This window comes from Perca flavescens, chromosome 22 (assembly GCF_004354835.1).
Source record: "Perca flavescens isolate YP-PL-M2 chromosome 22, PFLA_1.0, whole genome shotgun sequence".
NCBI lineage: Eukaryota > Metazoa > Chordata > Actinopteri > Perciformes > Percidae > Perca > Perca flavescens.
The window spans coordinates 15,715,557-15,839,177 of NC_041352.1; the positions used below are offsets into that span (position 1 = coordinate 15,715,557).

Sequence of the window (123,621 nt, forward strand, 5' to 3'; positions counted from 1 at the left end):
ACAAAAATGTATTGCTTCACATTATAAGACAATCTTCCATTCTTGTACTGAGCCGTGTTCCTGTACAATGTTCACCATGTCATTGTTTATGTGGGGTGGACCTTGAAGTCTCGACATCTTGAGGAAACAACGTGAAAGAGTCCCATGCAGAGAGGGGATTATGTGATTCCAATTCCTCACTGAACTACACCCACATTCATAAAACATTCAAGGACCCCGCAGTCTGACAGCACACCAGATGTACTTGGAGGAGGTGAAAAAGATCATCTGTGTCCTATCAAAGTTAATATGAAGACCATATCCATTTTAATTATTCATCAACAGAAACACATCGCTCTAGGGAAAGTGAAATGTCAGAGGGCCAACCATGTTTGATCAATGTTTGATGTCAATGATCACTCCAGTGTTTAGCCTCATGTCTTAAGGTAGTATTGGTTCATTATGTGTGGGTTTTTCTTCATCCCTTTGACACTAACCAGTCACCACTCCCGTCACCAACAAGAGGGTGAGGAAGTGGCTGTGCCCTGCAGCTGTGATTTTAAAAAGAGACATTATCTGTGTCCCCAATAAGCTGTTAAGTGCTGTTTAATATCCAGTTGACAACCACATAACTGTTCATTCTGGACTGCCTGCTGTTGCCTGCTATTTCAGTTTTTTTTTTTTTATTAAACTAAATGTTTTTGATGTATAACCAACCTTCATCAAACATTTTGCATGTTAGAGATCAACCAACTGATAGTGTAAACAACTCCATCTAATATTTATATGATGAACCAAAAGCCATTGTGTTAATATTTTCTAATATGTTATGCTTTATAAAGAGTTTGTAATGTGTAATTAATGACTGTATTAATGGATTTACCATTGCTTTATAGATCAACCATCAAATTTTGGGTTGCCAGGTTGTATAAATATTCTGTGGCAGGTGTTATAGTGTGTTTCATGTTGGCTTCATACATATCTAACAGACATGAAACAACATTAGTATTTATTTGGAGTCATGTCTGGCCACCTGATGAATGTAAGTCCAATATTCACTCTTCTTTTAGCTCTGTTTCTGTCTCCACCAACTCCTAAGGGGCAATACCTGTCTTGTAGCTGCTAAATGCTCCATTGTGTTCAACCGCTATTTTCATATTATTATATCTATTTTCATATTATTATATCTATTTTCATATTATTATATCTATTTTCTCTCAATCTCATGTGTTCCTTTGAGGAATTACTAATTCAATCTATTTTAAGAAACCAGGCTGTGGTTACCTACAGGATCTGAGCCATCCCATTTTAAGTGGCAGACACAGTAACCTGAGACTGTGATTGTGCAAAGTGGAGACCTGTGTGTCTCTATTGTACGCATACATTATTGTAAACACCAGAACAGAGGCGCTGACCCACATTGAGAGCATGGTGTCGGCTGGGAGATTACATACTAATTATGAAGAGCATCAACAGATGACAGCCTGCACTTACTGCTGTTTTCTCCTGTCCATATGCCATCATGCTGTACACTTGTCTTTCAGGTGTGGTCATTTAGGGCCGTGTTGCTCCATTAAAGTGACAGCGAAGGTGAAGAAGGACAAACACTCAGGCGCGTCACTGCTGGCAACGAACCAGAAAACCAATTTAGCTCCCTTGTTGTTATTCTACGGTCCACTGAGGCTGAAATAGCCTGAATAATGTTTATTTATCAGTGCATGTGGAGGATGTAGGTCTGCGGTGCACAGTTGTATCCGTTCAAGAGATGGAGCATATGATGTTTAACAATAAATTAAATGGGCAGTTCACTGATTTTACACAGACTGTAAATCTTCTGTAGCTTTGGAGGAGTTTTGTCAAGTCTGAGAAAATAAACCTGATGATGTCATAGTGATGTCATCAGGGTCATCTCAGCTTGGGCTTGTTTTTATTTTTAACCAAAAACGTCCATTATGAGGTTTAAGAGTCATTTATCAGGAAGGCTCTGACAAAAAAAATATGCTCTTGAATTGCATTATCGGAAATGGAATCAGAAGTTTTTTGGCGTTTGACCGAGTTTGACCAATACTTATAGGCTACTTAATACCTATGCTGCACATATTTTTTTTTTTACAATGGTTGCTAAGTAATTTAATGCTTTATCAATCATACAGGGAGATGACATTTGCCAAAATAGCCAACATTTTAGCAGTTAAATGAATATAGAAAATGTAATAAAAAAAGACAGCAAAAAAGGGTGAGTGAGGTTGGTGGACTCTTGACTTTATAGGCCTATTTCGGACATGTTGATTGTCAGACAATGTATTTCCTGTGCCAAATATTAACTTATTATTATTATTTGGACCATTTGTATGTTTGGGAACATCTGTATTCTCAAGTAAAATGTTAAATAATGTCCTGTAAATCTGTACTGAGAGCCTATAACTATAAAGCTTTAATGATAAGACTGAATAGCCTAGGCCTACCAACAAAGTGGGCGGACTGAGAGCTTTTTTCAGGCTGGACTGAGAAGGATAATAGAAATATTGAAGGCGTGTTGTTGTAGTGAGCTTGCACGGCCCTGTGGCAGGAGGACGGTCGCCATCTCTGGGTAAACACTGTAACCGTATCACGCAGTTGATATTGTAGTGTGTGGATTGAAGCGGTCGCGTACAGTAGCAGCAGCAGCAGGAGGGGTGCTATGCTGCCTGCAACAGCGGACACACACGACTTCAATGCAGGACTGACGCTTTGTTTGTCTCCTGCACATCGGACAGTCACCTCAGATGTTTGGACGCTTCCTCTCACTGGCATTTCGTCTTGTTTGTAAGCTCCGGGGGAAATGGGACTGCATGCTTCGAATAAAATGGGATTTTAATGCTGCAAACAGCGGACGCTTTAGCCTGTGCACAGCCAGGGGACTGTAGTGCGCTTGGTAATGTTTGCCAAGGAATAAAACGGTGTAGCCGAAGGTGCATAACATCTCGTTTCCATGGACAACACGTCCATAATAACACAGGTTGCAAATCCGAAAGAGGAGGAGAGCATTTCTTCAAGTCAAGATAAAGGTAAGGCGCACATATATTGCAAAATGTCACACACCCGATTCTTATTTTAACACGCTTGAATTTTGATTTCCAGCCGTAGATTATTTACGTTGTTCGGTTGCCAAATCTGATCTGCAGCCCTCCGTGCAGAGAGGATACTGGGCTCAACAACAAGCCAGAAAGTATCGACGAAACACCTCCATTGTTCAGCTGAAGCAGAGAAACATTCTGAGCCAGAGCCCTCAGCCAGTCTGTCAATGTACATCGTGTTTGGAGTGCACTGTCACTTTAGTGCTGGGGGCTTATTTTAGCAAAACCAGACCTCATTTAAAATCTTAAACATTTTGCGACTGAGAACGGGATATTTTTTTATTTTTGGAGTGAGCTGGGTTTACTACAGGGGGCGGGTACTCTACTCCTTTTCCCTTGTACTGGCGACATCCCTGTATGCATCACTGGCACTGTAAAATGCCTGCTATACTACCAATAACACCACCAATGATCAGGGGTCAAATCAACAGTTTGGTTATGATACATATGAAGAAAAACACCATTTTTAAATTGTATAACATTATTGTGCACATGGCTGTCCCTTCATCAATGTCCCTTCATCAGTGTTGTAGAAGGTGATTTTACACATTTATTAGTCCAAAACCCTAATTACATTGCATGTGTATATTTTATACATTTTGTCCATCTTAGAATAAAACCACCTCACTGAAGCAATGAAAATGTTAAAAGCTTGTGCCTCTGAAAACTATTATCGTTTATCAGTATCATCAGCTCCTTTGTACATTGCTTGATGATAAAAACAAACGGTTATCATCATGTACCCGATGACGATGTTAACATTGTCAGAAATGTCCACTTCCAGATGTGTAAAGTCCCTGAAAACAGCTCAACAGCTGCTCTACAGATTACAGCGGCTGAACGAAAACACATTTTCTCTCTGTTGTTTTGCACAAGAGTCGCCACTTCATGTGGTGATGACCTCAACGACAAATCCCCCTCATGAGTCAGGAGCTTTCCAGTTTTCATTAACTTTGAGATTTTCACTAGTCTGTGCAGGCCAGTCACACTTTTTTGATTTGAGTCCAGCACACAAGAAAATCCGGCTGTGGACTACTTTGTACAAACACATGAGATACACAGGTGTCCATGGACATCGCAGCAGGAGGCTATGGTTGTTTGGAGCTCGGGGCTCTGACATTCCTCCACCAGGCACCCATTCCACTGAGCCACGGGGTGCCTGGTGGCCAGAGGGACCACAACTTCCTGCTACACCCAGTGCTCTGTTGGAGAAAAGGTCACCTTCCTGCACCACCCTCTGCTGAGTAATACTGACATACAGTACATAAACCACTCTGGCTCATTGACCTCCTGGCCGGTGGTCACCAAATGAAGATCTGGAGTTGTTTTCTTTGATAAGTAACTGGACAGTAATATAATTCAAGATCAGAAGTGAGGCTTGGACGTAGCCTTTATTTTTACTCACTCACTTCATCTTCTTTGCTTGAACCTACTCTACGAACATGGATGATCATGGCGGCCAAATCAATTGTGATTTATGTACCACCGCACGTTTCCAATATTTATTTTTTCCTCATCAGCTTGCTCTAATCCTGTGGTGCCGCCTTGATAATTAAAAGCCATCATAAACAAATCAATGAAAACAATCACTAACAGCAAACACTCTGCTTCATCATTGACTTATCATCCAGGAAATGTGTTTCTTTTAGCACATTTTGTAATTGCCCGCACAGAATTCCCACACTTTCTTGTCTGCAACATCCTGCTCGTCTTGAACAGTAAATCCCAGATGATGTTGAATCCGGCAATTAATCTGGCGGGATAAAACCCAGGGTCAGTCGCTGACCAGAGAGGACACACACACACACACACACACACACACACACACACACACACACACACACACACACACACACACACACACACACACACACAAACACAAACGGCTGTTGTAACACACACAAAGTATCACCAGGGAGCTTCCTGAATGGAATCCCTGGCTACTGGCTCTGTCAAAGCAGACAACAAACAGTGCTTGTTGTCCAGGGCAGTTACTCTGCTCGGGCTGCACTGAAGCCTCAAATTATCACACACACACACACACACACACACACACACACACATGCTGAATATTTCAGGGCACAGGCAGGCTATTTTCAGAGTCCTATCAGTTTCATTCCAAGTAAAGACGTAGTAACTTATTAGAGCTGAGTTTTTTTAGACATTTGGTCAGGTGGAGATTATATCTTTATGCATTATGGATTATGTTAAATGAGGCAAGGATTGGAATCATAATGTGGGTGGTTTCTTTCTTTAGACAGAGCACATGAGATATATATATATATATATATATATATATATATATATATATATATATATATATATATATATATATATATACACACACACACACACACACACACACACACACACACACACACACACACACACACACACACACACACACGTTATTTTTTTGCCTGTGTTGGACGTGAGCTTCATCAAATAGACTATTTTTTGTATCATAATGTGGCTTTTCTTCGGCAAAAGCAAGGCCAGATATTTCACATGAACCAGCACATGAGCACATAGAAGGCTGAGAAAACAGCCTTTCTTCTCTCCAAACCCAAATGAGGGTTTTCATTTGGCAGACACTTACTTTTCAGGATCTGATGCAATAAAATGTAATGGCTGGACTAACCACGCACAAGGAGTCACAGGGCAGCCAGCCTCTGTCTCACTCCGCAAGTCATTGAGGCTTTGCTGTGATAACTTCACAGTCCAACAGGTATCAATGGACGAGCTGTTTAATTTAATCAGATTAGGTCAAATCTGAGTTAAGCTCTTCACTGCTGCAGTGTGAGGGATGACAGACACTTAGACTGAAACAGATTATATGTTTAGTTGCTTGAGTTCCTGGTTGACACTTAATTAATTATTGTAATAATTAGGCTACTCATACACTTGCACTCACACACAATTGTTAACAGCTTATGATCGCAATGACATACATTTAGCTTTTTACATTTTGGAGTTAAGATTCGGAAAAATTTGGACTGCAACATATTACTTATCGCCAAAGACAACACTTGTTAGTGAGATCAGCTTATTGTTGGTTTTGGTCTTTTCATGGGATTTCTTCACAATAACAAAAATGTAGAATACCCGGTATCACCAGTCTTGTTCTTCAAGTGTGCTCAAGCACAGCAATGTTTTTTTTCAGTTTTGTTTTTTTCATACTGGTTGCTAGTTCTGTAGAACTTACCCTGGAGTCCTTTTTTAAAAAGTGTTTAAAATCACTTACTGGGGACAAACAACAAACACAACTATAATTCTTTGATTGCATGCGTGTTTTTCCAGACTAAGGCTGAGTATATGCATTCTCCTAAAGAGACATAATGTCATTCCCTCCCTGTTATTACTCCAATGGCAGCTCAAGGCTGCATCAAGACAGTGTCACAGAGCCCATTAACTCCAGCCTTTTAGTGGTCAAGGCACTCTGGCTGTCCTACTACATGTGAATGTCTCTATGTAGTTTCAGACTTCCAGCAGAAGAGGAGGAGGAGGAGGAGGAGGAGCAGCAGCAGGCACTGCTACTATTGGCATGTTACAATGATTCCCTCAAAGGTTTGTTGGTTAGAAAATATTTGCATTGTCAGAAAGAAAATTGAGAAAAAAAAATATTGAAGCTTTACTTGTATATTAATTCGGAGAAAGGCCTGTGATTTCATGCACACTTGGCTTTTGAGGTTATTCCTGGAACACGCTGCTGTACATTAATAAAGTGGTTATGATGTGTGGACCACACCTGCAGGGGTGTGTGCAGCACAGTTAGCGAGGGGAGCTACTGTGAGTTTTGGCTGCCCTGGAGTCCCTGGCACAACCTGCTACTCTGCAGTGTACAGCACTTTGCTGCTGTGACTGGAATCAAGTGTCGGGAATAGAAGAATTACAATCTTTTACTCAGACATACCGTAGGTGGCATAGACTTCTTAGCATACAGTTCACAATCTTCCACCAGTCTTGAGAAGCACATTGGATTGCCATGTGCGTACAGTGAAGTCAATATTCCGTGCACCATTTTGACTGAGAAGGAGATAAAAGCTGGACTCTGAAGTGCAGGTCCTTCTTACAGATTTATGAGCCTATTTCAGCCATTGCTGCTCAGAAAAGCTGATTATCTGCACCCCCAGGGAAGTTTTGGTGTGTTGGACACATCTTCATTACTTTAGTCCAATACTATACTGAGCAGCTGATTGGGAAGAGTTGAATGATTTTCTTCCAAGCCTAAGCCTCATGACTGATAAGCTTGTTAACCGTGCGGGACCGGCCTCAGTGTGTGGATGAACATGTTTGAAGTGGAAGTTGGGGGGATTGTATTACCGGTAATTTATGTTTTTTGCAGAATTGCAATCCCACAAACAAGAGGCAATGAAATGTTTTTACAGCTGTAAGCAAATCAATGTATTGGTAACTTTGTGTTGTTGTTGCTCCACACAGAGCTTGTTTGACATTGTAAATAACCAGGATGAACTCACCAGTACAGGATTTCACATTATGTATCAGCTCATAGACAGTCAGTCATCTGTATGCTCCCTTAGTTGTTTGATGTATCAATCTATTGATTTAACTTGGAAACAATGCCTAAAAATCTAAGTTTATTTTATATCTGCCTCATTATGTCTTTTTTGTGGCAGTTTTCTTTTTGGCAGAAAAAGCCATTATGCTAATGTTTTTGAAAAATCTGTTTTTATCTAATTATATGAAAGTTAAAAGAATAGTTTAACATTTAAAAAAAATACCTTTATTTACTTTCTTGCCAAGAGTCAAATGAGAAAATTGATACTCATATATTAGGCTACAGCCAGAGACGGTTAGCTTAGCTTAGCCAAAGACTTACAACAAGGAGTGCTAGTTTGGTTCTGTCCAAGGGAAAAACAAAACACTTCGAAAAGCTTACTAAATAACCTGTTACTGTATATCTCATGTACAGAAACTGAAGTATAAAAACAAGCAAACAGAGTAAAGCTAGCTGTTTCCCCTGCTTCCATTGTTTATGCTAACCTTTAGCTAGCCTTCTGCACAGTCACGTCATATGACAAACTTCAACTAAATACCGATATTTCTTTATTAAAAAGTAAAAGAAATTGATTAAAATTATAAAATTTGACTGATCCTGAATGTTATATAGCAGAGTAGCTGCCCTGTAGCTCCTGCCTCTCTTGTGCATTTCGTTAGTGGTGGACTTTGATCCTGACAACTTATTATAAAAATGTAATTTTCTTTTGATAAAATGTAATATTGGCTGGCAGACAGTGAGGGTTATCTCATGTGATACAGTATGCTCTCTCTATCTATCTATCTATCTATCTATCTATCTATATCTATATCTATATCTATATCTATATATATATATATATATATATATATATATATATATATATATATATATATAAAAGGAAGATTTATGTCAGATTTTCACATTTGCTCTCAATAAAGATATAATCTAACATAAATCTGCAAAGTTGCCCTTAATTGTGAGGCAGCCTGTAAAGATCTATGGATTATGAAGGAGATGCAACCGCACTGCAATCCGTTCCCGAATGGGCCAGAGGGGAAAATAGTGTGGGTTGACTCTTTCTTCATTCCTATACTGGCTGACTGAACACTCAAACACTCACTTGCAATTTCAACTGCAAAAAATAAAAGTTCACATCACTGCTGCTCTGAAGTCTCTGCACTGGGTTCCAGTATAAAATAGAGCTTTTTACTTGTTTATAAATCTTGTCACAGACTGTATTGTTCATATGCTGCCAGTACTGTATGCGTCCAGTAGAGCCCGCAGATCCACAGGACTCTGATCCAGCTCCATTGTTGTTGTCCCACATCAGTGTTTCATCTATGTTGATTTGACCGTGGCGGTCCCTCACGGCAACATTTCTGCCCCCCACGGTATCAGAAATAAGGCTGCATTGTTAGAGTGCATGTCGGAGAATAGCGCGGACACACGAGGATAACTAGCCAGAGATGGTTGATTGAGATGGTGTGTGTACGTCCTTGAGAACTGTAAGTCGTATAACTTATGTTGTCAGTTCATTTAAGCCTGGGTATGGACCTGCCCCCACTGCTAAAAAAAATCCTAAAGGAAACACTGCACATAGACTGTGCTGCTGCCGTAAATACTCACTAGTGTACTAATTAACTCACTGAAAATAGTCCCAAACAAAAATACTATGTACCTCTGTTTGAGTAATATTTGCTAAAAACTACAGTTTTAAGATGTACATCGTCTGTAGCAAGCATTGGGCTTTGGGCGCAGACAGGGTAGGGTGAAAGTATTAAAAGACGGCCTAAAACATTGTTGGTGTTGGTCTTTTCAAGAGATTTGTGGAAGGAAGAAAAATATAGAAAAACAGTAGCCTTGTCCTTTAAGCAAATAAGTACCATATTTCCCCCACAGCTAACAAAGTTTTATATAAGTGTAATGGTTTGTTTCTACACAGGGTTGTGTAAATTCATTTTAATTTACCACAAATGCTAAAGCATTTTAAGATATAATTTATTTAGTAAAGTTGCTGTATGAATTAAAGTTTATATTCCTTTCTATCTATTATATTTCTCTTTTTATGTAATGCCTTGTGATTATCCGGATTGCATGTACGTGTGCCTGCTGCACATTAGAGACTCAACATTTCTCTGCTCTCAGTGAAGTATTTTGTTATTTTGGTTCTGCTGCACAGCATTTTTCTGGGCCTCTTTTTATGTCTGTGTGCTTTGGACTGTATGTTTGATGGCATTGTGGGAAGGTTTTATGTTTGAATGTTGCCTCAAGTCTAGCTCATACGACAATGTGGTTGCTTGTTTTGGAGCAAACTCTACTTCAAAATGTACAGCATGGGCTGTGAAGGTTTTCAAGTAGATTCTTTATGAAAAAAATTACATTCTGCCTTGTCGACCTCCATCCTGAGCACTGATGCGTTGTGGTTGCACTATCGTAATGTAGTTAATATTGATTTGAATGACAAAATATGCCTTTTAGTGCTGATAACAGAACTCCATCCATCCATACTAAACGTCTTGTGTCCATTTCAGCTTTTAGCTTAATTGACTGCAGCTGTCGGTGACTTTTAACTCTTCAAACTTCCCCTAATTCAGTACAGAAGCAAAAACGACTGACACTCTTGATTTGAACGCACAGCATTGTTGTGGGGTTACATCACTTTTCCCTTTGCTGTATATCTTGACACATCGGCATTCAATGGCTTTGAAAGAGTAAAGACCATTATTAATGGACGCAGCAGCCTGGATGCTGCTGTTTTAAAGCCTGTTTCTAACAGGGCTGTTGAGCGTGGACCCGATGGGCCACAAGTTAGGATTAATTGAGCATCCATCCAGCCACATGGAGGTCAAGGGGTCAAGGAGGTGTGTGTGTGTGTGTGTGTGTGTGTGTGTGTGTGTGTGTGTGTGTGTGTGTGTGTGTGTGTGTGTGTGTGTGTGTGTGTGTGTGTGTGTGTGTGTGTGTGTGTGTGTGTGTGTGTGTGTGTGTGTGTGTGTGTGTGTGTGTGTGTGTGTGTGTAAATAGCATCTGTGTGTCTCTAGGTACCCAGCCTGGCTCTGACAAGGGGATGGCCTTTCTGCATATTTTGCCCTCTTCTGGCTGGCATTCATCACCAGTAATTGGCTATCTAAAAGGGAGATCATGTTTTGTCCATAATGATTTTCTGTCACCCTTCCTGGTTTATGCTGCATGCCAGTTTGTCAGAAGAGCATAAAAGGCTTATACCTTTTTTTAAATAGATAAGCTAAGAATAAGCAAATTCATGAGTATGGAGGCTGTAAAAGACACAGAGGCATTTGTTCATCTTCTCCAGAGGTAAAGGTGAATACTGTTTAGCTGTGAATCCCAAGGGGCACTAAGTAGGACATGCTGTGGGTGGATATGTAGAGATGAACGCCTCTCAGAGAGCAGAGGCATGAGAAACTAGCAGCAATACACAAGCAGGGAACACATGTTGGTGTGAGCACATGCTCACCAATACACACGCACACATACACACACACACAGAAATACATGACCTACTTGTTAACTGTCTTTCCATTCATAGCAAGCAGCGTTTTGATAAATCTGATTTACTGAAAAATATGCAATTTGTTGTTTTGATGCCTGCTTCGTTCACAGGTGCTTTTGTATTTGAGAATAAAACTTAAAGGGGCATTCCACTGAATGTACACACACGTCACAGGGAGTAGCCCTACTACTCTCAGCCTGTGAAAACAGTTGTGTAATGTGGCTCTGGAAAAAAACAACCCTGATGATGTCCTTGTGATGTTATCAGGTTTTTAAAGAAAAAGGAGGAAGACGAGGAGTTACAATGAGGTGGTCATTTACCAGAGAGTGAGAGTTTAACGAAAAGATGCTCTTGTTTGCATTGTGGGAAATGTAGGATCCAGTGTTTTTTTTAGCTTGATCGTCCGCTGCTTCAGTTTTATCTGTCTCTTGTAAGTTACCGAATTTTATGGAAGATCAATACTAAATTGTTGGAGTTCCCCTTTAAATTTCCCTCTGCTCACTGGATCAACTTTCAGGATCAATTTTACAGCTGCACGGACAGCATCTCTGGGGTCATCAAGTGTACAAGCATGTCCATATTCAAGAGAAGCCTGAAGACAGGCCTTTAATTTCATTTAACATTAAATCTTCTAATGTTTTTTTAACCAACAGACAGGCATAGATGATTTCCCATCAGTCACCGAGCCTCTGGCATTGAGTGAACAGTTGTAGATGAGAATATAAAAAGATATATAAATAATAAACTGCTGCAGCCCCAAACAACGTGGGCTGTGTTGCTGCTGGTTGCGTAACAGTCAGTCCCTCATTATTTCTCCCTGAGCTCTCAGTGGGTTGATTCCCCCGCGCTTGTCATCTCCTTCATTACGCCGAGCACTCAAGAAGCAGTACCCCACCCCACCCCACCCCCACTGGGGGCTGCAGGCAGCGCCCACACCGCTGTACAGCTAAGGCAGGACAGGAAACTCAAGGGCAGACCCACCCACATCCGTGTCAAGGTTCATGGCAGCAGCAGGGAGAATTTGTACCTTGCAGTACGACATGGCTGTGGTTTATGCGTTTGTAGGATATATATATATATATATATATATATATATATATATATATATATATATATATAAATATTAGGGCTGTCAAAATGAACGCGTTCATTTTTGCGTTCATTTTTGCGTTCATTTTTTTATATTTAACTCGTTAAAAAAAATTAACGAAATTAACGCAGCTGTGTTTGTTTACTTCGTGTGTCGGCTGAGAAACGTAATACGTCTACATAACAGCAGGCGGCGCTACTCTGTATTGTTGCTCAAGTAATGTAAACCGGCAGCTGATTGGACAAACGCGTCACATGGGTTTGTTTTCTCTGGATATTGAGAGCCAGACTGTCATGGCGGCCGTTCAGAATACGATCTCATATTGTACTAATATAGTTCACTGAAACATGTTTCTGAAAACATTTTAAGCGAGAAATAGGCCTTGCAGTTGCTGAATCTGTCTTCATTTCAGCTCAACAAAGGTCAGTTTAGAAGATTTTTGTCAGATTTTGAGAGACTAGTCACCTCATTCCGCTCGCCATTTCCGGGTGAGTCCTGACTGCCCTGCCGCCGACTGAACATAGGCTCGTTGGAGATGAACTGCGCCTCGCCTGTAAAGTAGACGAGAGCAGGCGACAGCAGCCAGGGGCGGTGACAAAAATCTGCTCTCAAGTCAGACAGTTTCTAGCCGTTTCCAGCAGCCTTCAGCAGGACTAAGGCCCCGTCCACACATACCAAAACGATCTTTTTTTTACCCGTCTTCCCTGGATTTGTTTCAAGAATAGTTGCGTCCAAACGAATCCACTTGTAAATGACTCAATACGCTACTTCATATGCCAGGCCTGTAGGTGGCGCTGTTTCTGCTACAGAAATTCACCAAAAAACGGAGAAGAAGAGCATGGTCACTTCCACTTCCCATCATAACATGACTAGCTAGATTATAATTTTCTCTTAATACGTCCATTTTATAAAGGCCGCCGCAAGAAAATGTCTTTGTTTACGTTGTATAATGTGCTGTTGGATTGCTTTTTATTTTTTATAGTTGATAAACAGATAGCCATAGCAGCTAACGTTAAGGTTACGTCAATGGTTACTTCGCTGCTGGAGCAGTCAGCTACTTTAGCGATGTTTAACGTTGGCTACATAACATTAGCAATATATCTTGTGTAGAATCCAGAGGGAAGGGTCAGGGAGCAGAGACACTGTATTTAGATATAGTGTGCTGGTTTGACCACGGAGAATGCTCGCTTAGCTTCACCACAGTTGTGTGCGTCAGCGGCCGTGGGAGAGGGTGTAAAAGAGGGGTGTGGCGATGACATCATCGATACAGATCCGTATTCACCATCCATACGAAGCCAAACGAGAGCCGTTTTCGGATTTTTTCACCCTGAGACCTGGTTTCAAAAAAGTGCGTTTTCAGGCAGTGCGTTTGCAGGATTCATCTGGACGGTCGGCCCAAACGATGCAAAACATGTGCGTTTGCACAAAAAAACGTTTCCGTGTGGACGGTCCCTAAATAAGCCAAATTGTTGCTGCTGTTGTTCTGAAAGATATTAAACATTCTGAACTTAGCAGAACCTTTCCTTGTTTGTTTTTTTCTTCATATTTGCAAAGTTAAGTGATTTAGCATTTAAATATCCATTATTATAAGCTTCAGTCTCAATTTAAAAAAGCGATTAATTGCGATTAATTACAGCAAATTGTGCAATTAATTAGTTAATTTTTTTTAATCGATTGACAGCCCTAATAAATATATAAATAAAAAATCCTTCCGGATAAGTATGAAAATAAAGCCAGAGGGGCAGATGAGGGTCAGTCTGTGAGTGTATAGTACCTCCACAGACCCCAGCTGTCTGTGTAGTGAAGTAAGGAGGCTCAGTGGGAGTTTATTTTATCATACTGTGCTAATATTGCCTTGATGGCCTTACACATAACCCACCGAGGACATCGGCACTGTGAACACACACAGGCTGAAGTGTCAGGCTCAGCTCATCTGATGCTACCTAACTCCACTCAGCTGTTTGGATTTTGTGTGTGTGTGTGTGTGTGTGTGTGTGTGTGTGTGTGTGTGTGTGTGTGTGTGTGTGTGTGTGTGTGTGTGTGTGTGTGTGTGTGTGTGTGTGTGTGTGTGTGTGTGTGTGTGTGTGTGTGTGTATTCAAGTGTATTGTTAAGCAGATGCTCTTTGGAGTGTTATTATTATGTAATATTGTTTTGGAAACTGATCTGTTGTAATTATCATCACCTCTCTTGGTGGGATTTTCCCATGTGCAGAAACATTCAATAATAATCAGATTTTTGGGATGAACTAAATAATAGAGTGACTGTAGCTCAGTTGGTGTAAAGGGTTAGCACTAAGTTGCAGGATTGGAGGCTCATGAAGTCCACATGTCCAAATGTGCTTAAGCGAGACATTGAATGGCTGAACTGGCTCTTGATGTATGTGGATGACAAAAATGGAAGTTATTTTGGACAAAAGAATGTGCTTGACATACATGTATCTGCATATATGTCATGCGAAATATATTGATTCAAAAACCATTTAGAATATGTATCAAGCAAAATGTGACTGTTTGCTGGTTCTTACTATTTTATAGCATTGTAAACTGAAAGTCTTTGCGTTTTAGGCTGGTGGTCAGACATTTAAGCAATTTAAAGACGTTTCCTGACATTGTAATATGCCTTTAAACAAATAATCAATTATAAACTAAAAGACAACGTCTACAGTTATTCTAGCAGCTCTGTGCGTCTGAGCTGTGCTTTGAGCCAAATTATAATGTCAGCATGCTCACAATGACAATACTTCCATGCTTAAAATAGCAATGTTTGCTGTGTTTCCCATCTTAGTTTATAATCCGCGCCAAACAGCAATGCCATAAGTTTTGCAGGTATTTGGTCACAAACCAAAGTATTGGACACATTAAAAAGTTGACCTGATCATAGCACTACATGAAAAGTCAGGGGATCACCAAAGTTCCTACAATTCATCAAAAGGGGAGCATAAATGTCCGTACCAAATTTAATGGCAATCCATCCAATAGTTGATGAGCTATTTCCATTCAGAACCAAAGTGGTGGACTGACCTTACCATGCCGCTAGCATGGCACATAAAAAAGCCAAATATTTGCTGGTTTCAGCTGCCTCAATGTGAAGAATTACTGCTTCCCTTTGTTTTATGTAATTGTAATTTGATATCTTTTGGGGTTTGGACTATTGATCAAACGGAACAAGCTCTTTGAAGATGAAACCTTGTGCTGTTGGTATGGAGACGCGTATTTTTGTACATTTAATACAATGAAGGGATAATTAGAAAATAGTCAAGAGATGAGTGCATGTAGTCATTACTGTTGTCTCAGTCCCCGTCTAAAGTTAAGAAGATAAAAGTGTTTCCTTTCTTAGCATCCCAATTGGAAGTATAGTGTATGCTGCAGGGATTCCTTCCACAGTGTTAGTTTGCTGACACAGTGCACAACAAGGAGTTCCCCCTCGCTGCTTCTTGTCTGTTGCTGTTAGGGATAGCCGGGTATTGAAACAACTTTTTTTCAGGTGCTCACTCGGCCTCTGAGTGGTGTCAACTTGGGATCCCAGGCATCAGGCTAATAGTACATTACCTGTTTGTGCATGTGTGAAGAGTACTGTTATTCACTTGGCTGCAGCCAAATAAGTATTTTATATTACATGGTGTTATAGCTATAGACAGCTGGTCCTACTTTTAATCTCACTCAATTTTGGCTGTTGGTGTCTCCTTGCCATGATGTCAAGTCATCACTGTGTCAGGAAGGCTTGTTCTTCTGTTATACTGTAGCTTTGAAAAGCAGAGATAGCATAGAAATCCCTGGGGCTCCTGACTGTTTTATTTCAGTGTGTGTCAAGTACCCAGCTGTGCCATTTAAAACAGGGCTGTTTTCCATCTGAATTATTTAAGCTACACCTTCACATTGGCCATTCTCATATTTACCTTCATGCCCCCCAGGTACTGTACACTTTACCTGCCTGGCTGGTCAACTAACTGCTGCTGGAGTGCAGCTCAAGGTCTGTCACATAGGCACTATCAATACCAATACATTATAGAATATATTATTGTGCTCATTCAGGTGTGCTCACGTTCAGATCAAATAAAGTGGTGTAGATCGGGGGTTTCCTGCCTTTTTTTTTTTCTCTTTTTTTTAACCGAAGAACATTTTTATACTGATAATGTTGTTCTGGACCAGCCAACCCGGAGGAACAATTCAGCACAGAATGCACCAAATTCAATTTAGTTCATGCAAAAAATACCCTGCAAATGTTACGAGATCTTCAGCCTAGGTGTTGGCATGTTTAAAACTTAGTGTTTATTACCCAATCTGACTTTGTTTGTTGTAACAAATCCCAAATCTCAGCATTTAAACCTGTGAGCACAATCTTCATAACTAATAGAAATGAAAGGTGTGGGAAGAAAACAATAAAAAATTGTATGTTGTGATTGTTTTGCGACGATTTTCAAAATCAATTCTTTTCCCTAGAATCAATATTTTAGATTTTCATTTTTTTTTTTAACAATGATTCACCTAAATATTTTCTGTTGATACGGTACTGCCAACGGCGACTACATCATATCAGTTTCCAACTAAACTGAACTAAAGCAGAAAATGCATATTATGTTCTTCTTTACAAATGAAATAAATGTCAGACTGACTGACTGACATGTGATGTGGATTCTTTTTAGATAACAATTACTTTTTAGAAATGTCTCATGATATATTGTCTCAACTTTTGTTTTTGTTAAAGAAGGAATAAAAAATTGAATCGCAATACAACTAGAATTGCAATAAATGAAAATCGCAATACAAATCGAATTGGCACCCATGTATAGTGAAAGCATCGGAGTGGGACAAAAGCATATCGTTCCAGCCCTAAGAAACGAGATGCAAAGCTATGAAAATAAGCACCAAGTTGTAATAAACCTGTATTAACCTTTACTTGTTTGCCCTGCTGCTTTGCTTCCCCAGAAGCATTTGGCTCAAGAGTGATGAATGTCCTGACATAAACTTTTGAGACTTCATCCAGCCAGCTAAACTTCAACCTATGTTGTATTTTAAATGTGGCATCATGTGATTTGACTGTGCACTACTTTATGTGCTTTTAAAGCTACAGTAAAGGAGGCCACCTCAAGAGTCTTGAGCTAAGCCGGCGATCATATTCCCTCTCAGAGCTTGGCATTAGTCCACACTCTGGGTCATGGGGTGATTATCTCTTCCTGTCAGGAATGCTGAGAATTTCCTGCATTTTCTCCATCATCCGGCCTCGTTAGTGGTTGTGCTTGAACATGTGACAGAGAGCCTGGGCCCCAGCTGGCTCTGATTGACTAGACAGCCTTCTATCACTGTTACCTAACATTCAGCAAGACCACTAGCACAGGCAATGCTATAAAGGGATGTTTTTTGAAGCTCTCACATCAAGGGAATATGCTGATTGAATAAAATGTATTCAGTTGGTAAATAATTCTGCACCTGCTTGGAAGAAGCTTCAGCTTTGGCCTCATATCTCTCTCTCTCTCTCTCTCTCTCTCTCTCTCTCTCTCTCTCTCTCTCTCTCTCTCTCTCTCTCATGGGAGCTTTTGTTAGATAAAACCAGTTGCATGCAACACCCTTTACTTAGATTTTAGTGAGGTGGATCCCTTATTAGCAGAACTGCAGACTGTCAGTTAATTCCTGGGTGCTTTTTAGTGTCTCATTTGACTGATTTAACTTGTTGTGTTTGTGCAGGCCAGGCCTCCTGTGTTCTTAATGGCAAATGTTGCACTTTAACCTTTTGCTGTTATTCTCAGTGCATTACTATTATGCATGGCGAGCCGACTCCAGTCACATTCCTGAGCAAGGACATTGACAGAAAAAAAGTTTGTGTAGGTCTGTGAAGTATGCTGTTTGTTGATCACTGCACAAGTGGCCCTTTGCCTAAACATGTGTGCGTGCGTGCGTGCGTGCGTGCGTGCGTGCGTGCGTGTGTGCTCGATCTCCGGCAGCAGTCAACTCCCAGCTATGTTGTTTGTGTCAAAGGGAGAAAGGAAAGCTCTGTTTGTGTAGGGTGGTGGTACAGGAGGGGTGGAGTCAGAATCAGACTCAAGTATAGGCTGTCTCGCCACAGTGACTCTCCCCACCAATTCTACACCCTTTTCTTCCCTTCCAAGCTCCCTCTCCTTTCTTTCTCCAGCTCTCGCACTCCCACCTGCTTTTTTGGGGCAGTTTCAAGGGTAGCAGACCAGGGCGGGAAAATGTAGACCGTCTCAAAATGGAGGAGCGAAGTATGACATCAAAGAGTTTGAGGCCAACATTAAGGAGAGTGAGGGAGAACTCAGGGTCCCTCCAAACTGGAAACTTACTATCTCAAATGGTCCAATCACTCAAATTACAACTCTTTATTTTAAATAGTTTGGGTTTTATTTGCCCAAGTTTTGGGTCTCTGGGATTTCTGTTGCCACCCACAATGCAATGGAAGTGAATGCAATTTTGTTAATGGAGCTCAACGCATTAAAAATTTAACTTTAAAATTCTAATAATTCTCTCATTAATGGCTCATAATTGATCTATGCATCATAAGTATATTACTTATTAACCTTTAACAAAGCCATTAGATACACAAACTTTGAAACCTTAATAAAAAGTGCCTTTTATTAATTAGAAAATGGTTCAATGCTATTTGCACCACAAAGTATATTCCAGTCACCTGAAATTAAAACAAATCTGCTATGCCAGTTCACACACTTTGGGTGAACCAACACTTCACATTTTATAGTTCATGGTTTTTTTAAGGTCGTGCCACAATAAAAAAAGTTTGGCATATGTATTTAATTCCACCACAAGTCCTGGCGACTTAACAAGGTGTGTGTGTGTGTGTGTGTGTGTGTGTGTGTGTGTGTGTGTGTGTGTGTGTGTGTGTGTGTGTGTGTGTGTGTGTGTGTGTGTGTGTGTGTGTGTGTGTGTGTGTGTGTGTGTGTGTGTGTGTGTGTGTGTGTGTGTGTGTGTGTGTGTGTGTGTGTACCTTGCTCTTATGGGTTAATGCTTTCAGTGTGTGTGTTGTTTTTCCTTTTCTCTAATCCAATGAATTCCTATCGTGTACAACCATGCTTATAAAGGTAAACATTCAAGTTTACTTTTAAATCCCCAGACAGAGAAATATACAGTCCATACTTCTTGTCAGTGTACTTTTATTTGTTTGCTGTAGCAGCAGTAAGTGCATCAGGTCTATAAGGGCAGAACATCTCCTTCAATCACCACGCAGATTATATAGCACAGCATGTTGCCTTCCTGTTCCTACCATATAGCTGTGTTTGTTTACCCAAGTGTTGCTTCTCGGGAACATCTATCGGCAAAGAGCAAAACCAGCGGCTTGCTTTGGACTACAAAGACGGGAGAGAACAAAGAAGACGAACTGCCTGCAGCCTGTCAGATCCAGTAGGAGCAACCCAAGGATAGTTCCAGACGTCAATCTGAAGGCTCTCAGAACACGAGCAGGCTGCACACAGCCTCAGCATGCATGGCTAACTGGGCCGAGTGTGTCACACGGCTGTATGAACACGTTAACAAGACGGCAGCAAATAGGGACGCTGTGTGATGGCCGCTCCGAGGCACCAAAATGATGATTCCAGCTAAAGTCAGCCCATGGACACTTCAAAGTTCTGAACAGATTTGGGATTTCCATGCCTAGAAATTACCTTTTGAAGCAATTAAACTGGCAGAATTTCTACTTTTAGAACACCTCAGGATAATTGCACTGTCAGATTTAGCCTTTGTGCTAGAGCTTCCCAAATTTCTATTTTTATCCACTCATCCTCACAGAAAATATAGTACAGAAAATATTAAAATTATAATCCGTGACAGCACATTTATGGAGGCCTACAGACCATTTGAGCCGCTTGTTTCTCCTCTGTCAGTGTGAAAGCAGGCCATGGGTTTCAGAGTCAGTGAAGGAGGAATTATGTAACCAGGGACCTTTATGTGTATGTTGTTTTCTCCCCGGATCTTTGCAGCCCTCTGTCACTGATCAACCCTGCTTCCCAAGCATAGGTTATTGTCAAATAATAGAAATGGTTTAAAATATAGAATCTACTGCATGTGTACAGTCATTTTCAGTCTTGATTGGACATTAGGGGTCTCTTTAATGTCTCTTCTTTCTTTTATTGTCATATGTTCTGCCTCTTTCTCTCACATATTTGATATTTATCTGTCTATCTTGCTCTCTCCTTCTTTCTTGATGTTAATTAACTGGACTACCTTCCCAAAGGACAATCCAATGACGGCTATTTTTGTCCCTGTGCTCCCTCGCTGTGCTGTACAACATACATCTCGGCCCCTTTTGTCACGATAATGCGATGATGCATGTGACAGTCGGTCTGCAACGTTGAATGTCCCTTCTGTCTTTTTCTTTAAAGGCTTTTAAACATACTGTATGATACCTACTGTTATGTGTTGGTATAAACACATTAACTCCAATAATGTCAGAGTTTTTATTTTTATTTTATTCCACTATATTTATTTGACAGCTCTAGTTATTAATTACTTTACAATTGAAGTTTTTACCAACAAAACATATAATATGCTTATGAAGCATTGTATTATTCTCTACACACAAAATTAAAAGAATACATCTCGGGACTTGTATTACCTGACAGCACATAAAACAGTATATACAATTATATATAACTCTCAAAGGGGCTATCTTTCTTCATTGAGCACTTTACATGGAGTCCATTTTGCGATTGATACCACTTTCATATCTGCCTGCCAATATGAAGCTATAGGACGCTTAGCTAAGGGCTTGGAAATGTTAAAACAACAATTTGTCTTTTTACAGTGTATTACTTTGGACAGAGCCAGGCTATCTGATTCTAGTCTAACCTAAGCTAACTGTCTGCTAGCTGTAGCTTTACATTGTACGGAAAGATATGAGAGTGGTATCGATCTTTTCATTTAATTTTCCAAGAGAAAGCAAAAAAGAAAAAGCGTATTTCCTAAAATGTTAAAGTATTTGTACTGTAGCATTCTTAATGCTGGAATTTTACCTGTAACAGAGCATTTTTACAATATTTTATTGCTACTTAAGTACAACTTCTGAATACTTCCTCCACCACTGGCTGGCATATCCAAATAACCTCACTCTTTCTTTCATTATCTCTTACAGTCTCCCAGTCCAACAGCAGCCTAAAGAAGCATCGCAGCCGGAGCATTTTCAGCCCCTTCTTCTGCTGCTTCCGCAACTACAATGAGTACCACGTGGAGCCACCACCCGCCAACAACAAGACACCTTCTCTGCCCCCGCCGCCAGAGGAGAATGGAAGTCCTCCCAAGGTGATGCTCATTTTTCTTCCATATAGTTATTGGTCAGATTCCAAATTCCACACAATTTGCATCCACGTGACTAAAAACAAAACCTTGTAGGAATTAGTTGATATTTTATGACAGGAATCCTCGTTAGACTGGAGAGATCCAGTAACGAGTAACATTTGTTTGATTTTGTTAGGATTTGCCTTTTCCTGCAGAGAGCTGAGGCTGAGGCGCTGTGCAGTCTCGCTGAGATCCACTACTTGAAAATATGGGCTTGCTTCCCATCTCGCATTCTTCGATATCTGCCTACACACACAACCGCACACACAAAATAACACACAGCACGCTGAGGAGCTCAAAACACACACACGCACTCGCTCGCTCTTTCTGGCAAGTCTTACCATATACCCATGACAACACATGTACGCACACACACATGCACACATGCTGCTTTAATCCCCATAAAGTGGGCCTTGTGTGTGTCTGATGTGATGGATTGCTTGGCACCCATGCCTCCCCCTCTCCTCACACACACTCTGACCAGTGTAGTGAGGATGTGTGAAGCGAACGTTCTGGCTACGGAAAAAGGCGCCAAACCTCCGAGCTCCTCCGCAAACACGGTGTTCTGCTGCCAAGGCAGGTACACTGGGTTATAAATGGAGCGGAGTCATATCACATTTCCACTCTTGTTTACCTGTAAATGTCTCTCATTCAGGGGAGGAATGTGTGGCCCTTTACAGACACTATACATGTGGTCAGCGCTGACCCGCTCTGGACCCCCTCCTGAACAAATGAGTTCACATTAATTTAGAGTGAACCTCGCGAACCTCGCCATAAAAAGCCTTGTTATAGTGCGCGGCTAATTTTGGAGTCCCTCCCAGCAGTGTACTATTGCTGGATTTCTGGCCAGCCCGTGTTTGTTACTATGGCAGCTCTGTTTGTTTTTGAGCAAGTTGTTCTGACTTTCTATCACAGTGTGTACTATACATCCCTTTCCCTCTTTTTCTTCCTGCACATTTGTTAATTAGAATATAGATGTTTTCGATTTCTTCCTCGCAAAGATTTTTCACTGTTTTGCTTTTGCTCTTTCTGTTTTTACCACCCTGTCTCTCTCAATCTCTTACACACTCTCTCTCTCTCTCTCTCTCTCTCTCTCTCTCTCTCTCTCTCTCTCTCTCTCTCTCTCTCTCTCTCTCTCTCTCTCTGTTTATTTGCTCCAGTGTGACCAGGTCCAGATCATCCCCATCCCCAGTGTATGTATTATTATCTTTAATTTTTTCTTCATCTCACTCAATCACAGTAACCTCTTCTCTCTGCTCTACTGTTATTCATCATTCCATCTGCATGTTGTTAGAAAGAAGTAATCTAAATCTATTTATTATCATATGATTTATTTCTGGCTTTATCCCTTTGTCCATTTCTCCTGTGTTCCTCCAATCACTGGAACAGAACATGAGATTGATTTCCTTATTAGATCAAATTAATTGAATCTTACGCTAGACCTTTACAGCTGCAGTTTGGTTTAACAAATGGATAACTTGCCCTTAAAACACTTAAATTAGGCATTTGTCTGTATTGAGCAAAATTACATTGTGATTAAGCACTCAGTGTCTGTCCATTAGAAGGGGGGGCTTGATGGTTTAAATTATTTGTACTTCATCTGACATTCACTTTGTGCTGACGCGCTATTCATTTAGCTATTTTGGAATCTACGCTGTGCCTGTGGTGTACTGTAATTTAGGATATTCACACTCACAGCATCCCACATCGCAGCCAAGCTTTGAACTACACCACCCAGCAGACACCTCCCTTCAATGGCAGGAAGTGCATATGGCGTCTGCTTTTTGTATTCCTGGCAGGCTCGAGGGCCAGGACTCTGAGAGGCGACTTAAATAACTCGAGCTGACCCGGGCATGTTGTCTGCGTCACTCTTTACTGTAACGCAAAACAACATCAAGTAGACAAACAAGACATCTCTGAAACTCGTGGTTAGTTTCTGTGTCTTACTGCAAAAATACAAAAGTATCACAGTCATAATACCATGCCAAAAAGCCAAAAATACACATGCATACTAATAAACAGTACAACACTTTAACCCATTGACTGTAAAAAATTAATGGACAATGCATCCAGTTCAGCGAAGTGCTGCAAATGTGGAAGTGCCTTAAACCTGCATTCTATCTGAATTCCAGCAGGGGGTGACATGTGCGGTTTCTGTAGAAGTCTAATGAGAAAGTGACCCACTTCTCACTTGATTTATTACCTCAGTAAACATTTTCATAATGAGTTTATGGTATCAATCACTAGTTTTAAGTCTTCTGAAACACAGAATGATGTTCATTTTTTTTAATTATGGTCTCGTTGATTTTAAAATCGGCGATAAAGCAGGGTGTGTTTTAGGGCGTGGCTATGATGTGATTACCAGTGAAAGTGTGTAACGTAGCGTAGAGTGTAACGGCTGCTCACTCACTCCTCCCTCTCGTCTAAAATCATCACATCCGCAACCCGGATGGCTGCGCCCGTAACAGCAAACTCGGCGACGGATAGCAGATCTCCACAAACCAATGGGTGATGTCACACATGCGCTGACCATTAATATACAGTCTATGGTTTAACCCCGTCCTACTAAGCATTAAATATACACTTAATAAATGGTTTATAACCAACTATGTATAATATATTTATAATATATTTATATATATATTTATAACAGTTCTTATTTCTTCAATGAAGCAATCATAACTGTAACTTTGAAATATCCGTCAACTCAAGGCCCAATAATGACATAACTTCTGGAGCTTTTAGCTACATCTCATGGCCTTCATCAGCGGATGGAGTTTTGGGATTGAATAAGTATTTACTGATAAATAATTACACTATGAAGGCATTTAATTACAATAAGTACTTCATCCATGAAATAAAAGTGTTACGGCCATTATGAACACCAATTTTAATTTACTGTAGCACACTTTGATTACTCCATACTCCCACTTATTCTGTCCATATAATCCCCAAATCCAAAAATATATAAAAAAAAATACTGTGTGAATATAACTTTAATTAGCTCCCTTTAGATGGGATAAAAGTGTATTCCATATTCTTTTATGATTCTAATTTTGAGCACCAAAAAACACCACGAAACAAACTGGCACTGAAACATACTTATCGCCTACTTTTGTCATCATTGTTTTCAAATAGAAGAAATATTGTAGTCATCTAAGCTACTTTCTTCTAATAACACAAGCTGGATTCTTACACCTTATAGGAAGCACACATATAGCAAGGGATTTAATATTTTAAATAATTTGAAATATTGCATCAGCCTGTAGGTGACATTTAAACTTTTTCTTCCAAATGACAAACACATATTTCAGCAACTGTTTGTTAGTTGTTTGCTTCACAGTGATCAAGTAAAATGATTTCCTATCAGTAAGCATGGTGCGCTGTGGTTGAGCGTTATCAGTTTGGTATAGCTCCCCTTGGCTGTAGCTTCAGGTGATGCACCTCTTGATCGCAGCTCCCTTTTGAAAATGTCAAGGTTAATCGTTGTTTCTGTGCTTAACCTGCATGTGTAAATCATATTCATCACGGCCTGACAGGATGTCATTTAGTGTCCTTGCTCACAGGGAATTCTTCCCATGATACATCAGCATGTAGTCCTATGCAGCGATTAGACATGATAAATACAGTCAGCCTAGCCTAAATGCACGGAAAGACAGATACATGCAGAAAATGGCTGGCATACTGAGCAGCAGTGTGTGTGTGTGTGTGTGTGTGTGTGTGTGTGTGTGTGTGTGTGTGTGTGTGTGTGTGTGTGTGTGTGTGTGTGTGTGTGTGTGTGTGTGTGTGTGTGTGTGTGTGTGTGTGTGTGTGTGTGTGTGTGTGTGTGTGCAAATTCATTGATGTACTTGTGTGAGTGTGTCCCCCTATGGCCGCACCATCTGCCCCTTTCCCCCCTGACCCTGAAGGCGGCACAGAGCTCCGTCAACATTTAATGATTTTAAATTAAATGTTTTGGGCTGTTGGTTGAATTATGCAAGCTATTTGAAGGCTTTGAAGGAATTTTGAATAACACGTTAGCCAATAAATAATGAAAAATAATGCTTAGTTTGCAGTACCTACTATGCACTACTCAGATAGGTAATATGTCCATATGACCGTTAATTGGAATCATATTGTAACAAAATGATCACAACATTCTTTGAATAATTCAATGCATTTTTGTCTGCTGTAATGCACAACAATGCAACACAGTTTACTGACTGGAACATCGATTTGATTATCAATATTTGATCAGTGATACTGATTAATTAATTAATTAATTAATTAATTAATTAATTAATTTAGCTTTTATTTTATTTTAGCTTAGAAACTTTTAGAACTTTTTTCTTTTTGTGACCTTTATTTGAGAGAACAGCTGAAGATAGGAAATGGGGGAGAGAGAGGGGGAATAACATTGGACTCGAACCCGGGCCGCTGGGCTAAGGACTGAGCCTTGGTACGTGGGGTGTACACTCAACCAGGTGAGCTACCAGGGCGCCCCAACTTTTAGCACTTTTGATAAAAAAAAAAATTACTTACTGATTAAATTGATTATCGTTGCAGATTAATTTTCTGTTCTATTGACAATTTGATATAATTAGTCAGCTGTAAACAATTGAAAAATTATAACAACAAACATCCCAGAGAAATATCACCTATGGTCATTTATCCTGTTAAGGGTTTCTTTAGTGTCACCCACTATGTCACGGCCAAGTCATCGTCTCCAACACTAACTGAGCCATCATCACACCGTCTGTATCAGTGTGTGAGAGAGTGTGTTCTGCAACCTGTTCCCTCTAATGAACTGCTGTATGTATACACACAATTGTAAATGGTGTGTATTGTCTCTGCAGCCTCCAGCCAAGTTCCTCCTACCTGAGGTCAGTATAGCTGACTACGGCAAGAATTGTGTGGTGATTGACCTGGACGAAACCCTCGTGCACAGCTCCTTCAAGGTATTTTTACCACACACACACACACACACACACACACACACACACACACACACACACACACACACTCAAGTACACGTTTAAGTATATAGATACATCATCTTTTCAGTTGTGTCAAGCTGTTATTTCCCAGCCTGAGAGGGATAATAGGATAATACAGAAATAAATCCCGAAGATGCCATTCTTTGCTGTGAACACGGGCATGATGACAATTAGCATGAGGTGCCACTGAGCTAGCACGAATGAGGTATTCACAGGAAAGTGTGTCCGTTAGGGTATTATGGCCTTTATACACCAGATAAAACGGGGGAAGGTGAAAAAGAGGCCTAACTGTTACTATAATAAGGTGTTGGCATGGCAACCAGCACATGCTGAGCAGCTGTGCATCATGCAATTCATCAGCGTGACCAGTCGTTCGGCAGGAGGTACCTACAGTAGCATCTGTCTTGTAGAAACTATGTACAGTAACTCCAGAATGTCTTCTCTGGGAGTCATCCACACACACACTAAATAAAATGGAATGTTTTTGTTTGTTTATTTGGACATAACCTTTTTTTAAGAATTGAATTGATTTACACTGTAAGATCAAAGAACTGTTCTAAAACCATGGAGATACCACATTTTTAAGGTGTCAGTACATCGCTGTGCATTTGACCTGGAAGTGTTTTTCAAACATGACATAAAGTTGAAAAATGTAATACATTATAAATTACTAGTTACTGTCATTTGAGAGTAATTAGTTATATTACAATATTACTGTCTTTGAATTGTAATGCTTTACACTACTTTTGCATTACTTTTGAGTTACTTTCACCAAAATAACAGCGGACGTTTGACTAGGCAGGTAGCTTGTGAATTTCACCACCGGATCAATAAAGTCTCCTCTTTATCCACTTTAATACATCATAGATTATTCATAATATTTTGTATCATTAATATGAATATGCAAAGTAACTAAAGCTATAAAAATAGAAAAGTAAAACATACAATAGGCAAGTAGGAGAAAATGAAAATACTCATCTTAAAAGTACCTTACAGTTGTATTGAAGTACGGCATAGTTACTTTCCACAGCCGATAAAATGAGATTTACGTGTAGCAGTAGCAAGCCTAAACATTAATTCCCGACATGTTTCTATCTGTCAGCAGCTTGGACACACTGTGGTCCGCGCTGACGTACCGTCACCTGTTGGGACACAGATGTTGTCCGTACCGTCTCTGGTTCGGGCTCTGACCACGGGAACAGTGACGGGACAGCTCGCGTCAGCGCAGCGTAATAACTCCTGAAAATAATGTCCATCTCGCAAATGTATCTGTCTCTGCAGTCATCTCAACCATCGAAAACAGCAGCAACAGGAACTAACACTTTTTTTTTTTTTTTTTCTGTGAAGAAATGTTTCGTGGTTGGAGGTGAATTCTTAAAAAAAAAAAAAAACACCACTAAATTTTGCGTTAAAATGCATTGTAACTCACGTTACTGAGATTGAAACGGATATAAGAGTACCAACATTTAATTAGTAATGCGTTATATTACTGCGTTACAGCAAAAATAACTGTAACAACACTGATAATGACAGATGATAAATGATAAAGGCCGATGGACTTCTGTGTCTCACCGTCAAAAGTTCCCTCTACTGACAAACCTGGAACATTTAGTCAACCACATCAGCACAGCTGTGCCTCGGCCCCAGCTGATCTTGTTATGTCTGTGTGTACTGTATTTGTGCCTGTGTGCATTTTGTCCTCAGCATGAGAAAGCCAGAGAGGTATGCAACAAAATCACTCAAGGTGAAGCTGAAGAACCTTTTGTGTTTGCTGTAGGTTTTATTTAGCGGTGAAAGGAAACCATTTGTTCTTAAAAATAACTTCCCAGAAAAGTACATTTTCATATGACTGGGAATTAATTTGCTGTGGAAAGTCAAAGGGAGTGAAAAATGTACACACACTGTACTGGACCCGCCCATTACAGTCACAAGCCAGCAGTACGGGGCCACACACACGTACATACTCACCCACACACAAGGGTGTGTCCAATACAGTGTACTGTAGCCTTAAATAACTGCGGGATGAATTTTGCAGAAATCCTGGATTTGTTCTGATAGTCTGAAGGGTTTTATTTTCCTCCCCTGACAAAACAAGTCAGAAACTCGCACAGAAACTCGTTTTTTTTTTATTCCCTGATGGAACTCAGTTGCACACCGCATACGCAGTCCATCAAAATGCATTTAGCTCAGAGATCAGTATGCAGTATGAAATGGATTCAGGCAATGTTATAAATGAAAATCAGTTGAGAGAGGAAGAGAGTGAAACAGAAAGCGACACACGCGCAGCACTTTCAGTTCCGTTCAGAAGCCTGCAGGATTTCCTGTCGATTATTTATTTCTGGAAGTGAAGTATCAACATGTGAAGCACTTTAATTATAGAATATACAAGTCCCCAATGGGAATTAGAAAATTAGTGCAGGAAAAACGACCATAACTGACAGATGGACACAGACTAAAAAAGAAACGTTACATAACGCATCACATACTGTACGCTTTATCCTGTATCTGGGATGAAAAGATAATTCCTGGGCCTGTTCCAGGATTATCTCTAGTTTGTCATCGATGACTGACAGGATATACTGTATATGATAATAATAGTAAAGTTTATTTATGTAACACCAATGTTACCTAATGTTACAAAAGACTGAAATAGGAATAAAATAAAATAAAAAATAGTCAAAACACAGTTTAAGGCCAAAGATATGTGGACACCCTAACGTTACACCCATATTTGATTGTTAAACATCTCATTCCAAATTCATGTATGATGCACAGTAATAGGACATGTTTTAGGAGGCAGGTTCAGACAATGATGCCAAATGATTATTGTGTATGTAAAGGAAACGCTGGATCACAGTCAGACTGTGATCAACAGTTGAAACAATCCAGAAGAAGTTCCCTCCGTCAAGTCTGTTGAGGTCAACACCGGTTCAGCATAGATCCATGAAACAAACACTCTTCGTTTTCCCCGTTTACTTCATCCCTCTCCCTCCATTTCTCTCACATATACATCCTCCTCCATTTCCCATATCTCTCACCGCCTCATTACTGAGCAGCTATTGTGTGTGTTCAGTCTTCAGATGATGGAGTGATTCAGCAGAAGAGCAATCGGCAGAGGACAAGTCTGTCTCTGCATGTCTTCCTCCAGCTGTGTCTCTCTCTCCTCTTTCTCTTTTCTCTTTGTGAAAGTTGGACTAATGCGTGTCACTGGTTTGGCTCATTCCTGGTTCTGTTTTTAGACAATCAAAGCTGCAGTCTTTATGTTTTCTGGTGTAAACATTGACCAGAGCTGAATTACAAAACGGATCCATAGAAGCACTCACATCTGTCTGTCATCTGTCTGGGATCTGGATCTTTGATTGTGTATTAAGTCACTCTTGCATCACCAAACGTCTCTTGTACAGTAGGTCTATTGTTCCCCTCTCACCACTATAATGGTCATATTAGACAGATTAAACAGGTGACGTGGAAGGTCAACATGCTGCGTTTAGTATTCCTACAGCAAACACCCCCTCTGCTGGGTGGCATTGGACTGTACCTGCTAACTGTAGCTTTAAATTTACACTACAATCAATAGAAATGTGGGTAGGTTTATATTCGAGCATGGCTGAGTAAAAAACCTGTTACACTTTACTTTAGGTCTCCCTGTTTAGCATTTATAAGCAGTAAACAACCATTTAATACATGGTTTGTAACATAATAATGTAGTTGTACACAGCCATGAGGACATTTTGAAGTTTCATATCTATTATTAGAACTGTTTTACTATATTTGGATTTATTGAGCGATCTTATACAGCAGCCTCCACTAATGGATGCCCACAGTTGGAGTTATATCCACTTACAACTACCTTTTTATAGTGTGTTATAAAGCATGTATTACATGTTTATATAATGTCTATGAATGCTAAATGCTAAAATATTGTTGCTTTATAAAAATGATTATGCCATGACACAGAATATGTAATTAAAAAACATAAACAGCATGTCAAATTTGCAGTAAATATAAAAGAAAGGTAAACAAAAACAAATTGCAGTAACTAGACTCTATCTTAGTTAGTTTTTCCGACCTGTTTACTGTAATTGAAAAATGTATTCAGATGCTACAACATCTTAGCAATTAAAAGTTGTTATACCATAAAAATAAAGAATCCATCAATCAGTTGTATGTGTCGCATGACATTGTATTCTTTTCTAGTAGCCTAGCTTCGATACTCAGATTGTCCAAACATTGATGACAGCATTTGGTTTAATCTGACAATTACTTTTCAGAGAAGAATCATCCTAAAATGTTTATACTACTTAAAGCTGACTTTGTAGAGTAGAATTGTGTAACTTAAAAATAGACAATAACTAGTTTGTCTAAGATATAAAGTCATCTCAAGCATTACTTGACCAAATAATAATGATGTTGCAGATTTTCAGTGTCAGTGGAGGAATTACAGTCAATTCAGCCTTTAACATGATACTTCTAAATAATCCTCTATTCTTTTTTGTGTCTACAACAAACCATCCAAACAGTTGACAGCCGGAAAAGCTTTCTTCGTGCTTCTTAAAACTCAGAGATTCTTTTTTTAAGTCGCCTATTTTCTTTCCTTTCCCTTTTCTGAAATGACACCGCCATGCCTCCCACCTAATCCTTTCATCCTCGTCTTTACGCCCTCCACTTGTCTTCCACCTACAGCCCTCCGGCATCTATCTTCCTCCACCCCGTGCACCTCTCCTCTTTCTTGCTTTTAAAGATGACACAAGTCGGCAGTCCTGTCCTCGTTCTCGTCTGTCATCTTGTTGAGCTCCCAGGTTTCTCCCCGGAGTCTCACTTATGGTTTTTATTTAACACAGAGACACAGAGTGCTGGAGCAGAAGGAACCACAGTATGCTTAAAACCTTCCTAGTTGGCCTGAGGCACCTTATAGGAGTATTTAACCTTTCTCTATAACCAAAAATGTGGGCATGTGGTTTAGCTGCTACCTTTCAGATTTGTGCTGTTTTGAGCAAAAACACCACAAGTTTTGAATCCTTTCTTTTATTTATTTTTTCTTCCCGCAGCCCATCAGCAATGCAGACTTCATCGTTCCAGTGGAGATTGATGGGACTGTTCATCAGGTACTGTTGCACTGATAAAGAGGACTTCCAGGAGTAGGCTTGAATAAAATGATATTAATTTATAAGATCTCCCCTGGAAGCTGCAGCTCCATTTTCTTTCCTTTAATATTTATTATTCTCTATTATCTCACAGCTACATCAAAAGTGGGACAGCTCACTGAATTTATTTTATTCTCTTTGTCTTTTCTCCCGCTGTAAAGATAGATGGGCTGCGACGTGACTTTGTCACCTGGTAAACAAATGTCGCAAAAGCGTGTTAAAGATACTGTTTAGCGAGCAGCAGAAGAAATGCTTCACTGATTAGAAATGTGTGTCTGAGAGAGAAATGATGGCAGAAACAGAGGCACCCTTTTACCTGCATTGTGAATGAGGCTTGTGCTTCTGTATAAAGGTTTGTTTTCTGCCTCCTGTTTGAAGCAGAGGCAGCTAGACTGTAGCTGTGACCTGGTTCAAGTAATCCAGGATAGGCTTTCTCTATCTGTCTTGGCCTATGCTTGATTACTTGCACTTGGGGGCAGCAACTAACCACAGAAGACCTGCTGAAGAGGACAAAGACGAGCAGAAATGGCAAATATGATCACAAAGTAATGCCTGTTGTTGTGAATGTCTTGAACATGTGTAATCCTCCCAGGTCAGATAATTGCATATATCTTACTTTCAAAGTCTCTTATTGGCTTCAAATATGGATGTAACACACATTTTCTTTTATAGGATAAACGGGGTGATTTTAGAATAAAAGCATTTGATAGGAATAATTATATTCAAGATGTATGATGAATTTTATATATATATATATATATATATAGACTTAGAGGTTCACCTGGAAAGACATCTGTTACACATTGCATTTTATTAGAATTCTAAAGGTATCAAATACGACCGCTCATTACAGAACAGTAATCCAACTAAATCAGTAAAATCTGCGTGGTTTTTGGTGAAACAGACAGCGTAAAACTGTAAAAAAAAAAAAAAAAAAAAAAAAAAGAGATGTATTCTAACCCTAACTTTTGATTTTCCTTTCTTTGTTTCAGGTGTACGTGCTGAAGAGACCCCATGTGGACGAGTTTCTCCAGAAGATGGGGGAGCTCTTTGAATGCGTCCTCTTCACAGCGAGCTTAGCAAAGGTTTTGTTCACACGTTTTAACACTTAAGATGACAGTCACAGTGATGGTGCTTCACACAGACCGTATTAACCTAGATGGCTTTTTGGTTCGTTCAGTACGCTGACCCTGTGGCAGACCTGCTGGACCAGTGGGGGGTGTTTCGGGCACGGCTCTTCAGGGAATCCTGTGTTTTCCACAGAGGAAACTACGTCAAAGACCTCAGCCGGCTGGGCCGAGAGCTCAGTAAAGTCATCATCATAGACAACTCACCTGCCTCCTACATCTTCCACCCTGAGAATGCAGTATGTCAGACCTAAACAAGTCTTTTTTTATTTTTTTCTACTGTTTGAGCCAGGAATGCTGCTTTTGTTCATGCTTTAGTTGCAAGAGTTTCAGAAATCTAAAGAATATCAATTCCTGTTGACGTCTAAACAATGAACATTTCTGACAGATTTTTAAGGTGAATCTGCATATATAAATGGGAGCTACAATGACACTTTATGTATTATGGTGTGGTTTTAAAACTCACAAATGCTGACTAAAAATGGGGTCAAAATACACTGGTACAACAGAAATAAGTTAGTTATAAAGTTACTAATGATGGTAAATGATTATACTTGCTAGGTGTTGTCAGTTTTAATCAGCTTTGTTGTTTTAGAAACGGCATTGAGCCAGAGGCAGTGTTCTCAGTGTTATGAGATTTCTCTCCTCTGTGGAGAAGTTGCTCAGTAGAGCTGCTGCCACTCTTCATGCCTTTGATGCATTTTGCCCATTAATTATTTACACAAAACTCGCACCATATCCACACCTATAATGCAGCACTTTAGCATCGACTGTCGGCTGTGTTTTCTCCCTTCAAATAAAAAAAAAGCTGTCTTTTCCGTTCCCTCTCTCTCCACAGGTCCCAGTGCAGTCCTGGTTTGAAGACATGACAGACACTGAGCTGCTGGACCTGATTCCTCTGTTTGAGGGCCTCAGTAAGGAGGAGGATGTTTACAGTCTGTTACAGAGCCTGAGGAACAGGTAGCAAACGGCAGATCCAGCTGGTCCTTCCTTCCTTGGCTCCGCTGCACGGAGGCCTCACCTGGCTGCCACGGCCCCGCAGCCCGGCTCCCATCCTGCAACCGGCACTGGGAGTCCCACCTGTGGCTCCCAATCTGAGGACCTCAGGCAAACGCTCTGGTCATGATGAAATCTAGAGACAACAACTCTATGGATTCTTACCATGTCTGCATTCTTGGACTCTTTGTACAGGACTCTTGACTGACAAAAGATGATATCACTGTATGTACATACTATATGTTTCTAAGCAAGACATACATAAAGTAATTTTTCTATCAGAGAGCGGAGGTTTTACTATTCTATCAAGTAATATTTTAGTTACCAAAAATAATCCGGACGAAGAGTTTTTTTTTTTTTCGAGAATGGGTGACCTTATAGTTCTTTTGTGTTGAGCTGTGCTATGCAGGCTGTTATATCTTGTCTGACCTTTTATTTAAACAACTGTGATTTATCTTCTCTTACAGAATGAAGTGCCTTCATTACTGTGCTGATTTTGTTGTGTCAGGTTATGGGATGCACATTTTTATGCTGCATATTTACTCAAATCTCCAAATGCGTATTAACTAAATCCTCCTTAAAGTAAAGTTGGAAGTAATCTTTGGTAATTGTCATTTAATCTGAGAAAACAGAAAAGAATAATTTCTAGAAATGTATCCAACTAGCTTCTTAGACCTGGATGATACTTTGCTTTTGAATTAAGCAACAATGAATTGTTAAATTTACCAAAGATTTCTACAATTCAATGTGATTTGTAACTGAATGGCGTCATTTGATCCTTGACAGTGACTGTAAATGGATAAACCTTAAAGACATTGAAACCCCACTTTATTGTTGAAAAAGAAAAGAAAAGAAACCTTTGTGATGATATCACCATCTACCAATAAATGTTAAACTTTTGAGGAAGATATAATAATTAGCTTAGATTACATGAAATAAAATTCTATTTATTGGGGAAAAGGGGGTTGGGTGCATTGTAAAGACTGCTGATGAAATCGGACTGTACAACATTATTAAAGTTGCAGGTTTGCACACTGTCAGTTTGTACCATGGTGTATTTAACAGACTTTATAGCTGCTATATTTAATTTTTTTATATTAACATGGAATCAAATGACTATATCTAATGTGAAACGATGCGCTTGTAATGACAAATCAACAGAAAATGATCACCCGACTGCTATCACCGAGAATGTATGTCTCAGATGTATTCAGTAAAAAAAAAAAAAAAAAAAAACGCTCTAACAAACCAACTGTACGCTGCCAGCTCAGCACCAAACGGTAGACAGAAAAAGTAAGTCACTAGCTGGTCAACGTAATGGAGCATTTAGCAGTTAAAGAGCCAGATATTTCCACCAGGAGTTGGTGGAGACCAAAAACAGAGCTAAAAGAGAGTATTGGACTTGCATTCGTCAGCTCCAAATGGTAATGTTGCTTTATGTCAGCTAGATGTGTAAATAAACAACTGTTCGCTAACAAGTTCGACTTAAAAGTAGACAATATGCCAATGTTGTGTTCACATCATAGACTTTTAATATTATATTCATATTTACAGTCTATGGTTCACATCTTGTTCTGCTGCCCCCTAGTGGCTAGAAAACCAGATGCATGTTTAAGTGATGTATGAGGGGTAGATTTTTGAATATTTTATTTTGCATTTTGAAAAATCTAAACCGCAGCCTGGGAACCAGACAAAGCGAGCTTATGTTTAATTTGTTCTGGCAGATATGTCTGGTACCCCTCCCTTACAGGCAGATTTCCAGCCAACCACGTCCTAGCCGGGCCCATCACAACCACTTATCTCCTTATCGGGTCGGTTTGTTACAATCACTGACAACTTACAGGGTCTTCGCAGTTTACACACAATACCTAATGATTTCATTTTTGGCTCATGCCGGGAACACAACTACTATTTTCAACACTAAGTCACAGACATATCAATGCTTCACCATCACAGCTCATCTTTGCATGCTGTAGTCTGTTTGCATTTGTTTGCTGCTCATTGCTACTTCACACGTTTCGGTGCTCTGATTGGTTATAGTTCCATCCAATTGCGTCCAGAGGCATTTTGGTCTACGCCCGTTGAAAATCAAAAATGAACTGAGAGGCTCCAGGCTAACTCACATTTGCAATTTGGTCTGGCGATGTTAGGCTATCTAAATAGGTATTTTACTTTAAATTGTCACAAGTTTGAGATTCAAACTTCATTCCTGACCATGGAAAACAGCAATTGACAAAACAATGTAACTCATGAGGTTCATTTAGTAGCTGGTCTGGAGCTTTTGATCATATCACATGATCTCAGTTGTCATGGAATTGTGTTTTGTTGTGTTAGTTGTGTGCCACTGCCAACTTAGACAAGAAGTCCTTAAAGTGCTCAGGAAAAACGTTTGATCATACAATCGATACATTTTACGTAATCTAAAATGAATTCAACAAATGCGGAATCACGGCTAAATAACATCCTAAAAGTACAATGTGCTTTATTACACACGCATTTAAGAGGGCGCTACTGACTCCTTAAACAAAGGTTTGAGCACCATTGTCTGCTAGGTTCAATGATCTGCAGCTACATTAATAATATGGATATAAACTGGTTAATGTGCAACCAAGAGGAGCTAAGCTTCAAGTGATATCTTGATGTGAACTTTTAGCTTCCGCTTACGTAGCAGCCACTTTAACTGCAGCCGCTTTAACTGCAGCAGTGGATTAGGCATTACAGAGCATATTGTTCAAGCCTGAAGAACTCTTGTAGAGGCTTTTTTCTCTTAATTTTCCACTTGTCCCTCAGCTACGTGGGGATTGAAGTTTACCACGTTGTTGAAATGATCACATTGTCATAATGGAGCCCAGGATTGAATCTAAAAATGAAAAGCCGTGGTCAAAGGTAAGAAAAACTTTCAGCCTGTTGAATTGAAGCTGTTTGTTAACAAGAAAACCAGGTTAGTTACATAACAATCTGTTTTTCAGATTTCCTGGCAGGGATTGTGTGAACTATATAAGACAAAGACAAGTGTAATAGATGTATCCCTGAACAGAAAACATCAGCAGGGAGCCTCATCCATGATTCAGGCACTGACTGCTACGTGCAACAGAGGAAGTTTACAGATTGTTTATACAGTTTGGAATATTTGGTATGACAGCAGAAGCAGGGTTTTATGCTTTTGGTAGTGAAATACCAGAGCCTTGGTTTTGTGATTCGTCAGTTTCAAGGTTATCCTTTGCTGTAAAAACAACTCAACCACAATTTATTTCTCTTGCATGTTTCCTTACAATTCAGTGTTGTGACTACGGATTAACATCCACACTCTGCAAAGACTCTTCTTGTCTTAATACTTCAAAAAAAGTGTGCAAATCACTTTGGATACAGCATGTTAATCATCTCCACATTTAGCAAACAAATGTAAACACAAGCTGCCAATGCTTCCTCTTTTGGAAGATCAAAGCCCAGAGCTGTAAACCTTCAATAATGTCAAGCGTTCCTCTCTCCGATTGTATGTGTGAGTGGGCACAGAATGAGAGACTTAGCCACAGAAAGCCTCTGATTCTTTTCCAATACCACTCGGAGCTCCTTGAGTCCAATTCCCCCATCTGCTAGGTGTAACAGTTGTGGAATGAATAATTGGTGTCAAGTGGCCCCTCTAATGCCCGCTGTGCTGCTGGGGGCTCAGCTGAACATAAACACAACTCCGGCTGGCTACTTGAAGCACAATCAGGACCTCGAGTGAGTCTTAAGTCTATCTCACTTCAGGTAAGGATGATTTCCTCAAGCATCTTGACTTTGTGCTGCATTTCGCTAGTCTAGCTCCTTAATTCATCCTTAAACCAAGCCAGAATCTCCACTTCAAAACACTCTTTTTCTTTTTAGAGGGGGCTGGGAAACAATGTAGGTAGGGGCGTATTTAAGGTGGCTGCACTGTAAATATTGAGGCAGGAAATTGCAGGTGTGTTCAAACCTGGGTGTGGAGACAAATATCCTACACCCAGCCCTCTCCGCCTCACACACTCCAGATTGCACACAGGAGGGAAAGCCAGTGGTACTTTATTGCATAAAAACATTAATTTACTAATCTACCTCCACAACTTCTAGGAGACATCGAGGACTTCCCTCCGCCAGACACAACATAAGGTAAGATCCATACTTTTATTTTGTTGACATATTTCACTTGATAATTTTTTTTTAATCTCTTAATCAATTAGGCTATATGAATCACTGCAGTTTGTATTGAATAAGATCTTTATTATCATATTTGTTGAAGAGAATCTTTAAAACTGTGCTTTTAATCGTGTCATATTAAATGGAATAGCAGGTATTTAGAGCATTAACAAAGCTCATTGTTGATGCTGAGTCAATGGACACCGCAGGTTAATTGAAGTGGAACCAGTCTTTCCTGTCACAGTAACTAATGCAATACTGGTCTTCAATTGATCTTTTCAGGAATTATTTGTTTTTCATATATATTGAATATATCTGGTTGCAGAGCACAATGGTTGTTTTTCATGCACAACAGAGTTGCCACGACAGCCATATCTGGCAAAGAACATTGCTATCTAGTCAAGTAATATTATTATATATTTAAAAAGTTCATGCAGGAATTTTTTATGATGAAATTGAGATAATAAACTAACTAGTAAAAGTGGTTATTTCATCACAAATAACTTTAAAAAGCCAAGAATATGATCCTGCTCTTTAAATGTATAGTTCATTGAAATGTTAAAGAGTATATGCATACTGAGGGAAACTGTCATTTTAGTTACAGTTTGATATGTGCAGTAGCCATGGGTGCGGCCTCTACTTTGCCCAGATAATAAAAGGAACTGGTCGATAGATGTTTGATCAGTGAATGGGGAGTATGATGATGAATGGGTTTCAGCAACAGCAAAATTCCTCTCTGTTCTTTCTAAAAATTTTAATAATGTAACATTTCCAAACTTTGTAAATCATTTAAATATTTATTGTATTAATTTGAATGGGACCATGAACAATATTTTCATCAACAGTCATTTTGTAGGTCACAATTAAAACATACATACAAACAATGGCAGAACAGCACTAAACAAACAGGACAGTTAATACAAAATTATACATAATGCATTATTATGACAGCACATTATAATTGTATGTCTCAGCAATAATTGTATGTTAGGCAAATTAAAAGCAATGATGTTTGTATACAAAGCCAAGAGTTGGGTCATTTAAGCAGACCTTTCAATTTGGCTTTAAATTGAGATTATGTAAATAGAAATAACACAATCTTACTCTTTCAAATAAAAATTCATAAGCAATAAAAACACACCCTTGCTCAATTTAGTACTCTCAGGAATGACGCTGCTACAGCCCCACTTGGACACAGCTTATGGTGGCTGTTACAATATGCTTTAGCATTTAGTGTTATCTATCCCATAATTGTTACATTTGGCAACTGTGGCTACACTTTATAGAACTTCAACTCTTTTTGTATTATACGTAAGACACGACAAAAATGTTAAGCCAACACCCTATCATGTTATTTCAATCTCAACCCTTTTTTCTATTTGTTCTGTGTGTCACCTCTTTTATCTGACATCTTTATCTGATTACCTGAAAACCAGAAACTTGATAATGTTAATAAAGGGTGTGGTTAACATCCTGGTAGAGTACAACTGTCTCACCTCACCTTACACAACCCAATCCATCAATCACTGCCCAGCCAGAAAATGTATTCCTACACCTGTAGAAAAGATTAGACTGTGTGTATGAGCCAATGAATTATAGCTGGGTTATTTCCCTGGAGATTGACTGCAACCACAGCTCCCCCAGCTTTTTGCCAATTACATCATGTATGCGTGGACCCTGCATTTGCATTTATGATATGTTGCCGGCAGCGTCCCATCGAGCCTGTTTCCATACAGCGTGTCACCGCTAAGCCTACATTCTCGGCTCAGCTTGTGATACAGTGTGTTTGCTTATCAGTGCTGTTGTTTCTGATATCTGAGTCAAGAGGCTGTTTAAGCACCACTGATTGCAGAACTTGCATGTTGCTATGGCGCCAAGATGACAGTCATTAGGGGGATTAGAGGTGTTCCGCTGTCAGAGATCCAATCTTCTGAAATTGTTCACTTGTCACTTTACAGTGAAAAGATAGGAAACTCGAAAGATGAGCGATGAGGAGGAGGCTTCAAAAATACTATATTTTTCTGTCAAAGTTCTTGGGAGGAGTTGCAATTCAATATGTGTTTTATAATATGCTGTTTAAGGTTCTAACACATACTTAACTGGTAGACCATGAGCTGTGGTGGTAGAAGCGTTAAAATCCTCTCAGCTTTACTGAACATTTCATAGGTCGTTGTTTTGGTTTTCCTCTGCCAACTTTATTGTTTTGATTCACTTTTACGGCAGGTAGCTTTTTTCTTTAGCAGGAATGTTAAAAAACCAACTGTACGCTACCTGCCCAGCACCAAACGGCATAAAACGTTATGTGACTGAACATAGTGGAGCCTTTAGCAGCTAAAGAGCCAATATTTCCCTCAGGAGTTGGTGGAGACCAAAACAGAGCTAAAAAAAGAGTGCCCAGAAGCACGACTCCAAATGAATGCTAATGTTGTTCCGTATCTGCTGGATGTGTTTTACTATAGTAAACATTTAGAAGTATTAGCAGAAAAACAACGTATCAAAAGTACTTGCTAATGCAGAAATAGGGCCCTTGTTGATGTTATTGTTAAGTATTAATGTGTAGGATGCATTTGTTGTTGTAGATGGTTGAGGTAGAACTAATTGTAACTAATTTATCATGCATTTAATGGTTTCATTAAATGCATCTTATGAACTCATCAAATGTTTTGTATGTAAAGTCTTATATAATATAGCTGTCGCCAAATCATTATGGTGCAGTAAAAGTACAATATTAACATGAAAAGTAGTTAAGAAGTGAAGAAGTATAAAGAAGCTAAAAATGGAAATACTGAAGTAAAGTACAAGTACTTTAAAACTGCTCTTAAGTACAGAACTTGAGTTACATTCCACCATTGACCATAAATCTTAATAGAATATTAGATATTGTGCTTTAGCACACTAAGATATTTAAAGTTTCTATATAACATTTTGTTATACATCTCACCTACTTAAATGTGTCTTATTGCATAGATCATCTGTAAATATTTATATTTCTTTAGCATAAGATAAATCATTAAACACAATGGCAATCCTCCTGTCTCTTGCTTCACATGTGTGTTTGTTTCAGTTCAGCAGAATGATGAATGATGACAATCAAGACACATTTAGAAATGTCAACAGACAGCCAGGCCTGCAGATATGGACCATCAATGTAAGTCAGCCCTTGAACAATTATCATATTACTGTCTATGTGGACATTACCTGTCATGTACTGACACCTGAAACATGTTTTTGTTATTTTCTCATTTAGAACATGCAGATGGTGTCTGTTCCAGCCCAAGGCTTTGGTAACTTTTTTGAGGGAGATTGTTACATTGTAATTTATGTGAGTGAGTGCAATACTGGCTATTTTCCCAAGAGGCTCAACAACACTAATGAAGTGCACGTGATTTAAGCATGCCTTGATCGTATGTGTGCAAGCGTGAGTCTTGGATCTTCTGTGTTTTTTTACCAGATAAATCAAAGCAAGGGCTCAAGCCAGTCGGCTGACATCCACTACTGGATAGGGAACTCTTCCTCTCAGGATGAGCAAGGTGCAGCAGCCATCTACGTCACCAAGCTGGACGAGCACCTGGGTGGGAGTCCGGTCCAGCACAGGGAGGTGCAGGGTAATGAGTCACCGCTGTTCAGGAGCTACTTCAAAAATGGCCTCATGTAAGTCAAAGGGCTGGTGTGTGACTTAGAAGGGGGTGGTGACCAAATAAAGAAAGAGGGAGAGAGAGAAAGAGAAAGAGAAAGAGAGAGAGAGACACACACACACACACACACACACACACACACAAACACACACTTGTGCTGTAATCTTCCTAAGCATGGCCTACAACAGTAATCCCTCTGCATGAAATCATTACAACACAAATTAAACTTGTTTTGTTGAGGCTTAGCAAAGAAAAGCAGTTTCGTCTCTCGCAGTTTATTAACCTATGAGTTTTCATTGTATTTCTGCTTCAAGGTTATGTAACATTGAGGTTAAACTTCAATATTAACAAAACAAGAAATGCACTCAGGTGCTTTTGTGATAACTCCCATTCATGTGTGTGCTTCAGTTTTATGACGCTTGAACTTTGGTAATGTGCTGATCTCTCCACAGCTACAAGAAGGGTGGAGTGGCCTCAGGTTTTCATCATGTTGACACAAATGTCTACAACGTCCTGCGACTGCTACATGTCAAAGGGAGGAAGCATGTCACCGCGACAGAGGTATAATATAAAGGGCGATGACAGGATTTCCCTGTACCTCCCACTGGAGCTATCACAGGCTTCACACAGCCACGCTCCAAGGGGCGTTGACACTCCCTCTTAAACAAATGATGGCGTGCTTGTTGCCATAGCTGTCAAAGTAGGTGTTAATTGCCTGAGGAGTGCTATGACCGTGTGTTATTTGAATAAAATGTTCCATGGCTTACAACATTTGTTTCTCAGAACGTTTTTTTATTGGTTTTATGACAGCATGTACTGTCCATTTGAATAAAGGTGGATAACTTGCCATCCTGTTAAAGTTTGTGTGCATGTGTGCAGGTGGAGGTGTCATGGAACAGCTTTAACAACGGAGATATATTCCTGCTGGATATGGGGAAAGCCATAGTGCAGTGGAACGGCCCCCAGAGCAACAGGAGAGAAAAGCTCAAGGTAAACCTCCACTCTGATTGGTTGTAGAGCAGATGTGGAAGAAGTACTCAGGATGTTTACTTAAGTAAAAGGTATAGTGTAAGTTCTGCATTTAAATGTTTACTTAAGTAAAAGTACAAAAGTATAAGTAACAAAATATACTTTAGGTAGCAAAAGGATTCTTATTATTGGTGTACTAACACGTAAGTAGCATGTTGGTCGAGGTGGAGTATATTTTAAATTCTTAATAAGAAATCATTTTTTAGAAAATGATCATATGTTCTGCATGTAAAATCGGAACCTGCAAAGTAGCTACAATAGCCGTCATATAAATGTAGTGGAGTAGAAGTTTGAAGTAGCATTAAATAAAAGTACACAAGTAAATTACAAGAACCTCACAACTGAAGATAATCCCCATTACAGACAATGAAATTTAGGAGCTGTACGTAGCTTTATTTAGCAACAAATATATGATTTTGATTTATTTGTAGGAAAAGTCTTGATAATAAAATCAAACTTTCCATATTGGGGATTTCTTGTGAAGTCTGAGACAATTAACAAAAAAAGTGCATTTTCATGGTAAAATAGTACAAAGCTAAATAACTCAAAACAACATTTGAGCCAGGTTTTTGCAAACACATTGACCTCATACATATCTTCTCTCCCCTCTCCTTTTTCTGAAGGCCATCTTGTTGGCTCAGGACATCCGGGACAGAGAGAGAGGAGGTCGAGCTCAGATTGGTCTGGTGGAGGGCAGAGATGAGCAGGCCTCTCCAGAGCTCATGAAAGTCATGATGGCGGTGCTCGGCCCAAGAACTGGGCAGCTGAAGGAGGCCATTCCTGATGACGAACCTGACCAGGTCCAAAACACCAATGTCAGACTCTACCAGTAAGGACTTTTTCTTGGTCCATTGCATCATTGCTGCAACATTAACTCAATATTTCAGGCATTTAATAAAATCAAACACTCATGTTTTTGCTTGTGTTTCCCCTCAGCGTTTTTGAAAATAGCGGGAACCTAGTGGTTCAAGAAGTGGCCACGCAGCCTCTAACACAAGATCTGCTGCACTCCTCTGTAATTCTCTTTCATCCTTTGAATATGTTCCTTAGAGACTGTTATTATGGGCCCTGTCTCATTGTTCATTGTTTCTTTCTCTCTCACTGTCAGGACTGTTACATCGTGGACCAGAGAGGCTCTAATGTGATGGTGTGGAAAGGAAAACTGTCCTCCAAGGAAGAGCGGCAAGAAGCCCTTAACAGGGCAGTGGTGAGTTAAATAACTCAATGTACATATGTACAGTAAGAAATGCAGCTAGAGCTATACTTACTCTACATAAATCACTCTTAAAAGATTTTCTATATATCAAACTGTATAATTATTCAATATCACGGTTCTTTTATGCGCGGATCACCAAATGAAATGGTAATAATTTATCATCTTTTCTACCAGGGCTACATCAAAGCCAAGAACTACCCATCCAGCACCAATGTGAATGTGATGACCGAGGGAGGAGAGTCAGCAATGTTCAAGCACTTGTTCAAATCCTGGAGAGATAGAGGGCAAACTCAGGGTTTTGGTACCACCTACAGCATGGGAAAGATAGGTAACAGAAATACATAACCTTTAATTAATCTGGGTCGGATAGCTTTAAAAGTAAACATTTTTATCCTGCTTCTTTTCACAATAATATAGCTAATTGTAGTTCATTTTTATTTAATTTTAGCAGTTTTTATATAACAAAATTCTTCTACAATTTAATTATGAGATATATATTTTGTTTGTATATAATTCATACTTTTTTTTAAATGTCTTATTTACTTGTTTGATACCAAACACTTCGGGTTTCCATACAGCAAAGGTAGACCAAGTAAAGTTTGATACAATGGAGCTCCACGCACGTCCTGAACTGGCAGCACAGCAGCGCATGGTGGATGACGCCTCTGGAGATGTTAAGGTGAGGAAACTTTGTCTGCCAAAATACACACAAACACAAAGAGGGAGACAGACTTCAGCTTCAATGACAGAGCTGATCTGCATCATGAGAGGGAAGAATGCTAAAACATTTTACTTTTTGTCAGGTGTGGCGTATTGAGAACTTGGAGCTGGCAGAAGTAAATCCAAATACTTATGGACAGTTTTATGGAGGAGACTGCTACTTGGTGCTGTACACATATCAAAGATCAAACCAGAAGCAGTATATACTCTACATGTGGCAGGTCAGTATGTAGGAATATTTTTTTTTTAAAAAGCCAACAGCTATTCTGTATTAACTTGATTTTATTCTTACACCAGGGCCGTCATGCCACTAAAGATGAGATCACAGCCTGCGCCTACCAGGCTGTCAATATTGATAACAAGTACAATGGAGCCCCGGTCCAGGTTAGGGTGGTCATGGGAAAAGAGCCTCGCCATTTCCTTGCTATTTTCAAAGGCAAACTCGTCATCTTTGAGGTGCGATTTTTCACACTGAATATTTATTTTTTGATGGAGTAAAAATGCTTCATCTTTTTAATCCTTTATCTTGGCTGTGTGTGCAATTGTAGTAGAAGGCTGGATGAATAATGACTGCAGTAAGAAAATGCTTCTCAAAAGTGATCAAGACATAATAAATCATGAATCCTACATTGTCTCTCCTATATTACTGCATGCATGTTGTGTGTGTGTGTGTGTGTGTGTGTGTGTGTGTGTGTGTGTGTGTGTGTGTGTGTGTGTGTGTGTGTGTGTGTGTGTGTGTGTGTGTGTGTGTGGGTGTGTCTTTAGGGTGGTACAGGCCGACCTGGCGTGGTCGCCCCTGACGGAGGTGCCAGGCTCTTCCAGGTCAGAGGGACTAATGAGCTGAACACCAAGGCCACTGAAGTGCTGGCACGGGCCTCGTCTCTCAACACCAACGATGTTTTCCTGCTGAAGACCGACCATATAATCTACCTGTGGTATGGAAAGGTACACGCTTTGTTATGGAACACAATTACAAGCTGAAAAAGCCTCACATGAAAACATGAATTGTGTTTGTGTGTTTGCATTTTCACACAAATCTGTGTTTGCTTAATGTGGGCTTCTGTCTGTCTCCAGGGCTGCAGCGGGGATGAGAGGGTGATGGGGAGAGCGATGTCTGATGTGCTGTCCAAACAGGACAAGCAGGTGGTGATGGAGGGCCAGGAGCCAGCTGAATTCTGGGTAGCTGTGGGAGGAAAGGCTCCCTATGCCAGTGACAAGAGGTAAACACAGACAGCAGCAATATCACACTTTTGAATCAGGCTTTTTTTTGTGATATTATAGCAATCTCAAGAGAAATTGGACTGGTTGGGTTTCTTGCTTAATGATACTTCAGCAACCAGATATTAAATCATTCACCCAGGCCTTGTTGTTCTCTACATATTTTCTTTTTACTCTATATTATATCATAAAAAGCAACAAAATAACAATAACAACATCCAAAATGTCCAAAATGCGCTTTAATCATATTTTGAAACAATAATAAGCTCACATTTAAATCGGCATGGATTATTTTCTTATCAAGGTCAGTGGAATATGCCCAATGTCATCTGAAATATAGTCCACACGCACACACACACACACACACACACACACACACACACACACACACACACACACACACACACACACAGCAGATTATACAGTTGTGTGAGCTCTGTGTTGTTTCAGACTGCAGAGGGAGGAGCCTCCCCACAGTCCCCGGCTGTTTGAATGCTCCAACCAGACAGGTCAGTTCAGAATGACCGAGGTGGAAGACTTCGCCCAGAGCGACTTGGACGAAGAAGATGTCATGCTGCTGGACACCTGGGAGGAGGTGAGAGGCAGTGGTGGACTGAGGGCACCAGCATGTACAAAGTTTTAAGGCAGCTTTTATGGCACTGCATCATGTCTTCTTCACTGGAAGGAAACCCTACAGAGCACTATTTTATCTACCATAGGGGCATCAAATAGGGCATTTATGTGGTGGCTTTTCCCCCCGAATAATGGTGGCATGGTGGGGTGGGGCTGCCCCAGTCCACCAGTGACCAATATTTGGTACATTTTATGCAATTTGTTTCTCTTAAAAACTTCACTTTTATGATTTAAAGCTTGTTTTTGCATGTTTTTTTGAGGGGAGAACGAGCTCAAGGGTCATATGCTGTCACACTAAAATATCCTAGAAAACACTGAAAGTTTTGGAAAACCAAAACATGTCTAAAAATGTTACTGAAATGCCTTGCTTACAAGCTAACAGTTTTGATGCTAGGAAGCTAGCATGCTAAGTAATGGCAGTGAAAATGGCCGACTGTCAAGCCCCGTCACATCAGGCCCTGTCACGGCTGGTCACGGCCCTGTGTGACAGTATTTTATATATCATATTATATTATATTGGCTGAACATGACCATGTTAGTCTCATAACATTAACATTAAAATAATAATAATTCCAAATAGGAATACTTACTAAAACTTAATTAAAGAACATAAAACATAGATTTTCCTGCATCAACAAAATCCATAAAGTCAGTCCTGTCACGTCACGGTTAGTCCTGTTACAGTCAGTCCTGTCACACATCACATTATGATATAAAAATGGACTATTTAAGAAATTTTTCATGAATGAATCTCTTTAAATGTGTACATGAAGGCGGGGGTATATATATCCACTATTGCATATTTGTAAAAATCTGGGATGTAAAGGAAGATTTTTTACAATCATATGAGTAGCTGGCAGTTATTCTGTGCTTACCATCCACTAAAATTAACCACAAAGTCACATATTTCTTATATGAGTTACAAAACCATGTCAGATACAATCAGGGACATGTGATCAATAAGAAAATGCTATTTGTGTCAAAGAAAGTCAACTTTCTAACATTTAGAAATTTGTCTGTGACAGGGCCTGACATTTTAGGGGGTGAAAAATGTCTTTTATTCAGGCATAAAAACATGCTGAGATGGCACTATATGTCTTTCTCTCTTTCTTTAACATGTCCTTCATATGGGTTAATGTTCAGATTAAAAAAAATATAATCTTTTTCCTTCAACGATTTTTAGAAGTGGAAATGTACCTTTCTGGTCCCATGTATGACAAGGATGTGTCGGCGTTGCTCCACCATTGTAGTGTGGAAACACATCAAACTTGCTAACGCACATTTGACTGCATCAGATGTGCCAATCAAAACTCCTCCTAATGCACAAGTTTTATTTTGTATTAGTCTATTCTAATCTATTTATTTTGTATTTTCAACTTCATAGCATAAAAGATGCTTTTTTTAGATGTATAACCTTTTGTGACCTGTTGCCTTTGGTGAAAGTGTTTGTTCAGTGTAATAGACTACAGAAGTGTTTAAAATGTTCCTTATTTTTGTAATAATGAAAATAGCTTACCAAGTTGCCAGGGGAGAAAATGCTGTCAGTCCCCTACAAGGGGATTTTGTCTAAAAAGTCAAATAAAATAATTGAAATACTCAAGTAAAGTACCTCAATACTGTACTGAACAGTTAGCTTACTTGATTACATGTTACAGTGCTCTGGAAGGGATTCATCTCTCTTTTTCTTCTTTCTTCTAATCTTTTCAGATTTTCTTGTGGGTTGGAAACTCAGCCAACGAGTATGAGACCAAGGAGGCATGGAAAAGTGCACAAGAATATCTGAGGACCCACCCAGCAGGCCGCGACCCCGACACACCCAAAATCATTGTCAAACAGGGATACGAACCGCCCACCTTCACTGGCTGGTTCAATGCATGGGATCCTCATAAGTGGAGCGTGAGTTTGTTATATGCTCTTTGATCTCCGTGAGCGGCACTATATTATGTTTGATACAGTAATGCAGCATGATTAAACAATTACAAATTACAAATCAATGTCATAGTATTCTATGACTGTAATTTTCCATTACATCAACACAGATGATTGAAAAGAGAAACAAATATCACGTGTGAAAGAATCATTTCAAAAATTAGAAAGAACCTACAGTCACATGTGGATGATTTATGGATTGTTTGAAGATGAAGACAACCCTGCATGCTTACGTGTTTTTTTTTTTTTATCCTGGTTCACTCAATCTTCTCTACAGGGAGGCAACTCTTATGAGGAAATGAAAAAAAAGCTGAGTGATCCAGCATCTCTCTCACAGATCACTGTTGTAAGTGATTGGTTGACACTAATCCTTTCATTAATTGACTAAATGTACTAATATCACAAATGTAATAACGACTAATGTGTAATGTGTTCAATGACACTTTTACTAATCTGTAAATGTTTACATTTGGGATATTTTCTCCCAAATGTCATGTAAAACCAAAAATAGGATTTCACTCAACCATGTCCTACGTCTGCAGGATCTGAACAACACTGATCTCAATAAAAGTCCTGTTGGGGTTAGTGGAGGTGGTAACAGGGCTCCAGGAGGCCCCACAAGCTCCCCTCCAGTCTATAGGTTCCACGGAGGTGATCTGTCCCCCAGACCCTCTACTCCCACCAGCCCGTCCACACAGAGAGCTCAGTCTTCTGCGTCCATGACCCAGTCCCCCTCTTCTAGCTACACTCCATCATCCCCCGCTGGTGGCACTGTGTCCCCCTCTGCTGGAGGCTCTGGGATGTATCTGGACCCAGAGCTCCTCGTCAACAAGTCTCCCAGTGATCTGCCGCAGGGGGTGGACCCCAGCCAGAGAGAGGTGGGTGCAGTATTATGGATCTGTTGCAAAAACATGGAAGTCATTATGTGCTAGGTGTGATTGCTGCAAGCGTGGATGGCTTAGTGAATGTGCCTTCTTGTTGGAAAGTCACAGCTCAGATGAAAGAAGGGATGTCCTGATTATGTTATGTGCTACTGATCCAAAATGATTTCAAGGAGACACAAAAGTACTCCAAGGAGACAAAAAATAACTACAAAGAGACACAAAACAACTACAGAGAGACATACAATGACTGCAAATAGTCCCAAAATGATGCCAAGGAGACACAAAATGACAAAAAAACAACACAAAATGACTACAAGGAGACACAAAATAACTACAAAGAGACACAAAATGATTACAAGAAGACACTAAATAACTACAAAGAGACACATAGTGACACAAAACAACCTGAGACCCTGTCCCCCCACCCCTATGTAAGGAAGGGCCTTTTCTAAGTCTGTCCCTGTTGTTTCACAATCCTTCCATGGCTGTAAAGATGATGTGATTCAGTGGGAGGTACTAAGCATGTTATAATAAGTGTGTGTAGCCTGATGTTATAACACAGTGTGTACAGTAGAGGTCAGCCTGACTGTTTTCTATCCTGGTCCTCCCCTCTGCTCTGATTTCAGGACTACCTGTCTGATGCGGATTTTGAGAACCTGCTCGGAACGAGTCGCTCAGACTTCATGCGCCTGCCAAAGTGGAGGCAGAGTGACATGAAGAAAAAATCAGGACTTTTCTGAAAAAGTTGGATTACATGAAGTAGTTGTCAAACCTTTAAAACAAAGGTAGCATTTTAGCTGCTAGCTGAAATATGGAATTGGTAGAGGCCTTGATCATTTCACAGCAATAGAGTTAAAGTCATTAAAATGTCTACTAGAATTAGCTTAATAATATGATTGTGATTTAAAAGAAACTGATATCATGACTTACACTAGGACTATTTTCAAATGTTATGCTTTATATTTATATTTTTCAATGTTTTACGCTGATCACACCATGATCAAGTTTTCTCAAGATATTATGGTCATTGGCTGAATCACTTAAATCATGAATAAACACACAAAACCTTCAATCAGGGACTCGGCTTGTTTTATTTGAGAGATAGTAAGATTTGTTTAACAGGAAATACTTGATAATTTAAACTAAGGTTCAATATGTTAAGATCATGTTCATATATGGTAGTTAATTTCTTGATACAGTATGCTCATGCTCAATCAGTAGTCAAAAGGAAGTATAAAGTATGTTACAAAAATGAAAACATTGAAAAACATTTTGGAGCAGTCCGTTCTGCAGGGCATACAAAATGAATAGACACCTGAACACAGACATGTGTGACTCTCTCAACATCATTACGACATTAAAACTAAGAAACAGTTAGGTGCTTGTTGTGCTTCTTGACAAATACATTGTTTCCATGAGCATGATTTGTATGATCCCGAAGGGAAATATAAAACCTGTAAAGAAATCTGTAAAAACGTAAATACTATATAAAAAATATCTTAAGCTGAAATTCACACCTTACTCCTCTAATTATTATACTTTTCCCCAATATGGCAAATACAGTTAATATCCCACACTGCTCTTTCATTCGCATTTCCATTTATTGCTACCACACAGGAGCTCACATTCAACTTTATTTGAAGAAAGCTAAAATTATACGACAGGAAAGTGTTAGGCAGACAACGGTGAGTCAGCACCACCAGATGACAGACGTTCTTTTTTCCTCTCTCCATTAAATATTTGATCAGAGGTAAATTAAGCTTTCAAACTGGACAAATTCCTTTAGAGTTTTAAAAAAATAAACGCTGTTGCTGGCGTGAAGGCTTTTCCAAAGGCGAGCTTACACTGCATCCATGAGCATGAGATGCACAAAGAGTCCGGCAGAGTAGATGACGGCACCTCTCTTGGTGAGCAGCGGCACGTGGCGATAGCCTGGAAAAAAAGGAAGTGGGTTTTAGCTCTGTCAGCAAATTAGAGTCAAAAACACTTCATAAATTATATGGAACACAAAAAGAAGATATTTGAGTTGTCCCTTCTGTCCTTCAGTCCTTGAATAGGCCTTTTTCAAGTTTGGGCAAAGAGCTGAAGTGTGAACCATACATAACTTGACAGTTATCAAATAGTTCTTGATATTTCTGTCTTTGTAGTTTACCTTGCTGTTGTGACAGTAAACTCCTCTTTGTCATGTGATAATTCATCCATCACCCTCTAAGTTCAATATCTTTCGACAGAAAATTCATCTTGCTTTCTCCAGTTCAGTGCTTTGTGCTGTTTTGGACTCTCTTACCGTTCTTTATACTGGTGAGCGGTAGACAGTACTGCCCAATGAAATCATTGGCGGATGCTGCATCATGGTCCTCCACCAATAACCGCAGCATGGCCAGCTCTGGGACGTTGATGTCAAACGTGAATCTCTCGTTCCACGTTGGGTTAAACCCTGCAAGGATGGATTGTTGTTCAGCTGGTTCAACTCGCTAATATATATATAAATTTTCTGCCAAAGTGTGTGACATTTGCTCTGCTGGGTGTGTCCATATCTGTGTATGTGTATATGCGGTATGCTCACCATTGTTATTAATGTGGTGTGTCTCCTTGCTGGCATTGTCTGCTGGGACGCCATAGATCTCCACTTTCACCAGAGGGTCAACGATGGGGTCGTGTTTGCCCTTCTTGAGTTTAGGTAACTGCTGAGCTGAGATCACCTATCCGTACAAATATGGAAAATAAAATCATCTCTACAAGACATGAAAAGTCATTAGGGCTACCAGTTTGATACACTCTTCTGAAAAACAAAGAGATTTTATTTACAATACAAATGATTAAAATACAAAATTGAACATACCCAATAATTATCAACAATGACTTAACAAGGTGGGTAAACCGATAATATCAATATTAAACTTTCATTTTTAGAACAGGCCTGAGGGCTACTCATGTGGTCCTTGGGGTTATATCTGTGGGACCCCTGCTTTGTTTGGATTGTGCAAGTATTTACAATACAAATTCAAATACAAAATTGAACATACCCTGTGGAGTTATATCTGTGGGTCCCTGCTTTGTTTGGATGTGCAATAGCACAAGGGGGACACAATAAACAGTACATGTCTACAAAGATTTCCTGCTGCTCAGCTCGTCGACAGGAAATTGCCTTTGTTTGTTTAAAAGAAAACTCCACAGGGTACCATTACCTCTAACTAATGCTACTTTTCCACTGCATTGTATGGCTCGACTGGACTCACTCGACCACTGTGGCTCAGAAGGTAAAACGGGTCGTCCACTAATCCCCGGCTCCTCCAGTCTGCATGTCGAAGTGTCCTTGGGCGAGATACTGAACCCCAAATTGCTCCCGAAGGCTGTATCATCGCTGTGCGAATGATCAGATTAGATCCTGATGAGCAGATTGGCACCTTTGATGGCAGCCTCTGTCATCAGTGTATGAATGTGTAGGTGAATGGGGTGAATGTGGCCTGTAGTGTAGTGCTTTGAGTGGTTGGAAGACTAGAAAGTTGATACTCTATATCAATGCAAGACCATTAACCATTTACCATTTTTTGTTTTCCATTAGCAAAAGTTGTGGACAGTACCTGTTTTTGGTACCACCTCAGTCAAGGTTCCAAGCGAGCTGAGCCGATACTAAAAGGTGGAGTTAAAACACTGCAGACCACTGATTGGTGAGAGAGAACAGTACCTTGCGCTACACGGGACATCCTGCACAGACACGCTGTTTTTAAATTTATCCAAGCTACCATCACAGTGACTGCAATTTATGTATTCGCTCAACCCAGATTTTTTTAAAATGGAAGCCCACAAAACTATGTCATGGTCAATACGATGTACAGATGTTCTTCTATTTAGCTGCCGCTGAAAATATTCCGCAAGAGTCGCGTCGAAGATGATGTTGCAGCAGTGCGGCGTCGCTATGGCGATCAGCTGAGAATCCATCCTACACTGAGGGGATACTTTCCACAGTGTAAAACAAAGAGAGAAAAGGAGTGCTACCAAAAAAGTGAGTTGAGTCGAGCGGAGCCGGGCCATACAGTAGAAACATGGCTTAAGACCTTCTGTATTACTCACCATGACATGGAAGGTCTTCTTATTTAGCCAGGGCCCTTCAATAAGTGTTCTGGGATTAAACTGAGAGGACATGTCTCTCTGAAATTCAGGTTTCAGGATGTAGCCACAAAAACCGTTTGGCAGAAACCGACCCTGGTTTATGTGCATTTCCTTGTGGGGGGTCTGAAAGTTCAATGCCACTAAAAAAACAAATCAGAGAAAGAAATGAGTGAAACCATTCGCTCTTAATATAACAGTAACACTTAATATATGAATGGCTGGATTTCTGCATATAGTAATGTGAGTGTAGGCCTACCTATCTGGCAGCCAACGTTCCACAGGGGCACTGGGTTATAGTTGGAGGAGTCAGTTCTGGAGCCAGCAGGGTAGATCCTACTGAGTTTGTCCATGTTGTGATGGATGAAGGCAGTAGCTACAAGAAAACACAATTTCCATACTCGGATCATGACAAATCATAATCAACTGGAACATGTCAGTAAGGTTAGTAAGATATGATGTTTACCTGAAGTCTCAGCCAGGTGCAAAGCTTTAGTCTCCTTCATGGACGACATTTCATAGAAGGCGTGGCTCGCCTTGGAGTGTTCAAAGCCATTAAAATGGACGCTTTTGCAGTAGACGACGGTGTCAGAGAGTGCTTTGGCAAGTTTGATTGTGGATTTCTAAAAGGAGACGGGATTGTGGCTCAGTTTTTTTCTGCTCATTCAAAAAGGATATTTAAAAATATATAAAAAATATATATATATATATATATATATATATATATATATATATATATATATATACATATATATTTAATTAGTATCAAACACTTGGCACACCTTTGTTTGGCCTTTTGTGCTGTTCTGCTTACATTCTGCAGCCTCATCCTCATCAGACACAGTGCCTTCCTCTACGGTGCTTTGATTGTTGACGGCAGCATTCAGTTTGTTCAATCGCTTTCCCTTGACGAGGAACCTCCCCTTCAGCTCCTGCACAGAAACAGACAATATGTGTTTATAAGTTTAATGTGCCACGTAATGGCTGAATGCAGGGAAGCATATTCTTATTTTTGAATGGTAAAAAAAAGCATGTTGATTACTGCTGGTCACACCCTCTTAGAAGCCAATGACAGCGAGGAAAATATTGTGTACTGCATAATTATAGTTTCCTTTGAGGCTGACAATGCCAAAGGCATTCATCCCATGGGTGCTACATTTAAACAGGGCTTGGGAATGTCACTAAAAAAATGTATTTGACATGCTATATCCTCCATTTGTGTCTCTTCTAGCACTGAGGACTTTTTCAGTTCATCTTCTGTCACAGTCACGTATTGTCTAAAGGAGGAAAGATATGGGGGAATTGACAATAAACTATGAACTCAGTTTATAGTAGAAAACAAAATGAATATAATGCTTAAAATTATCAAATGCACACCTAGACAAACCACCAGCCCCTATTCACATGCCAACAACATCTCTTATCAAACAAGGTGTTTTCTCACACGCTGCCGAGCCTCACAGTCGGATCTTGTGATAACTTATTAGTTAATAAACAACTTATCTCTAAGCCCTCACTTAGGTGAGATAATCAAATGCAAAACTCAAGATCTTGTGTACCCACATTATCAACCCATGGAGGAGGAGCAGAGGTGTGAGATTGAGGCTGTTTTGATTATGTGCTAGTGGTCTAATTTGGTGCTCACATATTGAGGATGGGTTCTACTTTCATCTCATCGGCTTCCTTTCCCAGACAAATCTAATAGACACTTTAAACTAAACAGGAAAGTGAAGTAGTTCATTAACTAAAGAGGTGTTATTTGTAGGTGCAGTCTCTCTTTGATGTTTATTTAAGGCTCCAATGAATGTTACATTAAGGAATCAGTAAACTGAGATTAACACACCTCAGGTGAGGGGAAGTGTGTGGGCATGTTGTTGCCCAGAGGCTTTGTGACCAAAGCATCACCCAGGATGGACTTTAAGTAATGGGCCATGAGCTTTTGTTGCTCTATGGTGCAGTGGTTCTCCAGGGACAGGATCACTGGGTACTCTGATGTCTGGAGAAACAAAGGAAGCAATTATTCCATGAAGGCGAAGCTTTCCATAATTGTCTTATTGAGAAGGGATAGAAATCATCAATATGTCACATACTTTGAAGGCGTATTCTTTGATGGCTTTGATGACATCTTTGAAGAGCACTTTGGATGTTAGTGTGTGGCCGTGGTAAATGACAGGCTCGCCGTTTGCCCCATCCCAACAGTCCAGCTCCACACAGCGACAGCTCTTCATCAGTGCTCTGCAAGGAAAGAAAACCTTTAGGAAAACCTGCACACCACTGGCATCACTGCAGAAATGTTTCCAGGATGTTTACCTGCATTTCGACCAAAGGAGCTAGTGTCATAGGCCATAGTTCCTGCTCCCTAAAAAGTCTCTGCTCCTAAAGTAGTACTTTTTAAAGGCCCTGGAACAATTGGGGTGGACATACACAAGCCTCAAGACACTAGTGTGCATCATTTTGGTTTCATCATGCTCATTCATCTCACTGGTTATCGCTGGTATAGTCTTGTATAGTCTCCACACGCTGCGGAGAAGGCTCTGGCTAGTCCACATAGCAATCCGGGATGAGAGAGAGAATGTGCTCTGGTTTATTGCCATTTTTTAAAAACAATCACAATTGTCATGGGCAGCGTTAAGCTCCACACAGAGCCACCGTGCCGCTGCAAAATAGCCTCGGGAAGGAACTTGTTTTGATGGAAAGTGTACGTTCAAAAGTTGTTTTAGTCAGATTGGACAGACAGTCTACCTAGCTGTCTCAATTTACCCTGCAGAGATCTGAGGAGCAGTTAACCATAGTCCTCATGAATCAACCAGAGTTTAAAATTCCAACACAAAGAAAGCGGCAGGAAATGGACATCGGCAAAAATACATGCATCCGGCGGAATTACCTGCGGCACCGCAGCAATCCCAGAAGTGGAACGTTGAGAATATAGACTATCGCTGTACTATTGGTATTTGATTTTGTTTTTTCAACAGAATTATGTAGCCAACTTAATACCTAGTATGAAAAAGCGAGGGAGCAGGAGCAAACTGAATTTATGTGCATGTCCAACAAAATCCACATGCAAAATACTCTGTCAATCTGCTTTTATGTAAAAAGTAGTGGCTGGTAAAAGTAGTTACTTTATGTAGGCTTCTGTGCTGCTAGGTCCTTTGAGTTGGTCTTCCATCAGGTATGTGTTGTGCGACGAGGAGATGAAGTAATGGTTGAGGGGCTGGTGCATGTCCTGATACACAGGTTTGTGGGCCGGGTTGAGGATGGAGCCGTCCTCCTGGTGCATGTACATCAGGAAGCCATCTTTGGTCATGCGCTCATTCTGCTTTGCTGGTGGACAGAGGACAGACAGACGTGATGATTATGATACGATATTCGGAATGTGTCTGTCTCTCCGTACTGTGTATTGAGAGTACTGGAGACTTAGTCCTACCTGTCCCATCCACCTCGTATTTTTCAATCAGCTTGACAGCGTCCTCCATGGATGCCTGCTCCCTCTGCTCATTCAACAGGAAGGTCAGCAGATCTGTGGCGCTCATCTGACCCTCTGTTTTAGCGTAATTCCCATAAATCACATTTATCTCCTCCCGGTGTGTCAGCCTGTCATAGAAGAGCTTGATCTCTGAGCCCTCCAGGGTGCCTGAATTTGAGGTGTCACATTCCTATACAACACAAGACATGATAAAACAATGAACGACACGATAGATTTTAAGTTTGAAGAACTACACATTTTTATGGATAATATTTTGATCTGCAGGTAGCAATGGCTCATTGAGACTCACCTTGAAAATTTCTGCTGCATAAGTGTCGTCCACTTCAATGTTGAGCTCTCTGAGGAAGTGCTTCACCTCTTTTAGGTTCATCTTGTTGTCCTTATTCTTGTCTGCTTTTCGCATGCAGTTGAAAATCCAACTGGTATTTAGATTTAAGGATTATATTTGAGCTCAGTAAGAAAAAACAAACAAATCTGGGACTGCAAAACGCACACATCTCAAGACGCTCAACAGAAAAAGCATTTCTCAATCAAAGGATACTGCTCGCTATTCTGCTGGGGGCTGAGGTTGTGCATATTGCTGATGATCTTGTCCAGGCCGCTGACCCACTGTTTTGCCTCTGACACATTGGCTGCCATCAGGTCGAGAGTTTTCTTGCGGCCCTTGAAGATGATGGAGAAGCACCGCTCTTCAACACTGGGGTCTGTGGGTTTATCATCCCCCTGCGACTGAAGGCCCATGCGCACTGAATCAATGTCATCGAGGGAGACTGTTTGGAGAGAGAGGATGGGCTTTGTTAGAAATTTGGGCTCTTCAGGCGTCGTCAAGGGTTGGTTTAAAAATACTAGATAGAGATCCGGCGTGTGGTGAGATTGTCTTGAACTTGTCCAACAGAATTCTTTCTTCCTAAATATCCAACACATAGGTACTAAACATGTTCCATTACAACAGTAGATTAAGCCTGAATCTTGTTTACTTTTTACTTTTTGGACATTTTACTTTTAAGAGATGGTCTCTCAGACATTTTGTTGTTGTCTGCTGCACATTTAGATTATTTGGCAACCCAAACACATTTCATGGAGATTTGATAACTGCACTTGGTGCACTTTATGATGCAATCTGGCCTCCGTTGTTATCCGCGCCTAACACATGGGCAACACATAAAGTACCATGGTCGACATTTCCTGGATAAAAATATGTATCAGACACAAAGATACTGAACGTTGAGCAGCTTAATATACGGAAGAGCATGCACAGATTGGCTTTGTTAGAAATTTGGGCTTTGAGGCATCTCCATGGGTTTGTTTGTGAATAACTGGAGTTTGTAGTGTGTAAGCCAATGCACTCAGAGAGAAGTCTAAACAACAGTAAGCAATACTTCAACATACAATTGTAATTGCCAATATTCAAATAATTTATCAATTCCAAAATTGAGGTTGACGTACGACATCCCCTTATGGTTTGGAGTCAAGTCTCTATCTGTAAATTTGGATTACAACAACAAAAATAACCCACAAAATGTAATGTACATAATTTAAATATAACACTTATATTTATATTATATTATATTTACATTTTTGAGAAACAATTACTAGCATTGTATTGTCATTTAGAACATACCAAAACGTCTGGATAATTAGATAATCTGGTAATTCATTTCCTGTTATTCAGCCATTAATCAGAAGAGAAAACCAGTTGCACACTTGTCATAGTTTAGATGATTAAAGTTGATCATCAAATAATCAACAAAAATATTGATTATTGCAGCTAATTTATATAGTCAGGAACAACTGAGAATATTTCTCTTCCCAAAGAAGATGAATGCCAAATGTGTTTGTTGCTCCAAAACAAATCTCTTCTCTTATTCAGAAATTAAGAATACTAGATAGAAATCCGGTGTGTGGTGAGATTGTCTTGAACTTGTCCAACATAATTCTTTCTTCCTAAATATCCAGCACATAGCTACCAAACATGTTCCGTTACAACAGTAGATTGAGCCTAAATCTTGTTTAATTTTTGGACATTTTACTTTTAAGAGATGGTCTCTCAGACATTTTGTTGTTGTCTGCTGCGCATTTCGATTCTTTGGCAACCTACACCCATTCCATGGAGATTTGATAACTGCACTTAACAACAGTATGATGCAATCTGGCCTCCCTTGATCTCCATGCCTCACACATGGGCAACACATTAAGTACCGTGGTCGACATTTCTTGGATAAAAATATGTATCAGACACAAAGATACTGAAGGTCTTTGAACACACAGCTTGTTGTCAGGCATAAATTGGGGTCCTGCTCTGTTGTTGAGCAGCTTAATGTACGGAAGAGCATGCATGGCCACGCATGATGTAATCTCGCTAAATGGCAACAACCGCCCTTGTAACAAAACACCAAAGACCAGAGGCTTAGCTAAGAGACTATATGTTAAAGCTAGGTTACAATCACAGTGTTCCCACCCCTTTACACCCAAGGCTGGAGAGTCTAATAAAGAGTGACCATTGTTCCAGTATCATCCAGGATGAATCTAAAGGTCAGACTACTTGGAGAGAAAAACACAATAGTGAAGGGGCGGTGTGGAGAAACACACCCAAGGCTTGGCGGTGTACACTCAGCTGACTGCTGGATGAACCAAATACCTTGGAGGCACTCACCAGAAGAGTGTGTGTTTTTGTTTAATCATCATCATGAACATTATCCCCAGCAGAACAGACCACTGGAGAGGACTTTGGGGTTGTGAATTTGCATAATTTTCAGAGAATCCCATCTTCCACAATGTCCAAGTCATGTCATCTGTGCCCCTACGACATTGCTTGAATACCAGATGAAATTTCAAACAATACGATTATTGTGCAAGTGCAAAGTTTAACCAGCTGTTTTCTAAAACTCTTTTGCAGTGAAGAGGGTGCTGTTAGCCATGGACAGTGTGTGACTCTAAACTTGACCTTAGGGTTTATATCTCGCTTGAGGTTGAGATGGGAAATTAACAGCTGCAAATTATCATACACATAATACATTTTGTGGATTGGCATGCAAAACAATAACCACCTACTTACCAAACCTGTTAGATGTTTGAATATGAGCCTGGGAATATTGTTTAGTAAAATTCTGAGCTGATAAGTGTGCAAATGTTTTTCACCTTTATCTCTGCAACAAATAGCAGACTGGCAGCAATATGAGGGAAGTGTCTAATGAGATAAGTGTGTCATATTTACAGTATAGTGCAGAGCCTGACATCCACCTCATGTGACCCTGACAATGTGTATGTGCATGTGTGTGTCTGCGTGTTTGTCACCGAGTGTGGGAAAAAAGAGAACCAAAGCTTTCCAGTCTATCTCTATTGGGACTGATGAGAAGTGACCCAGAATGGAGGGCATTTTTGTCACTTACAGTTACAGAGTATGGATGATTTACAGGCACTACATAGACATGTGTCCATAGCACTGAAACAACATCTGCTTCAGTAGAGCAGCAGATGAATCTCATTCAAAAAGGGATTAAAAACAAAAGGTACTGTCCTCCCACACTCACTTACCTTATGCTAAAGCACTTTAGAGCTGATTTGTTGCTTGCTAAAGCCCACAGGAAAGCAATAAAACAATATTTCCGTAAACAAGGAAATGTAGCGAACTAATGGCCCATCTCTAAGCCAGTTTGGCTGTGTTAAAAAAAAAACTGCTTTGCACCGGGCAGCATCACTCAATATCACCTCTGTGTGTGTATCTACTGTGCTTGTATGGGGAGTATAAGGTTTTGTGATCTGTCTTCCAGTGTTTGTTCAAGGCTCAGACTCGGTGCAGAGGTTATCAGGTCTGCCGCAGCAGCCGCCGCCGGGATGGGAGGGAGATTTGAGCTACCAGAGGCCCAGAGGAAGTGTACATGCAGATAATCTCTCTCTCTTACACATACAAACACATCGGCACACTTGTATTTTCCAGTATGCCTTTGGCCACACTGCAGTTTGTGTGTGAATTGTTTCCATTTCACCACAACATTACATACATTTTTCCCCGTGATCGCACCACAGCCTCTGGCCTCTCTGCCGACTGGGAGAAGGAATGGGCAAACCGATTCAAGAGCTTCTAAACCATACTCTGGTCAGTCAGGCTACCACTACAAGCTGCCCCAGCTTCTACTTGTTTGTCCTCTCCTTTTTCGTGTTATCTACTTTACAGTGAAGAAGTTACCCACATGCTTTACGTTCTGTAAAGAGAACAGCACAAAACTTCCCATGTTGCAAACTCAAGTCACACTGTGCATTTGAAGGGAGTTTATAAGAAACAGATGATTTATCTTTTTCATATATTCTGGCAGTAACATTGGGATTAGAGGGGTGTGTTTGCAATAAGTTATTGTTGAGAACTGAAAGGAGAACTCTGAGTTCACAGAATAATTGGAGACAGATGTACATCTCAAAAGACAGTGGGATGAACTGAAGGATTTTATAGAACTTCTCTTTTTGTGTATCATACACACACAAAAAAAGAATTATGCAAACACACATATGCAAGCAACCCAGTAGAAGATGACACTCACAAGTCTGGTTTCGCTTGATTAATTTGTGGGACTCTTGCCACAGTGTCTTGCAGTCTTCCTGCAGTTTGAAGAAGCGACTCTTCTTCCAGTTGCCCCTACGAACCTTGACCAGCTCCCCGCCATCCAACAGAAACTGTAAATCTGGATCTCCCTCCAAACCTGCAGAGGACATACACAAATCTTATCAATTATAATGTACCTATATAATGTTAGATGCGCTGGCAAGGGGTGTCTCTATGATATTGTTAAGGGAAAAAATGTGCTAGTATGTTTACAACACACTTCTGAAATGTTTGTCAGGTTTGTCATTTCATTTTGTTATGAATGAACTTCCATTAAGTTGTGGAAAGATAAGATAAAGATTAAAACAAGAACAGTCAAAGTCATAGCAGCACTTTTATGGGCCAAGCTCCAAAAGTGCTGCGCCTACTTTTCCCATAATCCACCAATAGCATCTTTTTGTTTGCCTCCACTTTGTAACACAGGTACAAAGGCTATTTAATCAAAGTCCCAAGGCCAAGACACTGAAGCGATTGTCATAGTTTTGAGTTGTGTTACATTTAATCAAATCCAAATGTACTCACAGGACAGAGGGAAAGTGTTGACAGAGTGTTTATTTTAAAGATTTAGATCACAACACCAGAGCAGTTGAATCTTATCTAAACATAAAACACACAAAATTAAAACTTTAGTTTGAACTTTAATTATTTCAGAACATATATAACATGTGATAACTTGACAATTTGCCAAATACAGATATGAGCTCTGGTAGCAGACTTGTAGTTATACATTTATAGTCTCCAAGCCCAGCTGAAATAAGCCTGATAACATCATGAGGGTTATTTTGTTTTAAGAATTTAGAAATCTCCCTCCAGAGCCATAGAAGAGATGATACTGTGATTATTCTGTTTTTTTACAGGCTAGTACTCCTCTAGTAAATTGACCCTTATGTGTAAAATTAGTGGCATGGCCCTTTAAGCATAGACTATATGTCCCTTTATAACTTGGTTTGGCTATTACACCTGGTGCTTACCAAGGAAAGCCAGCAGAGTTGTATTTCTGTGGGGTTTCAGGACTGACATTTCTTGATTCCTATAGTGGACATTTTCCAAATTTTTCATTTTGTACTATTATGAAAAAGACCCTTTAGTTTGATGGTAGAAATCCAAGTGTATAGTCAGCTGATTGTAAATCTTGTCACAGTCGTGTTTCCAACATTACCTCCATACTTCTGTACTCAGGTCTGGATGTACAGTACAGTGTTTCATTCAACAGTGCCTCTGGTTTATCATTCAGGTGAAGTAATTGGCTGATTAAGGTTTTATGGGGAACGGTGTGTTACATCTGTAGGAAGCCACAATAGGCTTACAGGACAATGTTGGCAAGATGATTAGTTTATTTGTTTTCCATCTGTGCAGATGTGAGGTATTGGTGTTAGTCAGTGTATGTGGAAGGGACTGAACTTTGCACACAGCTTTCATGCATCACCCAAACTTAACAATGTTTGTTAAATATGATAAGAAAGAAGCAGTAAAAATGTGTATGATTGTCCTCTCAGTAAGCAAAAGAGCATTTGAGGACACATTTACTACAACTCAGCTGGGATTGTGTCAGGATTGTGGGCAGGACCACAACATTACATACATTTTTCCCCCAGATTGCACCACAGCCTCTGGCCTCTCTGCAGGCTGGGAGGAGGAATGGGCAAACCGGTTCGAGAGCTTCCAAACCGCGTCGGCTCAGTCAGGCTTTATCTCGGGGAGTTAACTCCCCAAGCTTGTAGTGTTATCTACTTTACCGTGAAGAAGTTACCCACATACCCACACAGCAACAAACTTCCCATGTCCCAAACTTGAGTCATACTGTGCATTTGAAGGGAGTTTATAAGAAACAGATGATTTATCTTTTACTTTTTTTTCTTTCTTTCTATTTTTTATTTTTTTTGCAGAGTAATCACTTTCAGGTGGCTGCCTACACCATGTGAGACAAGCTGGGGCAAGCTGGGGCAAGAAGATGGCAAGAATTAAGTTAAAATGCCTGACGCGTGACTCACACAACTTGAGAGGGAGTCTGAGTGTTTGTTTTACCAGCAAGAAGATAACTTGTTTGAGATCTGTGGAAATAGATGCTCCAAAAGTCACATTTTTGTTTTGTTAAGCAAAACAAACAAGATGCAACAGGTTGTTACTATATTAAATCTTCTGAATGGAACAATAACCCTCATATATTGTTTTATAAAAGCCACTCAATGACTGTAGTCATGTACTATTTGCTCAGTAAAGCTTTATAACAGTTTGCATTTTATTGCTCTGCTGTCCCCTTTTGACAATGACTAATAAATCATGCACCATATGCAGCTACAATGTTTTCAATGAAACAAAATAAGAGGCACATAATGACAAGATAAAACACCACAAAGGATTTCCCCTCTGCTCATTCTGCTCTTTTTGGGGTTGAAACACCTTCCTGTGTTTGTCCCTTTTTTGAAAGACAGAAAGGTAGGCCTAGCATGCTATGCTTAAAGGTTATCAGTGGTCAGTGGGAGTTTCTGTTGACAAGATTAAGATCTTCCAAAGCTCACGTTATGTGTTGTATCCACAATGCCATTCTTCCTTACATTCTAGATATGTGCAATAGAATTCTCACTAGGAAGAACTCAATCTAAATTTTATGCTACTAGTCATGATTTTAATTTCAGATATCCAAAATGAATCAACAATTCTCATTGTAGATATCTGTCATTCATTGTATTTTTACTAGTCAAAATGTATTTTAGATATTCCAAATTACATTATAGATGTCTGAATGCTTTTTGGATTTCTGAAATTAAAATTCAGAAGTAACTAATAACTAGTAACAATTGGATTGTAGTTATCTGAAATTGGAGTTGTTCCTAGTATGAATTCTATTACAAATATCTTGAATGTTCATTCTGGATATTAAGGATGACGTTGTGGATATATACAATTGAAAGCCCCATACACATGATTAGTAAAAGTGACGTCATTTGTCCTAGAAAGAATGACGTTGTAGATATCTGAAAGGAAGAATGTCATTTTTTTCTTTTTTACTAGGAACAATTGAATAACGGATATCTGCGATAAATATCCAGTCTAGCTATTACATTTAAAAAAAAATTTTGCCATACGCGCCTGCCTGTGTTTGCAAAAATAATCAGAGCGTCATTCTGCTCCGCGTCAAGCTCAGACACATTTGCACCTTTAAGGAACTTACCTAGCAGTTTTCCATTCTCTTGCGCAACTTTTTTCACATGTTCCTGAAAAGCCTGTTCCTCCGATGTTGTCCTTTCTGGGCGTTTAAGTAGGCCTACACAATACATAGTGGAAAACTTGCTTTTTTACAGTAAAAACCTGCATCATCCAGTCGATGTTTAATGTGGGCTCGGTGTGGAGGAGAATAAGCAGCCACCAGCACATAGTTCCCCACCTCATGGGGCGGGTCTAATCGTCTAGGCTACTGCTCTGTTATATAGTGTAGTATTATTATACCCTGCAGCGGTGACTGGCCAGCTGTGGTGAGGACTTTGGGGGAGAGGTCTGTCATTTAGCCTTCTTATTAGTTTTAAAACATCTGAATATCAGTTAGTTTGAACTCCTCTGATGTGCTCCAATGATTTTTAGGGATTTTAGAAAAATACTCGACCAGATAGCCTAGTTCCTTTCAGGATTGAGGAGTCCCGATTTTCCACTGGGCACGTCTGTGCTGCTTTCCTGCTGCGTTCAGATGTTGCACCGAAAGCTGTGACCCATCAAACTGTGACCGCAGAGGGCGCTGCTGCACATCGTCTGCCCGCGCACGGTAGACAAGAGGAGCCTCGGCGTAAACATGAATTCACGGGTGCAAGCCAATACATCCATGGTGCAAGCTGTATGATTATTTACGGTATGTTATTGCTTCCTAAGGAGAAAGAGTAAACCGCTGGTGACCATATTAACCACCTCAGGCATAGGCCTAGTAACATATGTTTATCTGAAAGTAAATAAAATATATGAAGGTACATTTTCTCTGAAATGTTTCTAAACATGTATTTCTTTGTGACTGCATGCATGAGTTACATAAAAAAATAAAACCTATACTAGACCTACATTTAAAACTTAAAAAATAATCATATTCTACTGTAAAGAAAAGAAAGAACTAAATATTTGATGGACCAACACGTAACTTGTCAAAATATGTGACCCCACTGTTCTGCTTAATTAATGAGTCAAACTTCAAAATATTGTTTGAGGTAGTTTTGTCATCCCTTCACACTAATCTGAACACATGTTTTTTTATTTGGAGTCATCACAGAGCCAGTACCTCAGAGGTCACCATATTTTATTGTAGGCTATTTTAATAGTAATTAAAATTTTATTTTATAAATAGTTATAATTTTTAAAAGTGTAAAGTTTTTATTTTTGTAAATAATTATTTTTACAATAGTAAAGTGTTTAATTTTGGTTTATTGCAAATATCTAAAGCTCCAGAAAACAATATTTTGAAGTTTGACTCATTAATTAAGGAGTTACAGTGGGCTCACATATTCTGACAATTTACCCAATGTGTTGGTCCATCAAATATTTAGTTCTTTCTTTTTTTTACAGTAGAATATGATTATTTTAAGTTTAAGTGAATAATCATACAGCTTGTACCCGTGGATGTATGTTTACGCCGTTTGCATAGAGGCTCTTCTTCACCCTCCATTGTCTACCACGCAAGGGAAGACGATGTGCAGCAGCGCCCTCTGCAGTCACAGTTTCTGATGGGTCACAGCTTTCGGTTTTGTTCCGTCTCCTCCGCCACGCGCCATACCATACCACACTGGGAGTGTCTCAGAAGCGGAGCGTCTTGCTGCCCGACTCAGATTATATTGTCTATACAAGTACTTTACAGAACAATCGCGTGTTTATTAAGCTAGTATCTACCTTCCACTCCAGGCACTCCTCCATGTCTTCTCTTTTCTGGCATTGTCTTTATAAAAAAAGATCTGTGATGTCTATTATCAACTATGTTGATCAATTTGATCTGCTAATGATAGCATGCTATCTCGGAGCCCACCGATGTCTTCAATTATGTCTGCACTCTCACTTCGCCAGCCTTTTTTTACCACGGTTCTGTTCTGAATGTGAGAGATAGCCACGCCCCCTGATTTGCATATAAGAACTGGAAATAAATAGAGAGGGAAATCAATAAATGTGGCATTAGGAAATAAATGTCCACGGAAATAAATAAATGTGGATTTATGAAATAAAAATCTCTTGAAATAAATAAACATGGACTTATGAAATAAAAGTACCATGAAATAAGTAAACCTTTATTATCTATATTATTATTTATGCATTTATTGCCTCATTTATTTATTTCATGATTTATTTCAAAGGCATGTTTTATTCATGTATTTATTAATTTATTTATGTATTTATTCATTTATTTAATATTGAATGAAACGGCATTCCATAGAGACCCCCTAAAGACTAAAATCTTGAATAATCCTGATCCTAATTAGCTATAGTGCCATCCCATGGTGGATATACATTTACCATTATCCTCTAAAAACATGTTTAATCATTTGCAAGCGTTCTGGCTGTGATCATAAATTAAACCTGCATGTGTTTGGTATTCTCCTACTGTGTTAAAAGTGATATTGTCCCGGCAAAAGAAAACAAAACTTCCACCCCCACTCTGAAAATCTGGCTGACAAATTTTCTGTAAGGACACAATTAGTGTTTATCTGACCCCCATCTGGGCACTAAAACCAAAAAAATAGTCATAGTCATAGTCATATCTGACATAGCCTTTTGGTCTTTTTTTTTTTTTAAACTTCTTGGTTACAGTTTGATACAGAGCTAAAAACAATGTCACAAAAACTCCTATTTCATACAAGAATTGAATATTTCCACTTCACCCTGGATGTAAAACACTTCAAAAGGTGAGCTCTTACAGGTAGCAGTAGAATTAAATAGGCAATATAGTGAATCTGTGAGCCTCCACACACCAACTCACCATATTTCCCAGGTGTGCCATTTATATCCATTCTGGTTCCAGTCAAAATAAATCACCATACGTTGGGCTAAAGTCCTCTTCTGTTTTAGAGTAATGTCGGATATATTACAGTATAGTAGTTATCACAGCCATAAAACTAGTCTGTTTGTCCTTCAGGAGAGATCCAGAGTGTCCCCCCCCCACCCTTTGAGCCAACCCACAAAGTTTTTGGTTGCAGTTATTACCAGCCCAGCCGGCTCTTACACCGGTCTGACAAGTCCTCCAAATGGAAACCACATGATCGTATGTAGGGTGTTGCCCTGGTGTGGTATAGGCCTGCCATTTATAGTTAGGTGTGCCACATACCTTTTTACACTGCACAGTTAATGTTGAGAGTATTATCACTCCACATCAAATCACACCATCAACATCATTATTGTAAGGTCTTACACTAGGGACACAAAGTAGGCCTACTGACAGCAGCTAAAGGCATCAGTCATTTAAGACATTTCAGCACAGAGTTGATTCCACAGAAATACGTGCTAAAGCAACAAATCAAAGCTAAGTAAACAAGTGTTGGTTATCATGCCTAGCCCATCCCTTGTGAACACAAAGGTGCTCTTTCTGGCCACTGGCGAATTGTTAGAGAGGTTACTTTTTGTTGTTATTGTTGTTGGTATGACTAATATGGTATAGGGTACTTTAAAGTAGTAGTAGTAGGTAAAACAGTGTTTATGCATTGAGCAAAAATACTCTGTAATGCTTTGAAAATACTTTGCATGACACAATTGATAGAAACCATTTCCTTCAGTACCTGTTTTTACTTTTGCATTGTACAAGGGCAGCCAGCTATTCTTTCTTGGTAGCTTCTTGGAAAATAAGTCACATATGCAACAGAAACAATGTCACACCTCATGACGTTCAGTATGCGGATGTGATTGTTTGATAAATATGTTGCATTTGGTCTCATGAGGTAGTCTGGTTCAGTGTGTCAGCTGTGAGTCACAAAATGCTGCAAAAATCAGGAAACACTTGAAATCATCCTAATTAAATTAAATTAAACCATCTTTGTTCATTAAGTCAGTGTAGCATGTGTTTGTCAGTTTCAACTTGGAAAAACCTTATCTAAAAAGCAAGAGTTTAAGTTTTGTCACTTTAAGTGAGGAGTTGAATGATAATAAATCAATCAATCAATCAAAATAAATAAAGCATTATAATCTTTGAACTATTTATTTAGTCAATGTTTGAGTGAAATTTAAGACAGCAGGGAAACTTCTGTTCTTTAGTTGAAGTTTTTGCAGAGTATAGGCTAAGGCCAGTAGTATATTACTGGATTCATATAGGCTTAGTTTTATAAGGCAGTGGAAAGTAAATAAGTACATTTACTCATGTTCAGTAAATAAGTGCAATTTGCAGGTAGCCTAGCTTACTTATACTTTATTTGAGTATTTTTAGGGAAATTTTTTATCCTACTTTTAAAATCTTATAGGCTACATAGCAGTAGCCTTACATACATACATTAGGCTAAATATTGTTAAAAATTAAACCAGTGGTTGCTAAACCTTTTGGCTTAGGCGATGTACATTGTTCAGTTAAAATGTACAAAAATAAAGGCTGTGTAATGATAAAAACTGTGTGTGTGTGTGTGTGTGTGTGTGTGTGTGAATGTGTGTGTGTGTGTGTGTGTGTGTGTGTGTGTGTGTGTGTGTGCGTGCGTGCGTGCGTGCGTGCGTGCGTGCGTGTGTGTGTGTGTGTGTGTGTGTGAGAGAGAGAGCTTGTTTGAAATATCCTTCCAGTGCAACCATTGACATATACAGCGGGTGTAGCTTTGGCTGTCGCTATGGCAACCACATGTACACAAATATGGCGGAAAAGCAGCAAGTAGCCACATGCCTGTTTTGACATTGACTTTATGTGCTAATAAACTAGTTATCGCTAATTAACTAATTTATAGATAACTAGCATAACGTTAGCTAGCTGTTTAGCTAGGAAATTAGCACAGTTAGCTAGCTACATGAGTGGGTCAGTGCTTCTGTACCATGCTAGAAGAACCAGAGACGAGAGAAAAATCGCGGATTGATCCGTCTGTGAACAGTCACAGACCCGCATCAGCAAAGTCACAGGTATGAAGAACACCTCCTGCTAAAAATGACTTATAAGCGTAAGTCAACTTCACACTAAGAATCACATTTTAAAACTATCTCTTTCTTGTAACGTTACATTAGGACATCTCCCATGTGTTAGCAAGCACATTTAAGGACCTTTACACAAAAGACATCATCGGGAAAGACACCTTGTCTAACCTCATCAAGACAAAGAATGGACGAAGCAGCTACCATGACAGATATGTTGCAGAGCTTCAACAGGTAACAACCTAGCTACTAGCAACACTGCAAAACTGTACTGCAGACTTCACAATGCAATGTCAGTAGATGAAATATCACAATGATATATATCTGTTATTTTTATTGTGCTTTATTTCAATCACATATAGGCTCATTCTGAATACAGCCTGCGTATAAAAGAGGCTGACATGCTGGAGAGTCATATAATTCAGGCCAGAGCTCGGGCTGCAGCCACAGAAAGCCAGGCTTATGAGAGAATGAAAGAGGAGATGGGAGATTTTTATGATCACCAGGGCCTCCTCACAGGTGAGATGGAAACATTGTCATGAATTGATATAATATGTCATACTGCTGTAAAGAAGAGGTCCTGTAACTGTCTATATATATAGATACTGTATTTACTTTGAATATACCAGAGATGTTATTTGATGTTATGTCTTATGTCTATTTTCAGTCAAATCAGCCTTTTCCTGGTGTGTAGACAAAGATCTTCTGGAAATGAACAACCTCATTTCCCCACAGGACTACTTAACTACACAAAAACCACGGGTGGAAGCACCAGCAGCAAGTACATGACTCCCTTTTTGGATTCATCTTAATTTATTAATGGCCGGTGCGGTGTGCTTTGGCTCATCATTTCACTTATCCTTTTCCTGTCAGTGAAATCAAATCCTGGCAAACCCACCATCGCTTACGCCATGCACGTGTCCAGGGAGCCTCAGGATGATGGTTATACTCTAATTCCCAGTTCAAAAGAGATTGTCTCAGGAATGAATGAATCAGATCTCAGCCTGACGCTTGAATCCAGCTTAGATACCCCAAACAGGACGAAAACTTCTAGGGAGGTGAGGAGTCACAAACCTACACCCGATAAGACAGAGCTATCGAGATACATTTTACACAGATAGAATCTAAAATACTCATATTACAATTAAAAAGAGTAGATACTCACCTGAAACAAAAGACTAATTGAAAAAAGGAAGACAACAGGGATAAACATAAAAAAAAAGAGTTTTGAAATTCTGATTTGGCAAGCCAGAGTTCCTCTGGGATGAAGAGTCTTGATTACATCAGTGTACTATACATATGTTTCACAGAGGCCCAACCAGTCCAAACCCAGACCAAAGTGGAAGGATGAGCCAAGCGCAAAGGATCGGGCAGAGGGATGGGAAAAACTTCAGAAGCTGAAAGATCGACACAGTTTCCTGCGCAATCCTCGTTTCCTTCCACCGAATGCACAGCAAAGTTGCGCATCCCTCGTACGGCCCAGGACCAAAGTGGGGAAGACAGAGCATGTGAGGAAAGAGATGGATGAGCAAAGGTACCTGAAATGTGCTGAGTAAAAGTGCCAGTGTCATCATTTTACAGTACCTGCTTATCATTGTGTCATAGAGCAAGATATATAAAAAGGCAGGATATTGACATTGTGGGTTATATATGAAAATGTTGTATGGGTAATACTTGACGAAATACAATAGGCGTACGTCAGACAATCCCTCTTCAATATGAACTGCAAACACTGTACTCTTTACCAGAGTGCACCTTTTATTCCAAAGCAGAGACTTGTAACTTGATACTCCTGACATTACATAATTTATCGTAAAGTGCATCTGCCAGGCTGTGTTTCTTGATCCTCATATTATTAGTATTTCTGTTTTAATGGTTTGAGAATTATACCAACTGTGAAAAACAATAAATGTTTTGTGCCAAGCTTGCAGTTAAAATCTCAGGACAAAAAAAACATTTTTTTCTCCATCTGACTATCACATTAAATCCTTAATCAAATCAGGCATTGCAAATGCATTTTCCTGAGATAAAATGTTGACCAACCATTTGAGACAAACACAGATAGAGGGTTTCATCTGAAGGTAAAACAAGACACAAACTGCAGTGAGACCCATGTGTGCATTGAAAGAGACAGGTTGACTTATATTCTGCCTGTGGATACAACACTGTTTGCCACAACTAACGGTGAGAGGCTATAGTAGACTGCTGTCATGTCAGCAAGATCTACCACGTTTGTGGTAAGTGTGGTAACTCTGCAACAAGTAATTTGAAATAAGATAGCAATAACTCTGTACATATGCATTGATAACTTTTTGTTTTTACTGTATGTGTAAAGGAACAGGATGCCAGGTTCATGTTTGTGAATATATGCATGACTCTACTTTCATTCATGCCTTATATGCACACACACTGTGGATGATAATGATGAATGCTCACTCTTAAATTGGAGCGCTGGGATTCAAGCCCCAGTGTTGGCAGAATTTATTTAGTTGAAGTCACAAGAACCCCTTCCTGCTTCAGGAGCTCCAGCTTGGATCTGACCCAAAAGCAAAAGCAAAAAGTTTTTCTTTAGCAGATGAAGAAAGTAAAATTAGAAATGCTTGCTTTGTGGTTTTATGTAGAAAGTAATGCTGGCATTAGTAGCTTGTTACCCAGCTCACCAATTCCTGTAAGATCGTCTTATTTGAGAACAGACAGGATACTTAGGTGTTGTTTTTGTGCTCTTTCTCCCTGAAGCTCAACTGATGACCCAGTCTTTTTAGCAAAACCTGCAGTGGTGGTTTTCTCTGACTACAGTGTGGGACATGTATATGAGGTAGATTTCAGTGACTTCTACTAAACCATTATAACTTAACACAGGACTACTTAATGTTTGTCAATGAGATGATGCACAGTTACATGCCCTGTCTTGTTCTAGACTAGTCTGGAGCTGAAAAACTTGACTTCTGCAAGCCGTACTGTCCGGGTCATCCCTCCTACCACTCCTTACTTCTCTATTGGACTGGGTGAGCTCTTCCTTTTGTTTTGATTTAATTACATAGCTACTTATACCTGTTACTGTTGGTAGTGAGGAAATGATCAAGTGTCAAATGTTAGTGACTGTATCAGAAAGGAATGCCAGAGAGTTTGGCAAATAAAGTCATGCATATCTGGAATGTAATTTGTGGTTTTGTGCATTCCTGTGTTGCTGTTGGATCCTGTAAGTGAACATCAGCACCACCTACTGTATTAAGCATGAGTATGAGAAGATGAATTGCACACACGTGAATGTAGAGAATGACACTGGTACAATGTAAAAAGGGATTGATATTCAGATATTTTTTGGCAGGGAGATTCCCTGGTGAGGGTGGTGTTGTTGCCCCAGGGATGAGCTGTAAGTACACAGTGCGCTTCGCTCCAGACTCCCTGGGGGATTATGAGGACTTCATAGTGGTGGAGACCCAGGCTGAACTCCTGCTCGTGGTGCCCATCGTGGCCAGAAGACCCCCTCCAATACTCACATGTGAGTCTCATTACAATCTACCAACCCAACGTTGTTGTTAATTTGGGATTAATAAAGTCTATCTATCTATCTATCTATCTATCTATCTATCTATCTATCTATATATCTATCTATCTATATATCTATCTATCTATCTATCCATCCATCCATCCATGCTCAATGGTGTTTTAAGCCCCCAACGTCGACTTCAAGGCAGCGCTGCGACCGTCGACTTCAAGGCACCTAACCCTAACCTTAACCCAAGCCCTAACCCTAACCATTGCCTAATCCTAGTGCCAGGCAGCGCTGCCTGGAAGATAATATTGGGTTCTTAAAACACCAAACACCATCCATCCATCCATCCATCTATCTATCTATTTATGAGTGTACTTTATTCGATCATGCATTATTGATTTGTTTCCCCCTAATTATTGTGCAGTACCAAGAGTTCTGAACTGTGGTTCTTGTCTGATCGGAGGAGTAAAATGTGTTGAGTTCCTGTGCCAAAATATTGGCCTCAGTGCTGGGACCTTCTGCGTCATCCCCAAGAACCAGTGGCCAGCCTCAAACCTCAGGGTAAGATACTGTTTCATTGTGGCGATTGGTTACTTACTTATAATATATACCAAAATATTTAGTTTTAGTAAAAGAAGGTATTCCTCATGTGCTTGACTGTTTATCTGTTTTTCTTTCTTTATATAGTCTGTGGCAAGAACTTACTTTTCTGAGCAGCCCCCCTTTGCAGTCAGCCCGTCTCTTTTTGTGCTGCAGCCAGGAGAGGCCACTGTAGTGGAGGTGAGTGTGTTATTGGGGTAAATTAAAAGAAAAATACTGTATGTAGATACAATGCTTTAGAGTCATGTGTTATTTGACTGGATTAAAACCACTGACTGGATTAAATCCACAATAGCAACTCTCACTTAGAGGATTTTAAGGTTTCTCAGCTTACTTCACAGTTTTTAGATGCAGGTTTCACTAGCTGTGTGCACGTAGAAATTCTGTGTGTGTGTGTGTGTGTGTGTGTGTGTGTGTGTGTGTGTGTGTGTGTGTGTGTGTGTGTGTGTGTGTGTGTGTGTGTGTGTGTGTGTGTGTGTGTGTGTGTGTGTGTGTGTGTGTGTGTGTGTGCAGGTGGTTTTCTTTCCCACCACTGCTGAGAAGAGCTGTCAAATGTTCACTATTGTGTGTGACAACTGCCAGGTGAAAGACATATCCATTGAAGGTGAATCTTTTCAGTGATCGAAGCACTGTTAAAAAACATCGTAATTTGAAATTCATCTAATCTAAGGTAAAATGTGCTTATTTGGATGTCTCTATAATGTGTGTGTGTTTCCCAGGTTTGGGCCAGCTGATTGCACTTGAGCTTGTGTCTATATCTGGGAAGACTGAGCCTCCTGTGGTGGGAGAGGTGCATGATCTCACTGCAGAGCACTTTGTCCGTTTCAGCCCATGTAACCCTCATTCTGGGCAACAGAAAAAAGTCATCATTAGAAACAATGTGTAAGCCTCACATCATATATCATCACAACGAAGCATGATATAGTATCATGTTTTTAAAATGTTTTAATCTCATGCCTCTCCACAAGTACAACCGTTGTGGCCACAGGATAACCTAGTGAGAAGGGAGACCACTCTTAAATTGGAGCGCTGGGATTCAAGCCCCAGTGTTGGCAGAATTTATTTAGTTGAAGTGTTCTTGAGTAAGAAACTAAATACTGATTAACCACAAGCTGCTCTGTCACTGACCCTGTGCGGCAGCACAAGTAGAAAAAGAGTTTTCCTTCAGGGATCATTAAATATCACTTTACATATCTCTCTCTATCTCTCTCTCTCTGGGGCTGAAGCCACTTGGAGCTGCCTTTCCACTGGCAGATCATGAAGCCAAACCTGCACCCTCTGCTTCCAGGGGAAACCCCAGAGCCCTCCCATATCCAGTTCCACCTGGCCACAGACGATGTTTTCCACGTCAGCCCCATAACAGGGGTTCTGGCCCCCTGCCAGGAACAAGAGTTTCTATTCACCTTCTCTCCTAAAGAGGTACAGAAGACTCAGGATAAATAACAGAAAACAGGAATCAGGGGTTTATGATAACTAGGGTTGGGTATCGTTTTGTTTTGTTTTTTTGATTCCGGTGCTAAATCGATACTTTTAAAACGGTGCCGGTGCCTAAACGGTGCCTGAACCGGTACTTTTCAATAAAGTTAAAAAAAAAATAAATAAATAAAAAAAAAAAAAATAAGGGTAGTAAACAACAGTCAGTGACTTGTTTATTGCTAAGGCCATGGTCAAAATTAAAGATTTAATAATAACGTAATAACTATAACAATAACAATAACTTATTTCACCAGTAAATTGCTGTTGAACCCCAGATGGGAAAAGGGTATTTTACAATTACTGTCAATGCACCACGAGGCTACCAGTTTTAAGTGAATCTGTGTTGTTTAATTCCGACAATGGCAGCTGCAAGTGAACGCACCGTCTGTGTTGTTTAATTCCGACAACGGCAGCTGCAAGTGAACGCACCGTCTGTGTTGTTTAATTCCGACCATATAAACATACTGTATATCTAGGAATTGCGACAACGGCAGCTGCTGCGCTGCAGTGCAGACTGTTACATCCCGCTGTTGAAGTCCTCCACAGTGAAATACAGTCACACTTTACACTGTTTAACGTTAGCTGTCAGCATTTTAACCGTGATTAATCCAGCTGCTAGCTAAAGGTAGGCTAACGTTACATGCTGTCAGGTGTAGTGTAAAGTCAGGCACCGAAACTTTCGTTCTTATTCCTTCTCGTTACTACCGTTTACGTCGGCACCGGTTCCCTATTGGCACCGAGTTTCGGTACCCAACCCTAATGATAACCCTAGTTATGCTTTAAGAATGAGGTGTTTCTTTACATTACGAGTCTCCTGTTTAGATGCTCAAAGCTGATATTTATTTCATGTCCTATTAAAAATGTTTGTGTTTTCTTGAAGTTGAAGGATTACCACAGTGTTTGTCACTTAGTCCTGAGGGATGTCCCCCAGCTGCCACCAGAGCCCAGTGACATTGGGTAAAGTTCATGTGACTTTGTATGAACAGTGGTAGAAGCGTGTATTGTAAATATTAATATGTAATGTGTGTGTGTGTGTGTGTGTGTGTGTGTGTAAATCTAGTGTCCTTCAGCCTGTGCGCACTGGCTCCAAGGTGAGTGATGTCATCGTCATGGAGATAGAGGTCAAGGGCTCTACAGAGCCGTACCAGGTCCTACTGGAGCCCTACGCTTTTGTAATCCCCGGAGAGATTTTTATTTGCACGACCACCCGCAGGCAATTCAAGGTTATTTAAGTCACTTTTCTCCTTCTGTTAACTATAATTGACAGAAATGAGATTTCCATCAAATCATTACAGTTATATACATGGTGTTTCTGTGTTTTGTGTGTATTAGATGTGGAACCACAGCAAAACCTGCATCTTTTTTCAATGGGAGACAATGAGCAGCAGCAGCCACGTAATAGAAGTAGAGCCCTCTAATGGTAGAATAGGTGTGTCACACAGTACAACGTAGAATAATACAGAAACGTCCTTTAAATTGTACAATATGAATTGTTAACAGCATTTCATATCGTTGATTTATCGGTTCATTATTATTGGATTTGTCCTGTGTGGGTCTAGAGGAGAACGAGTGTTTCGATTTCGACCTGATTTTGAGTGGAGGGAAACCAGACAGGGTTGTGACCAGTCTGGTTTGCCACATAGAGCATCGCCATGAGCCCGTCACTCTGGCCGTTGAAGTCTCTTTTAAGGTAAAAGGGTTATGGACTACATCTTAACACCATCACAAAATAACTAAACATGTCCTAGCTAACATATTCACAAAATGCTTTTCTATTCCACATTGGTAGTTTGTTGCTGTGATCTCTTTATGCTCATTGTTTGATTTTGTATAGGGTCCTATAGTGACCCTCAGCGTGCCCAGTGTGGAGTTTGGGCTCTTGAAGCTCCGGGAGCAGACACAGACCGCGCTGCTCCTCACTAACATCACCCAGCTGGAGGCCTCCTGGACATTGATGGAGAGGCATAGTAGTCAGCAGGACCATGAAGACACACAGGTATGGACCTTTTTCACAGCAGATATTTTGACTTAGTCATAGGCTCAATTCCATCAAGTGTCAGTAAGCTATATCAGTGAGTCAGCATGCACAATACCAGGGCTAAGTGGAATGCAGCCATCATTAATGGTTTTGAATACACCTGTGCTTTTCCTACTATGACATGTCAACATGTCTGCCATGAAAAAGTATGTATTGTACAGTGGACTAATGTAGGAACACATTTGTGATAAAAAGTATGATCAATCTATATGAATCTCTATTGCTTAGATTATAGTAGAGCCGTGCAGAGGTGTGCTGCCCCCATTGGCCTCTTGCAGTGTGGATGTGCTTTTCAGACCCCAATTCTGCCAGCAATATGAAACAGAGCTGGAGTTGACTGTGGAGAATGGAACAGGATGGTAAGGATGCTCAGCTGCGTACAACTTCACTGCTCCCTCAATGAACATTGTATTTAAAGGCAGCTTGAACTTAGGGTCTGTTAAGTGGTGCAAAGGGACCAGCCCTGACAACACTAATGATATTACTCAGTGTCCTGTTGAGAACAAGTGACACCACCTGTGTGTCCGTTGCAGTCACCTGTCGGTGCGAGCAGATGTGCAGTCTCCTCAGGTGTGTCTGCTCAACTGTGAGCTGCTCCTCTCTGAACTCTACGTTGGAGTTCCTGCCAAGGCGACCATCACTCTATTCAACCAGACACTGCTGCCTTCACACTTTAGCTGGATGGTATGCTGGCTTCACTACATTTTATAACCACTTAACTTACTGTAAGAAGAATGAATGCTGCATTAAAATCATGAAAAAAAAAAAAAAGAAAAGCCTGAGTCTGTATGCATGTTTGCAGTGCATAATCCATATAAAATGTAAGGTTGTTTGGGTACATATTATCAATTAGAGAATGGTTATTAGTTTTTTTTCTCATAGATAAAATTGGCTGAAATTAGGATCTCTTTTATGACAATACTTGGTGATGTGAGCGATACATTTTCCCACCAGACACAGCTCCAAGGTAAACAGGCTGAACTGTGTACAGCCAGTTTTGACCCCTCATCTGGTACTCTGGGACCTAATGCCAGTTTGGAGATCACAGTTACCTTTATCTCTCACTCAGATGTAAGTACCGAAGTTATTAACTCAAGATTTGTCTGAATGTGAGAGTGAAGGATGCACGTTGTGCTGCTTGCAGCTAAAAGATGCACCAATTCTATTTGGATTTTGTCTTTTTCTGAGAATTGTCTTTAAATATTTGTCTATTTGTCCAGCTGGAGCTGACTGAAGTGGCTGCCCTCTGTGAGGTCCAGGGAACAAACTCTCCTCTTGTTGTTGGCATCGTGGCTTCCAAAATCAAGAAACTCAGTGTGTCCTACTCGCTACCCAGTGTTTGGTAATTGTCTTGGTTTTAAATCATTAAATTATCTAACCACCTATTAGCTGCACTAACTCCATAGCATACATGTTTAGTAAGTCATGGTCGCTGTTCCTTGCTTTTAGCTCCCCCCCAGATGATGAGAGCCGATCAACACTGTTACTTGACTTTGGAGATGACGTCATTTTGAAGAGAGCCGTTACTAAACAGTTATTGATAACCAATCAAACGGCTATCCCTGCCCCTTTCACCATAGAGGCGGAGTATTTCACCTGCCATGCCTCAAAGCCCAATAACCAGTCAGAAAAAAGGTAAGGGGAGCTAGCTCACTGACCTGAATAATGGCTCAAAGATTAACTTTATTGTAATGCAGATTTAAAACGGGCTGCATTTAAATCGCAGACTCACATGCGTCAAGAAGCCACTTCACTCTTTTCAAGCTAAGAAAGTAGAAGAAAAAGCCCACAAGGGTATGCTTTAACTTTTATTTTTCACTTTTCACTTTTAAATTAAGAAGATTGAGTACATACTCATACTTTCTGTATCTATTGGCAGAGTTTGTGAGCAGCCTGCTGGCTCATGGAAAAGGTGCGGCATTCTTTGTCCTACCCGACACTGGGATGCTGGGACCTTTTGAGACCCAGACTGTGGATGTCACTGCCTACACTGACATGTGGGGGGAATACAGAGATCACCTCATATGCAAAGTATGTGACCATACTAATAGATGCTAACTAGATATTTCAGGATTAGAATTGACTTTCTTCTGCAAAATTGAGATGAGGAGCTTCAATGTTTACGCGTGCATCCTCTTCATTTTGTTGTAGATCAATGAATAATGTTGAAATGTGATTTTCCTCCTGCAGGTGGGGGGACCTCCAGCCCACGCTCATTCCCTTGCAGATGAAGGTGACAGGCTGCCCACTCTACTTCCAAATGACAGGCCCACGTCCAGATGACCAGAACCAGGGACCAATCACACAGTCTGTTCCGCTGTCCATTTCTCCAATTAAAATACACTAATGATGGCATTATATCTTTCGGTTTGACATTCCTGTTTGCATCATTAGGTTTGGCACTCACGTATCTGGAGGTGACACAGTGTCTCGTTCTCTTCGCATCAACAATCCCACCATGTTTGGTAAGTGGAATTATTTAAAAAAAACCATCCTGATCTGAGGGAGAAATTGTTGCACACTCACATTTCTTGTCTGTTGGGGTAACAGCATTTTCATCAACAAATTCTATTAAAAAGGCTGCTTCAATAGTTGTTTAACTCCTAATTAATTAGAGACGGTATTGGCAGTAATAACTCTACTTCAGTTTCATCCCCCCAATTTGGTGTTCAAGTAGTCTGAGTGGCCAGATGCTCCACAGAACGATTTAAAAGGTCTTTGGTGCCCACCACTGTGGAACTTATAAATTGGGATATTTGCTTGTTTTCTGAGATATGGGTTGTGTTTTGGACATAGTTTTGAAGGTTTATTGCCTGTTTTATTGGTCCTGTTTTGGGTGCATCCCTTGTGCTCTGGCTTTTATTTCTGAATTGATAAATTGTATTTTAGTTTAGTTGCTAGGCGGATTCCTGAGCTATGCTAACATCTGCTTGGAATATGTCTTAGTTTGTGTGTTAGTCTGACTACTGCATTGCAGTATGTCTTTAATATGCAGTCGGCTGTGACCTCTCTGACTTTTTTGTTGTTAATTGTCACTGCAATCAACTAGTTTAGCTGGTTAGTACATTTTTCTGATCTGAATCTTTTTTTGCTGGCAGATATTCGCATGGACTGGGAAACATATAACATAGATCAGAATGACCGTAAACTGGTGGATGTTGTGGTGGCATATGGAGACGCCTTTCCAGTTAAAGATGCTGATGGCAATGAAGTGCTGAGTGGAGCAATAAGGATTTCTGGTGGGGACATTCAAACAGCGTGGGAAAGAAATAAGACCCCAGGTTCTGAGGGAACGAGCAACTCCCTCCAAAGCACGACTGTGAGTACAATTTACATGGCAACACAGAACACAAACATAAACTTTAATGACTTTTATGACATTGCCTCTGGGAAATTTTTATGGCTACGATGCCAGTAAGTGGACCCACATTTCATTGGCTCAAACCGGCATCATCCTATTGATTTCAGAGCGGAGAAGAGGAGGAGGAGTATGTATCCGAGGATGACTGTGAGGAAGAAGAAACCTGTCTTTACCCATCTCCTGCAAAGAAAAATCTCCTCTCTGTCCACATCAGACCTCATGTGGGCAACCTCTCGGATTACCCATACTGCATCACACCTCAGCAAATAGTACGTAGATAAGATTTTAGCCACATACCTCCATTTTAACAGTTAAATCTTGCATTTAGCCATATGAGTAATGTATTTTCTTTTTCTGCTGTTTATCCCAAGGTGATTCCAGCAAAGAGCAGCGGCACCATCCATGTATCTTTCACTCCTTTGACTCTTTCCGGGTCAGGCCGTGAGTCCAGATGTGTGGGCCTGGCTCTGGGCTTTATAAGTCTAGACTCCGAGGTGACATGCTCAACACACTAAACAGTGTCTTTCAATTTTAAATCCTGTAAAAGGCAAACTGAAGTTGACTCTGATCCAACCTAAATTCCCTTATTATTGTGTTGTTTTTGTTTACAGATGGCTGCCTGTGTCCCGGGTAAAGTCGGAAGAGCTCAGGGTTTGGATTTGGAGCCTGTCAGAATTGATCTACTAGCAGTCGTTAAGCCTGCAGTGTAAGCAATTACAATCATACTAAGTCCCCGAAACCCCCAATGCTTCCAGCTCAATTTATGTTTCTTGAAATTAAAATGAACTCAGTTTAGGTAAAAGGAGCACAGAGTTGGTCTGATTAAGTTACATATCTTCCTCTTGGCTCGCTGTTGCTGCAGGCTGTTAGTGCAGATGGAGGAGGACGAGGGGGTGCTGGAGTTTCACGCCTCGGCCGGTGATTTACTAAGGGAAGAATCAGAGAAGGTCGGTCTGAGAAATCTTCAATAATCAACAGTACTCTGACACACGGAAGTGCACGCCTGAAGTATTGATCCCAAGAGTGAACAGTATTTCTGACCAGTCATGCTCAGTGGTCGCTTTTCCGGTTGTTTTTCTCCGTAGCTGGTAATTTGTGAATTTGACATCACACGGGCCCTTAAGCTGAAAAACAACTCTGAAATGCCCCTACACTTCAGACTGGGGACTCAGCCTCCATTTTTAGTGCTCAAGCCGCAGCCTCGAGCCCACACCAGCACCTCCAGCAACCCGCCTACTGGCGACAGCCAGTCTCTGGTGCTGCAACCACAACACATCATGCAGGTGAGATGAGGAGAGCCGGTCATGAGGAATTTTTGGCACCCCTCAAAGAGGTTTTAGCCAGCCCCAAAGGACAAGAATTGAGAATAAAAATAGCAATTCAAATCCTTTTTACCAAACAACAGTTGAACAAGCAGAACATAAAATTGAATATGAGTGCTGATCTTAGTTTTATCTCCAGAGTTAGGCTGTACGGGACTCTTTCGGTGATTTATTTAAAAATGTTGTTAGTTGGGGTTTTATTTACTCAAGCATAATATACATTTTTGTTTATCAAATTGTCAGAAATGACAGGAAAATGCATAGATTTTTGTCATATAAGGCTTCTGTTCTGTTATCTTAATATTCTCGACAGTAAGTTGTACTCTTTTCTGTGAATACCAGGTGAAAGTGGCTTTCCGCTGCTCCATGTCCCTTCTCAATCATGTGGACCAGGCAGATGAGGAAGTCTATCCCGGGGTGACACTGATTGAATGTGCCCGAGGGAGAAGGAAGCTGAGGTTCCAGCATTATCTCCTGATTCACTACAGCAACAACAGCCTGCAGGTCAGACACTGTAGTGAATCTCAACTGTAGAAATGTGTAAAAAAAAAAAAAAGAAAATGGAATATTATACAATACTGTATAACGATTTGTAGGTAGTTGACCTCTCAAAGTTCATTTCTTCTCTGCTCTGTGCAGACAGTGCCTCTCTGTGCCCATTTGGATCTTGCTACAATGCGTCTGTCCAGTGACAGCATCAACTTTGGGTTCTGCTACGTGGGGCAGACACACATAATAGAAGTCAGCCTCTACAGCTACGGAGCACACACTTACTGGAAATCAGTTATAGGTAACCATCGAACTTCTACATTATTATTTTTTGCCGTATTTCTTGGCATTCATTTCAGTGCTCTTACATTGGCTCTGGCATATTCTTTTACACATACAGTACTTTGGAATGGCAATTATTATATATATATAGTTGGCCTATCTCATTATTTTCTGTAGCAGTTGAAAGGTGTCTGACTCATCTTCCTTATTATAACTAGTTTGGAGCTTTTCTATCGTCTGTTAAATATAATGAGAGAGCTTAAAATCCTTTTGTCTGCAGTAATAATTATAGTGCCAAGAAAATGATGCATATGATGTCACACCATGAAATTATGTCAGTAGTGTCAATTATGATTCATAGTCCTTTGTTTTCGCATAGCTTGTCAACCTACAATTGACGTGTGTGTGTGTGTGTGTGTGTTTGTGTTTGTGTGTGTGTGTGTGTGTGTGTGTGTGTGTGTGTGTGTGTGTGTGTGTGTGTGTGTGTGTGTGTGTGTGTCAGATGACGGAGACTCCCATGTGTTCAGAGTGACACCAGACTTCGGGCTTCTTAGGTCGAAAGAGCTGCAGGTCACCAGCTGCAGCCAGTGTCTCCAGATCAGCTTCACCCCTGGGTAACAACCACCATTAGATAGATAGATGGTTGGACTTTCTATCTAATCCCAAACTGGGAAATTACTGTGTTACAGCAGCAGGTTACAAGGACATACACACATACTCACTCACACACACATACAGAAAATACAAGAAATATACTAGAAATAATAAGTAATATAAAATAAGATAACAAAAGATCAAAATACCAGAACACCCACTCAAAAAATAAATATGAAGTTACCAGTGTGCAAGTAGCATAATGGTGCAATATTATAATGTGTGAGGTAATTGGAGAGTTTCCTCACACACTGCTGTGAATTGTTGTATTGTTTTATGGAATGTGGCAGGAATGATTGTTTGAAGCCGTCCGTGTGACATTGAATGCGACATTACAATGTCTACACAGGGATAATCACAAGCTTATACTATTATGGTAACATTTCGCTACAAAATCCAAAACATGCTAACGTTTCAGATGAATATGCATATTATTTATGTTCTAGTGAGGACAGAGAGTTCGGGGCCATTGTGGTAATCCAGTCTCCTCTGGTGAAGACCCCCGTCACTCTGCAGCTCCAGGGAACAGGATCCTTCGATGAAGTGTACAGGTCTGATTAGATGTCAACATGACATCGCAGTCACACAATCACCACCTGATATTTAACCTGCTCTCCTTAAATCAACTCGTTTATAAGTTCTTTTGTAAGTAAATGCAAATAAATATGAAGAACAACTTCACAGCAGGTCTCTGTCATTTTTGTTACATATAAAAGTGCTTTTAATAATCAGTAAATTACAAACTTGTGAATGGTTTTCTATCAGGACAATTAATAATGTAATATGTTGAGACTTGCAATAGATCCTCACTGAATTACAGTCACTTAATCTCTGTATTTTAACATATTAATGAAGGATTTATGCAGTTTAATATTAATGTGAGTTCATATGACACATGTAGGCTCTTAATCACCTGCTATCTTACATGTTCCATAGAGACCTTAGCGCCTAGGGTACAATAGCGTTAGCTGTGTGACATGACGTGATTATTAAGGTTATCAGAACAGCACCAAATTGCATAACCATCTAGTCCCTTTTATTTAGGGATGTTTCAAGTCACTCTGTGATCACAGTAACAAGTCTTGATTTCTATTTTCTAGTCTCCTACAGTCCAGGAAATCAAAGACCGCAGCAGCTTCAGGCCCAATGCACATGTGATATTTTTAGAACAGGAAACCACAGGAGATGGATACTAAGAAAGCCTGTTTGATGAATGCATTTTTCTAGTATGGTTTTATCAAATGGGTCTTGTATTTCTCTAACAAATGAAGAGCAGCTCTGTAACTGTTAACAAACACTGTCTGCATGTGTGCTCATTTATCAGTTATCACCTGACACCCAGTTGAGAGAATGACCCATAGCAATGGCTTCTCTCTAAGGAATGGGAATCTCTTAATTGCTCACAGGAAATCAATCATTTACTATAAAGTTTAATCTATAAAAAAAAATCCCCAGTATTTTTAGGTTTTCCTGTGGAGCTCACCTGACTGCCAAAGGCCTCACTGATTTCCAGGAAGTCGATATCAGCCGCAGTTTGCCCTGAGGGGTTATGGATTTTTCTAGAAGACCCTTTTAGCAAAGATCAAAAAAGATAAACACGAGTATGAGAACATGTGCTTCCACACACACATCTTGTTCCAGTGCTGCAGGGATGGTTAAGGCTGGTTCAATACCCATGAGGGGGAAGTCCCAGCACGGCACTGGCCCTCAGGACCCCCAGGACTGGCAGAACAAAAATCCTCGACTGCAGACCTGTACCCCTCACCTGGCTGGAGTTCACTGTGACATAATTTAGGTCATAGTATGTAAAATCAGTTTGATTACTTTTCATAAAACTGACTGCAAAGGCATCCTGCCTTTCTCCAGAAACCCCAAATCCTTCTGAAACATTTGCTAAAGTGATGCTGCAAAAAAACAAACAAGAAACACACACACACACACACACACACACACACACACACACACAGAGCCTGCTATTGTTCATAACAGCTGCCTGTGGTGTTCATCTACAGCACAGTTCAGCGGTACAGGCATCTACAAGCGCTGCAAATCCACAGAGAGATGCAAATGTCCAATTGATATTCATTGCACTCAAGCAGTCTTACACAGAGCAAGGGCATAGTGCTGTGTGGAACTAATCTGAAGAGCGCGATGCTAGGGACAAGGTCAGAGGAGCATTTGTTATTTTGATTGTCTGGTCTAATGTGGCAAAAAGAGGAGACAGGACTGCCCCGGGTTACATTTTTTGTACTCATTATAAATGACTTTGATGCACAGGTAGCCTCTTTTCTAGCTTGCAGTGCAATGGTTCAGCAGTCTGACAAGAGAACAACATGCTGTTAAGATGAGTTATAATCCACTGCTGTGTTTATATGGTCTGTTTCATTGTCACTGCCCATTAGTCTGGAGCTCACGTTGGCACGCTCACTGATTGAACACAATCGTGCTGTCCACGCTGCAAGAAAAAATAAATGGCTGTCTCAGTGGTGTCCAAATGTTACAGATGTCACAGGGTTCCTACATACAGGCAAGGCCCAAGTTCTTAATGGCTCAATAAAGGGAGGGACGTTTAGTTAAAGGGGATCATTTTGTCAGGCTTGAGTCATTAGTGGACCATTCTTTTTTTTTTTTTTTTTTGTTCTGTGCCTGTGACCAAGATAAGCACTCCAACCTGAGAAAGTGCTGCCACTCAGGACATCGGGCACAGCACCTACAGTACATACTGTAGAGGAGCTCATCGGGTGACAGTCAAAATCTGCAAGCGCTGCTGCCATCTCTGTACTCAGCTGCTGATCAGGTGTGGTGTCCTGACAAGGCTGGGGGGAAATTAAATTCTGCCAACAATATGTGTCCGTGGCTGCATCTGGAGGTGTTGCATGTATGCATTCCAGTTTAAAGCATAATATACATTTTTTGTTTGTAATTTAGCTACAAGTCTTTACAATTGGCAAACCTGCCACCTAAACTACCTTTACTTTTTATTTTTTAATCCTCTTAACTTTTAATGTGGCTGTCCTTAAGCCATCAATTGCTCTGTTATGACGGCTGCTGCTTTTTGCTTAATAAATACAAGAATATTGTGAAAACGTATACTGTATATGCACATGTATCATTATTATCATTTATTAAATCAAAAAAATATCACAAGTAATATTTGGGTCGTTTATTTTTTTCTATATGTATTTTTATAGTCTCTGGTAATATACTGTATGATCAGTTTTGTTAATACATAATGTTGTAAAGTGTTTATGTACTGTCCTGTTAGTAAATCCTAAATATCTTAAATGTGTAAGTATCGTATAGTTTTTGTTTGCAGATGCAGAATAGAATAGAAAAACAGGCACTTGTAGCAGATGTTGTACTTGCTTCAGGTGTCCACAGGGCGGCGCTGCTCCCTTCACTTCACCATAGCAGCGGAGGGAGAGCGTCAGCACTTCCTGGAGCTCACGTTGTTGCTGACATCAGAGGCGCAGCTTCAGGGAGAAACTCTGCTCTGCTCTGTAGTGTGCGTGGAGACAAGCGAAGAGCAGGGTGGTAAAACAAAAAAAAAACTTTCCTCTGGATCACATCAACCATTGCAGTGTATTCCTCTCTGTAAACACAGCTCTGGATCATGCACCTGGGAGAAGAGAAGATTTTTCTGCCTGAACACCGCTTGTATTTGTAATTCCTCAGCACTGAGCGCAGTTTCCGGGATATCAGCCCACTGTTTTTGGGCAAGATTTGCTCTGCATCTGTTGGGATTTTTTCCGCTCTTTCCGACGTTTATCTGTGATAACTTACTCTCGTCAATAAATTCATCTTCATACATCCTGCAGCCACAACTACAACATGGAGACACATTCATAACAAGGTAAGAGTCCAGTCCAGATTATGTCTCGGTTTGTTTGGTGAGATCACTGCTTTTAGACGGTTATTTCCTGTTGATAGCAAATAACATGCCTATACATTGAAACAGAGTTGCAGCTATTATTATTTTGGTCATTTGTTGTTTAAATAATTCATACCATAAAACACAAACATGTGCAGTATGTTAATTGATACAAAGGCGTACTGAATAGGACTTCTTGCAAGTGGGAACTGTTACTTGAACAACAGATGTATCTCATTGCAAGTGTATCTAAATTAAATTGAAATTGGATAGGTAAAGGCCCATAATCAGCCCCATATTTGTTGTAAGAAGATACTTTTTTGTTGATAAATTCATATTTTGCTGCTGGAATAAATGGTTTCCTTTTGATTATGAGTGATTATTTCCAGTGCAAAACACTTTTCTCACATGGTTTGAACAATTGTGTGTGCTTTAATCCTAATCAGTAAAGCATAAATCGCATGCCTGGAGGTGTGAATGATTTCTGGAAAGTCATTGTCATCCTGTGCTTGTAGACCCATTCATGATATGTATCCTTTTTTTCTTTCTGCTGTCAGTCTTCCAGACCTGTTATTCATAGTGGGTTAAACTGGTGTTTTCCTTGAAAGGAAAGAACTCCTCAGCTCTTGTCCGGAAAAGTCCTTCACATGATAAATGTGTTCCTCCCTCAAACTGTCTTCCTGGTCCCTGCCCATTTCCATCCTTGCATTTTCAAAGTATGTTGAGTCCACGCTGAGGCCGTTATAAAAGTGATGAGGATGCTGGTGAGCTTCACCAGCATATTCCTGTGATGGCAGACCTCTGAGACAATCCGCCAAATTAGATTTTAATGAGGCCATCATGTTTATCAGATCAAACCAATATGAAGTGCACTCGCAGGAGTCTGAGCAGCCGACTGACGGATGAGTTTATCAGTACATTGGCGTGCCCCAGGAGGCTCAGAAATAGCCTGAAAGTGAGAATCAAACTGTCAAGTGGAAGCCGCCCACAGATATGGTTGGTGTGCCTCAAGCAAAACAATTCAATTGGCTGATAACAGGACTGGATCCCACAGTAAATTTGCTTGCCAGAGACAGCAGCGACGGGTTGTTAATTGTGTTTTGATGGGACTAATGACAAAGAGTTTATCGCTCGACTTTCTGTTGCAGGTTAACCTGGTGCAAGGTTGATATTGTTTGTCAAATGTTAAGGAAAGTTTATAAAGAGCGTCATGTAATGCAGAGTTTGTTCATGCAAGCTATATTTCTCAGCAGCCAACTTATGAGAAAGTTGTGTTCTATTAACTCCCCTTGACATCCTGCTGTCAACACTCTGGACAATTTCATGCTGAGAGTCTTTAGTCACAACAATGTATTCTTCCTCTTGCTGTCCCCTTTTGGGTCCTATTTTGTTTTTACTGTACATTTTGCCACTTGGTCAAATTATTGGTTGTTTTAAGGATGTATCGTATCATTTCTATGCCGACGATGTCCAGTTGTATTGTTCTTTTAATGACGCTGAGTTCCATCGTTTGTCTCTGTTCCTAGAGTGTGTGTCCTCCATCAAAGACTGGCTGGCCACTAACTACCTGCAGATAAATTCAAACAAGACTGAAACGCTGATCTTTGCTCCAGACCATAAGATCCCGCTGATCAAACAGCACCTTGGCTCTCTGGGCCCCTCTGTCAAATCCAGCCTCAGAAACTTGGGGGTTGTGTTTGACCAGGCCATGTCTTTGGAGACACACTCAAAACAGCTCGTCCGAAATTGCTTTTATCATCTTAGGAACATCTGTAAAATACGCAAAATATTGTCAAAAAAGAATCTGGAAATGATAATTCACGCTTTCATATCAACAAGACTGGACTACTGCAACTCTGTTTTTACTTGTCTGAATAAGTCTGCCCTGAACAAACTGCAAATTGTTCAAAATTCTGCTGCTAGGCTTTTAACAGGTGCTCCTCGAAGGTCTCATATCACTCCAGTCTTGTCGGCTCTCCATTGGCTCCCGGTAAAATTCAGGATTGATTTTAAGATTTTAGTGCTGACTTTCAGAGCCTTAAACGGTCAGGCCCCACAGTACATCCTGGACCTTTTGAAGCCGTATTCCTCTGGCCGGACTCTTCGGTCCGCTGGCCAGAACCTGCTTGTAGTCCCTAAGACTCGTTATAAGACCCGAGGGGACCTGTCTTTTGAGTTTGTTGCTCCCAGACTATGGAACGCCCTGCCCCTGTCCATGCGTCTGGCAGACTCTGTTGTCTCTTTTAAAAAGGATCTGAAAACATGTTTATTTAGGAAAGCTTTTGGCTGATGGGTTTTCACTAGTGTCACTTTAATTTCACATATGTATACACATTCTACATTGTTTGTTTTACCTCTTCTATTGTACAGCACTTTGTGATTTTATCTGTGAAAAGCGCTTTATAAATAAATTTTACTTACTTACTTACTTACCCTTCAGTCAGGAGTGTAAAGTCATGCCATCATATGCTAAATTCACAGAAGCCTGACCACTTGCCAGATGCGCACTCACCAGAAGGCTGGAGGTGAAAGGTTACTGTGACTCAAGAAGCAGGCTTATTATCTTCCCTTGAAGGCCTTTGGTTTTGGACATTGCTTGGTTACACTAGAAGGCAAAACAAGTTTGTCAATCAGTGTCATTCCTTCTTAACAAGCTTGATGCAAGATCATTATATAGTATATTACTGTGCATAGCATGGTAGACAGCAGAACTTTTGTGTTCAATGAACGCTAGTTTTTGAAACTATTGCTTCACATGTTGGTGAATAGCTCGAAAGACATGGGAATTTACTCCAGCAGAAAAATCTTGGCCTGTGCTCCTTTTTGATTTAGGCATTTTTAGCCCTCATCTGTCTATTGTGACTCTCATAACTTTGTGGAAGAGCAATACTAAACTGCTGGAGCGTTACATATTTTAATATTGCTTTATTCAAATAAAGCAATCAAAGCCATTGCTGTAATGCTCCAAATTGAGCTTCGACCATCCTGATTTCCTTCAATTTTCATTGTGAAAATCTGGGTCCATGTGGACCAAAATCAGTTCACTGGACATAGTTAGTAAAGGCCTGCACTTGTCAAAACCAAGCTATTAGGTCAATGGAATTCTCTGTAGACCTTCTAGATAGCATTGTGTTGAGGTGTGGGGCTAGAGATGTAATGGAAGGTGTTTAGTACCACCATGACACTTCCTGAAGCTGCCAGTCTGACTAAACTGGGCAAGAAATGCCTAGATGTAATCAAAAACCAAGTAACCATTGTAAGAGAGCTTCAGTCATCTGCAGAGATGGAAGAACCAGGCAGAAGGGCCTTTTCAAGCAGGGCTGTGTGGTAGATAGAAAGTCTCTCTAAAGCAAAACAATAAAGAAAGCCCTCTCAGACTTTGCCAGATGGCACAGAGGACTCTGAGCATGAGAGGGAAAAAATTGTCTAGTCTGACAAGACAAAAAATTGAGCTCTGATTGCCAAACACTGTATCTGGCACAACCCAAATACCAGCCATCTAGATAATACCAACCCTATGGTAAAGCAGGGTAGTTGCAGCATCATGCTTCTCTTGCCTTAGAAACAAACAGCTGCAGAAGCTGGGAGACAGCGAGAAAAATGAGCTGGGACAATACAGATATATCCTGGCTTGAGGAAAATAATCTCCAGAGTATACACAACCTCAGAATTGAGCAATGACTCACTTTCGTAGCTCGGCAAAGTCAGAGAAAATGAGTGGCTTTAGGACAGGACCCAGATATGAAAAATCAGTGTCTTGACCTAAAGATCACAAGTTTTCCAACACTTTCTAAACAATGAACTTGAGCTTTTGTGCAATCGAGAAAGATTGACACTGCACAAATACAGGTGTGCAAAGCTGGTTGCGGCACACCCAAGATGACGTAAAGCAGTAACTGCTGACTGTGGTGCTTCTGTATGGGAATACAGAATTATAGAGTCTTGTTACAGATGTGAAATTTCAGTTCTATCTTTAACTTTACAGAAAATACAGCAGATTATGTCATTAAGAAGTATTTTGTGAAGGCTAATGGAAGTAAATACAACTCTTATCACTTTTGAATTCAGCCTACAAGAGTAGACAGTGAATGTGGTCTGACCGCTTTCCGAAGTCAGTCTGGGTCGCCTTTCTTTATCGGTAAGGTCCAGCCCCCTCCTCTACAGAAAGAGTAAAGAGGAAGTTGTCCTGATTGAGCTTTGTCTGCACGGCTCGTCTGACTGTAAGGACAAAGCCATCAGCAGCAGAGACGGCAAGGACAGCTGGATAGACACAACACTGCCAGACTGGACTAGTGCAATAACACTGAGGACAACTTTGTTTGTAGTTCGTTGCAGAGATGTTTAATGAAATCCACAGAGGGTGGCTCTTGAAATGAAATCATGACTTTTGGATTTTTCATTGTCCCACTCACTCACCCTCTTGAGTATCAAAAGCCCAGAACCTGAGACACTTTTCACGGATCTAGCTTTAGTGACAAAGCCGAAAAACTTTCCTGCCTCTTCCTGAACCACAGCTGTTTGACATTCTGTCTCATGAAATGAGTTTAAGTGTATGAGCTGTCTCTGCATGGCTGCATTTGGGTGGAGAAACACAATGAATGAATGTGCTTGTAATAGCATGTCAACACATAATGGAAAAGACAGCTTACTTTACAGATTTTCTCAGGGTGGAGAATATGGTTCTGGTGATCCAGGGAGTGGATGTACTGTGGAAGGCAGGAGAATCACTCCTTCAGTTGGCTATTTTTAGCCAGTGTTGTGTGGTTGATGATAATGGCAGACAGATCTACTTATCTCTGTGCTAATAGAGCCATCACTTTCACTGAGGAGGATCCTCTTACACTGGAGTCTGATTGGTACCAGTGGTTTGATTTAACATAGTACATCCAGCTCAACTATTCATATGTCGCCTTGGGCCCTCATTATACCAAGTACTTTCTCCTATGACTATTATTGAGTCCTTGGAGTTGAAAACTCAAGTAATGAAACCAGTGGCTAATGATTTATGAATCAATTACATACAATTACATTACACTTCCAGTTCCAGATCCCCAAATGTGAGGATTTTCTGTTTGTCTCTGTTTTATATATAATTATAAACTGAATTTGAAATTTGGTCAAATAAAAAAAGTTTTTCATTTGGCTTTAGGAAATTGCAAACATTTTATGGACAACATGATTTATAGGGCTATTTTTTGATACCTTTCTTTGGGGAATATTGCATATATGTTTCTACAAAACGCTTTTTAATGACTCTACAAAACAAGTAGACTTATAGTCTACAGCCAAGCTAGCAGCTCTGTGAGAGTGTACTGGCTTTAGGGAACTGCTAACGCCGGTATGCAAAGATGCTCATAATGGCAATACTAACATGCTGATGGTTAGCAGATAATGTTTTCTGTTTTACAATGACTTGACAGAAGGTACACAATGCTGGTTTGCATGGTACTATACATATTTATGTATATTTGATTGAGTCTGGGAGATGTACACTAATTCTGTGGTTGCAGCCAGACCCATAGGTGGGACTTAACTGTTTATTCAATGACACACACCTGAGTTAGCTTGATTCCTCTGTACCTGAGGCTGATGGGAATGGCATTAGTTTTGCTGGTATTTGGTCATAAACCAAAGCCAGACAAATTAAAATTTTGATCTCATGATGGCGCTAGACAAAAAGTCATGGGGTTACCAACAATATTAGGATACATCATCTGGGAATCAGGAATGTCTGCACCAAATGTGCCAATCCACCTAGTAAGTGTGTAGACATTTTACTGGATAAGTAAAAACTTTGACCTACTGGTGGCATCAGATAAAAAAAGTACCGGTAAGTGGATCACCAGAATTAGAGGCATTCATCCTATGGGGACCATGAATGTATGTACAAAATTTCATGGACATCTATGCCATTTCTGTTGAGATATTTCAGTCTGCTCATAGTTATTTTCTGGTTCCAGATTTTTAAAGGTTAGGTTTTACTGCTTTATATCCATATAGATTACATCCACTTGTGTTCTGGGTATTTAAAGCTGTCACTTTGGGCAATTGTGATGTCCTTTTTTCCACTATTTTCTGACATTTTAGAGACTTGATCAATAATAAAAAATAATCATAGGGAGACTCACTAGTGCTCTTTATAATAAAGAGATGAAGATGCCTTGAATAAGTATCTAGCATGCCCTAGTGGAGCATGCATTTACAGTTGAAACGAGATACAAATGTATAAATAATGGTATCAAAAATGAAATTCCTTTATTTGAAATAAAACATAGCTTTAGATAGATAGATAGCACTTTATTGTCCGTAGACATGGAAATTTGTCTTGCAATACAAGCTCCAACAATTGCAACACAACAACCTAAAGACAAAAAGCTAAAAACATATTGGCATCATTAAAAAAAAACATAAATATAAATTTTAGTGCCATATGACGGGAATTATTGTCTTGTTATGTTGTAGGAAGGAGTTCCATTGAAAAGAAACTTGGATCTCTTCTGCAATAACTCCTGTGAGACAAAGCAAGAGGAGCCAAGGTTTTGATAAATGAGCGCTATGGCCCTACGTGGAGTGACATTCTCCTGCCCACGCATTCCTACCACCACCTAGAACTCCTCAAGTGCCTCCCCGATTAGAAAACCCTCAGTTTGCTCAGGACTGCAAACTGTATTGTCTTCTTTCCCAGAATCAGCCGGCATTATGCTTCTGACTCATGTGTCCACAACACAATCTTGGCAAGTGTTCACCGGACAGGACACCCCCGCTTTGACCTTTTTAAAAAGGAATAAGTCACCTAAATATCTATGGCTCACTAACCTTCACTTACTGCACTTCAGACAGCCCACCCGGTATTGTGACTCCTAATGATATCAGGCCTGTGATGCATTATATGATCTCATCAACAGAGCAGATTTATGTTGGTTATTTTTGTTTTTATACAGCATTTAAGAGCACATGTTATAATGTTAGCCAAACATTATTTACTTGTTATTTAATTGTTGCATATCAGTGTTTAAAAAAAGCCATCAAATGCACATCACTCACATTCAGCAGTGGAAGAAGTATTCAGATCCTTTACTTAAAGGAACACAGCGACTTATTGAGACTTTAGCTTATTCACCGTATCCCCCAGAGTTAGATAAGTCCATACATACCCTTCTCATCTCCGTGCGTGTTGTAACTGTGTCTGGCGCACCCACCGCTAGCCTAGTTTAGTACAGATCCTGGAGGTAACCGGCTCCAACTAGCCTACTGCTTCCAATAAGTGACAAAATAACGTCAACATGTTCCTATTTACATGTTGTGATTTGTATAGTCACAGCGTGTACAAATAACAAGGTCACATGAGACACAGCCATCTTCTAACCGTATACAAACTGGGAACTATATACTCAAAAGATCTAAAAAAATCTTAATTTGAAACGTAACTAGTAACTTAGCTGTCAGTAGTGTGGGCAATGTCGTGGGGCAAACAGTACAATATTACAATATATTCTGAAATGTAGTGGAGTAGAAGTAGAAAGTGGCATGAAAAGAAAAGACTCAAGTAAAGTAAAAGTACCTCAAATGTGTACTTAAGTACAACACTTGAGTAAATGTGCTTAGTTATATTCCACCACTGCTCACACTTTACATTACAGCTAACCATGTGGCAAAAAATGCTTTTTTAATTTAGATTTAATCTACCGTTTCAGGCTTCCATTGGCTTCCACCAACTTCTATACAATATGAAAATCAATTGGTAGACTCTCAGAGAACTTATTAAGTGGATTATTGAGCCTGACTCTGTCCAAAGGTAACATAATCTACCAACCAGTAGATATTTCTCTGTTTCTTCCATATAGTTCATGTCCTTATTGAGTATGCTCTCGTCCTCTCCACCTACAGATGTCTGTGATTCTCTTTATGGAACGTCTATTTTGGCATGTGATGGCTGTTACAGACATGCTGTACTGGAGAGTGGAAACCCAGTAAGCCCAACAGGCATGTTGCAAAGTTTAATAGTTAACCACTGAAATGGCGATTTCTTTGGGACACATGAGCGATGTCGGACATTAGGTCATACTGCTCAGGCCACCAGGCAGCTGGAGAGCAGACCATACACTTCTCTAATCTAAAGGGGGAGGGGGGTTTTCCCTCCGAGACCTACAACCAGTTCCAGAGTGATGCAACGGAGCTGAAAGAGGTTAGCGAATATGTGCGCATGCATATACGTGCTTGCCTGCATAGTCTTGGCTGCGATTCCTGTTCAATGATTCCAATAAAAATAAAATAGCAGTTTGTGGTTTGAGGAGCACGGCTCTGCTTTGTCTGACTCAGACAATTTCCCACAACCCTCGTCTGAAATCCTGTCCCCTTTTTAATTAACTTCCTCTGTCATTTCAGCACAGTCCACGTGCTGTGACAAAGGAGAGGCCTCTGCCAGTGACAATATTGGCCCGACTCGTCGTGATGTTATCCATATTTGACAGTGAAGTGCGTCACAGTGTTCAAAGCACTTCTGGATGGGTGTAGCATTTGTAGAATTGTCTCATGATCTAGTGGAGGGACAGACAGTCCTTTCTTGGAGGACGTGCGGCTGCAGAGCAACAAGAGCGAGTGGCGATTAGCATTTGAGCTCCCACAAGCAGACTGTCAAACCGCCGCCTGCCAAGAAGTGTGGGGAGAATTGGGCTGGCGATCTGTGGGCACCACTAGCTCAACGTCACGCTGGGCAGAGGGGCGAAACAGATGGGCCATCTGGTGACTCGCTGGCATGGGACAGGGCTTTTCTGTTGTGTGTGTGTGTGTGTGTGTGTGTGTGTGTGTGTGTGTGTGTGTGTGTGTGTGTGTGTGTGTGTGTGTGTGTGTGTGTGTCATCAACAGACTATATCATGTGGCGTTAGGAGACCACCTGTCTTGTGGCTGTTCTTCATCTCTTTCATGTGTGGTCAGCAGCACCATACTAGCACAGCCTGACACAGAGTTTTGCTGGGACATAGCATACAACCGTTTACTTCACTCTTTATATCAAAGGTATATCAGCTGTAAAAACAAAAAAACAAGTAAAGTATGTTTCAGGGGTTTAATATGAGCACATTTAGTGCTTATGTTGTGATGTAGTTAGAGCAACCTAAAAGATAGTTGTCACCCTTGAAACATTTTTGCCCATGCTTCAAAGATTTAGCTTTCCAATCCATGAGCTCTTGTGATTTGTGCCTCTGACAGTCGTACACTGCATGTCCCAATGTTCCGACTCTGCCGGCACCCTGTGACTCGGCCCCTCAGGCTGTAAATTGTTCTAGTGGCCGTCATTATTGCTTTTATGAAAACTTTTCTGGCCGACACAATGAGAAAGAGCTTGTGTCTCTGAAGACAGGCTGGAGCGTTTGCCTGTGCTGAATGTTTGTGGTAAAAGACACTTTACTGTACATAGTGTGCAGCCTTAAAAAAAATGCAAAGACACATGCAACATGGACACTGGAGAAATCAAAACAAAAAGTAAATGATGCTTTAAGAATAAAAGACATCTGGGGAGTGTTTGCTTAATCTCCTGAGGCTCTTTAGTCTTTTCCCAAAGCTTTTGTATTGAAATTGCTGGTCAGACTCCCACCAACACAATGTGCCATACAAGTTTATATACCCACACTCTTTTATTAATACAGTAATTCTATTATTTTTGCAACTGTGTATTTTTTGTCTTTTATATTTTTCTTTATCCTTCCCCTGCAAGCCTTGTATAAAAGAACACCGCTATCCCAGTATATTATCTCCCCTTAACACAGAGCTGCCTTTGAATGGGACTGCAATTAATCATGTGATGGAGTGTTTAGTTTACTGCAAAAATGAATCATAAAAAAAATTGTCACAACAGCAGAACTGATACATTTTAGTTAAACTGCAGTGCTGACAAATGGCTCTTTCATTGGGGCTGAAGCACTGTGAGACTCTGAGACTGTAGCCACTGACAACTGTAGCTGTGATTCTGTGTTGTCTGTGTTGCAACAAGCAGTCATAGCAGCTATTTCTCAGACCGCTCTGCCATAACAATCTGTTAACCCTTTTTTATATATATATATATATATATATATATATATATATATTTTTTTTTTTTTTTTTTTTTATTTATTTATATAACATTTATAAAAGTCACCCTTAAAATGCCTAAGAACAATTTTTCTTAATGTGAACATAAGGACTCGGAAAGTGTTATATTTCTTTTATTCATGCAGTAACCGGTATCTTTGTGCTGCATGTCTTCATTCAAACAAAAGACTAGACACATTAAAAGTGCTATCATTTCACTGATGACCTGTTGGTTGTATCGTACTTCCTCTTTCATGAGATTTTTTCAGATGCAAATAGCCGTCCTACAAATGACTAGGGCTGTACCGAATGCCCTTTTTTGAGCTTCAAAACGCCTGTGGCCGCGGGGAAAACTAACATTTCCGACCGCACTTGAAGGCAGCATTGGAAAAAGGGAAAATTAAAGGCGACTAAGTGAGAGATGAAGCAATTGCTTTGTTATTGCAGAACACAGTCACCTGTTGTTACACAAAATCCTGGGCAGTTCAGGGTGAAGTGGTTTACCCCTCTGCTCTTTACTTTCTATCATCAGTGGAACAAAAATAAAAACACTGTCAGAGCTAAAAGACTCTTTTCTGTATCACTCCATTATGGGATGTGACAACTGCTTTTCTGCTCAGCGCTCACCAACTTAATGCATAAAGAAGGCTCTGGCTTTGTCTTATAAGTGCTCGTGGTCTTTACCTGAGGCAGGCAGTTAGGCAAACACCCACGCCTGCCTTCGCTGCTGCACCGTGGGATCTCGAGCACAAGGCTGCTCCATCATCAAACACGGAGGAATTCCTCCTCTGCTGCTGCCGTGCGGTAACTCAGTGGCAATAAAGAGACATCAGGGCATTCACAACCTTTTAGATGGATCGAGTTACCACCATCAGATGCAGCTCTCGGTTGCCATGTTGTTATTTGTTTGCCAGGAGTTTTCAAAAAAAGGATATGTCAATCCCCAGAGACTAAATAAAGATTAAATAAATAACAGAAGCAGTGACACTGATATTGGAAAAATAAGCTTAGTGTTGAAACGGCCGCCTGTGTGCTGTTTTGTCATTGTGTTTGTGCAATCACAGAAATATTACGTGCTCCAAGCTGATGGAATGTGGCACATTTCTTCGATGTTGAAACTGCGTTGTTTTTGTTTCTTTGCGCACAGGATGAAATCTTCGCTTGCAGAGAGAAGTTGAGCTCTGTGCTCGAGTTCAACAGGGCCACTTCCTGATGATGACAGTAAACATGGGTAAGTAGTTTTCGACAGCAGGTTGTGTGGTACAGTGCACACATACAGTACATACAGAAACGTGCACGTCATTACTGGGAAACACACAAACACACACACCTCTCTCACATCCTCAAATAACGTGTAAGAGTGTAAGGAGGCTGTTAACAGCTCCAGATGGCCTTTTATGGACATACTTGTTTTGGTCTTTTTACATTGTTGTTTTTGTACTTTATATAGATTGTGGTTGCTTCCAAGTATACCAGTGTTGCACATATATTTATAGTCACACCTACCAGGCCGGTGAACACACATATGCACTCCTACATATATGCAAAACCACACACACACACACACACACACACACACACACACAGTTCCTCTGTACAGCACAACAGGAACAATAGACTCTCCTGTGGTCTATTTGCATGTGCACAGGATCTGAAGGCCTGCAGGAGCTGTAGTCTCAACCTGTTGCTAACTGCCCTTCATTAACAAAGCTCAAAACATTGAATGGATATATATGTGGTCTATTCGTACCATTCCAAACCAAAAACAATACACAATGCATCATAGTGCAGCTTTCATCCCTGGGTCTTTATATTTGTCTTCTTTGCACTGCGATCCAAAACCGTGTTGCCTTTGTTTCTACAGATGACGGTCTCCAAAGTGGACCGGGACAGCACAGGAACTTACAAGGTAAACGCTAATGGTCGCAGATTATCAGCATTGCAGAAAATCAACATTATAGAAATGTTTGACATTTTGGGGAATACAGTTTTTCTCTTTCTTGCCGAATTTTAAACGAGGATTATTACTACTTTTGTGTTTGTGTGTTAAGGGACTAGCTTAGCTAAGCTTAGCATAAAGACTAGTGGCAGGGGCAATCAGTTAGCTGGCTCTGTCCACAAATACACTAACTGATAGTTAGCAAGTTAGCTAGCGCTGAGAGCTTTTCCCTTTCTTCAATAACATTTTATTAAATTAAATGATGTTCAAAATGCCAGTGGAGAGTAAACAGCCTAGTACAGAGAAGATGGAAAGAAGCACAGGAGCAACTGTGACTGACTGGCATGTTCCCGTTCTACGTCATCAAGCCTCTTTACTCCACAGTGCTGTGGACAGGAGACTACCAAGCCTCTAATACTGCCTGTTTTGTAAACAGCTAGGGTGGGTGGTGATGGCGCAGTGGATATGACACATGCCTTTGGTGTGGAAGACCCGGGTCTCTGAGCAAGACACTTAACCCCTAGTTGCTCCAGAGGCTTGCGACCTCTGACATATATAGCAATTGGAAGTCGCTGCATAAAAGCGTCATGACATGTAATAATAAACTGCTGGTGAGGTCACACCAAACTTACTGGTCTACCAGTAAGTTTCAGAGGTGTTGCTTGGTGTATTTTTCTTCGGAAGAAAGCCAGGCTAACTGTTTCCCCTTGCCTCCAGTCTTTTTGTTAAGTTAAATTAATTGCCTCCTGGCTCTAGCTGCATAGCCTGAGTCATTCACAAAATATTAGAGTAGTGTAAAAAAAATGTTTCCCCCAAAATATCAACCTGTTCCTCTATCATAAATTCACTGTACACAAAGCCCTCTTTAAGAGCTCATTACAGTGTAGTGGAAGCCTATACTGGCAAAGAGAAGAAATGCCACAGCCTTTAGATATTGGAAATGTTTACATATATTCTCCAATTAAAGGCTTTAGGTAGAAACCTTGCACAAACATTTATTGCGCAACTATTCTTAAACACCCACACTACCCTGCATTACATCAGAGTCATTATTCTTGGTGAAAGATTAACTTCAAGGGTTTTAACGTTACACCCATTAGGTGGTAAATCAGCTGTATCGCAGTTTCGATAAACGGCAAGGTGTAGAAACGTGTGTGTGTGTGTGTGTGTGTGTGTGTGTGTGTGTGTGTGTGTGTGTGTGTGTGTGTGTGTGTGCGTGTGCGTGCGTGTGCGTGTGCGTGTGCGTGTGCGTGTGCGTGTGCGTGTGCGCGGCTGTGCGTCAGAGCTCGGTCTGTGCTGCAGAGTGAGGACACATTTGGCTCCAGCTGCTAATCCTGCCGGATGCCTTTGCCATGATGTGTCTCTCGGCACCAGGAAATCCCCTCAATGTCTTCATTCAGGCAGCCTGCCTCACACACACAGTCGCTGCCTCACTGGCCCTTACACACACTTTGTTAGCTTGCAAGTTGCAGCACTAGCCTCTTAAAGCCAATGTTATTTTTGGGGCTATAGCTTGTGCCTGCATCTTGAACTCCAAACTCTTTTAGCTGTTCTGGTTCTTAGACAGACTTCCAACTTCCTTTCACCCACTGCCACTTTCACAGTTCTCAGCTTTAGCCTGAGAGAAAAAAGAAAAGAAAAAGATGCAGTGTGATGATGCAATGCCCAGCAATCAGCCTCCATTGTGTAATGTCGCTCGCTCTTCTTAGCTTCCTGGAATTCCCCCTTTCTTATGCTAGTCACATTTCACCCAAGACACAAGAAGTAGCACAGGAAATGAACTAAAGGTATCCGACCTATCCACATACCAGTACAAATGTCTCAACTATTCTCGGTCATGTTGACATAAGGTTCCTCAAGACCCTGTAGTTGGTGTGTGAGGCTGCTCCTGGCAGTGATGTGTGAGCTGGTTACTTTCCACTGTGCTGGTGGTTAGCCTTGGCTGGCCTCGGCCTGGCAGCGGCCGTGGACCAGGCCTCAGTGATGTAATAAATTCATTTATAGGCTGCCGGCTCTGTACGCCACCACGCAATTCTCACACTCACTGCCCCCCTCGCCTACCGACCCTCCCACTCTCCCCTCTCTACTATTAGCCACAGTCACAGCACATGCCTCAAACACACATAAACACACACACACACACACACACACACACGGATACACACACATAGATACACACATGCAGGCCTCTGTTGTTTGTTTTGTATCCTTGACTGCCAGTGGTGAGGATAGTCTGGAGCTCTGAGCCTGCAGGGGCAGGACTGAAACAACACTTGTCACCAGAGAGAGAGAGAGAGAGAGGCAGCGAAAATGAGAAATAAAGACAGAGGGAAATTTTCTTTTAAAAAAATGACCCAAGATGTTAAGTTGCCTTAAATGTGATTATTGTTAGAATTGGATTTTTCCCTCCCTTTTTATTCTATTAATTGATTAGTCGATCAGCTATCATTGTAAATGTAACATCTTTGGGTTTGGACAAATAAAGCTAAAAGATGTCCCCCATTGGCAGGTTTAATTACATTTTGTTGACTACATTACTAAAATATCATCCGAAAATATTTTTAATCAACCAATTAATATGAGTCATTAATTGCCCTACTCTCAAATAAAATCCCTACAACAACAAAAAAACTCCTGCACACTTCTCTTGTCTAGTACAATAGCAGCATGTTGATTATTTTTGGCTTTGGTCACAGAGCGGCCGTGGACAAATGCTCTATTCCCTCGTGTCCATCTTTGACTGATTCAATCAAAAATCCATTAATTTCCTGATGTGGAATAACGCGGTTAGCCCTCCTCCGTATTCAGAACAGAGACGGTGACTCAGTTCCTTCCTGTTTGGAGTGGACTGGCCAGGTCAAACAGTTAGTCACCCAACGCTCCTGACAGCGTCCTCTGTGAGTCCCAACAGGGAGTTTTAGGTCGATACACTATGTAGCCGCTGTGCAATAAATGGGCATTGTGTGGTTTTGTCTGTGGAGGAATGCGGGTTGTTTACATATGTAGGTGTGATTTCAATCGTTTCTCTATTGTTTAACTATAAGTGGCTCACCTGTCTCACAATTACCTGATCTTATTACAATAAACAACACACACATGCAGGTATGAACTGGTTGATACAGAGAGGAATGTGCTAATGAGGCACAATCACAACATGCCACTGCATTTGATGAGAGTCATGCTCATTTGATTGTCTCTAATTATACAAAATTCTCATTTATTTGTTGTTTGGTGCTTAAAGCATTAAAGTTATCATCATTAATTTCAAGAATACCACATTCTCTCTCTCTCTCTCTCTCTCTCTCTCTCTCTCTCTCTCTCTCTCTCTCTCTCTCTCTCTCTGTTTTTACCCTTTGCAGTGAGGGCTGAGATTTTGTTGGTGTAACTTTTACTTATCGCTCTGCCTTATTTAGCCTCTCTGTAAGCTGAGAAAGTGTGCCGTTATTCTTCACTTCACTCATACTGCTATCTTGGGATTTTGAAACAAGACGTCCACCTTTCTGCTGATGTGGTTCGACCGCAGTTTTAGCTCTCTGATTGGGCCAAAGGTGAATGTTTGTATTCGCCAAAGAAAGCTGGTAGCAATACCTTTCCAGCGAAAAGCTTTAAGATAAAGGTGAAGCCAGGAGAAACTTCCAAGTAAGGCTGGATTGAAAGTGAGATTATGTAACTTTTAAAAGGAGAAATATCACATTATTCTTCTCCTTGAAAAGTTGAATTCACATGCATTAAAATGCACACTTGCACTTACACTTCAGTATACTCACTATAAGGTTTTGCTGATACAGCCGTACTTGGTCTGGTATGACTGGTATGAGCTAAAGTTAGACACTTTTTTTAGGTAATTTGAGCGAGTTTGGTGACTTTGAGTCCTCTCCACTTGTACTTGTCAGTTGTGGCAACGTGCACATGCAGGCTGCTGCATAAAACGTTAAGGCAGTGATATTTTTGGTTTTATGTGCTTAGGTTTTGAGACCTCCATCTCGGAGGTTTCTGCCTCCACCTCAATACGATTTATGACGCAGCATTCAAAAATGACAGGAAAAATATGTCCTATAATTTGAACATTTGTTTTTGATGTACCTTTACATTTCTGGATTTATTTCATAAACACTGTTGTTTAAGATATCTTCATCCAGGGAAATTAGTTAATTCAGCCATATTTTCCAGAGCTTGCTAAAAGGTATTCTGGAAAATATTGGACATTATATAATGTATATAGCCTAAGTAAAAATAGATGGGGAAAGCTTTTGTGGAAACATGTAAAATGACAACGCTTCATTATTATTTAGCTGAAATGTACACCAGCTTGATACCTACTAATGCATACTTGTCCATATTTAGATTAGGGGTCCACATCATACTGCCCTTATTTAACCGGTCAGGTGTTGGCCCGGTCCACAAATCGAAATTAATTATAAAACACTTTTTAAAAACAACAACAGTTGACCAAATTGCAGTTTCTTTGTAAGTGTAATTAGAAAATTCAGTGTTCAGTTACATTTATTCAGTCATGGTGGTCAGCAATCTCTGACCTCATGTAACCTTACATAAAAATAATCCTCAAGCAGTGGGGTATACCCATTTTAATTCAGATCAGGAATCAGCATCTGCAGATGAGCACCTGAGTTGAGGTATCGGAATGGGTATGGAGAAAAAAGTTGAATCCGTGCATACCAAATTTGGGTGTGTATATCCGTGTTTGTGTGTGCTGCGAACTCTGGGTGAACCCAACGGATTGGCCCACTGTCGGCGAACAGCTGGCCAGTGGCCACGAGGGCCGTACAGTGGAACAAGATCAAATGGCATCTCGGACCCCATCTGCTCCCTGTGCTACTATCAGACAGACAGACACTTTTTATTTTACAGAATGTGGTCTTTCCTGCAAGTGCTGTTTGTGTTGCGTGGCACACACCTGGCCTGGTTTCCCCAGTGAAGGAAGTGTGTGTGTGTGTGTGTGTGTGTGTGTTTTCTTTATAATGAATGCACCCAGGGCTCATCTGAGAGGCAGGCAGGAACTGAGGTCAACGACCTCTTCTTTATATTGTAATCACAGCACACAGATAATTGGTTCTATTAAAGTCTCTTGATATGGTAATGTATGACATGCTCATCTGCATGATTGCCCCCTTTGACACGAGAGTGTGTGTGGCAGAAAGTGTGAAGTGGGAGATGAGAAGTGAGTAATGGAGTACCGGCTAGATGCTCAGCGTCGGTCTCTTGCACTTGCAGGTTTGCTAAATGATTTTTGTAAGGGTTTAATGAACGCCATAGACCGGTCACCCTGTGAGTAGTGAAGTATGAATTCAAAACACACTTGACTGCTCCTGTTTAGCCTCAGATTTCTCCATCAAACACAGTTCACGTTTAAGCCTGCAGCCACTTTGATGCTGAATCAGTCAGCATTTGACAAAAGAAAATATCAATCCTTGTCTGATTACATGAGACCAAATTTCACATAAAGAAGAATGTTCCTGAAAAACCTCCACTGGTATTTAATGAAGCATTGAAGTGCTTAATAACCTTTTTCTGGGCCACACACTTGCGACCACATTGCCCCCTGTGACAGCTCTCGGAGACACACATGCTGCATTATTAAACACCCGTTCTCTTTCTCCGCTTTTGTATGCAGAGTACAGAGTTTGAGAGCCACAGGCATTGTTAGGTTTATCCACAGCATCACAATTCCTCACCTTTCTCACACCTAAGATAACATTTAGAAAAGACAAAGATTTGGCTCGTACAGGTCTGCCTGTGCCCAGGCCGGCCCTGCTTATACAGAGAAAAGTTCTCGTTTCAGAGGTAATATATTGTTTTGATTCTGTAAGAGAGAAAAAACAAACATTGGATTCTTTCCATTAGTGGAAACTCTGCTAATGGCATCAGAACAGGAAGTAACAGACCAGGTGTTTGTTGGTGGTGGTGCCCCACTGCCTGGTCTGAGCCAACACAAGCTCCACTGCAAGCCACGTGACAAATAATGAAACAACGTTAGGCTATTATCACTCATCTGTGGCGCTCTAAATGTCAAGGAATGGCGACATAGGAAGCTTATGTTACCATGGAAAGTGAATTTATACAGCTATAAGTCATCGTACAGTTTCTTTATTTAACCTCAAAGGAGCGAGAGTGATTTGACATGACTGACGTGTATCTTCTGTGTTTAGATGACGAGGAGGCGCTAAACTCCATTATGAAGGACCTGGCAGCCCTGGGTCGCTGCTACACCCAGCACAACAGCCACAAGCCCAAGAACAGAACCTTACTCTACAAACAGGTACACATGGCATCCAGTCATGCTTCATTTAAAATGACACTACTGTCCAATCGAAATCTGTCTCCGGAGTACCGATGTTAAACTCTGACCGCCTCTAATAGGCTTAAATGGTGGCTGTAAAAGGTTTGTGTTTTCTTTTCTGACTGAGAAGAAGATTCTAATGCTGAAAGGTAGTGTCAAAACGTAACCTTACATTTCATTTCATTTAGCTGATGTTTTTTTCCGAAGCGACTTCCAATAAGTGCATTCAACCATGAAGGTACAAAGTCCAAACAGCAAGAATCAAGTACATTAGCTTCAAATAAGCCAAACTACAAAGAGCGACTTGTAAGTGCAACATTTAAGTGCATTTTTTATTTTTTGTAGCCATCATCTTCTTGGCTCATGTGCAGTCGGAAGAGATGTGTTTTTTAGCGTGCGGCGGAAGATGTGTAGACTTCCACAGAAACTTCTTAAACCTCCTCAGTATGTTCAAAAGAGTCATATTTTTGATAGAATTTATGTAAATACACAGATCAGAATTGCAATCATCAGTGGAGTCTGCAGCATGCAGCATGCAATGAGCCATATTTTGATAAAACAGGGAATGATTGGGGCATGCTGAGTATACAAAGAGTGGATTATAGTGCATAAATAGTTTGAGATAGTTTTCTTTCTGCTGTAAAACCTCCCTACCATTAGTATCCATTATAACAGACGTGACTTTATCTTGATCACAGCTGCTGCCCTTCATGTAAACTATAAACGTTTTACAGCCATTAATCAAGCCTACGGGGGGGGGGGGTGAGTTTAGGTTTTTGAGTATCACATTAAAGCTGTCACAAATTCTGCTCAATTATAGTTTATTAACTATACAAACAGCAGTGGCTTTAGCCTTTACTGTCATCACACAAAACCTCAGCCTCACTTCCTTTTTGGATTTTTCTTTTTCCTTTGCTGGACTGACCGCTGCAAAGTCAGATGAAGGTTGTGCTGTAGTTTTGGAGAGATAATGACTGAAATGAGCTTATATTCTGAGTCGAATTCGAACACAGACACTAATGTGACACTTATTAAAACTGGTTTTCCTAAAATCTATTGGAGGCATCTCAAAATAAACTATTTAGAAACCTGCATTTGTAAAGTCATCCCAAACAAAGATTATGGTTTGTGGCCTACCACCTTCCAGGATTTAATTTCTCTCAATTACCTTGTGCCTCTTTCTGAAGGCATTTCCTTGTGCGTTTGTTCCCTCTGTGGAATGATAATTGGCAATTCCTCTTGAAGCACAGATTTTTATGATGAGCCATAAACAAACAGTGAGGAGCAGGGACAGTTTCCGCTCAGAGTTGGGGTAAACCCCTACTCGCTCGTACTGATGTGTCAGTGTCAGTTTTTCACCATGACCTCATGCAGAGTCATAGGCTCCTCCAGATTCTTACTCCCTTGGGTAATGCCTTTATAAAAAGAGAACCTATATTGTGTCATGTCATCTTTGCAGTCAAGTTGAAAGATATTGTTGTCTTTGTGTTGCAAAACAAAATTTAGCAATTTAGCCATTCAAAACCCGAATCATTATTATAATGCTTTTTGTCACTTAAATTCCTTGTCCAGCTTATTGCTTTTGTTTATTCAGCAGCCTAAATCCCACATTTTAACTTTACACTTGCATAACTCCTCTCTGTTGTTATTTTTCCTCTCAACAGGATTTAAGAGTCAAGCTGGAGCATGAGAGAGAAAAACGGTAGGTTGGAACCTCCATATTGTTTTTTCTACTCCTCTGTCCAAGACTTAACTCTTCAGTTGAGATCTTCTTTGTTATGCTTTGCCATGCCTGGGATTTTGGTGTCTAGTGGAAATCACAGCTACATGCCAGAGTAGCATAAAGAGAGGGAAAATTCCTGCTTTGACATTTAGCCGCGGCCTTGTGTTTTCAGGCTCAGACGGGCCGTTTGAGGAAGGGAAAAGAAAAGAGAGAGGGCCTGAGAGAGGGAGCGAGCGAAAAGACAGTGTCCAGTCTTCCAGGCCCACCCCAAATTAATACTTTTATCTTCTGTGTTTTCTTGTGCTTTCTCTCTGTCTTCTACATCCTTCACCCTGCAGCCATCTGTCCTCCTCCACACCACCAGCCTCACAGTTACTCAAGAACCAAAGCATGGTTACACTAACTCTGTCTTACGAGCAGTTTTCCCCACCAACGTGCCTTAGTTTGTTTACCATGTTGGAGCACTTTGAAAGCTAAGGCGCCCAGTATAAATACCAGATCTTTTGAACTGGCTTTATTTGGAGCTGAGCCTCATTTTGTCTACGCTGGAATTGCAGCTTCCATGTATGGATGCTGTGTGACTCTCTCAGGTCCTTGTCTGGCCTTTTAGCATTTAGCATTGGTAGAGGTCCAAGTTCACAGGCAGACTTCTGTCCCCACCAAACCCTCGATTAACCACCCACACAGAGTCTCAACTCCAAACAACTCCTTAGGGGGGATATGACAAACACAGAGAGTGTACTGTACAGTGGAAAAAACATCAGAGGGAGACTGACCAGAACCTATAAGAGTAATTGTCTTGATTCATCAGAATACAGACCAGCAGAACAAGCATTGGTTCAGTGAAGCTGTGATTAGAAAACCACAGGCTCTCAGGCTCCTCCATCAGAATACGGCTTCACATTGGGCCTCTCCGCTTTTTCACAGCCCTAATTGGCTACTGCTGAGTTAGAGACGAGTTTTTCATGTCCCTGTCTCTCTGTGTTTCTGCCTCCCTCTGCTTCTCCATCTCACGGTCTTCTTCTCTTTCTCAAGAGCTCCCCTCACACTGCTCTCTCTCTCTCTTGGAACAGACAGACAACAGCTCACCGTCGAAGACTCCATTCAAAAGCAACTCTTATTTTTATGCACTTTTTATATTCATCCTCTGAATTCACGCTTTTCTCTCTCTCTCTCTCTCTCTCTCTCTCTCTCTCTCTCTCTCTCTTTTGTCATGTTAGCTTTTTTCATCAAGGAAATCAGTAGGATCACATTGTAGCAACAGCATTTCTTACATATGTATTTATTTAATAATGCTCTAATCAATGTTTTTATATTAACAATGGATAACATTATTATGTATATATGAAAGGGGTAACTCGTAGTGAAAAGCCACCAAGAATTATCACCAGAATCTGCAGTTCTACAGAGTCTTTGGGCATCTTTTATCTCATTGTTTTGGTTTTCTGATCCACAACTTTACTGGTTTTGTTTACTCTCACTGCTCTCCCCAGCAGGCAGCTGTTAAAACCCACGTAGACTACCTGGCCAGAATCAAACCACTGACAAACAAAGGTAGCGACTAGACGGTGGCCATAGTGAAGCAATTAGCTGCTAAGCAACCGGATAGAAGGACAGTGACAATTGGACTTGCATTTATTAGGTGAACAGAAACATGACTCCAAATAAATGCTAATGTTGATTTGTAACTGCTGGATCTGTAAATAGGCAACTGTTTTGCTAGCACGTTAGCAGCATATCAACTTAAAATTTGATATTATATCCGTGTTGTGTTTACCAATTGTTTCCACTGCCCACAAGTGGCCAACAAACTCTGTTATGCAGGTTTAATGTTTATATTTCTAGGGAACAATACATAGCATCGACCAAAGCTGCGTAACATAGCATTTATAATCTAAGCTTGTTCGCAACTTCTGTCTGTAGTAATACAAATAAATAAAATCCCATAAAAACCTTAATGAAAATCAACTACAATCCTGAGCCCTCCTCAAAAACTGTTCAACTTGAGCTGCTGAGCAAGAAACCCCTCAACCTGATTATGGAGGCACTTATGACTAAGTTTATTATGATTACATTTGATTATTAATTATTATCGAAACTTCATTTCATTCTTGAGCACACAGAGGCTAGATCTTATTCTTTTTTTTATTTGAAAAACCGTACGATCGTAATCCAAGTTTTCCCCAGTGTGAGTAACACGTTGCATCTGAGCACAGCACTTGCGGTATTAGGAGTCCCTGAGTCAGGATAACCGTAGAGTCTGGCCACAATGGAATCTTATTGGACGGTCTCTCTTTTCATTGGCGAGCGCTGAAGGTTTGGGGCAGGAAATAGGAGCTGTGTCTCTCTCTTCCCCCTGGCTCTGCCTCAGGGTCTCCTGCCAGAGAGTAAAGGAACAGAGCCAGGCCTTTTTTTTTCTGGTGTGTATGTGATTGTGATTGTGTCCATGAGAGAAAGGGTAAGAGAAAGGGAGAGTGTGCTGGGATGTGTGAAAGCATTCTTTTTACTCTGCAAATCTGTGTGTCCACACATGCTTGCACAGAGGAAGGAAAGCCGTATCTTTTGGAGCAGCATCCTCACAACCCCCTCAACCAACCACCCCCTCCCCCATATCCCTCCAGCTCTTTATCAGACACATCAACGTCGAGTATAAACAGAGACGGAGAGCGTTTAGCTGTGCTGCTGCTCGCCTCTGATCTGCAGGCCTCCCTTTTCCCAGAATCCTCTCCTCAAATGAGGGAGCCAATGAGCAGTCATGAAGATAGGCAGAGCTTTGGCCTCTGATGAGGAAATTATGGGAAAAAAATGAGTCCTTTTATCAGGATACTATAAAGAGATAGTGGGCTGCGGATTCTTCAAAAGCGGAGAGTGAGGGGAGATGGATAGAAAAGAGAGGAGAAGAAATGCCAGAGAGAATCTCCTTCTCTTTCTTTCCTTTTATTGTCAGGCTGTCTCCTTTTATTTTTCCTCTCACAGTCTGTAAATATCTCCACGTCTCTGTATCTGTCAGTCTTTAAAAAGAGGAGGGAAAGACACACATCCTGCTGCTTTTTGCTGCCGCTCCAGATTTTTTTCCCCTTTCCTCTCAGGAAGTTTCGTATCTGCCTTTGTGCTGGCTTAGTGGAGAGGCCCAGTGGTGTTGAAACAGTGGCCGATGCACACACTGATTGGGAAGCACACTCATGCATGTTGAGTTTTACAAACACGCACACATCCATATATACACTCACTACAAACACTCGCTGATAAGCTCGGACAGACAGAGTATGCACACTCAGTCATACACGTAGGCGTACAGTAGATACGATATTTGTATACATCAGAGGGGGTTACTCTGGTACTTTCTGTTTTCATTGCATTGATTAATGCCCCTTTAGCATCAGCTCCTCTCCTTGACCCAGATGACCTGTCCTTTTTTCTCTTGTTACCATAGAAACATTGTTACACAGAGATTAGAAATACATGTTCGAAAACCAGTAAGTAATAGGAAATAACTGGATCCACCACGTCTATAACTCCATTTCTTTTTTCAATCCCTTCTTTTTCTGTTCTGTGTCAATGGCCACAAACTTGTGAACTATGAGCAGCTATAGCTGCCAATCAGCTGCTATTTTTTTTTTTTTTTTTTTTTTTTTTTTGCCAAAATCCCACCTCAGACTTGGCTTCAGAGTCTGACCTCATGAAATGTCGCAGCTAGACACAACACTAGCTTCTCTCTCCAACCTCTGACCCTGCCGACGTTCTCTGCTTCCCAGAATCATCCCGTTCCAGAGGCCGCTGAAAGTCAAGGAGCTGCTGCAGAAAGTGACCGAGGCCTTTGGCCAGCAGATGGACATGTTCTTCATGGAAAAAGAGGTACAAGAACAATGTTAGAAAACAAGAAAGCAACTAATACTTTATGCAGTCCCATTGCAGCATTTGGGTATCAGGAAAAACCTTGAATTCAGAGTTTACTCCGTGAAAATCACTGAATCTTAGCAAGGCTTTAACATGATGCCATCCTGGAACAATGGGGAATTAAAGGTCATGGGCTGCATGTTTTCTTGTCCTTTCAGTTGCTGCTGCCCCTGAAGACTCAGGAGGACTTGGATCAGGCGGTGCTGACGTTGGGCTGCAGCTCGGGGACCAACGGGCTGCTCAGGATACTGCTAAAGACCCCGAAGAATGTAAGTTCCTAACAACGTATTGAACACATGAAACTGATCATCCACTATAACTATAATATAACTATATATAACTACAGTACAGGCCAAAAGTTTGGACACACCTTCTCATTCAATGTGTTTCTTTATTTTCATGACTATTTACATTGTAGATTCTCACTGAAGGCATCAAAACTATGAATGAACACATATGGAATTATGTACTTAACAAAAAAGTGTGAAATAACTGAAAACATGTCTTATATTTTAGATTCTTCAAAGTAGCCACCCTTTGCTTTTTTTGATAACTCTGCAAACCCTTGGTCTTCTCTCAATGAGCTTCATGAGGTAGTCACCTGAAATGGTTTTCACTTCACAGGTGTGCTTTGTCAGGGTTAATTAGTGGAATGTTGTCCCTTATTAATAAAAAAGCAAAGGGTGGCTACTTTAAAGAATCTAAAATATAAGACATGTTTTCAGTTATTTCACACTTTTTTGTTAAGTACATAATTCCACATGTGTTCATAGTTTTGATGCCTTCAGTGAGAATCTACAATGTAAATAGTCATGAAAATAAAAAGGAAACGCATCGAATGAGAAGGTCTGTCCAAACTTTTGGCTTGTACTGTATATAGAGAATGAACAATGTACCAATGTGTAAATACTAACTGTAACAACTGTGTTGGTAACAGCTGCAGGTAAGTCACTTGCTGACAGTTATATATTAAGCAGGATTTATGCTTCTGCGGAGACTCTAAGCAGAGCTTTCGCCGTAGCCTACGTAAATGGACTGTGATTTATACTTGTGCGCTGGTGTCTGCGTCGATCTCGTTAAGAGAATAGCAGGGCCGGCGTGTGTGTGTGCGTGTGTGGGGAGTGTAGAGCGAGTGAGAGAGTGACGGGGATTAGCTTCGGAGCAAGTGCCGCCTCTAGAGTCATAGTTGGGGAAACAAAGTGTCTCCCCTGTGCTTTCTGACCACGGTGGGAAATCTGTAACAGGAAAAGTTAACCCTCTCCTTGAGAGGGGGGAAATGCAACCCTACAAATAGAGATGGCCCGATACCATTTTTTGCTTCCCGATACCGATTCCGATACCTGAACTTGTGTATTGCCCGATACCGAGTACCGATCCGATACCAGTGTGTCATATATTTTATTATGTTTTAACAACTGTATACTACTATCCCTGTATGGATGTGATATTATTTCTATCTTTGTGAAACATGAACAAACACAAACAATGAACGCCACAGAACTTTCTTTTACTGTCCAGTTTGACAGTTATAACGGAAAAAGAACATGAATAATCTACTTTAACATAGATTTTCTTTTGGGCTTTATTACGTGGTATCGGATTGGTGCATTAACTCCAGTACTTCCCGATACCGATACCAGCATTTTAGGCAGTATCGGAGCCGATACTGGTATCGGTATCGGAACATCTCTACCTACAAAGCCACGGCCAATCACAGTTTTTTGCAGTCTGTGTCACCGCAATGTGTAGTTACGTTTTTTGAGAGGTGCACGTCAGCACAGGGTCCGTGTCTCCACGTACCTACGTACGTACCCACGGTGTCGATTTAACACAGAAGCGTAAATCGGCCTTTATTGTGAACTCAGTTGCTAAAGTCATGTCTTAAAACACAACCTTTAAATGAAGTCAGTTGCATCAGAGCTACCGTTTGCTCTACACAGTCACTTAGAGGAAACAAACGTCCCCCACTGATACTATAATGTAACTGAACAATGATGTAATGCTGCCCTCACTTCCTCTCCTGATTCTTTTCTCTTTCTCTGTTTGCTCATTTCCCTACTCTCTCTGTGTAGTACCTACAGGTGAACAGCAGGGACAAACAGAGCGAGATGAGGTCATCGCGGTCACTGGGAGATCTGAAGGGCTCCCTGCTCAAGGGCTCGGAGAGGGTGCGCAAACACTCGACAGGTGAGCCGGCATGTAGAAACAAAATGAAATGTCAATGGCTATCGGACCAATCAGGATGCCATTACAGCTCTATTGTATCACACACTGTTGAGATGTAATGTCTCCCAGAAAAGCAAAAAAGCAGAGAGTTACAACCAAACCCTGCTGATGTCAAGATGTCTTGTTTACCTGCTGAGGCCTCAAGGGTGGCTTGTCAGTTTACAAAACAGAGTCATGCCAAAGTCATTGGAATGTTAATGGCAAGATGAGGGACATGCTTTGTCAGAATGGACAAATGCAAATTGGGAGTGAAAGTGACAACTTGAACAGCCAGAGAGTTGTCAGGTCAGAGCAAGGACAAGAGTGTGCTCTCATACCAAGCAGCTCTCCATCTGCTTCCTCACCTTGATAAGTTAGTCCTGAAGACGCTCGGTCCAACGGTAACAACATATTAGGACAACAACAACAATTTGGGGAAAAAAAATTGAATTGCAATTTTCCTGCCAGATATTGCGATTCGATTTTTATATTTTTTTATTTTTTAGCTACATATTGCACCTTTTGCAATCATGTTAAATAAAAAATGAATGAAAAATCCACTGAAAACTACTGTGATAGGTAACATTATTCCAGCATTTATCTTATGAAAAAACCGTAAATATAATAATGAAAAGAGAAATAAAAAATGTTAAATCAAATGTTACACAAACCGTGTACAACAAAATAAATAAAAATATTTCACATTTGATTAATTGCGGTCTTCACGATTAGCTAATTGCATTCTTTCAAATCGCGATTTCAATTTGAAAACCATTAATCGTGCAGCCCTACAATATATGAAGCTCACTAATGAACACTTTAAAGTGTATCTTGTTTGTTTACTCCGACCCAAACCTTTGGGAAGTTGTGGAAAAGCCCAACTTTGTTCACTTTGATTTTTGTACGTATTAAATACTATTAAATAATTGTACATATTATATTTTTTTCTACCGTAGGAGTAATAGTCACCAGATGGTTAGCTTAGCTAATCGTCTTCTGGCTGTAGCTTAATCTTATGATATCAATCTGTTCAGGACCAAGAAAGCAAATAAGACAAAAATGTCAACCTATTACTTTAAGACCTTTAGGACAAAGGTCCTTTTCTTGTCATGTCCGTTAGATAACACGATACACTCCAGTTCTGTTGTCCTTCCCGGCTTGTTTGGTAACACAGCGTGATGGTTTATTTTGCTTTGTGAAATACTGAGCTACTCCTCGTCCCCCATGTCTTAATATTCTACCCAGAAAGGTCAATTTTGCACTCCTATCTCAGACACGTGTGATAACGACTAGCGCTCCTTTGCACTTTTTTACATAACAGCTGAACGCTTTATGATCGCTGTCGCCGCCAATCTTTCTCACGTAGCCCCGATAACATCAGCGCCGTCACCATCCCGAGTCATATAAATTGTATAGAATTACCCCGCTCTCTATCAATACCCCCGCCAGCCGCAAGTCAGTGAGGCTGAGAGATGGAAGTGGAGGGAGTGGTGGCAGATGAGAGGTGACAGCAGAGCCGTCACAGTGGATGGTTGAGTGAAGATGTGATGTGAGCCCGGGTACCTTAATGACATATAGCAGCAGGGGGAGAGGAGAGGCAAGGAGAGAGGGGAAAGAGGCAGAAAGAAACTGAACTGTGAGGGGAAAAAAAGAGCTTCCAGTCAAAAACTAGACTGTTTTGTAACCGTCCCTGTACACCTTGGCACCTATAGGCCTCTGTGCACTCTTTCGGTATTACTGCCAGCTCAGCCAGCGACAGACAGACTTTCAGTAGGTCTTCTTACACTGTCAAGGACGAGTGCTGAGTCTCCGCTGCAGCTCAGCCGGAGGAGCGTTTGTCACAGTAATTGAGGTTAGAGGTGGCGGCGGTGTGGTTTAGTAAATCACTTCTCGTAGTCGTGGCACTGTTGAACTTGTACCCATGAATAACACCGTGACGCCGTTCTCTCCCCTCTGCCCCTCCCGTTCATCTCTTCATCATCTTCCCCTTGCGCTCCCTCCGTCCCTTCTCCCCTTCCATGCTCAATTCCTCCTTTTTGTTTTCTGATTTTTCTCCTCCTTCTTTGCACTCAATTCTTCCATTCCCCTCTCCGCTGCTCCCTGTTCCTCCACCTCCATCCACCCTTTCAAACGGTCCCAGGTTCCCTGCACACAGGTCGGACGTCCCCGCCTCCTGGCAGCGTCCCCGAGGAGCAGCAGCAGATTGCCCGCCAGGGTTCCTACACCAGCATCCACAGTGAAGGGGAGTTCATCCCTGAGACCCATGACCAGAATGTAAGAGCATGTCCTGAGTAAAGAGACTGTACATTAGGACAATTTAAAAAAAAACTCATTATTATACCATGTTCTGGATAAACACTGGGCGGAGGTGTGGTTTAAATCAACGTTCTTTATACACTGAACGGAAACTTGCTAGTCTGGCTACATGTTGTAACTTGAGCAGTCCCAGTTAATGCACTTTAATGACGAGCTTTCATAACCTTCTAATTTGTCTCTTTGTTTAAAGATATTTGGCTAGTAACCTGAGTATACACAGACAAATTCTGTTTAACGGTTTAATACAACAAAGGTCTGACTTCCTCGCCGCTGTGGGACTCATTTGTTTGCATCTACCTTGTCCATTATTTTTAATTGGGGCAAGACTTAAGAGAGGCATGCTTGTCATGGCCACTTAGCAAGAAGCAAAATAGTAATTTTTTTTAAATGTCTATGGCCAAGTGAGTATTATTTAACAGTTTTTTTTTTGTTTGTTTTTTTTGTCCAGACAACGTCTAATTTGGCTCTTCTTTAAAAGTTTTTTGTCCAGCAACCATAAAGATAATTTACTTTGAGGTGTGTGTTTGACACAACATAGGACTGAAGTCTTGTGTTCTGCCTTCGCCTGATAGGGCCACTTGTCAGAGGAAATGTAGACAGAATAAAGCACATTTTTAAACGTTTGACTGTTATGTAGTTTAAAGAACAAGTTTACAGTTTTTCGAACCAGACCGTATCAAAATGTTGTTTCCTGTCATTTATTATAGGGCAATCGTTCATTGCCCTATATCAACTTTCTAGGAAACAGGAAGCTCCCAGGATACTGGTGCTCGGCTTGTTGTGCATTCAAATAAAGGGAGGCTCAATTTGTTGCACATTCTCTGTGGTTACTCTTTCAGTATCCATGGAGATGAAGTCCAGTATATTGTTTTTGATAGGAGCTCTTGTAGTAGCAGTATTGTACATGGCCGCATAAGTTACCATTGAGAATTGTTTTTAATGTAGCTGTGTATAACCTGAGCTTTTAAAGAGACAGCCATATCATGTCCCTTCACATTCTTACATTGCGCTGCAGTTATACACACTGCTTCATCTGACCTGCTTTATATTCTCTCCCACATGATTGCATCCTCTGTGACCCTCGATTTCCCCTGTGTTATTATATCTATCAGATGCTGGATCCATTTGGGAGCGCAGACAACTCACTGTCGAGCAGCTGTCAATCAATAGATCAAGCCCTGGACAGGTGAGTCATCATGCAATGTGTGATTTATGCCGCTTGTCTGTGTGGATTTAGATTTATGATGTGCACATTCATATTGCAGAGCAGCATAATCTGCAGAGATATGAGACTCGGTGTTCGTGCTTGTTAACACACTTTGGGTGTGATCCTGTATGTTGCAAACACACACACACACCGAAGCAACCTAGAGGCTCTCAGTGAAGTTTGCAAACTGTGTCAAAGGCCAGCAGAGCTCCCTGACCCTGTCTGTGCTGGGAGGAATCAGGTCCCTTTGCTGTTGCCATGGCGACGAAACTCTTATCTGGACGCCTGGATTCCTCCGTTATCATGAGAGACAGAGAGAGAGCGTGAGAAAGAGAAGCAGACTGAGTGGGAGACTCGAAAGAGTGAGCAAGAACATGCTGGATGAGAGGGTAAAAATTGAGCCAGAAAATGAAAAGTGGTAAAATAGTGAGAGAGTGAAGGGGGGGGTGGGGGAGTCTGAATGTGAATTAAATGGAAAAGAAAAGTGAGCAAGAGTGAGGTTGAGATAGAGCGTAGGACGGAAACAGCTCTACCTGCACGAGGCTTATCTGGGCTTCAGGCTGCAGAACAATGGCAGGAAACGAGTGCATGGAACTTTTCCCTGCGAGCGGGCATGCGTGCCCCTTATCCAGGGTCTCGTGGCCCCGCGCCGCCCTGCGGTCGACAGAGACGTCACTCTCTGTCGGTTCGGCGGGGCAGAGTTGGCCACAGTCGGCCGGTGTGGGGGGGGGAGGGGGGTGTACATGGGGGGGTGTACATGGATGCATTTAATGATGGAAAGTTAGTTTCACTGCCATTTCAGAAATTTTGCGCCACAAACTTCACTTTCCCTTTGTTATTGTTAATGCAGAGAGGCTCTCAACATTCAGCATATATTTTCTATTTCAGGACATTGTTATTTCAATTGAGACTGAAAGCTCAGTAGATTAAACGCAACAGTCATTTTGAGGCATTTGGTGCTGCTTTACAGTCTGAAGTTTCAGACCAGCAGCTGTAGCCAGACTCTGTTTGAAGATAAGGGGAAATTACTGACTGAAATAGCAAAATGTTTTTCAACTCCCCACCCCCCCACCCCTCTGTTCTCTTGTCATTTCAGTCCTCCTTACTCGCAGAACAACCGTGACAATAATTACCTGAACCTGAACTATGAATACAAAGGTAAGACAGGAGAAATCTGCAGCAGTTCTAAAAACGGCTTCTCTGCTGTTGAGTCAACTCAAACACAATAGAAAGATAAAGAGAGGTATAGAAAGCTTGTTTATTATTAGAAAGTTTTGTCTGTTTTTTTTTGTAATTTTTTTTAAGGTTCTGCTGTGATTATAGCCACGCAATCAGTTTCACATAAAAAGAACTAACGCTCTGTTCGTGCAGCTTCTGATTATCTATGATGTTTCCCTGTTGCAAATACCCTCTTGAGATTACTAATGAGGAGGGGGATGATATTATGTGATGGTTTTATCATTAATACTTAAAATGAGGAATGGGTTATTGTGGAGATATTTAATATCTTGGTTGTATTTCTTGTGTCTCAGGAGGTGATGAAGGGAGTGTGATAGCATCATAACTCTTCCTGCTTTTTCTTTGGCACAGTCTCCTCTGAGTACCCTTTGTCCATCTCATTTGTCTCTCTCTTCCCATCTCCCCTCTTCGTCTGCCTTTTTTTTTTTTTTTTTTCTCCAGTTCCAAATAGACATTGCTGCTTTCCTGTCATTTCATGATCACTTCCCTTCTCTGTCCCCTCGCCTCTAGATGCCCCCCTTCTCGTCTGTTTCTTTGTCCCTCGGCTCCCTGTCTGTCCCTTTTTCCTTCAGAACGCAGATCAAATAGAGCAGGATGACAGATAACGCCACACTAATCCTCATGAACAGACGAACCACAACAGCTCCCCCAATCTGGTCATTTCTTTCTCTCCTGCACCACTCCCGTGCTGTAAATTTAAAAAAAGGGAGTGCTGCACATTGTGTACAAAGACTGGGAGTTTGGGAGCTTCATGTAGCTGCAGCAGCACTTAAAGACTCACTTGGGCACACATGCATGCACGTGCCTGCACACATACATATACACACTCTTCCCTCCCAGATGTAAAGCTGTGTGGCCCTTCCTGCTGAGGGCTACAGTATTTGTTTACCATTCCCTGTGAGTAGATTTTTCCTCTCCATCTCGCGCTGCCAAACACAAAAAATAACTCCCGTCTCCATGGGATACAGCCACAAAAACACCACGAGGGGAGGCAGTCATCTGACAGAACAGCTGCTTTCAATTGCAAGCGGCTCCGCTGCTCTCCATTCTGTGTGTGTGTGTGTGTGTGTGTGTGTGTGTGTGTGAGCGAGAGCGAGTGTCCGCGCTCGCCTGCGTCAGCAGTGCTCCCCACCTGCCTTTAGTTACTACTCCACTGGGTTCAGAGCTAAGGCTAAGCTAGCACACGTGAGCTGTTTTCACTTTCTCTCTTGGCTGCAGTGAGGCGATACAACAGCTCTGTTCACTGTGTGAAAAGCTGTCGTTCATTCTGCTGCTTTTGAACTCCGCTTGGATTTGACATGCAGAGATGAGCAAAGGCAATGTAGTGTCTGTCAGATGTGATCAGGTGGAATGTGCAAATTCGGTTGTCCTTATTAGGCATCAGTATGTTTGGGTCTGATTAGCTCCAAGCAGTTACATCTGCATTATTGAACTTAAACGTGAATACGCACAAAAATGTAAATTGAGAAGTACTGTACATGTAAAATGAGAATTCAGTTGATGTAAAGGCATCAATTACTTCCTGACAGCTCTTCCTCAATGCTCTCTCTTTAGGTCGCCATGGGAAAGGAGGGACTTTCCCTCGCCAGTTCCAGTTGCCCAATCGTAGCAAGGATTATGGAGACCGTAAGAAACCAGCTTTGCTAGAGCAATAACAACACCACTATTGTTTCACAGATTACACAGATATGCTGCTATGATGGACAACACAGACAGATTCACACAACACTTCCAATGCACTCTCATCGGGTCAGATTTTTTTAACTTCAGATGGATAATAATAGTCACAGTGCCTCCTCCTCACATTTCTATCACTTCCAGATAAAATATTTTCAAATATCTGCATTTTTGTTTTGCTCTCTGGGTAGATTTGGTACATGAAGTCCTGGCTTGCTGTTCCAGGCAGCTGCTAGTAATTGCTTACTCAGAGGCTAACCTTGGCTAGCAATGATTTACGTTTCCCTGCGGTGAACCCGAACTTGTATAAAAACACAGCACCATGCTTCCTGTCTGAGGGGAAGTGGGACAGAGTGGCGAGAGGCACTCTGCTCTGGCTGGCCCTAAGTCTTGGCCAAGAGCTCACTTTATGCACAACACCTGTAAAGTAACTATGTGAAAACAGTGTAGAAATCATTCACAGTGCAAACAAAAGATGCAGTGGCCTGTGTGTGTAAAGTCATTAATATGTCTATTTTTTTTTAATATATATATGTGTGTTTTCAGGTCGCAGGACACTTCCGCGCAGCTTTATGCCGCAGGAGAACCTGTTTCAGCTGGTTCCTTCCAGTCGCACACGCAGTTACAATGGAGACAGTAGTACGCTGCAGTACAGCGACCTGCGCTCTCTGGGCCGCACCGCTGACAAAAGCTGCCAGCGTGGTACAGCCAAGTGTAAGTAGTCCCCCTTAAAAACTTTTAAAAATGAAGGGACAGGAAACACCGAAGGAACATTTGACCCAAACATATAAACAGTCTTAAATAAACTGCAATTCTGGGCCTTTGTTGTTGATTGGTGTTGTATCTGTCTGGTTCCTGTGGATAATGAGACATAAACCCTCACTGATAACCCAGAGATGAATGAAGAATGTTTCAGTTTTGTTTTTCTTCTGCTTGCCAAGAGCTGGGCTGGGTATCAAACCTCAGTACTTTTTACTTAAGTGCTATAAACCTCATAATGTGCATGCGTATATACGACCATATGTCCACCGTATTTATGCACTCGTAAACATGAACATGTGTGGGCTTTAAAAAACTAACTTCCCCTCCTCTTTTTGTACCAAAAAAAAGAGAGACCATTTTAGTAAAGCAAAGTTCTTGTTTTTAGACCAGATTATCATTTGAGCACAGCTTCTTATACGAAGTGCAAATATGCTAACGTTTAGAGATGTCAGGCAATTAAAAAAAAGTATGGTATTAGTACCGAAACTCAGGTGTCCTATCAGCATATTATCTAAACTATTTTAAATGGTACCCAGCCCTTGTCGAAAGGCATCCTGGGTGCACTACAAAATATAGATTAAATAAAAACTCAAAGCAAGGCAAATGGATTTACATCTCAAATGGATGAATAACAGTGTGACTTAATTGTTCAAGATGAAAAAAGGGGAGTTACAAGAATTAAAGACAAAGATAATTTCCTCTAAGTGAATACTCTTTGGCTGTCAAACATGATTGAATTTTAGTCTGAGGGAGTAGAAAAAATGCAGAATTCCCCTCTCATCATCCATCCATAGGCTCACTTATCACATCTGTCCTCATTCAGTCCGCAGTATGCATTGCCCAGAAATTGTCTTTGTCATGAATCGAAAGCTCAGCTCAGCAGTCTGCGGTTGATATGTCAGTCTCCGGTGTCTTTCTCAGACTGTCTAACCCGACCACAAAGAAGCCTGTTAAAACTAAAACAAAGTCTCAGAGTCTGGGCCTGTGAAGATGAGAGTTGTTGAGATGCTTTAGGTTTTGCCGGCTTTCTGTCTGCTGATCGTGGTTTGACTCCAATATCAGGGCTTTCCCTATCTGAGAGGGTCTGCGGTGGGAATTAGTTAACAACCCTGCGGTGGATTTTTGACGTCTGGTCTTGGTGAGGTACAGTCGGGTCTTGCGGGTGGATTTTGACGCATGCGTCAGTGTTTTCTCAAATCAGTATATCACAGTGGATCTGTCTGCCTCTGGGGGCTTAGCAACCTAATGAATTACTGGTGGGATTTCATCATGTGGTGTTCTTGTTTCTGCAGCGCCGCGGGCGCCAGTCAACTGGCGACAAGGAAAGCTCCTGGGGCGCGGGGCATTCGGGGAGGTCTACCTCTGTTATGATGCCGACACAGGCCGTGAGCTGGCCGCCAAGCAGGTGCCCTTTGATACCGACTGTCAAGAAACCAGCAAGGTGAGAGAGAACAGTCACTGTTTTATGTTAGGGCATAAAACAGTGATTTTATGATTCAAGTTTTTCAAGTGCTCTGTGCTTTCCTTAATTCAAACTATTTATTTTTTTTTTTCTGTAGGAGGTGAATGCTCTGGAGTGTGAGATTCAGCTGCTGAAGAATCTGCATCATGAGCGGATAGTACAGTACTATGGTTGTCTTCGGGACCTTGAACAGAGGAAACTCACCATTTTTGTGGAGTTTATGCCCGGGGTGCGTACAGGGCTTTTCATTTGAATATATTGAAACATTTATAAACTTAGACTTAGACTTCTCTTTATTGATCCTTTTGGGATGACTCCCGCAAGGAAATTAGATTTCCAGCAGCAGATTTTAGCATCTTACAAAACACTCTTTAAATAGAAAAAAGATAGAAAAAAATACAGTATAAGAATAACAATAAACTTTTATAAGTCACAGTCATTGAAGTTTGATTGAGATACAATACAGATAAATGTCTGAGAACGTCATATTTTGAGTTGTTTTGGCTGCAGAGATAGGTACACAGACATTTGAAGACAAACAACAAATCAAACCCACACTGGCCACCGCTGTAGCTGACCGATAACACTTTAGTCACCCCTGGGGGCGGGTGGGGCAAGTGTCCCTCTGAGAGCCTGAGAGCTGTTGAGGTGTCTTGCTGACAGCTGAAAGCGAAGAGGGAGAAGTTTTGTTTTCACTGTGTGAGTCCTAAACTGCGTCACAGGTGTTACTGGATCAGGTCTTTGCTCCTGTGATTTCCTCACGAGGAACTGAAAACAGGAAATGAAAGGAAATGCAGGACATAGAAGGTGTTTGGATTTAAAATCATGCAGATTTCTTCCAGCACATTGTGTGTTTATATACTTAGTTTTTGTACTTTAAAATTGGCTGAGAGGACGCTTTTGCAATAAAACTAAATTAATCCGCTTCAGCTGGAAAATGTTGCAAGTATGCTTATTTTCCTTAAAGACAGACAGACGCTGAACCATTTCATATCCATTATACACATCCTTCCAAAGCAGATCATTTTATACCCTACAACTGTGACAATAATTTTACTTAAAGTGCTCATATTATGCTCATTTTCAGGTTCATAATTGTTTGAGGTTGTACCAGAATAGGTTTATATGGTTTCATTTTCAAAAATCGCAACATATTTTTCTTGTACTGCACATTGCTGCAGCTCCTCTTTTCACCCTGTGTGTTGAGCTCTCTGTTTTAGCTACAGAGTGAGGCATCGCACTTCTGTTTCATCTTTGTTGGGAGTCGCACATGCGCAGTAGCCAGTCAGAAGCAGAGTATGAGGGCGTGCCACGCTAGCAGCTAGGTGAGCATTATAACGTGTTACAAAGTGACGCACGTTTGTCACGAAAGTAAAGGCTGGACTACAATAGAGCTGTTTGGAGCAGGGTTTCTGATGGAGATGGTAAGTCCCTTTGGGGTGGACTTTGGGCTTTTTCACTTTGTAAACCTATAACGTGCACAAAAAAGATATATAACAAAATAAAGGAAAGGGAAAAAGCCAAAAAGCATAATATGAGCACTTTAACAGCCAATATAAAGGCCATAAATGCATTTCTCAATCTTTGCTGAGTTCCACTCATTCTCTCTCGCTCTCTTGCTGGCTCTCCAGGGCTCAATAAAGGACCAGCTAAAAGCCTATGGGGCCCTGACAGAGAAGGTGACGAGGAGATACACCAGGCAGATCCTCCAAGGAGTCTCCTACCTGCACAGCAACATGATTGTACACAGAGACATCAAAGGTAACCAAAACAGCAAGCTAGCGAAGGTCAGGATAGGGTTTTAATTGGATTTGTAACCAGTGAACACACACACTTGAGATGCAGA

The 123,621-nt window shown here is 40.6% G+C and overlaps 5 protein-coding genes across 9 annotated transcripts in view; 4 read left to right on the forward strand and 1 right to left on the reverse strand.

The window, feature by feature from the left end:
* The first annotated feature begins 2,452 nt into the window (after positions 1-2,452).
* Positions 2,453-34,774, forward strand: ctdspla (CTD (carboxy-terminal domain, RNA polymerase II, polypeptide A) small phosphatase-like a). 3 transcript variants are annotated; one of them, XM_028569414.1, is made up of 8 exons: positions 2,453-3,026; positions 21,289-21,455; positions 22,652-22,684; positions 26,327-26,428; positions 31,516-31,572; positions 32,604-32,696; positions 32,792-32,977; positions 33,577-34,774. In XM_028569414.1, the coding sequence occupies exons 1-8, from the start codon at positions 2,951-2,953 to the stop codon at positions 33,700-33,702; spliced, it is 840 nt and encodes a 279-aa protein (XP_028425215.1). In that variant the 5' UTR covers positions 2,453-2,950; the 3' UTR covers positions 33,703-34,774. The 3 variants fall into 3 exon arrangements, with proteins under 3 accessions (XP_028425215.1, XP_028425216.1, XP_028425217.1); XM_028569415.1 differs by having other exon boundaries at positions 22,661-22,684; XM_028569416.1 differs by lacking the exon at positions 22,652-22,684.
* Positions 34,775-41,139: 6,365 nt separating this feature from the next.
* vill (villin-like) lies at positions 41,140-50,071 on the forward strand. Its single transcript, XM_028569429.1, has 18 exons — positions 41,140-41,219; positions 41,352-41,540; positions 41,977-42,085; positions 42,404-42,514; positions 43,177-43,382; positions 43,490-43,568; positions 43,662-43,760; positions 43,944-44,097; positions 44,348-44,448; positions 44,573-44,710; positions 44,787-44,945; positions 45,255-45,434; positions 45,564-45,709; positions 46,158-46,302; positions 48,048-48,240; positions 48,551-48,615; positions 48,812-49,147; positions 49,780-50,071. The coding sequence occupies exons 1-18, from the start codon at positions 41,140-41,142 to the stop codon at positions 49,891-49,893; spliced, it is 2,604 nt and encodes an 867-aa protein (XP_028425230.1). The 3' UTR covers positions 49,894-50,071.
* Positions 50,072-50,220: 149 nt separating this feature from the next.
* On the reverse strand, positions 50,221-66,378 carry plcd1a (phospholipase C, delta 1a). 3 transcript variants are annotated; one of them, XM_028569738.1, is made up of 15 exons: positions 64,517-64,746; positions 61,283-61,441; positions 57,289-57,517; positions 57,037-57,166; positions 56,688-56,916; positions 56,383-56,584; positions 55,354-55,498; positions 55,107-55,259; positions 54,046-54,195; positions 53,730-53,886; positions 53,523-53,639; positions 53,228-53,406; positions 51,720-51,855; positions 51,441-51,590; positions 50,221-51,085 (listed from the first exon to the last, which is right to left on the reverse strand). In XM_028569738.1, exons 1-15 carry the CDS (start codon positions 64,620-64,622, stop codon positions 50,994-50,996), a joined length of 2,334 nt encoding a protein of 777 aa, XP_028425539.1. In that variant the 5' UTR covers positions 64,623-64,746; the 3' UTR covers positions 50,221-50,993. The 3 variants fall into 3 exon arrangements, with proteins under 3 accessions (XP_028425539.1, XP_028425540.1, XP_028425538.1); XM_028569739.1 differs by lacking the exons at positions 50,221-51,085; positions 51,441-51,590; positions 51,720-51,855; positions 64,517-64,746 and adding an exon at positions 66,208-66,378 and having other exon boundaries at positions 52,156-53,406; XM_028569737.1 differs by lacking the exons at positions 50,221-51,085; positions 51,441-51,590; positions 51,720-51,855 and having other exon boundaries at positions 52,156-53,406.
* A 2,616-nt stretch (positions 66,379-68,994) lies between these two features.
* On the forward strand, positions 68,995-83,763 carry dlec1 (DLEC1 cilia and flagella associated protein). Its single transcript, XM_028569905.1, has 38 exons — positions 68,995-69,387; positions 69,490-69,630; positions 69,759-69,915; positions 70,064-70,177; positions 70,270-70,454; positions 70,707-70,930; positions 72,133-72,211; positions 72,314-72,401; positions 72,725-72,898; positions 73,317-73,453; positions 73,580-73,672; positions 74,006-74,096; positions 74,212-74,374; positions 74,719-74,911; positions 75,849-75,925; positions 76,029-76,191; positions 76,301-76,397; positions 76,528-76,658; positions 76,803-76,964; positions 77,235-77,365; positions 77,540-77,690; positions 77,961-78,077; positions 78,227-78,348; positions 78,456-78,641; positions 78,733-78,800; positions 78,886-79,039; positions 79,200-79,313; positions 79,401-79,471; positions 80,105-80,325; positions 80,475-80,636; positions 80,739-80,861; positions 80,979-81,073; positions 81,230-81,314; positions 81,453-81,650; positions 82,032-82,193; positions 82,329-82,479; positions 82,963-83,074; positions 83,561-83,763. The coding sequence occupies exons 1-38, from the start codon at positions 69,304-69,306 to the stop codon at positions 83,673-83,675; spliced, it is 5,091 nt and encodes a 1,696-aa protein (XP_028425706.1). The 5' UTR covers positions 68,995-69,303; the 3' UTR covers positions 83,676-83,763.
* A 2,800-nt stretch (positions 83,764-86,563) lies between these two features.
* Positions 86,564-123,621, forward strand: part of map3k22 (mitogen-activated protein kinase kinase kinase 22) — a 41,588-nt gene continuing 4,530 nt past the window's right edge. Inside the window, exons 1-16 of the mRNA XM_028569043.1 lie at positions 86,564-86,967; positions 98,198-98,281; positions 98,915-98,959; positions 105,157-105,266; positions 106,952-106,989; positions 110,766-110,865; positions 111,066-111,176; positions 112,980-113,094; positions 115,253-115,386; positions 116,541-116,614; positions 117,732-117,793; positions 119,429-119,500; positions 120,098-120,265; positions 121,606-121,754; positions 121,873-122,004; positions 123,407-123,536. Coding sequence (XP_028424844.1) covers positions 98,263-98,281; positions 98,915-98,959; positions 105,157-105,266; positions 106,952-106,989; positions 110,766-110,865; positions 111,066-111,176; positions 112,980-113,094; positions 115,253-115,386; positions 116,541-116,614; positions 117,732-117,793; positions 119,429-119,500; positions 120,098-120,265; positions 121,606-121,754; positions 121,873-122,004; positions 123,407-123,536 — 1,459 coding nt within the window. The 5' untranslated portion in view covers positions 86,564-86,967; positions 98,198-98,262. The remainder of the gene's footprint in view (positions 86,968-98,197; positions 98,282-98,914; positions 98,960-105,156; positions 105,267-106,951; positions 106,990-110,765; positions 110,866-111,065; positions 111,177-112,979; positions 113,095-115,252; positions 115,387-116,540; positions 116,615-117,731; positions 117,794-119,428; positions 119,501-120,097; positions 120,266-121,605; positions 121,755-121,872; positions 122,005-123,406; positions 123,537-123,621) is intronic.

Bases quoted from the DNA above. Each gene is read 5' to 3' on its own strand.
- ctdspla (XM_028569414.1), top strand. From the start codon at position 2,951: ATGGACAACACGTCCATAATAACACAGGTTGCAAATCCGAAAGAGGAG. The intron at 3,027-21,288 runs GTAAGGCGCACA...TATCTCTTACAG, and splicing joins TTCTTCAAGTCAAGATAAAG to TCTCCCAGTCCAACAGCAGC. The intron at 26,429-31,515 runs GTATTTTTACCA...TTCTTCCCGCAG, and splicing joins TCGTGCACAGCTCCTTCAAG to CCCATCAGCAATGCAGACTT.
- vill (XM_028569429.1), top strand. From the start codon at position 41,140: ATGCAGATGGTGTCTGTTCCAGCCCAAGGCTTTGGTAACTTTTTTGAG. The intron at 44,711-44,786 runs GTCAGTATGTAG...TTCTTACACCAG, and splicing joins ATATACTCTACATGTGGCAG to GGCCGTCATGCCACTAAAGA. The intron at 48,241-48,550 runs GTTTGTTATATG...CTCTACAGGGAG, and splicing joins TCCTCATAAGTGGAGCGTGA to GCAACTCTTATGAGGAAATG.
- plcd1a (XM_028569737.1), bottom strand. From the start codon at position 64,622: ATGTATTGTGTAGGCCTACTTAAACGCCCAGAAAGGACAACATCGGAG. The intron at 61,442-64,516 runs GTAAGTTCCTTA...TGTCCTCTGCAG, and splicing joins AGAGAATGGAAAACTGCTAG to GTTTGGAGGGAGATCCAGAT. The intron at 57,167-57,288 runs GTATCCTTTGAT...TCTAAATACCAG, and splicing joins CCCCAGCAGAATAGCGAGCA to TTGGATTTTCAACTGCATGC.
- dlec1 (XM_028569905.1), top strand. From the start codon at position 69,304: ATGCTAGAAGAACCAGAGACGAGAGAAAAATCGCGGATTGATCCGTCT. The intron at 76,659-76,802 runs GTAAAAGGGTTA...GATTTTGTATAG, and splicing joins CCGTTGAAGTCTCTTTTAAG to GGTCCTATAGTGACCCTCAG. The intron at 81,651-82,031 runs GTGAGATGAGGA...TGTGAATACCAG, and splicing joins AACCACAACACATCATGCAG to GTGAAAGTGGCTTTCCGCTG.